General features: G+C 45.0%; 1 protein-coding gene across 2 annotated transcripts; it reads left to right on the forward strand.

The window, feature by feature from the left end:
* The first annotated feature begins 17,486 nt into the window (after nt 1–17,486).
* ADTRP (androgen dependent TFPI regulating protein) lies at nt 17,487–118,944 on the forward strand. Of its 2 annotated transcripts, XM_075316451.1 has the most exons (6): nt 17,487–17,744; nt 37,638–37,772; nt 45,642–45,743; nt 55,969–56,084; nt 65,954–66,105; nt 118,542–118,944. In XM_075316451.1, the coding sequence occupies exons 1-6, from the start codon at nt 17,592–17,594 to the stop codon at nt 118,571–118,573; spliced, it is 690 nt and encodes a 229-aa protein (XP_075172566.1). In that variant the 5' UTR covers nt 17,487–17,591; the 3' UTR covers nt 118,574–118,944. The 2 variants fall into 2 exon arrangements, with proteins under 2 accessions (XP_075172566.1, XP_075172568.1); XM_075316453.1 differs by lacking the exon at nt 37,638–37,772.
* Nucleotides 118,945–144,179: the final 25,235 nt, after the last annotated feature.

Raw genomic sequence — 144,179 nt, forward strand, 5'->3', positions numbered from 1 at the left:
CAGCAAATGAGGTGAGTAGCGCGATCAGCTGAGCTGTCACTGAGGTTACCCGCGGCCACCGCTGCATCCACCGCTGGATCCAGGTAACCTCAGTGACAGCTCAGCTGATCGCGCGGCTGTCTTCATTTGCTGCGTGGAGGTGACAGGAGCGGCGGTGTCTGCTCCTGCTTCGGTCACCACAATGCAGAGCTGGAAGCGACGCTGCAGCATCCTGGATTACGCCGGACATGGAGGGCTTTTTGGGGCTTATTAAATTGTTGAACCAGGGAATTTGTTAGTGTTTTTTATTTCTACTAAAGGATTTTTTCGGGTGTGTGTGTTTATTTACTGTCACTTACAGATTAATCATGGAGGGTATCTCGTGGAGACGCCTGACATGATTAATCTAGGACTTATTGGCAGCTATGGGCTTCCAATAACTCCTTATTACCCCGATTTGCCAACGCACCAGGGCAAATCGGGAAGAGCCGGGTACAGCCCCAGAACTGTCGCATCTAATGTATGCGGCAATTCTGGGCGGCTGCTGACTGATATTGTTAGGCTGGGGGGCTCCCCATAACGTGGGGCTCCCCATCCTGAGAATACCAGCCTGCAGCCGTATGGCTCTATCTGGCTGGTATTAAAATTGGGGGGAACCGCACGCCGTTTTTTAAAATTATTTATTTATTTATTTCTCTGCTCCATAGTGACACGCCCATCGACGGCTGTGATTGGTTGCAGTTAGACAGCTGTCGCTCAGCGTGTGGGCGTGTCTCACTGCAACCAATCACATTTACCGGTGGGCGGGGAAAGCAGGGAATACGAGATTGTTTAATGAGCGGCCGGCTTTTTCAAAAGAGGAAAAGCCGCCGGAGTTTAGAGAACAGCCGTGCAGCGCCGCGCCGGAGATCGGGGAACGGTGAGTATGAGAGAGGGGGGGAAACTGACCGACAGACAGCGAGAGGGACAGATAAGATAGAGAGACCGACCGACAGACATAGAGAAAGACCGACCGACCGACGGACTGAGGGAGAGAACGAAACAGAAAAAGAAAAAAGCCCGACATCACATGAAAAAAGCAAAAAACGTACAGGGAGCAAACAGAGATGCGTCCGTGTCACTCGGACGTGCGCACAGACCCATTGACTTTCATTAGGTCCGTGCTGCGTGTTGCGTGCTGAAAACGGACATGCATCCGTGCAAAACGTAGACACAAACGTAGAACGCACACGGACCCACGGACCTTAATGAAAAACGCACATGTGTCCTCAAACATTAAATAACATTGGTGCACATTTGGCCGTGTCTCCGGTATATACGGAAACGGACTAAACACGCACATGTATCACGGACATGTGAAGGGGGCCTAAGGATGTGTGCAAATGGAGTATTTTTGACGCCGGAGAACCTGCATTGTTTTTGTAGCACAGGGTGCTTCAGCAAGACGCCAGTAGAGTTTTCCTTGACGAATCTTTACTGACTTCTTTTGGGCTGTTTTTTTGCAGCAGTTTTGTCACTAGTGTTTTTTTTTTTTTTAATTTCATATACGGTACATTATAGTAACTGTGTTCAAGCCGAAGCTGCCTAATGAATGGTACGGTCACTTCTTTTAGCTGCTTCACATCTTTTAAAGCCTGAGCGGTTAAAGTAAACCTGTCAGGTGCAATATGCACCCAGAAACATGAGTTCTGGGTGCATATTGCTAATCCCTGCTCAATTGTCACAGCGTCTAGTAGCATAGATAAAGAGATCTTTAGAAAAAGTATTTCTAAAGATCCTTCATTATATGCTAATGAGGCCAGCCACTAGTCGCAAGGGCGTTTCTTCCTTTGGCTAGTTGGCCCCCTTAGTATGTAAGCACGCCCCTATGCGTTTGTTAACATGCTAATGAATGCGCAATGTCAGAGGCACATTGCTCTCACCTCTGCTGCCACCATTGGTTTTTGGCCCAGTGCACACGATTAGAACATCCCCGGACTTCCGGTCATGCGCACTACACCAGTATGAAGCTGGGATGCGTACACTGGAAGTCCGGGGACTTCTGGACTTCTTATCATGTGGGTGGCAGCAGAGGTGAGAGAGCGACCGTGCCTCTGAAGCTGTGCATTCATTAGCTTGTTAGCACGCATACAGGGACATGCTCACATGCTAAGGGGGCTGACTAGCCAAGGGAAGTAACACCCTTGAGACTAGTCCCTAAGCTCATTAGCATATGATAAAAGATCTTTAGAAATACTTTTTCTACAGATCTCTCTTTGTATGCTACTAGATACAGGGCGGATAGGCAGGGATTATAAATATGCACCCAGACCTGCTTGTGGTTCTGGTTGTATATGTGCCGCCCCGTGCTCGGCAGCCGAGCCACTCGGGTCCGGACCTTCAGTGGATGGCTTGAGGGTCTCCGGACCCGGGGTTCTTGCGGTCACTCCGATCAAAAAGGGGTTGGCGGTGTGGGGACATAGGTGTACGGCCGGAGCCGTGTTTAAGTTTGTGACGCCACCCACGGGATGTAGTGAAGGTGGACACCACCGCTGCAGTTACGGGGCACCCAGGGGAGATGTTATGCAGCAAGTTGTTAACCCCTCCGTGGGTAGGGATGGTGGTCTCTGCCTTTCTCCTGCACCTGTTTTGTGATGGTGGACTACCTGCGCGTGCAACTTCAGGAGTCCGCTCCCCGGCTTGTGGTTGCCCGCAGACGCTGGCCCGTGGGATCTCTATGCCGTGGCGGTGGCTTTCTATCCCCCTCGTTGGGCTGTTGCCTTCAGTCGGGACTTTGGGTGGGACAGGTCCTTTAGTCCTGGCCGCAATCAGTTAATTAGCTAGCCCCAGTAGCTTCTGGACCTAGCTTCAGGGTCTGAGTACTCCCCTTTGTGCTCCAGTTTCCGAGTCGGTTCCCTGGGTCGGTACCGGCGGGCCACTACCCTGTCCCGGTCCACCACGGTTCCGCCGAGCCATCTTCCCGACTCCTGCAGACAGAGGCCTCCGTCTGCCTCCTAGCCAAAGGTACCCGGGCTCCTACCCTGGCACCTATCAGTCTGCTACAGGCCTGTTACTCAGGCCTGACCTCCTCCACTGAACTCTCAAACTGAACTACTGTCTTTTCCCGCCTCAGGCCATCCAAACTCCTCAGTGGGCGTGTCCAACTGCCTGGCTCCACCCCCTGGTGTGTCCATCAAGCACTGAGGGGGGTGACTAGGGTTTAAATGTTTGGCTGCTGTCACCTTGTTAGGGGACTGGTGTAATGCGGGGCCCTATCTGTGACTGAATGCAAAAAGGAAGGAAAGGATCCGGCACAAATACCTCTGAATAAAATGTCGAAGCTTTATTGGCAAATATTAAAAAGGTTCCATCCGTGTAAACAAAAGGAGGGAGTTATCCCATGGAAACTTTACGCGTTTCGGACTTCCATATTAAAAGCAAAAAGTCCTTAATCATAAGTAATCCATGTATACAACTCAGCTACTAAAATAGACTAGCTCACTACATGGACACAGAAGAAAAAGTTGGTCACCACTAATTGCAATCAACTGGCAGTGGGTGTAAACCTTCACACATAATTGCAAGAGATGAACAAGCAAGACAATGCATGGTTAAAAATAAAATCAAAATGCATTTAACACCAAAAAATATATATATACATATACATCAACAGTAATAAAAAGGGTCAGTGATCCAACCGCTCTAAATAACAGAATCATATGAACATATCAGAAAATATGTCAATGTATATATGAGTGGACAATCAGGTATAAAGACAGCTTATATTGAAACTCGTCATCAGGTGGGCAAAAATCCCAATGAGAATGCATGTGTACGTCACAAAAGAGAATTCCCAATTGTAAGCACAAGATCCCCAAAATATTCACAAATTACATAAAAATGCATATATGAAAAAATATTTATTTATTATCTTATCTTTATTCACTAATGCCCTTATTCTTTTATTATTTTATTTCCTTATTTTCTCATTCTTTTAAAATTACTAATTTATATTTATCCATATATATCTATGTCCATATATGTATACATAGTTAAATAATTGTCCCAAATGGGAGGAATATGTATATCAAGGTACGAATTAATCTCAAACCACATGCATTCCCATTTATATGACATGCCCCCTTAGAATACTTTAAATACTGTCAAAAATTCAGATGTAGCATATACCAATTCAATTCTATATTCAAGGCCAAACCCCAATTTATGTACTCACACATAAAGGGAAAACCTTCCCCTGAAAGTAAGGAAAAACACCAATTAACATCCGCTAATAAGGAATTTCTAAGAAGCCAGAATCAGAAAATATATCGCAGATCCAAGCGGTAATTAAAACCGCCTGGGTATCTTGAATCTAGTCGCAAGATCCATTTAGCCTCAGCCAGCAAAAGAGCCTGAAACCAGTCCCCTCCGCGGGGGGGTCTAGGTACAGATTCCACACCTGTAATCCTCAATGACGAAAAGTCTGCTGAATGACATTCAATATAATGCCTAGTGAGACCAGATAATGAACGCTTTTTAACCAACGCTACATAATTTAAAGAATTACTATCCAGGGCTGCAGAGGGAATCTGAACATGCTCAGAGATCCTAGCTCTCAAAGCTCTTGAGGTGCAACCTACATAATTCTTAACGCATAGTGTGCATGTGGCTACATAAACCACATGTGTCGAGGCACAATTAATGAAGGATCTTATGTTAAAAGAGTTTTCACCATCGATCAAATGAGATTTGCTATTACCCATAAAGCGACAAAGACCACAACGGTTAGATCCACATTTATATGAGCCAGTAACATTTAACCAGGTTTTATTGGCTCTTTTAGAGGAAAATAAACTGGGAGCCACTAGATTGCCTATAGTACCAGCTCTTCTGGCCACAATATTAACCCCTGAATGGAGAATCCTATCTAAAACAGCATCTTGCCGCAAAAGAGGAATAAAACGCTGAACAATCCGTTTTATTTGAAAAAAGTCGGTGCTAAAGGGGGTAGAAAAAGTAACCCGGTTCATAGTAGTAGGCATGACTATACGATCCTTCAATAAATCAGATCTACTTCTACCAGCCGCTATAGAGGTCGCTCTATTAAGAGTGCGGTTAGAATACCCTCTCTCACTGAGTCTATGTTTAATATGTGCCGCCTCAGTATTGTAGGATTCTTCTAGTGTACATGCACGCTTCGCTCTTAAAAATTCTCCCACTGGTAAATTAAGCAATGTGGGGGGCATATGACAACTGCCAGCGTGAAGAGAAGTGTTCCCACAAATAGGCTTTCTATAAAGGGAAGAATGTATAACCCCAGATACCGCATCGCCAGACAGCAGGATGTCCAAAAAGGGGGCCGATTTCATGTGTAAATTCATTACAAATCTCAAATTGAGAGAATTACCATTAAAATAGATATTGAGGGCCTCCATGGCCTGCTGGGGGGAATTATGACCATCTACCCTACAAATAAGGATCTGGTCATCTATGTATCTTGCATACCAGAAAATCATATCCAAAAAAGGATTATTGTCCACATACACATATTGTTCCTCCCAGTAAGCCATGTAAATATTGGCCAAAGCACATGAAAAACTTGCCCCCATAGGGCAACCAGCTGTCTGGAGAAAAAAGGATCCATTAAATTGAAAAAAATTGTGGGTTAACAAAAAACCAGTGGCCATAAGAATAAACTCCTTGGTAATATCATCCAAAGGACTGTATTTCTCCAAATGATAATATAGAGCTTGAAGTGCCTCCCTATGTGGTATGCTGGGATACAATGAACTAACATCGCTCGTTATCCAAAAAAAATCATCAGACCATGGTATTTTATCCAAACACTGTAACAAGCTCTTGGTATTCCTTATATAACCAGTAGTCCGCTTCATGAGAGGTTGTATACAGTGGTCAAGCCAATCACTTAGATTACTGGTAAGGGATCCTGTGCTGGCAACTATTGCCCTGAGTGGGGGGGGGGGAAATACCTTTATGTATCTTCGGAAGACCCTGAAATATAGGGCAAACCGGAGAATCCACAAGAAGATATTCAAAGACTTTTTTATTAAAAACCCCCCATTCTAGTCCCCGTGACAACAAGGTATGCATTTTCGTGGTAAAATCCGAAGTGGGGTCACATGAGAGCTGTCTATACGTAGAAGTATCACTTAGAATAGTATTAATCTCCCTCTCATACAATGTGCTATTCACCACTACTACTGAACCCCCTTTGTCTGCCTTGCGGATTATGATATGCCCATTACCCTTTAGATCTCTCAATGCACCTCTCTCCAAAGGGGATAAATTATTTTGGATTTGGGTTTTGTTGGAAAGTAAACCTCTTACCTCGGACTCTATAAGATCCTGAAACGTATCCATAATAGGAACTCTAGAGGTAACAGGATAAAAAGTCGGATTCTTAGTGACAAAAGGGGGAGTGGCGGGAGTATTCAAACAAGTGTTACTCAAGTCATACAATTGTGTAGTCGCAATCTGTTCTTTCAAAGTCAAAAACAAAGGAACTTGAACTGAAACAGTATCAATGGGATCTCTTACGTCCCTGTCACTTCTGTCATAATTGTCAATATTATCAGTATCTGAAAAATGCCTTTTGATGGTGAGATTCCTGATAAACTTATTTACATCTCTTAAAGTCTGAAATAGGTCCGCCCGATTACTGGGGGCAAAATTAAGACCCTTCTGAAGAACCTCCATTTGAATGGAACTTAAAACGCATGCTGATAAATTAAGTACAGGGATATTCAAGGAACCATGACACCCTAATTCCTCCAATACCTGCGTTTGTTGGGCCGAAGATAATATCTCTTTCCCCCTCCGTTTATGCTTTCTCCCCCATCGTCGTATCCTGTGTTTCCTCCCATTAAGTTTTTTGAGGGGCGTGAGGTATGGAAACCACGACCTGACTCGTATGAACTTACACTCCCATCTGCAGACTCATTGTCAGTGGACGAGAAATACACTGTTTTTGCACCCTGTGCCTGCTGGTTGCGTCTTTTCAAAATAGATTTAGTCTTGTTTGTCAAATGCCAGGTGTAAACCTGTTTTTAATTCATAATCTCTCATATCCCTGCAATATTTATTCTGCTTCAGGTCTATAATATCTGATTCTACCCTATCTATAGCATTTTTCAATCTTAAATTAAATTTATCAAACTCCATAGGGTTAAACTTATCAACAAGAAATGCATGTATGGTTTTGATCTGAGTGTCCAATTCTAATATACGTTTCTGTTCCTCCTTAATAATAAGATTCATCAAATCGGAGGAACAGGTGGAGAGTGTCTTATTCCAGTCCTCCAGGAATTGGTCAGAGAAAATGTGAGTGGGAGACTTCTTAATTCTCAGGCCCCTGGGAACCATATGCATCTCTACATATTTACTCAAAGTCATTGAGTCCCACCAGGTTTTAAGGCGTTGAATGGATATTTTCTCAAGATCCCAAAAGGTATGCATCTCCTTACCCTGGGGATTGTCCTCCTCAATATGATGAGATGAAGGTTGGTTAGAAAACACATCGTCCAATCTTTTCTTCCATGTCTCATTATCCAAGAAATCCAAAGTGTCCATATTCGTGCAAAAAGAGAGCTTTGTGGTATAAGTCCTTAGAATGTAACCCGAATGGAAATCCGTTAAGGGAAACGAGGTACAAATCCGCAATCCAGGATCAAGATGCAAATATCTGTATCACATGCGCAGCCACTCCAAGAGGTCACAGGGAGCACGAAGGAAGGGACAAGAAACCAATAGTAGAGATGAGGGTATCCTCAGCTCACCTGTTCCTCGGGCTGCCAGTCCTTGCGGGTGCCTGGGATCCACCGGTGAGTCCCATCCGGTTTAGAAATGAATGCAAAAAGGAAGGAAAGGATCCGGCACAAATACCTCTGAATAAAATGTCGAAGCTTTATTGGCAAATATTAAAAAGGTTCCATCCGTGTAAACGAAAAGAGGGAGTTATCCCATGGAAACTTTATGCGTTTCGGACTTCCATATTAAAAGCAAAGAGTCCTTAATCATAAGTAATCCATGTATACCACTCAGCTACTAAAATAGACTAGCTCACTACATGGACACAGAAGAAAAAGCTGGTCACCACTAATTGCAATCAACTGGCAGTGGGTGTAAACCTTCACACATAATTGCAAGAGATGAACAAGCAAGACAATGCATGGTTAAAAATAAAATCAAAATGCATTTAACACCAAAAAAATATATATATACATATACATCAACAGTAATAAAAAGGGTCAGTGATCCAACCGCTCTAAATAACAGAATCATATGAACAGTGTTTGGATAAAATACCATGGTCTGATGATTTTTTTTGGATTACGAGCGATGTTAGTTCATTGTATCCCAGCATACCACATAGGGAGGCACTTCAAGCTCTATATTATCATTTGGAGAAATACAGTCCTTTGGACGATATTACCAAGGAGTTTATTCTTATGGCCACTGGTTTTTTGTTAACCCACAATTTTTTTCAATTTAATGGATCCTTTTTTCTCCAGACAGCTGGTTGCCCTATGGGGGCAAGTTTTTCATGTGCTTTGGCCAATATTTACATGGCTTACTGGGAGGAACAATATGTGTATGTGGATAATAATCCTTTTTTGGATATGATTTTCTGGTATGCAAGATACATAGATGACCAGATCCTTATTTGTAGAGTAGATGGTCATAATTCCCCCCAGCAGGCCATGGAGGCCCTCAATATCTATTTTAATGTTAATTCTCTCAATTTGAGATTTGTAATGAATTTACACATGAAATCGGCCCCCTTTTTGGACATCCTGCTGTCTGGCGATGCGGTATCTGGAGTTATACATTCTTCCCTTTATAGAAAGCCTATTTGTTGGAACACTTCTCTTCACGCTGGCAGTTGTCATATGCCCCACACATTGCTTAATTTACCAGTGGGAGAATTTTTAAGAGCGAAGCGTGCATGTACACTAGAAGAATCCTACAATACTGAGGCGGCACATATTAAACATAGACTCAGTGAGAGAGGGTATTCTAACCGCACTCTTAATAGCGCGACCTCTATAGCGGCTGGTAGAAGTAGATCTGATTTATTGAAGGATCGTATAGTCATGCCTACTACTAAGAACCGGGTTACTTTTTCTACCCCCTTTAGCACCAACTTTTTTCAAATAAAACGGATTGTTCAGCGTTTTATTCCTCTTTTGCGGCAAGATGCTGTTTTAGATAGGATTCTTCATTCAGGGGTTAATATTGTGGCCAGAAGAGCTGGTACTATAGGCAATCTAGTGGCTCCCAGTTTATTTTCCTCTAAAAGAGCCAATAAAACCTGGTTGAATGTTACTGGCTCATATAAATGTGGATCTAACCGTTGTGGTCTTTGTCGCTTTATGGGTAATAGCAAATCTCTTTTGATCGATGGTGAAAACTCTTTTAACATAAGATCCTTCATTAATTATGCCTCGACACATGTGGTTTATGTAGCCACATGCACACTATGCGTTAAGAATTATGTAGGTTGCACCTCAAGAGCTTTGAGAGCTAGGATCTCTGAGCATGTTCGGATTCCCTCTGCAGCCCTGGATAGTAATTCTTTAAATTATGTAGCGTTGGTTAAAAAGCGTTCATTATCTGGTCTCACTAGGCATTATATTGAATGTCATTCAGCAGACTTTTCGTCATTGAGGATTACAGGTGTGGAATCTGTACCTAGACCCCCCTGCGGAGGGGACTGGTTTCAGGCTCTTTTGCTGGCTGAGGCTAAATGGATCTTGCGGCTAGATTCAAGATACCCAGGCGGTTTTAATTACCGCTCGGATCTGCGATATATTTTCTGATTCTGGCTTCTTAGAAATTCCTTATTAGCGGATGTTAATTGGTGTTTTTCCTTACTTTCAGGAGAAGGTTTTCCCTTTATGTGTGAGTACATAAATTGGGGTTTGGCCTTGAATATAGAATTGAATTGGTATATGCTACATCTGAATTTTTGACAGTATTTAAAGTATTCTAAGGGGGCATGTCATATAAATGGGAATGCATGTGGTTTGAGATTAATTCGTACCTTGATATACATATTCCTCCCATTTGGGACAATTATTTAACTATGTATACATATATGGACATAGATATATATGGATAAATATAAATTAGTAATTTTAAAAGAATGAGAAAATAAGGAAATAAAATAATAAAAGAATAAGGGCATTAGTAAATAAAGATAAGATAATAAATAAATATTTTTTCATATATGCATTTTTATGTAATTTGTGAATATTTTGGGGATCTTGTGCTTACAATTGGGAATTCTCTTTTGTGACGTACACATGCATTCTCATTGGGATTTTTGCCCACCTGATGACGAGTTTCAATATAAGCTGTCTTTATACCTGATTGTCCACTCATATATACATTGACATATTTTCTGATATGTTCATATGATTCTGTTATTTAGAGCGGTTGGATCACTGACCCTTTTTATTACTGTTGATGTATATGTATATATATATTTTTTTGGTGTTAAATGCATTTTGATTTTATTTTTAACCATGCATTGTCTTGCTTGTTCATCTCTTGCAATTATGTGTGAAGGTTTACACCCACTGCCAGTTGATTGCAATTAGTGGTGACCAGCTTTTTCTTCTGTGCCCATGTAGTGAGCTAGTCTATTTTAGTAGCTGAGTGGTATACATGGATTACTTATGATTAAGGACTCTTTGCTTTTAATATGGAAGTCCGAAACGCGTAAAGTTTCCATGGGATAACTCCCTCCTTTTGTTTACACGGATGGAACCTTTTTAATATTTGCCAATAAAGCTTCGACATTTTATTCAGAGGTATTTGTGCCGGATCCTTTCCTTCCTTTTTGCATTCATTTCTAAACCGGATGGGACTCACCGGTGGATCCCAGGCACCCGCAAGGACTGGCAGCCCGAGGAACAGGTGAGCTGAGGATACCCTCATCTCCCCTATCTGTGACTACCTGGCCCGGCCAGGGCGTCACACATATTGCACCTGACAGGTTCCCTTTAACAGAAATTAGAAAAGAGAATATATATACAGCTAGTCTTTGTGACATTTCTGTACCGGTAATATACCGGTATGTTCATTATTTTTGCCAATTTCTGCGCTTTTTTAGTACTTTTCAGGTGGAAACTACCAGAAAAGGATGTTGTGTGTACATACCCTTTGGTCAAGTGCAGACATTGAGTATTTGGTGATTTTTTTTTTATCTCAGTGCCTAAACCAGGAGTGGTTAAATTACAGAAATTGTGCACATGTTTCTAATACACTTTTCCTATGATCGTTCAACTTTTGATTTTGACTTACAGATACTGAGGTAAAAAACTAACAAAATACTAAACGTGTGCACAAGGCCTTAAACAAACTAAAAAGTAATCAATTTAATATAATTCTCAGCATGCCCTGACAGCAGTTGGGAGAAGGAATCACACTACTGCTGGAGAACCATAGAAGAGATTGTGCTGGACACCGATTTTCTTTCATTGCTGTATTCTCTATTTTTATGGTCATTGCTGCTAGTGTTGAACTATTCTTCAGAGCATGTAATATTAATACTGTACATCGGGTGAAATCAGTGTACAGGTGAAAAAACAGTTTTGATCTAATATTCTATAAATATCTGAAAACCTAAAGCAAAGTTCTTTCTTGTATATAATATCTCGCTGCAATTCATGCAACAGTTGAGTTTACTGTCATATCGATTTTAAGACATTAGTTATGGGCAAGGTCATAAGAATCATAAGAAGGGAAGAAATGGAACTTACCACTGACACTTTTAATTCCGTTCCCTCCAGCCATTACACCTGCAGCAAAGGTTTCAAAGGATTTGAAGCAAATAAAAGGTTTAATATGTGGCAGAGAAGGTGACCATTCTTCTTTTAAAGAGTAACTTTCATTTTTATTTTTCCCCATAAATCAATAGTACACATAAAATTGAGAAATTTTCTATTATATCTTATCAGAGAAAGCTGCTTCTTTCTCCTACTGGACTTATCTTTCCCTATCAAAGCAAGTGAACACTGACTTTCTCCTTACTGAGATAGTTAATGGAAGTTAGTGCTGATAAGATTCTATGGAGAGAGAGGCAGGGCTAGAGGCAGACACAGACATGCTGTTTCAAGTTCTGAAGTAACAGTTCCATGCTATTGGTAAGAAAACCCCAACTTAATAAAAGACACTGTAATAACAACCAACTGACATTTATTCCACATAGAACACTTCATTTTCAGCAGTTACTATCCTTAAGAAACACATAACCATCCTGCACTACAACTGATGATAGTGCACGCACAGAGTGTTACTGCCCCAGTGCGATGATGTCATCGCAAAGTGCTGGGACTCTGATGTTCTGTGCGTGCAATGACCGGGAGATGATCTGCCCCCCCCCTGGACCCATCGGGACTCTGGATTAGGTGAGTATATGATTTTTTATTTCTTTAAATGCAGAGCAGTACAAAGATATACCAGGATGTGGACATATATAACAAGATGGAGGACATACTGTATATACCAGGATGGAGCCTAGAATAGTGAAATAGATACCAAGATGGAGACATATATACCAGGATGGGGGACATATATACCAGGATGGGTCTAGGATGGAGACATGTATATGTGGCACCCCCTGAGGCTTCAGTCGCCATAGAGTATTGCACCCAAATTTGGGTGTAATGCTAAATTCAGATCCTGAAGGGGTCAGTCCCGGTTTCACCACTTACACACTCAAATACACACCAGGTTGCCCTGCTCCCATTGGGGACTGGGCTAGGGTCAGGTAATAAAGGGGTCGTTGACAGAGTGGCATTTCCAGGATGCCCTCATACAGGGGCCTCAGTCCCACTAGCTTAGGACCTTGTAGGGGGGAGGTGCAGCCAGCAGGGGGAGTTTGGAGTCACACAACAGTTAACAAAACTAGTGAGCCAGTAACACTCAGGCAGGCAGTCTAGAGGAGTTCACCAGCAGGAGAGAAAGGGAGCAGTCACATCCTTGGGTGCTCCGGTGGGAAGGAGGAGAAAGTTCACATGGTTGCCTTGGGGAGAGTGAATCTGCTCCTTTCAGAACCGATGCCATTCAGGGCAGCAGGACCCTATGGAAGATCATACTTCACGTTGGTTTTCCAGAATCTGCCTGGACAGGGAAAGTTTCAAGCTTCCCTGACCACGCAGCACCCAACAGCACAGTGCCAGAGAGGTTCCGGGGTCTCGCATCAAGCTGGACTCCACATCAGAACCGCGGCACCTGCAGATAGGGACAAGAGTACATCTCCTGAAACCAAGGGTCCCCTCGTAGCTTCAAGCCAGGGGATCCACAGACAGGCGTTACAAGGAGAAACCCACCAAACACCAAACCGGGCTGATCTCTAAAGGGATTCGGGTTCGACAGAGCCCATCATAGCAAGTGACCGATATTACCGGGGTGAGCGGCACAGCACTTAAAGTGAGTAAACAATCTGGAACCCCAGCCATAGACTGACTCTTTATTACCGATACTGCCGCTCTGTGCCGCCATTACTACTTCCCTCATCATCCTCCCCGGGACCCGCTCTACCTGTGGAGAGTGATACTATCCCTAGCTGCTACTACCATCTACCCCGGAGGACAGCGACAGCAGCGGCGGCCCATTCCCTGGCCGCAAACCACAGGTAGCATCATGACAAACACCTCACCACTAGCACCATCATCCTTCCCCAGCCATCTTCTGTACGCCTTGGGGCAACGGAGCCGGGCTAGGCCACCCGTGATAGCGACAGTCGATGGCCCGGCGACGAGTAGGTTAAATGCACCTGCCCCATGGGGCACTACATATACAAGGATTGGGGACATATAAACCAGGATTGCTCCAGTAAGGAGACATATATCCCAGGATGGGTACATATATACCATGATGGAGACATATATACCAGGATGTGTGACATATCTACCAGGATGGAGGGCATATACACCAGCATGAGGGACATATACATCAGAATGGGGAACATATACACCAGGATGAAGGACATATATACTAGGATGGGGACCTGTATACCAGGGTGGGGACATATACTGTATACCAGGATGGGGACATATTTACTAGAATGAAGGACATATTTACTAGGATGGGGACATATATATCAGGATGGGGGCATATATATCTGGATGGGGGACATATCTATGAGGATGGGGAACATATATGCCACGATGTGGGAAATATTTACTAGGATGGGTGACATATATACCAAGATGGGGGACATTACTACATAATAAGGGAGACGGGAAACAAGACATATGTCTTTGTAGGATTTAGACAGCTGCATGGGCCTATATATTTGACCAACATGCAAAGGGGTGGGAATATGTGAGCCAGATCCAAATCTTGCCCTGGGGCCCATTGGACTCTAGTTACACCAATGGTGTGGTGGGCCCTTGTACAGTGTGGGGGGCTTATACAGTGTGGAACTAATGTGGGAGGTCATTTTACAGAATGGGAACTAATGGAAGGGTCATTATACAGGGGTGGCCATTAAGGGTGGCCTTTATACAACGTCGAAGCTTATGTGGGGGTTTGTCATATACTAATGGGGTGGCCTTTATACTATGTGGAAGCTACTATGGGGGGGCAATTTTGTAGCCCTCATACAGTGTGGGGGCTAATATGGAAGCCATTATACAAAGTGGGGGCTACTATGGAGACCATAAAGCAGTAGCTACTGTGGCTATTTGACAGTGTGTGGACTGTTGTTTTTGGGGAGCTCTAGGCTCATCATACTGTGTATATTTTTGGTGTAAGGGTATCATTCCATGTATAGGGTAGCTATGGAAACATCATACTATGTATAGGCTAGGTGTAGGGGCATCATACTGTGTATAAGAGGGCTGTCCATGGGAGGGACTGAAGAGACATTATTAAATATTAAGTAGGCACTTAAGAACCATTTTTTTTTATAGGGGCTCTCCGAGTATTGTGACTGTCAAAAAAGCACACATCGGTTATTATTACTTTCTAGCAGCAAAATGTGGACACTTTTTTATGGTACTTATACAGGACATTAATATTTTCTAGGGAGGAATCTTACCATTAAGAGGGCACAAAGGAGGCATTATTACTATGTAAGGGTCACAAGAGTGGCATTTCTATGTGGGGCAGCAAGATGTGCAATAAAAGGGACACATACGGCAACAATGGCTCAGCATTGGGGTATCAGCAGGATGAGGCATTTGTGCAGGTTGTGAATAGGTGGAGAGTGAGACGTGCTGGAAATATGAGAAAGTCAAATATGACTTTGTTGTAATTTCTGTAGACAAGTTGTGTCTGGAAGAAGTTGTCATGTTCGCCTAGGCCCGATGGGAAAGACAGGAAAAGTGAACGACTCCATCAGTAAAAATGTCAGCTGAAAGTCACCATTTATAACTGCACTGTAATCTCTTGTATGTCCTGCAGGACTGGCATCTACCACTTTTTGATCACCACATAGCGTTAATATCAGTGTCAGTCATTGTTTTGAGATTAATTTCCAGTAACCGCATGATCATCTGCTGAAGTTCCACTGTACTCATGTTTAGGCTGCACCACCATAGTTGTTAATATGGTTACCTAGTTAGGGGTCCACTCAGATATTTTGCCCCCTTTGAGCTGAATCCTTAGCTACGCCTCTGGTTCAGTGGTTTCCAAGTACTTCGCCCACACACATATTGTAGTGATGAGCAAGCACTAAAAAGCTGCCCGTGGCGCACAACATCGCTCTGACCCGTCACACTACTTACCTGCCTAGCGACGTTGCTAAGGGGCGGTTAGTTCGGCGTCACAGCGACGTCACTAAGCGGCCGCCCAATAGAAGCGGAGGGGGCGGAGATGAGTGGGACAAACATCCCGCCCACCTCCTTCCTTCCTCATTGCAGGCGGCCGCAGGTACGGTAAGGTTCCTCGTTCCTGCGGTGTCACACATAGTGATGTGTGCTGCCTCAGGAACGACGAACAACCTGCGTCCTGAAACAGCAATGATATTTTGGAACTGGACAGCATGTCAACGATCAATGATATGGTGACTATTATCGCTCGTTAATGGTCGCTCCTGCGTGTCACACGCAATAACGTCGCTAACGAGCCCGGATGTGCGTCACGAATTCCGTGACCCCAACGTCATCTAGCGATATTGTTGCATGTAAAGCGGCCTTAACTATCTATTAAGTTACATATAAGAGCCTAAGATTCTTCTTTGACAGGCAAATTGGGCACAATGGTGCTTTCTCTGTGCACATTATGAGCCTGATGACATCTTTTGCCATTTTCCGCTAGTAAACCTCGTTGGGTTTGCTCAGCTGTAAAATATGTAGTCAACACATACCCCAAAGGTTTACATGGTAGATTTGTAGCATACATTTTTTAAAACTGTCCTACGCATTTGAATAATCCTGGTATAATAAGTGCACGTGGTGTAGAAACAACCCTTTCAGAGGTATAATACAGATTTTCAGTTGCAAAAATGTTGGCAACAATCTAATTTTTAGTTTACATTACTTGTTTTCTTTCATACATACAGTATGTTTTGATAATGGACCAAAAAAAATATCATTTTTGCATTTTGGTAACTTATTTTTGCCCTTAACTCAAAATTCAAGAATGTGTAAAATAGATTACTGCAAGATAGACAATGTGTAAAATAGTCATGATGAATAAAAAAAGTGACAAATACAGAAAAAAAATAAAGAAAATTAATGAAACCAAAGCAATGTTAAATTGATGACACCAGATGCAAAGATGGTTGACTTTCACCTGCATTAAAGTAAATATTTCTGTAGAATGAACATTCCTAAGCTGTCAATATAAGCATGTAGGTCATAGAAAGTTGAGTATATTAATACCTTGATATCTGCAATCCGATGTTTTATTTCAGAGAAAAAAATATATTTTTTCTTAATATGTAAATGAGCTAAGATCTATTGGCTGGACATACTGTAGATCTCCTTGAGAATCTACCCCCTGAGATTATTTTGAAAGGGGCTGTTACCAGTGTGAGACATGTAATGACTGATAGCCAGATAACCTCTGGAAGCAGATACTCACTGAGATCTATGTCTGGCCCATTTATTTACAAATTAAAAAAAATGTGAATTTCTCTGGAATAAGACTTCAGATCACAGCTATCAAGGTATCATTTTATGTAGCTCAATATGACCTACATTCTTAAGAGAGTTGATCCTAATGAAAGATTCCTTCTAACCTTATACATCAGGCTTGCCGGAGGTGGATTGTGAAATTGTAAAATGAATGAACTGTATTAAATACCACCTTATCCAACAAAATGAGAAATCTCAGGCTAAAAAATTGTAAGAATGATCTTTTCATGTAACAAACAAAGATCCTAATTGTTTCATACACAATTATATAACGTTAATCTTCCCTGATCTTTCATGAAATTCTTACACTGAAGACTGCAGTAAAATCCTCAGAATGAAGTAAACTTTCTTGGCTGCTGTGTTAACCAACCCAGGCAAAACTATTTGTCCCAAAGCCGATATATTCATCACAACAAAGCTCAGTGCCCCTCAGCGGTCTTCATGAGACGAGTAAAGATAGAAGAGCTCAAGGGACATCTGTAGTTTAGTCACTGGGCCTCTTTATTTGATTGCCCGATCATGGCCTCCGCTGCTATCCTTCTGTACCACGGCTCTGTTTTTATCTGGTACTTTTTCCTCACTTACTCTCTTTTAACGGTCACAGCAACTGAACAGCCGGCTGGAGTTTTCTTATACGGTGGGCAATGGAAATACTTAACAGTTCTTAATGTGGTAAGTGTTATGTTTCATTGAGATTCTTTAATTTGCAACATGAACCTAATATTGCATGTGATTAAGGCTAGATTCATAAATGCTGCAGTTTGTGTCATTTTTAATGGAGTTTTTAGAACGGTAATAGAATATTACATAGAATATTTAGTAATCAGAGTCAGCATACGGGTGGACAGCCATTCTTCTATGGTATCTTTATTAACAAAATGCAGGAGCCATACATGCAGCTGCTCTCCTCTATAGACGCTAATACTTCATCTCATAAGGCGGCGTTCACATTGAGAATCACACTGGTACATCTCCCATTTACATTGATATAGGATCCTAACTGCCATGTAGGGTATTACCAATGCCACAATATACTAACTTTAGTTAGAATCTCTGTAGTTTCAAAGTTCATACTGGTATCTGAGACCCAAATTGTGGTCCTGGAGTGAAATAGTACTCCAATTCCGGTAGGAATCCAATATTGGTAGAGCGCCCCTGCCGGTAGCATCTCTCTGAAGCTCACAAGTTTTGGAGATAATGCTGTTTGGTGACATCTCCAAGAGTTGCAGAAGATAAAGATTCCAGTCAATGCTCATCAAAAATTTACACTTTTCTTCCTCAGAAATAAGTCACTGTTCCACCTAGACTCTCTAACTACTTATGACTCTCAGTTAGTGCACCTGTAGTACTAATTATATCTGTGGATTCTCATCATTACCCCTGGATCAATACTGAAAATTATTAATCTACACAAAAAGTGGTTGAAATAAGTATTTAGCAATTGCACTGCTAAAAATATATATTTATGTCAAAACTAAAACATATGGTTATTGGGGAGGTCTTGCATTTTTTACAGAAAGAATTCCACCAATACACATCCTTTATTGTTTACTGAGGTGTGATGTTATATCTGGTGTTTCTGGTACATAATTGTCTTTGCTATTCACTGCATTTAATAGTTGTAGAACATGCTCAGTGTCTTTTAAATACTATGACAATGATTGTATTCATTTTTGTAAGCATACAGTGACAAACAAAAGAGTAACAATGTTTTGAACTGTTTGAAATTCAGGCTTCATATCTCACTATTCACTGCACCTTTGAGTGTGAAACTACCTTCATTTTATCATCTTAGCTATCTCATACATAAATTTGACTAGCAACAATTTAGCATATGATTAGTTATGCAGATTCTTTTTATGTCACTGCATTGTTACTGTTATGCTCCTAAAAATCTAACTTTAAATTTTCATTATTTTGCTAGTATTTTGTAAATCTAACTTTGGCTTTCAACGCTGCCTGAACCCTTGTCGGCATGCTCTCTATCAGATTCAAGCATGTGTCTAGCTAAATCTGATACCAGATCTCTTCCAAAAGTTCCCAAAGTTGGTGCATATTGCTCTACTCACTTAGGTATCTCTACAGCTTTTGTTCCTGCTGTTCTAAAAAATGTTATATTCCTGCACACTACAAATTACAACCTGTTCTCACATTTGCTAATAGCTCAGTGTTTTGTTAGGTTGATTCCAAAGCAAAAGGTTATTAGTTAGAATTGAGGAGCAGCCATGAAGAAAGAAAGAGAAACAGCATCATCTAGTTCATCGATAGTGGTCTCTCAGACAAGAAAATTTCGAAACTGTATTATGTGAGTGCCATGACTGTTGGAAGAATAAGAAATGAAGTCCATTCCATCCATTCAAAAGCCAAGAGGTGGATTTCCAGGCAAAATATAGGAGTTTAGAAGTCAGCTCATGACAAGGTCTACCGGTTCTGGCATGTGAAACACAGCAATGGAGGTGGCTCATATGCTTCGTAATAATGAGATCACAGACATCTGTGCAAGTATCGTGCAATGCACGTTATACAAGTCAGGAATAGTGGGCAGAAAAAAGGTGAAGAAGCCTCAACTTCATTATTGTCATGATTGACTCCTGGCTCAGCTGGAGCTGAGCCTTTTTTTAGTTTCACTTCTGATGCTGGTCACGTTAGGGGTTAACCCTTCCTGCCTCGTTCTGGAGGTCAGGCTGCTTTATTATGGCACTGTTTCTCTTGGACTTCGCCAGTGATATTTCTGGCTCTGCTGTGTTCTGCTCTTGAGTGACCTGTTGTCTGCCCTGCCCCCTCCTGACCTCCGTGTTCACCTGACCTGTTAACCTCCTCTGTTGTCTGTTTCCATCAGTGTCTCTCCCGCTGTCTCCCTGTTCGTTCCTTATCTGTTTACCTTAATTCTGTCTTGTCTTCCCACTCCCCCTCGCTTCTAGGCTCTGATTTCCCGGTTACTGACTATTTGCTTCCCTCTGACTACGTTTAGACTTTGCCCTTGTGTATTTACTAGACCTCATGTTGTGACACGGCTTTCTGACGATTCTACTGCCATCTGGTGGGCTTGACTAGTATTACCTCTGCTAGGGAATTCCCTGCTCATACGTTTCCTCCACTTTTACGCCCCCTAGTGGTTTACCAGCTAACTATCTTCTCAGATAGTTTCAGGAATCCTCTCAGTCCCACATTACTGCGCTGTACTGCTATTGTACATCTTAGAGTACAGCGTGACAATTATCATCATAAGGGCTCTTCTCCACTTGCGTTTAAAAAAAATCACAGCGATACTCGGCTACAAATGTGAGTCGAGTGTCCTGCGTGTGGTCTGCGTACGGTATTTTTTTTTTCTCACATAGCATCCGTATAACATGCGAGCGTCATGCGAGTGCTATGTGAGTGCTATGCAAGCAGCGTAGGACTGGCTACCGGAGGAATCTCCAGTAATACCAGTCCTGGCCGCAGTTACCTGCACTGAACTCCGGAGGTGTCACCTGAGCTCCAGAGTTCAGCCCAGTCTGTTTGCAGCTGTGCTGAACTGAACAGCAATCGCCGGGGAATCAATCACTCGGTGATCGCTGTTCAGTCCAGGCTGCACTCCGGAGCTCAGGTGACAGCTCCGGAGTTCAGTGCATGTAACCGCGGCCAGGACTGATATTACTGGAGATTCCTCCGGTAGCCAGTCCGACACTGTATGCAGGTGTCAAGGATCCGTGTGACATGTGTATGCCATCTGTATGACATGCGCATGCCACCTGTATTCTGATTTTTTTCTCGCTCCCATAGGCTTGCATGGGGTGCGAGAGCTGAGACTCAGTGCAAATCGCAGCATGCTGCGATTTCACCGAGAGCACGAGTCGTATCGTATAAAATTAAGCTAGTGGACAATGCCTCATAGCTTAACATTGGTGTGAGTGCGATCCGATTTTTTATCGGATCGCACTCGCACATGGAAATCGCATGTGGAGAAGAGCCCTTAGAAGCGGTTATGGATTGGCCCCTACAGTTCCCAGATCTCAACCCAATGAAATACTTTTGGGCAGAGTTGAAGAAAAAGCTCTATACATACCCAACTGGGTCAAAAAGAATGCACCAATATTGGAACCGCATAGAAGAGACATGGAAACAGGTTTCGGTTGAGACTTGCTTGAATTTCATCAAGAGCATGCCCAGAAGGACTCAGGCAGTGTTGTAAGCCAAAAGATATTTACACAATAGTAAGAAAATAATACAAATTAAAATTTAGATTTTTAGGAGCAAAACAGTAACAATGCAGTGACATATGAAGAATGTGCATAACTAATCATATACAGTACTAAATAGTTGCAAGTCAAATTTATGTATAAGATAGCATAGATGGTTGTCACCCTTTTGCTTGTCAGTGAATATTAACATACACTACAGTTCAAAAGTTTGGGATCATCCAGACAATTTTGTCTTTTCCATGAAAAATCATACCTTCATTTATCAAATGAGTTGCATAATAAATAGAAAATATAGTCCAGACATTGACTAGGTTAGAAATAATGATTTTTACTTGAAATAATAATTTTCTCCTTCAAACTTTGCTTTTGTCAAAGAATGCTCCCTTTGCAGCAATTACAGCTTTGCAGACCTGTGACATTCTAGCTGATAATTTGCTGAGGTAATCTGGAGATATCTCACCCCATGCTTCCAGAAGCTCCTCCCATAAGTTGGATTGGCTTGATGGGCACTTTTTGCATACCATACGGTCAAGCTGCTCCCACAACAGCTCAATAGGGTTGAGATCTGGTGACTGGGCTGGGCTCCATTACAGATAGAATACCAGCTGCCTGCTTCTTCTCTAAATAATTCATGCATACTTTGGAGGTGTGCTTTGCGTCATTGTCCTGTTGTAGGATGAAATTGGGTCCAATCAAGCGCTGTCCACAGGGTATAGCATGGCAGTGCAATATGGAGTGATAGCCTTCCTTATTCAAAATCCCTTTTACATTGTACAAATCTCCCACTTTACCAGCACCAAAGCAACCCCTGGCCATCACATTACCTCCACCATGCTTGACAGATGGCGTCATGCACTCTTCCAACATCTTTTCAGTAGTTCTGCGTCTCACAAATGTTCTTCTGTGTGATCCAAACACCTCAAACTTCGATTCGTCTGTCCATAACACTATTTTCCATTCTTCCTCTGTCCATTGTCTGTGTTCTTTTGTCCATATTACTCTTTTCCTTTTATTAGCCAGTCTCAAATATGGCTTTTTCTTTGCCACTTTGCCCTGAAAGCCAGCATTCCGGGGTCGTCTCTTCACTGTAGACATTGACAGTGGCGTTTTGCGGGTACTATTTTATGAAGCTGCCGGTTGAGGACCTGTGAGGCGTCGATTTCTCAAACTAGAGACTCTAATGTACTTGTCTTGTTGCTCAGTTGTGCAGCGGGGCCTCCCACTTCTCTTTCTACTCTAGTTAGAGCCTGTTTGTGCTCTCCTCTGAAGAGAGTAGTACACACCATTGTAGGAAATCTTCAGTTTCTTGGTAATTTCTCACATGAAATATACATCATTTCTAAGAACAAGAATAGACTGTCGAGTTTCACATGACAGTTCTCTTTTTCTGGCCATTTTGAGAGTTTAATGGAACCAGTAAATGTAATCCTCCAGGTTCTCAACTACAGTGCCTTGCGAAAGTATTCGGCCCCTTTAATTTTTCAACCTTTTCCCACATTTCAGGCTTCAAACATAAAGATAAAAATTTTAATGTTATGGTGAAGACTCAACAACAAGTGGGACACAATTGTGAAGTTGAACGAAATTTATTGCTTATTTTAAACTTTTGTAAAAAATAATAAACTGAAAAGTGGGGCGTGCAATATTATTCGACCCCTTTAAGTTAACACTTTGTACCGCCACCTTTTGCTGTGATTACAGCTGCAAGTCGCTTGGGGTATGTCTCTATCAGTTTTGCACATCGAGAGACTGAAATTCTTGCCCATTCGTTATTTGCAAACAGTTCGAGCTGAGCGAGGTTGGATGGAGAGCGTTTTTGAACAGCAGTTTTCAGCTCTTCACAGATTCTCGATTGGTTTCAGGTCTGGACTTTGACTTGGCCATTCTATCTTCTGGATAAGTTTATTTGTGAACCATTCCATTGTAAGGGCCAAATACTTTCGAAAGGCACTGTAGCTCAAAGGAAGGTCAATTTTATAGCTTCTCTAATCAGTAAACCTGTTTTCAGCTGGGCTAACATGCTTGCATAAGAGTTTTGAAGGGATTTCTAAACATCCATTAATCTTCTAACACAGTTAGCAAATACAATGTACCATTAAAACACTGGAGTGGTGGTTGTTGGAAATGGGCCTCTATACACCTATGTAGATATCGCATTCAAAACCAGACGTTTGCAGATAGAATAGTCATTTACCACATTAACAATGTATAGAGTGTATTTCTGTTTAATTTAATGTTAGCTTCATTGAAAAAAAGTGCTTTACTTTCAAAAATAAGGAAATATCTAAGTGACCCTAAACGTTTGAACTGTAATGTATTTGGATAAGTTACAGGTTAAACAACTGATACCTGAAATTATTGGACTTAAGAATCAGTTAGCCAAATAGACTACATCATTAAGTGTATCTCTTTTATTCCTTTGCACAAATATTTTGTGTATGAGGCTCAATTTTTCCTCTAGACAGGTAAATGGTGCAGTGCTCCCAGCTGCCCACTTAAAGATTGACATACTGTACCTTGGGGCATACCTGGTTTTCATGGCTGTCCCCCAAGTCTGGATAAAAATTTGACTGTAATATAAATTCACAAATCATCCCAGTACACCATTATTGGACTTGGATATTAATATGTCATAACACAAACGTACTAACTAAGCTAAAGCCCGCTTTACACGCTGCAAGTCGTATGTGACGCACATCCGGCATTGTAAGGTACATTGCAGTGTGTGACAGGTGCGTGCGATTGAACGGTAAAACGTTCATCGCATGCACATCGTACCTTTCTCTAGAATTGAATGTCAGATTGTTCATCGTACCCGGGGCAGCACACATCGCAGTGTGTGACATCCCGGTAACGATGAACAGATCTTACCTGCGTCCTGCGGCTCCCGGCCGGTAATGCGGAAGGAAGGAGGTGGGCGGGATGTTTACGTCCCGCTCAGCTCCGCCCCTCCGCTTCTATTGGCCGGCTGCCGCGTGACGTCGATATGACGCCGAACGTCCCTCCCACTCCAGGAAGTGGACGTTCGCCGCCCACATCGAGGTCGTATGGAAGGTAAGTACGTGTGACGGGGGTTAATCGTTTGTGCGGCACATTCAACAAATTGAACGTGCTGCACATACGATGGGGGCATTGCAAATCGCATACGATATCGTATGCGAATTGCAACGTGTAAAGCAGGCTTTAGTGTATTGTTCATTAGTTATTCTATGCATAGCAATTGGGATCATATATGTACGTAATTAGGGTATGTACATTGGGGTTTACGTGTGAAGTTAATGATTCAGAATTTAGTGTTCTCGCTTTATTACAAGCCATAAAGCTAATTTATTATATTCAGCACAGGTGTGGAGTTTATGATTAACCTTTATGAAGAAAATTACATTATATATTTTTTTTCCTGTCAAGTGTCATTTTTGTCACAGTACTATTTTAGATGTGCTACAGTAAGATAGGGTTTTATGTACTGTATCCACCGATGAACACCTAGTCAGAAATTACATACAGGGGGTTCCCCGACCTTTCTTACTTTAACAGCCACATTCAGCTCTGAGAGATTGTTCGTGATGATCCATGATCTATATGATGAAATCTTTGAATGCCCCTGTCTGCCCCTTATAACCAAGGTGTGTAAAGTGCATGAAGGTGCTCATACACAATACTGAATATTTTGAAAATTTTGTTTCTATTTTTGTATCATTTTCATATCATTAAACTGTCTGTTGATCAGAAATGAGCAGATCTATCTGTGGAGGATGTACTTTGAGTTGAATTTCCTGAAATTCGAGGGTGCAAGAAATTTTGAATACTGTGTGATTTGATATGTGAGGATCAGATCAGCAAAAGATTCAGTGAGGAGGTTTATGAAACCAGGCATGGCCGTGCGAGATACACCAAGCCCTGCAGCTATCAGATTACATGGTCTAGTCGAGCCAAGCTAATATATAAGATGAGAACCAGCTAAGCATTGCCATTTATACATGTCCAGTGTAAGGATAGTAGGTCAGAGTGTGGTGCCCCAGAGGCTTCAGTCGCCACAGAGTACTGCACCCAAATTTGGGTGTAATGCTAAACCCGGTTCCTGAGGAGGTCAGTCCCGGTTTCACTACATTACACACTAAAATACACACCAGGTTGACCTGTTCCCACTGGGGCCTGGGCTAGGGTCAGGTAATAAAGGGGTCGCCGACAGAGAGGCATTTACAGGATGCCCTCAAAACGGGCCCCAGTCCCACTATCTTAGGACCTGGGAGGGGGGAGGTGCAGCCAGTAGGGGGAGTCAGGAGCCAACAGAACAGTTAGGGGAGTTCTCCAGCAGGAGAGGAAGGGAGCAGTTGCATCTCAGGGGTGCTCCGGTGGGAAGGAGGAGAAAGTTCACACGGTTGCCACGGGGAGAGTGAATCTGCACCCCTTGGAACAGACACCACGCAGGGCGGCAGGACCCTAGGGAAGATCATACTTCATGTTGGTTTTCCAGAATCTGCCTGGATGGGTAAAGTTTCAAGCTTCCCTCACCACACAGCGCCCAACAGCACAGTGCCAGAGAGGATCCGGGATTCGCATCAAGCCGGACCCCATATTGAAACCGCGGCACCTGCAGATAGGGACAAGAATACATCTCATGAAACCCAGGGTCCCCTCGTAGCTTCAAGCCAGGGGATCCACAGACAGGTGTTACAAGGAGATACAAGGATTTACCAACCGAACACCAAACCAGACTAATCTCTAAAGGGATTCGGGTTCGACGGAGCTCATCATAGCAAGTGACCAGTATTACCTGGGTGAGTGGCACAGCACTAAGGAGGGCTTTATTTATCATTATCGCTACGCCAGCTTCCCATGCATTCACCTGTCCTGCGACGTCGCTCTGGCCGGCGTCCCGCCTCCTTCCTAAGGGGGCGGGTCGTACAACGTCAGAGCGATGTCACACGGCAGGCGGCCAATCAAAGCGGAGGGGCGGAGATGAGCAGGATGTAAACATCCCGCCCACCTTCTTCCTTCCGTATAGCCGCAGGTAAGGTGATGTTCCTCGCTCCTGCGGCTTCATACACAGCGATGTGTGCTGCCGCAGGAACGAGGAACAACATCGTACCTGTCGCGGTAGCGTAATTTTGAAAAAGTCGGAGCCTACACCGATGATACGATAACGACGCTTTTGCGCTCGTTAATCGTATCATCTAGGATTTACACACTACGATGTCGAAAGTGACGCCGGATGTGCGTCACTTTCGATTTGACCCCACCGACATCGCACGTGCGATGTTGCAACATGCAAAGCCGCCCTAAAAGTGAGTAAACAACCTGGAACCGCAGCCATAGACTCTGACTCTTTATTACCGGTACTGCCACTCTGCACCGCCATTACTACTTCCCTCTTCATCCTCCCCAGGGCCTGCTCTACCTGTGGAGAGCGATACCATCCCTGGCTGCTACTACCATCTGCCCCGGAGGACAGTGCCAGCAGCGGCAGCCCATTCCCTGGCCGCATACTATAGGTGGCATCACGACAAACACCTCACCACTACCCCCAACATCTCTCCCCAGCCATCTTCTGTACGCCTCGGGGCAACGAATCGGGGCTAGGCTGCCCGTGACAATGACAGTTGACGGCTCGGCAACGAGTAGGTTAAATGCACCTGCCCCGTGGGGCGCTACAAGAGTGCATAGCTCATCCCACCTAGCATTAGAAGAAGCCTTATCTGATTGAGCTGAATTCCTGTAGTGCTGAAGCAGGTTTAAAATGGGAGTGGTAGCATAGCTCCCAACTGTCCCAGATTTGGTGGGACTGTCCTGAAGTGAGGGGTTAGTCCCGCTATGTCAAGTCTTCCAATACAGACTTCACTCTGACGTTTTTAAATCAAACGCACAACTTCTGTCTTTGAAAGTAGTGGCTAGAGCTATGAGCCACATTGACAAGCATAAGATAATTGGGTAATGTTGAACCTGCAGATGTATATTATACTGGTACACATCTGTACATACCAGTGTATTTCTATGTCCTTGTATTCCAGAGGTGTAGAATAAGTCCGATTTTTCATTCCTATAAAACTGCTACTACTCTGCTCACACATACATAGATGAAATAAATTATTTTTTTCTTTGCTGGTCTCCCCAGAAATTGAATCTATGATCTCTAATATTGCAGACAGTAGCTAAAGCTATCAGCCAGAGACTCCACTGATATCATTGGTCCAATCCTCTAAATTTGAAGCTGTTTTGCAGCCACCAAACCCACAGGCAGATTATACTGGTACACAGAGATACATTGTACACAGCAGTATATTTCTAAGTCCCTGTATTCTGGTGAGAAAACAAAAGTAAGATTTTATTCTTCCTATAAAATTACTAAAAATAATTACAATACATAATTTTTAATGGACCTTTTAAAAAAAAAATAATTACAATAACAAGTCAGCAAATAACATGGACATATTTGGTGTCCCTGTAATCGTAACAACCCACCCAACACAGCTAAGAAAAGCTTTGATTCTGCTCTTAAAAATGCAACCAAGTTTTTTTCCAGTTTACACGCATTTGTGTCAGGCTCCGCAAAGAAGTCTATGGAGAAAAAATGCAACATAATTGCACAGTTAAGCAGCATCCTTAGCCACACCAAGGGAAGAGATTTCATGAAATCACATCCACTTTCCTTGGATATTTAGGCCGTGTTCACATGTAGCAAAAATGGGGTGGTTTTTTTTCTGCTGTTTTATGTAGAAATTCTGCAGCTTTTAACTGTCCAAGCAAATCAGATGTGATGTCATGAAAACTCTGCCCACTGGGTGCCTAAGATGCTGCTGAACTGTGCAGTGCTGTCTTCTTTTAGAGGCACTAGAAGCTTCGATGTGGAGTGTAAAAAAATGCATGTAAGAAACTGCAGTTACTTTTTAAAGTGAAGAATCAATGCTTTTATGTGTAAAAACCACATAAAAATGCTGCATCACATCTGAATAAAAAAACATCAAATAAGGGGGAAAATGCATAATAAAAAGTGGCAAAATGCTATAACCAGAGATTGCTATTGCGTAGTTTGGAGCAGACACTTGCTGAAAACAAAAAACCCCACAGTATTTATGCATTGCGTTGCATGCGTGTCAACACGGCCTTAGAGACACAAATAGGCAAGATGTCATAAAGTGAAACTTACATAAAGATGAGTAAGTTCTGGCTGCTACAATTATGAATGAATGAACAAAAAAAAATCCATAGGTCCCAAGTAGAGATGAGCAGGATGCACAGGTGGTGTTGCTCCAGCCCTGGCTAATTAAAAGCCACACTGAGAATGCCCACAGGTAAGAGATTTACGGGTCAGGGATCCAGCCATCAGGGATCACTGACCTGGATCATGGACCACAGTTCCGTGAATCGATCAGCTCATTTTTAGTCCCAAACGTCCTGGATAGTGTTGAGCCACCCCCCTAGAGTTAGCGTTCGGTTCGGTTCGTCGAACGGCGGCTTAGTTCGGCGATCGTTCAATGAACGTTCGACGAACACCTTCGAACCCCATTGAAAACAATGGCAGGCAAATAAAAACACATACAAACACATTATACATGTACACATACAGTTAATAAACATTGTCATTACATTTACAGATCCCCATGACGCGTCCTGCACTCTGTCTCCCGCCGCTTTTCCTTCTGATCATCGCTGCGCCCTCCCGGTAACCAGCACTGATGATAGGACCTTCCGTGACGTCGTCATAGCATGTGACCAGTCATGTGTCTATTATCTCATTGGCTACAGACGGGTCACATGACTAGACGTCATGCTAGGTCCTGTCAGTGCATCTCTCCGGTACGCGGTGCTTGTTTGAGCATCTTTGTGTACCGGCGAGATGCTTGGGCACATGCTTGGCTCCCCGTTCCTGCATGTGGGCGCTCTTTACAGAGTCAGCCCACATGCAAGGACTGGATGCCAAAGCCGGTGAATAACGGGGATCACCGTTGCTATAGTAACCCGCCTGTCAGATTACTATTTCAACGGGGGCAGTGGTGACGTCACCGTTACAACTCGCAGCCTCTGCTCACTCACTGAGTGATTAGACTGCACGGGAGCAGCAGCGTCTTCCTCCCATGCAGTGCTGTCTGATGTAGCAGAGCTGCATGGGTTGAAGGAGAAAGAAGACAGAAGACCAGGATCGTGGAAGGGTGAGAGGAAATAATAAACTTGGAGTTTCTAATTGTGTCTGTGTATTTATTTCTATTAAAGTATTTTTTCTTTGTGTGGTGTCTTTTTTTTAAACATTTATTGGAGATTATTAATGGCCGGATCAAACTTGCCGGACATTAAGAATCTCTGGCTTAATACTAACTAGTAAAACAAAACTAGTATTACCCATTTTTACCCAGCGAGCCACCCGTCACCAGGGCAGCTGGAAGAGTTGGATACAGCGCCAGTTGATGGCGCTTCTATGAAAGTGCCATTTTCTGAGGCGGCTGCGGACTGCAATTCGCAGCAGAGGGGCCAGAAAGGTCGGGCCAACCTGTGCTGCGGATTCCAATCCCCAGCTGCCTAGTTGTACCTATGGGGAGATAAGGTATGCACACCAGTGACTATGTAAGGGGAATACATGAAATTGCAGAAACTGCTGTGTGAATACTGACTTGAAAAATCCAATAGCTATATGCAAGAGTGAATATGTGAAAAATGGAATCTGCATTACTGCCATGAACATATGAATCAAGAGAAATTTAGCTACTGAATTGATCAATGCAATAGAGCCCCAACACTACGCCAAAGTATTTCTCTACGTTGGGGTCCCTAGCTTGTGTGTGTCCTCTCATGCAGTTAAAAAACCTACCGTGTATGGGAAGCTGAGACCCAGGCTATTTATGCGTATGATATGGATTGGCAATAGGTGTGGTTGGGGATGGTTCACAAACGAAAATTATTTTTTCGTTTGTGAACCATCCCAAACCACACCTATTGCCAATCCATATCATACGCATAAATAGCCTGGGTCTCAGCTTCCCATACACGGTAGGTTTTTTAACTGCATGAGAGGACACACACAAGCTAGGGACCCCAACGTAGAGAAATACTTTGGCGTAGTGTTGGGGCTCTATTGCATTGATCAATTCAGTAGCTAAATTTCTCTTGATTCATATGTTCATGGCAGTAATGCAGATTCCATTTTTCACATATTCACTCTTGCATATAGCTATTGGATTTTTCAAGTCAGTATTCACACAGCAGTTTCTGCTATTTCATGTATTCCCCTTACATAGTCACTGGTGTGCATACCTTATCTCCCCATAATGATGTTTTTTTAGGTTTTTGCACCCAGTTCGGACTTAGAATGGTGTTCCAAACGTTATTCCTATTTGTTAGCATTTTTTCGTTTGTGAACCATCCCCAACCACACCTATTGCCAATCCATATCATACGCATAAATAGCCTGGGTCTCAGCTTCCCATACACGGTAGGTTTTTTAACTGCATGAGAGGACACACACAAGCTAGGGACCCTAACGTAGAGAAATACTTTGGCGTAGTGTTGGGGCTCTATTGCATTGATCAATTCAGTAGCTACATTTCTCTTGATTCATATGTTCATGGCAGTAATGCAGATTCCATTTTTCACATATTCACTCTTGCATATAGCTATTGGATTTTTCAAGTCAGTATTCACACAGCAGTTTCAGCTATTTCACATATTCCCCTTACATAGTCACTGGTGTGCATACCTTATCTCCCCATAGTGATATCTTTTTAGGCTTTTGCACCCAGTTCGGACTTAGAATGGTGTTCCAAACGTTATTCCTATTTACCTAGTTGTACCTGGCTGGACACAAAAATGGGGCGAAGCCCATGTCGTTCTTTTTTTAATTATTTCATGAAATAATTAAAAAAAGGGCTTCCCTATATTTTTAGTTCCCAGCCGGGTACAAATAGGCAGCTGGGGGTTGGGGGCAGCCGTACCTGCCTGCTGTACCTGGCTAGCATACAAAAATATGGCGAAGCCCACGTCATTTTTTTAGTGGGCAAAAAACTCCTGCATACAGTCCTGGATGGAGTATGCTGAGCCTTGTAGTCATGCAGCTGCTGTCTGATCTCCTGCACACTAGTGAATGGAGCATGCTGAGCCTTGTAGTTCTGAAGCTGATGTCTGCTCTCCTGCATACACTAGTGAATGGAGCATGCTGAGCCTTGTAGTTCTGCTCCCCCTGTCTCTTCCTGCAGCATACAGTCCTGGATGCAGCATGCTGAGCCTTGTAGTTCTGCAGCTGCTGTCTGCTCTCCTGTATACACTAGTGAATGGAGCATGCTGAGCCTAGTAGTTCTGCTCCCCCTGTCTCTCCCTCCAGCATACAGTTCTGGATGCAGCATGCTGAGCCTTGTAGTTCTGCAACTACTGTCTGCTCTCCTGCATACACTAGTGAATGGAGCATGCTGAGCCTTGTAGTTCTGCAGCTGCTGTCTGCCCTCCTGCATACACTAGTGAATGGAGCATGCTGAGCCTTGCAGTTCTGCTCCCCCTGCCTCTCCCTCAAGCATACAGTCCTGGATGGAGGATGCTGAGCCTTGTAGTTCTGCAGCTGCTGTCTGCTCTCCTCCATACAGACAGACAGCAACAGAACTACAAGGCCCAGCATACTCCATCCAGGACTGTATGCAGGAGTTTCTTGCCCCCCCAAAAAATTACTTGGGCTTCGCCATGTTTTTGTATACTAGCCAGGTACAGCAGGTAGCTAAGGTCTGCCCCCAACCCCCAGCTGCCTATTTGTACGTGGCTGGGAACCAAAAATATAGGGAAGCCCTTTTTTTGTTAATTATTTCATGAATTTCATGAAATAATAAAAAAAAAAAAAATGACGTGGGCTTCGCCCAATTTTTGTGTCCAGCCAGGTACAACTAGGTCAGGGAAACATGAGGAAATCCAGCAGCTTGATCCAAGAATTTTTAAAAATTATATTTTTTTATTGAAGTCTAATTAAAAAGTCCATAAAGTCACATGGAGTGCTAAATCAGACAGAGGACGCGTTTCGAACGTCTAGTTCTTATTAAGTCTCTGCTGGATTTCCTCATGTTTCCCTGACCTGGTTTTGCCGACTTTTTCAATCCTTGCACGGTCCAAGGTTGGTGTCTCCTACACAGGTGAGCTGGAACACAACTTTTTTTGCTTCCAGGTACAACTAGGTAGCTGGGGATTGGAATCCGCAGCGCAGGGTGCCCAAGCTTTCTGGGCACCCCTGCTGTGAATTGCATCCGCAGTCACCCCAGAAAGTGGTGCTTTCATAGAAGCGCCATCTTCTGGTGCTATATCTAACTCTTCCAGCTGCCCTGGTGACGGGTGACTCGCTGGGTAATAATGGGGTTAGGGCTAGCTGTATATTATCAACTGGCCCTAAGCCCAAAATTCATGGTCTCACAACAATATTAGACATGGCCACCATGAATTTCTAGTACAGATAAAAAAAACACAACACACAGAAAAATATTTTTATTAGAAATAAAACACAACACAATTAGTGACTCCATCTTTATTGAAATAAAGAACTTCCCCTCCACAGTAATCCTGGGTCAAGGGTCCCGCGCCGTCCAATCCGGATCCAATATCATCTGATCTGTTTGCTGGAAGGCAAAGCGATCAGATGATGTGTCAGGTTTAAGGGCCTGAATCACATGACACAGCAGCTGATTGTATAAACGGCTTTTATACAATCAGCTGATGCATCAGTGCAAAAAACCCCCCAAAAAACTACACACTTCTGTGCAGACTCCTGTCCGACAGCAGCGGCTGATAGTTTAGCTGGCCGGGCGGTAAAAAGCTGGCCTCACCGCTCAACTTATAGTGTCAGCTGATGCTGTCAGGTGACCGCATCAGCTGATCATCGCCAAGTCTGAGAGAGAGAAAAGAGAGAGAAAAGAGAGAGAAAAGAGAGGGAAAAGAGAGGGAAAAGAGAGAGAAAATAGAGAGAGAAGGGAGAGAGAAAAGAGAAGAGAGAGAGGGAGAGAAAAGGGAGAGAAAATAGAGAGAGAAAAGAGAAGAGAGAGAGAGAAGAGAGAAATAGAAAAGAGAGGAGAGAGAGAAGAGGGGAGAAGAGGGAGAGAAGAGAGAGAGAAGAGAGAGAGGAGAGAGAGGAGAGGGAAGAGAGAGCAATGCAGCCTCATTCTGTGAACTGCTCCGATTTTAGAGGTGTGTCTCGCGGGTCACAGCTGATGTCTGGCTCCTCCCCTCAGTGCATAATTAAATTAAATTATAATTATAAATAAATAATAACTATAATTTAAAATTAAATTAAATTATTTACCGGGACGGCCGGGACTTGAACTTGTGAACTAAATCTTAGTTAATGAATTAATCCTTTGGCAGTAGCTCTACCCATTGATCCACTGCCTCTAATGGAAAGCATAGGAAGATTTGGTAATCTTGCCCTCTGTATTGCAGTAGAGAATCCAGAAGTGGATTATTCAGCTACAAAGAGGAGAGAGAGAGAGGGAAAAAGAGGGAAAAGAGAAAAAAAGAGAGAGAGAGAAAAAAGAAAGAGAGGGAGAAAGAGAGAAAAAGAGAGAGAGAAAAAAAGAGAGAGAGAAAAAAAGGGAGAAAGAGAGAGAGAAAAAAAGAGGGAGAAAGAGAGAGATAAATAGAGAGAGAAAGAGAGAAAAAGAGAGAAAAAGAGAGAGAAAGAGAAAAAAGAGAGAGAGAACAAGAGAGAGAGAAAAAGAGAGAAAAAGAGAGAGAGAGAGAGAAAGAGAGAAAAAGAGAGAGAGAATAAGAGAGAGATAAAAAGAGAGAAAAAGAGAGAGAGAAAAAGAGAGAGAGAAAAAGAGAGAGAAAAAAAGAGAGAAAGAGAGAGAAAGAGAGAAAAAGAGAGAGAAAGAGAAAAAGAGAGAGAGAAAAAGAGAGAGGAGAAAAAAAGAGAGTGCGTAAAAGAGAGAGGAAAAAGAGAGAGAGACAAGAGAGAGAAGAGAGAGAAGAGAGAGAAAAGAAAGAGAGGAGAGAGCAATACAGCTTCATTCCGTGAACTGCTCCGATTTTAGAGGTGTGTCCCGTGGCTAACAGCTGATGTCCGGCTCCTCCCCTCGGTGCATAATTAAATTAAATTATAATTATAAATAAATAATAATTATAATTTAAAATAAATTAAATTCATTAATGCGACGGCCGGGACTCAAACTCATGAACGAATTCTCTTTAGGCAGTAGCTCTACCCATTGAGCCACTGCCTCTAATGAAAAGCATAGGAAGATTTTGTAATCTTGACCTCTGTATTGCAGTAGAGATATATCATACGCAGGCACTAACTGAGTGAAGCCTCCGGTGACAGCGCTGCTCACTTCAGTTGCTGCATGGATCTGACACAGAGCGCTTGTGTTCTACGGCGCTCCCTGTCAGCTTGATGTAGCAGAGCTGAAATCGTCGTGGGACATCTGTGGATTACTTCAGACCTGGATTGTTGTTTGGGGATTAATAAAGAGGTAAATGAGGTTTTTTTTGTCTTTTATTCCAAATAAAGGATTTTTCGTTGTGTGTTTATTTACTTTCACTTACACGTTAATCATGGAAGGTATCTTGGGGAGATGCCTGCCATGATTAACCCCTTATTACCCCGATTGCCACCACACCAGGGCAATTCGGGATGAGCTGGGTAGAGTCCCGGGACTGTCGCATCTAATGGATGCGGCAATTCCGGGCGGCTGCTGGCTGATATTGTTAGGGTGGTGGGCTCCCCATAATGTGGCGCTTCCCATCCTGGCAATACCAGCCTCCAGCCATGTGGCTTTATCTTGGCTGGTATCAAAATTGGGGGGGACCTCAGGTTTTTTTTTTTTAATTATTTATTTATTTATTTTACTGCACGATATAGACATGCCCACCGGCGGCTGTGATTGGTTGCAGTGAGACAGCTGTCACTCATCATGGGGGCGTGTCTGACTGCAACTAATCATGTGCCCGGTGGGAGGGTAAAGCAGGGAATACCAGATTGAATAATGAGCGGCAGCCATTTTCAAAAGAGGAAAAGCTGCCGGAGCTTTGTGACAGCCGTGCAGCGCCACGCCCGTGATCGGTGAGTAGGAAAGAGAGAGGGATTGTGCTGGGGATGCAGAACGCATGCAGATACGCAACGTGCGCACATAGCCTTACTGTAAAAAGCCATGCTTTTGGTGATCGAACCGTTATCGAACGGTAACTCGAACTGCCGAACTTGAAGCAAATCGTTCGAGTTCGTCGAACGACTCGAACACCACCCAAAATCACTTGAATTTGAAATTGGTGAATGGTTCGAATCGAACATCGCTCAATTCTAGTCCTGGATACAGTCCAGGATTTGCATCTATGCCCTGCAGTCTCGGACGTCTCCTGCATGTCTCTCACTGCCACTACCCCTCAAGGGTAGAGCTTAATAGTAAATGGGTGTGGCTTGGAGTGTGTCCAGGGGCATGGTCAAAATTTGCGGTGGTGCACTACACACCGCATGATTTGTCCCTCTGTCTGTTCTTCAAAAGTTGGAAAGTATGGTGGTAACGTCAGTCTGTGAATACTAATACAAGATTCAAGTGATATGTAGGGAATTTATGTGATGGAATTGATTGATCTGAGATATACTGCAGTGACTGCACCTTAATAGCAGAATTTTATTTTATTTTTCAAACACTGCAAACATGGAGGGCAATATTGCTATTTTTTTTGCAGCTAAAATAAAATTCTTAGTTTATGGGCATGTCACAGAAAGTGTGCTTCTTGCATTGTAAGATAGGGAAGCCATTTTTTTATCCTTGTAAAGATAGATATCCATAATTCAGGAAATTCAACACAACTTTCTACCATAGACACCAACAGAATACAGCTGCTGGTTACCACCAGTTACCATTCGTTTTCCCCTAACCAGATAGGTTAAAGTCACTTGCAGTTAGGCTGGGTCATTTAGGGACAATATCAGACCATTACCCATGGTGAACAGGAGCTATTGGGACATGGATTAATCTGCAATATCTCCTTCGAACCATGAGATCGGTGAGATTATTTCGATTTTGTACTTTCTTATATTTATCTAGACACATATGGACAAACGGATCTATCTATTTAAGGAGGATGACATCACTTGAGAGGGTGGCACTAGTGTCTTAACGCCGCCAGGTACTCTGTGCACACTGACAGTGCACCCTAATTTGTGTTGCTGGCTATAATTATGATATCTACCGAACTAAATAATAACATGAAATGGTTTATTTTTGTTTGTCTTTTTTTTTGTTGTTGTTTTTACAAGACTGAAAACTGCTCAAAAATGTGTTTGAATGAATCTTATAGGAGCCTCTGAGAATAGGTTATCATGTTTTGATTCTAAAGGCCCCTTTACACATTGAGACTTTCTAGCGATCGCACCAGCGATCCCAACCTGGACGGGATCGCTACAAAGTCTCTGGTGAGCTGTCAAACAAGCAAACCTGGAAGACGAAACAGCGATACGGACCTGCAGAGCGACCTAGCTAGTCATTGGGGACGTTGTAAAGCAGCTTTTTGAAAGGGAAGTCGCTAACAAAGTCGCTGTAAAGGCCCCTTTACACACTGAGACTTTCTAGCGATCATGCTGCACAGCGGGAAACAAAGGACCAAAGAATGGTCCTGAGAGATGTGTAGTGATCAGGAACCTCACAGCAGGGGCCAGGTCGCTGATGTGTTTCACACACTGCAATGTCTCAGGGGAGGTCGCTATTACGTCACAAAACTGGTGACGTTACAGCGATATCGTTTGCGACGTTGCAGTGTGTAAAGAGGCCTTAAGGCATCCAACTTCTGTGACCTCAGCCAAATGTTAACAGACAAAATGGCTCAAGTACATGGACCTGCAGCTCAGTCCCTTATTTGTTTAATAAATTACTGTCTACGGCTGTGTTCACTTATTGCTTTTTAACTGATTTTTTTTTTCTGCAAGCATGACCTGCTCTCTCTTTTGCTGCATTTTTGCTATTTTTAGCCATTATTGCTAGTTTTTTGTTGCATTTTTTTGCTACTTTTTTTGCAGATTATACATGTCATTTGTCTACGGTAAATGTTTAATACTATTGGTTTTATGCATTAAAAAAAACAAACACATGGTTGAATTTTTACAGCATTTTTGCACTTCCTCATTGCTTTCTATGGTGAAAAAGTGCTGTAAAAATGCTAAAAGAATTGATATCCTGCAGGTTACAAAAACACAGCAGTTTTTCAATTCAGTCAGGAAAAAAAAGCAATTATCTGCATGAGATTTCTGAAAACTCATAGCTTTTGTTGGTCCTGTAAAAAAGTAGCTTTTAATTTGCATAAAAAAGGAGCAAAAAATAGCAAAAATGCAACATGTGAGCATAGCTTAATATTTTTTCTACATAAAATCATGTAAATGCTTACAAAAATTACTATTACTATTACTTTAAGAGCTCATCATTTTTTTTAGGTTCTGCAGACTTTATTCTATGCTGTGACCTTCCTGACGGATCTGCTCTTTCCAATAAGAGGGATTAAGTTAGTGAAGTGTATTGCCTATTACAGAGACCTTCTCTTCGCGGTTCTGGCTTTTCCGGCAGCAACTGTGAGTTTCAATTATATAAAATGTATAGGGATTCTCTCTTGGGATTAGTATCAGTGTCAATCTTAATGTAACTAACAGTGCTTCTTTATTGATACCTTCATTTGCCTTTAAGAGTCTCTTGTTTAAGGCCTTAAACTTATAGAGTAATTTTATACTGTCATTTTATAAACGTTTTGATATTTTACAGGAGCCACATAGGGTTTCTCATCAGTGGGAGTCCAGGTACTAAGACCCTTATTGATCAGTCACAAAAACACTCTGAATTCCACATTCTATGCATGAGCAGAGTGCACAGAGCAGTGTAATAGCTGAATAGTAAGGCCATGTGCGCACTAGAAATTGACTTTTTCTTGGAGAAAATCCCGACCCTCTGAAAGAATCCCGCACCTGCGGTAAAAAACCACACCAAAACCGCAACGAAATCTGCGTTTGGTTTTGCCGCGGTTTGGAGCAATTTTGGTGGGATTTGCTGCGGTTTTTCAGCAGGTTGGTTCCCACGGATTTTTACCATTATCTATGGCAAAAAACACAGATACCTGCGGAAAAGAAGTGACATGCACATTAATTCTGTAGCGGAAATTGCGAGGGTAAATCAGCAGGTATAAAAAAAATGCAGTGTGCGCACAGCATTTTTATACCGGTAGGTTTTGCTGGGGAATGACTGCAGCAATGTTAGACACATTTTCTGCAGGAAATCCGCGGTAAAATCCGCTGTAAAATCCGCAGTGTGCGCACATAGCCTAAGATTATGTGTCGGCAGACTCACTCCTACAGAACTGTGTACAGACACATAGACTTAGTAAAGAGTCTGCACAACGCTCTGTGTACGCAGAGGTACAGACTTCAGAACACTGTTCTGACTGATCAGTGAAGGACTTAGAACCTAGAACCCCACTGATCAAAAACACTATGTAGTTTTAAAGCAGTAGAAAAAATGCCCACTCCTCCTTGAAGAGTTTAAGGTTTTATAATGCATTTTAAATGTTTTAAATGTTTTTTTTCCATTTGATGGTTTTTGTATACTTAGTTAACTGCAGACAGGATTAACTATTGAGACCAACCCCAGATGGGAAGAATTACGTGGGCACAAGGAAAGCAGTTTCCTGTTTGCTAGTAAGATAGGGGAAAGCATTGAGAAGTAAACAGACCTATAGTCTTGCTGTTCGTACATAGAATGTTTGTGTGTTAGGGAGGTAGACCATATATCTGATAATACCTTCAGAAGGAAACTAAGACTAAAGCGGGCTTTACACGCTACGACATCGCTAATGCGAACTCGTTGGGGTCACGGAATTGGTGACGCACATCCGGCCGCATTAGCGATGCCGTTGCGTGTGACACCGATGAGCGATTTTGCATCGTTGCAAAAACGTGCAAAATCGATCATCGGTGACATGGGGGTCCATTCTCAAAAATCGTTACTTCAGCAGTAACGAGGTTGTTCCTCGTTCCTGCGGCAGCACACATCGCTCCGTGTGACGCCGCAGGAACGAGGAAGCTCTCCTTACCTGCCTCCCGGCCGCTATGCGGAAGGAAAGAGGTGGGCGGGATGTTACGTCCCGCTCAGCTCCGCCCCTCCGCTGCTATTGGGCGGCCGCTCAGTGACGTCGCTGTGACGCCGCACGGACCGCCCCCTTAGAAAGGATGCGGTTCGCCGGTCACAGTGACGTCGCCGGGCAGGTAAGTATGTGTGACGGGTCTGGGCGATGTTGTGCGGCACGGGCAGCGATTTGCCCATGTCGCACAACAGATGGGGGTGGGTACCCACGCTAGCGATATCGGGACCGATATCGCAGCGTGTAAAGTAGCCTTTAGTAGAAGGAAGCATTTCTAATCTCAAGAAAGGAGGTCTAAAGCAAATGATTATCTATACTACAAGCTACAGCGTCATAGAGTAGAACATGGCCAGCCTGGGACACTAGTTCTCCTACAGAGAGCAGAAGATGTGGTGCTACAGCAAGGAGCTTGTGGCCCTCATTGAATAGACTTTGAGAGTAAAGGTACCGTCACACTAAGCGACGCTGCAGTGATCCCACCAGCAACCTGACCTGGCAGGGATCGCTGGAGCGTCGCTACATGGGTTGCTGGTGAGCTGTCACACAGGCAGATCTCACCAGCAACCGGTGACCAGCCCCCAGCCAGCAGCGACGCGTGGAAGCGATGCTGCGCTTGGTAACTAAGGTAAATATCGGGTAACCAACCCGATATTTACCTTGGTTACCAGCGCACACCGCTTAGCGCTGGCTCCCTGCACTCCTAGCCAGAGTACACATTGGGTTAATTACCCGATGTGTAGTCTGGCTATGTGTGCAGGGAGCAGGGAGCCGGCACTGACAGCGTGAGAGCGGCGGACGCTGGTAACGAAGGTAAATATCGGGTAACCAAGGAAAGGGCTTCTTGGTTACCCGATATTTACATTGGTTACCAGCGTCCGCAAAAGCCGGCTCCCTGCTCACTGCACATTCAGTTGTTGCTCTCTCGCCATCACACACAGCGATGTGTGCTTCACAGCGGGAGAGCAACAACTAAAAAATGGTCCAGGACATTCAACACCAACCAGCGACCTCACAGCAGGGGCCAGGTTGTTGCTGGATCTCACACACAACAACATCGCTAGCAACATCGCTGTTGCGTCACAAAAGTCGTTCCTCAGCAGCGATGTTGCTAGCGATGTTGCTTAGTGTGACGTGGCCTTAATAGTGAGGAGGTTGTATTCCATTAGGGTTGATAATTACTGCTGTAAGTTCTGTTTGTTTTGTAGGCTTGAGATGCGGCCAGTCTTGAACTAATCTGGTGTCATGCTAGGTATGGGAAAGTACCACGTGTACGACGACAGGGAAGGGAAACCCTGTGTCTAAACAAGGGGCAGATGGTGACCCCTGAGCAAACCTTACACTGGCCCCTGGCTCCTCTGACTACCATAGATAGGTTCCGCACCTATGTGCCGAGCACAATACCTGTACCTGGCTGACCCTGAACTGGCCCTAGATAGTTAACGGACGGGATGAGCACTTAGTCAACACAACTAGGTTCTAAACAAGACACAGGGAACACACAGGGGAAAGTATACAACTTATCTCTAGGATGACTCTGGGAGAGGTACAGCAACAAACAACAATGATTCTTCAGAACTAGTCTGATTGCCATATGTGGTATCAGGAAGGGACAGAACCCCCCTTCTATGAGTGGTCTCCGGACACTCAGGCCTAGGCTTATCTGGATTAGAAGCATGAAATTAATGAATCAACCTTGTGGCATTCACATCCACATCCGTTAATCTGGACCGTAACACATCTAGTGCATCAACAATTGAAGGGAACGATGCAGAAAACGAAAATCAACAATATTTTCTATTTGAAACTGTAAATTACCATTCACCATGATTGGGCCTGGCAGCAAGGAGGACAGCTCCAAGGATACCACATACTTCTTGAGACCTGTGGAACACATTGTGGATCCTAAGAGCCTGAGGTAACTCTAGACAAAATACTACTGGATTAATGACAGCTATTACGTTATAGGGATAAACCTAGGTCCCAACTTCCAGGAAGGAAGCTTCAACTTAATATCCCTGGTAGACAACCACACATAGTCATTCATACTTAGGTTCAGCACTGATAAGCATTTCTTGTCAGCCATATGTTTTTATCTGTCTTCCATCAGCTTCAAATTACTTTGAACCCCTTGCCATACACAAAAGAATGATAATGCAGAACACTCCTCAGGAACTCTGAAAGTTTCTCTACCACTAATAGTACCAAATTGCAGATGAAAACCATATGCACCAAAGAAAGGTGACTAGCCAGTAGACTCCTGATGATGATTGTTTATAAAAAATTTGACCAGTGGTAAGTAAGATGCCCAATCCACCAGGTTCTTGAAGACAAAACACCTAAGGTGTCACGTCTCTACCAGGGTCTAGTCCGGAGACGTCAACCCCAGTCACCAGGTGCCGCTCTACTGTCACATCTCCACCAGGGCCTGATTCGGTGACGTCTGCCTCGGTCACTAGGCGCTACTCTACTCATGTCTCCACCAGGGCCTGCTCTGGTGACATCTACCCGGGTCACCAGACGCTGCTCTGCTCACACTGCAGGCAGTGCTGGTGATGGGGGAGAGGTAAGTTCCAGAGGCTTTAGTGGGCGGAGCTACCGCACACTCACCAGGCTTGGTCTGGCTGTAACTTGCAGTACTGCTGACTGACTGTAGGGGTGTGTGCCTTCCAGTTGGTATCAGCTCCTACTCCAGCCTATGGGAAGGCACCACACCCTTTTTATATCCTTCAGTGTTCCTGGCTCTTTGCCAGATATAGTCTTGTGTTGCTGTGAGCCACATCCTCCCTGGTACTGTGTACCTTGCTTTATGTCTTGCATGAACTCAGCTTTGTTTATTGACGTCCCTTCTGCCTGCTGTTTTATACCTCGCCTGATATCCTGGTTTTGACCTCATCCTGTTTTCTGGACATTCCTCCTGCCTGCTCTTCTGTACCTCGCCTGACATCTCGGTTTGACCTCGGCCTTTTTTTCTGGACATTCCCCCTGACTTCCCATTTTTGTACCTTGATGACATTCTGGTTTAGACCGTGCATGGCGACTATCCCCATCTTTGGACTGCAGCATACCTTAGGCGGTGAACCCCTGGACTCTGCAGTAAATTCCAGATCCCTGTATAGGGGTTAAAAGGTTTCGGGGTACCTCGGGGTCCTGCTTACTGGGTGGTTTGCCGTTATATAAGGTATGTTTCCAAATTTTGATTTATGTACTCCGAGTGACCAGTTGACTGAGGATGGAAGGCAGAAGAAAAAAACAACTGCACCCTCAGTCGAGAACAAAATGCTTTAAAAAATGTGGAAAAAAACTGGGTTCCCAATCTGAGACCACAGCGAATGGAATTCCGTGAAGCTTGAAAATCGCATTGATGAACACCCGAGCCAGAGTCTTGGCATTCGGAAGTGGCGGTAATACGATGAAATGTTCCAAAACTGGAGTTCCAGTGCACCTGGAAAGTTAGGTTGCCAGTTAAATAAGGTTTGTCAGATAATTAAGAAAATTAGCACAAGGAGCCAGATTAGCACCAATAACTTGCAGGTATCTGAAAGTGTTCTCTAATTTTGATCAGTGTTCTTTTTCATTTACCTCATTTACATTTTTATTATGTGCTTTACAATAAATTCAATTTATGAAATAAGCTTAAAATACTGCGAGTTTACTCATGTTAGGATATAATCACATAGGACTACACAAGGACCTTAACATTTAGGAAATTGTGTGTTGTTCTCTAATTTTGATCTCCATTGTATATGTGCTGATATTTCTGTTGCAGGTCATTTAAAGGGACATATTATTAAAGATATCACACATCAAAAGAGTTTTCTCATGGAAAAAGTAGAAAATGCTAAGCATAGTATTTTCATCTGTGCTTGTGCAGGCGGGGTCAGTTATGGAAGGAGAGCCATGACTTTTACTTTTTTGTTTTCCATTGACACATGCGTGAGATTGCTTATTGTTTTTTTGCTGTAAAAGTTGTTTAAATGAATGGCACAGTATTGGGACACCTAACCTCTTTAACATGTGAGTCAGTTCTGATTCTGGACTTTCCAGCAAGGTGTCAGCTGAGCCTGTGCCATCCTCGTGCCACAAATATATGGCTCTGGATTGGTACATTTACAGTGCAAGGCAGGGTGGGATTAAAAATCTGAAAATTATACTTTAAACATGTTGTTAAAACAAAACAACATTTTTACAGCTGTCTCTACATCACTTCCCCGATACTATTCATATTGACACAATTGTGACACTTAATTACTATTATTTTAATTGTCATCCAGCACACACACCCTGCAGCACTGCCTATTCAAAATATACCTAAAGGAAATGTGTTCTTTTAATATAGCTGCCCAATAGCAGTAAATAGTTAAAAAATTACATGTTTATCTTGTACAGAGTTAGGCTATGTGCGCACGTTGCGTAAATTCATGCAGTTACGCTGCGCTTTGCAGCGCAGCGTAACTGCATGCGTCCTGCGTCCCCTGCACAGTCTATGGAGATTGTGCAGGGGCCGTGCGCACGTGGCGTCTCAGAGCGCAGCGCTTCGGCTACTGCCGAAGCGCTGCGCAAAAAGAAGTGACATGTCACTTCTTTCCTGCGCTTTGCCGGCAGCTCCTGCTCTGTCTATGGCATGGAATCGGCGCTCACTACGGACATTTCTGCAGCGATCTAAAGCGCACATGTGCTCTTCAGATCGCTGCAGAAATATCTGCAGGGCTAGTACGCAACGTGCGCACATAGCCTTAAAGCACTCCTCCAGCTTTTTTTTTTTCACCACTGGAGTGGAGCTTTAAATCTAAGTAATTTGTGCCTAGTATTAGGCACCACTTTTTTGGCCTATAAGCTGCAGCCACCACCACCGGGCTCTTATATACAGCATTCTAACATGCTGTATATGAGCCCAGGCCAGGGGTATAACATAAAAAACACTTTATAATACTTACCTAGGTTTTTTATCTATTTTAATAATTCATTTTAATCTAAAAATGTTTCTAAGCAAGTATTACTAATAAAGTGTTTGGGTTTTTTTTCACTCACTTCTACCTATAAATTTATGGTTTTTCAGTTTTTACATACCTTTTTTTATGGGGTAACAATATAAAACTCTTTTCCCTTTCAAATTATAATGTTAAATATATACCAACTTGCATGTATGTGAACATAGGCTGAACGCTGTGTGCGGCTTGCTTGTGCTTGCTAATTGCCATTTGCAGACTTCTTGCACTTTTTCTGATTTGCCACTAGGGGGCCTGCTCCTTTAAAAAGCAGCTCTGTTCTAAGGTCTGCAATTCCTGATGAAGGAGGCTGCTTTGCCCTTCAAAACACGTCGTTTTTTTGGACCTTGTGTGAGCCTGTAGTGGCCATCACCTTTGTCTGTGACGTCACTTGCATTTTTGTACACGATTTGTTTCTATCGGAGCACAACCGGCCGGGGTACCCCAGCGTGTATATTGCATCCATTATCATCTGCTGAAGGCAGCGCAACTAACAACAAGCCACTTACTTAAGAAGCTGTACAGAGACCTCATCACTTAGAGCCTCTGATTCCAGATATTCTTGCAGGTTCACTTTAAAGTGTGTCCTGACTTGCTGTATTTTTATTTAAAAGCGCTGTCTCATTGTTCTTACAGTGACTGGCATCCCTGAATGTGCCATATATTTACATTATTTCATCAGTACAAGCTACATTTTTACACTATTCTGATAGTTTTTAGTGGTTGTGCATATTCAGGACTTCATAGAATACTACTGGATGTGCGGTGATCAAAAATTAATTTTAAGTGCTTTTATTTTTTGGAAGTCTTACACACAGGGCTCCCTGTTCACTCGCAGCTCCAGTACTACAACAACGCCAGTGTCTACTGTATCTAATTCAATATTTTTTCTTCATCTAACTCATGGCATCTCCATTGAAGACATTCTGCTCAAAGGCGTTCACTCCATGTACCGCTCTGGACTTTGGCTACTTCTCCATTTCTTTTTTGCAGCATTGGTTACCACAAATCATAATGATGCATAGAACACTGACAAAGGATTCATTACATCGTTAGTCTGTGTTGGTAATCGATGGTTATTGTCTTTGACACCTCACAACTGTCAATGATATGATATCAAATAATAGCACAAAGCAGTGGTCTCCACACTTGTGCCTCTCCAATTGTTGAAAAACGACAACTCCCTCTTTTAGTATCAGTGGGGACTTTCAATTTTGTAACAAGTGGCACTACAGTTAGAAAGCCACAGGCAAGTGAAGCATAAACTGACGTAGTTATTAATATTACTGTTGATATAACCCTTGTTGACTTTTTCTCTTACATTACAGTTTGTGTTTCTGTCCTTTTGGGCTTTGTATTCTTATGACCGACAGTTGGTTTACCCTGAGGGGCTGGATAAAGTCATTCCACAATGGCTTAATCATGCTGTGGTAGGTAAACAATTCTACAATTTTTACTCTTTCTACCAAGTAACATTGAAAATGTAATTGATATGGACTCATGTGCAGACTTGCATGTCCAGGGTCTGTTAGTTTATAGAAGTACTTTGGTTCTCACACCACTTTACTAACATACCTTAAATTTTACCCTGATTCCTAATAGTGTATGGTGATAGTCTGTACCTGGAAAAATAAAATGCAGATGATATGATCACCTGTAACCATGGAATGACAAAAATCTAAAAATACTGAAGTATAGGTGGTTTTAAACTATGCGTTTCGAAGTTTCCTCACTACTTCATCAGAAAACCCACCTGAAGTGAGAACACACTTTGATTTTCCTGATGAAGAAGTGAGGACACACTTCAAAATGTGTAGAATAAAGCCACCTATACTTCAGTATTTTTGGATTTGTGTCATTCCTACAGCTGCGCAGAAATCGTTCCACCTTTATTCAGTTCCTGATGTATACCAGCTTTTGTGCGCGTGGACTCTGCAACAGCTGATTATGTGCATTGATACTGGTTGTGTTTCACACAACCACACAAGGTGAGTACTATTCCTTATCACCTTTCATATGTTTATTGGGTAAGACCCTATTGCACTTTCTATCCTTAGCTTTCACCTGTAACCATAACAAGCATGCTCTAAATATCAGATAGCTGTAAAGCTGGCCAAATAAATGGTTGCCCAGTATAATAAAAATATGCTTCTTTTTCCACTGATAACACCATTCTTATTCATGAATTGTGCCTGGAATTAAAGCTCATCAAGTGAGCGAGTTCCATTTCTGGAACAACGTCTTGGCAGGCCCTTTATAAGTTTTAATAACTTTATACAGTTTATCCATTTATTAAGAATGCCAATATTGCACTAAAATATCCTTACTGTGCAAACGTTTTTTACAAATGTGTAAAAAAATGTGGTAAACTAAGGATTCTTTCTAAATCAGAAGCGCTAATAGTTTTTCTTCCTATTAACTAACAAAATGTAAAGGAACTGAACAAAAGAGGGCTTTAAACCAAACACATTTTTGGTGTGGCCAACAAAATAGTATCACTTCTTCTATATACCCAGGCAGAAAGTCAGTGAATTTGTAGAATTATTATTATTATGAGTAACCAATTATACCACCAAGATGATAATGATAAATTATCATTTACATACGTAGTTTGAAAAACAGTCCTTAACTGAAACAGAAACAGCTCTGTAGGAGGCTTCAAACAGGAAGAGAACATTTACATTCTGCTTCAAAGGTAAAGAAGGGAAACCAGTTTCATGTCACCGGTTATACACCATGGCAAGCCTGAGCACAACATCAAGACACACGGTAGTTATACTGCATCAGTAAGGTCTTTCCCAGCAAAAATTGCAAAGCATACTTAAAGGGAACAAACCTGCAGGATTTTCCCACATAAAGTAAAGGTAGTGCCATACTGGCGCTAGGATGTTGAATCAAATCATACCTTAAATTTAGAGATTCGATGTTTGATTGCAGAAAGAAAAGTTATTAAGGTACCAGAAATTAGTACATTGGTTGACTGGCATGTTCATCGGGGCGCGACTGTGTGAGTTGGGTCTTCAGTAATGATACTTCCCCTGGCTGCCTGCCTCCCCTCTATTTAAATTTATCCCTTCTGCCGCTGTAATTAACACTATGGCAGCACATGCACAGTATTATTTTCGAATTTTCTTCAAACTCTTTAATAAAAATGGCGCCAGAATCAGCGCATGCACATTCCATGATTTCCAGCGCCAATTTACTGAGTACACTGAGGAAATGACTAGAATCGGTGGCAGTGCATGCGCTGATAAAAAAAAAAAAAATCAATCTGCACATGCACCGCCGCCACTCATATTCATTTTTACAGTGTCTTCAATCAAATGGCAATAAAAAAGATTCACTGCACTCTCAATGAATATGATGCAAAAAAATATTTACTTTCATACAAGTGAGTAGAACACTGTGAGCGACACGTCTTCCACGACGTTTTGACCCTCTTGGATTTCTATCAAACGGTCAGCTCTGATACGGGCACTTACCCTCCTGCCTCCATCCTGAACCTCAAGAGGTACAGAAGCCTCCACACACTTACCATGTGCCAAACAAACAGACACCAATATAACATATGGGACACACACATGGATGGAGGTATGTGAACAGGCAGATGCAGCCTGAAGAATCACCATCTTGCTATATATACTGTGTATGTATATATATATATATATATATATATATATATATATATATGTACACACAGGGGTTCCCTTGCCGGTTTCCCATGCTGGTACTAACCTGACTTAAAACTGGACTGGCAGCACCTTTACAAATGCGAACAGGTGCGTATCTGTACGTGATGTGAAATATATGAGAAAAAAAGGAACAGTCGCTCACTACAAAACCACAATAAATTCTGTATAATAAATATTTTTGGAGATATTTACAATATTAAAATGGCCATTGTAATACTAGCCTCCATCACCAGCTGATCTTGTAGGTTTTTAAAGCCCAGAAAAGATGCAGTTTAGAGTAGGACCCAGCAAAGGAGGTAGCTGTGAAGTGGCGCTGGGCTGGTATTACAGTGGCCATTATAATATTCTAAATACCTCCAAAAATATTTATTAGGTAGAATTTATTGTGGTTTTGCAGTGTGCGACTGTTCCTTTTTTTTCTCATATATTTCACATCACGTACAGATACGCACCTGTTCACATTTGTAAAGGTGCTTCCAGTCCAGTTTGAAGTCAGGTTAGTACCAGCGTGGGAAACCAGCAAGGAAACCCCTGTTTTCATTCTGTTTTCATCGTATATTGCATGAGTGATGCTCTGTTTTCCTGGATTTGCACTCTAGCCCCCGCCAGTTTCATTAGCCTCCTTTTTGTTCACCAGATGATCTTGTAGGTTTTTAAAGGCCAGAAAAGATGCAGTTCAGCGTAGGACCCAGCAAAGGAGGTTGCCGTGAAGGGGCTCTGGGCTAGTATTACAATGGACATTTTAATATTCTAAATACCTCCAAAAATATTTATTAGGTAGAATTAATTGTGGTTTTGCAGTGTGTGACTGTTCCTTTTTTTTCCTCATATATATATATATATATATATATATATATATATATATATATATATATATATACAGACAAATACAATGAGTGAAATTGGTTTTGAACATGTCACCAATTTTCTAAGTAAATAAATTTCTAAAGCTGCTATTGACATGAAATCCTTACCTTATGTCGGCAACAAACCATCCAATCCACGGCAGCGAAGTGATCAAACCGTAGCTGTCCATACATTTAGTGATGTGTAACAAACCATCAAGGAATCTCTCAGTTGGTTTAGAGAAAGAATAATGAAGCTGCTAGAGTGGCCCAGGCATTCACCAGACCTGAAAAGCTCAGAGGCCATAGTTGGAGCCCATGGTGGCGTCTTGAAGCTGTTATCACCAACAAAGGCTTTTGTACAAAATATTAAATAAAGTTCAGTTAGCGTGTTTAATACTTTTTTCCTGTGTCATTTCTCATTATTACACAAAACTTAATTTATGGACATCTATGGTTTGATTTCTTTGCCTGTGTGTATTGGATGGGTTATTACTGACATATGGTGAGAATTTCATGTCAATAGCACCTTTAGAAATAATTTTAATTAGAAAATGATGATGTGTTCAATACTTATTTCACTGCAATCTATTAGCATTTACATTTCTGGAGACATGGGTTTATTAATGAGTTAAATGAATTGGGACAGATCTCATCTGTATTATTCAAAAGTGTACAACTTTATCTTGTTTTCACTCCTCATCTAAGCGTATTCTTCCCACTTTGTCCTGATTATCCATCAATCTGCTGAATGAGATTCTGAAATATTTCCAACAACAATGATAAGGGTGTGCAGCCGGTAGTGCACTTGGAAAGCAGGAACTTTAAAGCCTCCGACACACATCCGTGCCGCCGGTATGTGTTTGCCATTTTTTGCACGTACCGGTGGCACGGAGATACGTTCAGCAATGCTACCCTATTGTAGCAGGCACACACACGTAAAACCACACGGAACGTGTGTCCGTGTGCGTTTGTACGTGTGTGCGTTTTCTACACGCTGACATGTCAGTGTTTTCTCCGGCAGCACGGGTGTTACACGGCCCGCACCCGTACCACACGTACGTCCCGTGTGACACGCGCCGGAGAAAACACACGTGTCAGAGAAAAAAAAACAACTTAACTCACCTTCTCCAGCCCTCCTGTCTCTGCCGCTGCTGTCACTTGCTGCCGACCGCCGCTCATTATTCTCATTTAATATTCACTTTACTGCAGCCGGCACCAGCAGCAGCGGGGAGACGGCAGGGCTGGAGACCGAAGATCAGCACCACGGACAACAGGAAAGACCACGTGAGTATGTAAATAACCTGTTCTCCGTATGTTATCACGGATAGCATGCGGAGAACACACGTGGCCTGCACGTACCAGAGACACTTACTTACCTGCACGCAACACGCATGGGAAATACGTGTCTCTTGGCACGTGCGTGATTTTCACGTGAGTGTGTCGGAGGCCTAAGAGTGTGCAGATTTTATGCATCATCATTTTACAAAAGTGCATATTGTGTCAGGTGCATTGTGAAAAATGTCCGTTCTTTACAAGAATGTAAACTAAAGGCCTATTTACACGCAACGACATTGCTAACGAGATGTCGTTGGGGTCACGGAATTCGTGACGCACATCCGGCCTCGTTAGAGACGTCGTTGCGTGTAACACCTACGAGCGAGTGTTAACGATCAAAAATACTCACCTAATCATTGATCGTTGACACGTCGGTCATTTTCATAATATCGCTGCTCGTTGTGGACTTCGGTTGTTCGTCGTTCCTGAGGCAGCACACATCGCTACGTGTGACACCCCAGGAACGATGAACAACACCGTACCTGTGTCCTCCAGCAACGAGGTGGTCGTGTCTTTCCTTTGGCTGCTCTCTGCCCCTCCGCTTCTATTGGCCGCCTGCTGTGTGACGTCGCTGTGACGCCGCACGAACCGCCACCTGAAAAAGGAGGCGGTTCGCCGGCCACAGTGACGTCGCTAGGCAGGTATGTGTGATGGGGACTAACGATATTGTGCGCCACGGGCAGCGATTTGCCCGTGACACACAAACGATGAGGGTGAGTGCGATAGGTTAGCGATGTTGCTGTGTGTAAGGCATCATTAAGACTAAAATTACATCTAAATACACGTTTAATTTAGCTTCAATCTTTTTAATTCCTCCACATAAAAAAAAAACTCCATCACAAATCCAGTTTCAATGGAGAGTGCTTGTGTCTATCTCTTAAATTGATATCTTTTACCAAGCCTAATGACTGCATATTTTCCACAGCTATAGCTGCATATTGTGACATTTAGAGAAATCTTTTCAAGTGAATAAGTACCAATACGCAAATGGCAGATAAAGTACTGTTTTCGATGGCTGTGAATATTCAGCTAGTGATAAAAACAAGTTGAAGATTCATGTATCTAAGGGAAATAGCTGCATATATATTATATATATATATATATATATATATATATATATATATGTATAATATATACATCGCAGCCAACATATCCTATTTACTATGAATACTTTTTGCGAGGTCGCTAGAGGTCTGCTTACTTACTACTCTGGCAAGAAAGAGTAAATGAACATGAAAGTTTTACTAATCAGAAAACCTTCTAATTTTACATAGCCAAAATATGGCTGCGATGGTCCTACTGTACCTTCTTATGCCGTGGTAATTTTTTTTCTATAGATCTTGTATCATGCAGAGTTTCTTCAATAAAATAATTAGTGATGGGTGAACATGCTCGGTAGTCAATCGAGCAGTGATTGATGCCCGATTGAGTATTCTGGTGCATGGCCACAAGGCTCAAGTCCCCGCCCCAATGCCACAACGCCATAGTAGAAGGTTTCCATCTGACAATGTTAGTGGCCGAGGTCATAGTTCTTTGCGCGACCAAGGAGTAGAGAGGAGGGATATACAGAGCAGGACCAATAGGGGTAGGAGAATACTATCAAAGGTCTGGGACAAAATCCCATTGCCTAGTACCTGCAGGGTACTCTGGAAAAGATAGAAAAGTTTTGGCAGAGGGTCAAGGATTACATAGCTGAACATAGCACCATCCTCCATGATTCCTTTGTGCTGTACAACTATAGTATTGGGTATCCAAGCTGGATACATGGTATGAATTGTCCCTACAAAAATTGTAGGGCATCATCAGTTCAATATGAATCAACACCTTGCATACAGAAATGCTATGATAAGAACGTGTAAAACTCACAAGGCTGCGGACGTGAAGCGATACCTCATGGAGACCTTCCTACAAGTCATTAGGTATGATGGCTGTGTGGAGTGGCCTACACGCTCACCTGACCTGGCCCCATTGGACTTTTTTCTGTGGAGTCACATCAAACAGCAGGTGTATGCGACCCCTCCACCAACATTGCATGACCTACGACGACGTATCACAGATGCTTGTGCAAACGTGTCACCAACCAGATGTCATAACGTGCACGGATTGCAATATTCAATATGTAGGGAATACTTCTCGTACACTAAGACGCTGTATATCGGAGCACGTATATGACATTGGTCACACCACCACACGCAGTCTGTCTGCTGCCTCCCATCAATTTTTACATATATATAGAGGCAATCTGAGTCACTTTATATATCTAAACGTGGGGGAGATTTAACCGATTTATTATTACGCCGAGAGGCAAAATGGATGCTGGTTTTGAAAAGCAGAATACCAACGGGTATGAATATAAGAAATTAAATTTTGAATGTTTTGTAAATGTTACTATGATCCACTACCTGTTGCATCAGGTGGCCTTGCTTAGCCTTGATTGTTTCATAACTTCCTGTGGTTCCTTTTAAAAGTAAGTGTTCAGATGTATTATGTGTTGTCTCAGTTTAAGGACAGGTTTTTTGTCCGAAACGCGTCCAATGTAACACGCTATGTGATGCTCTCTTCATCATGATGAAGGTTATTATTGTTTTTAACTAATTTTGGAATAAAGGAAAAATATTTTAAAAAAATCTACTGGATCTGGATGCTGGAATTTATTCTAAATACTACGTGCAGCAAGATACAGTATGCTGTCCAGAGTCCAGATGTGCATTGCAGCTGACAGTGGTCACTTTGAGCATCAAAATTAAATGAGCGCCATATGCCTGACCAGCATTTAATATTTTGGGGGTTCATGGGTTTCATATCATAGCATTTCTGTATGCAAGGTGTCAATTCGTATTGTTTGATGATGCCCTACAATTTTTTAATTCACTTTTTTTCTCTATCTCATTCCGTTTTCGAGATAAAAATGCTAACTCCGTTATTGGTTTCCACCAGGTGGCGCTGAAGGTGGTTTCATTGCGTAGTGCATGGCTACTTTACTATACCTAGACACCACTTCTATTGCTGCCACCATTCTCAAGTTAATGGCGATGGACGGGATATGGGTGAACACACTGTATAGTGAATGCACATCCTTGCCCAGTTTTTGAGTCAGAAATTAAAGCCCACTTTACACACTACAATATATCTTACGATGTGTCGGCGGGGTCACGTCGTAAGTGACACACATCCGGCATCGTAAGGTACATTGTAGTGTGTAACAGCTACGTGCGATTGCGAATGAACGGTAAAACGTTCATCGCACGCACGTCGCTCATTCCTCATGAATTGAACGTCAGGTTGTTCATCGTATCCGGGGTAGCACACATCGCAGTGTGTGACACCCCGGGAGCGATGAACAGATCTTACCTGCATCCTGCGGCTCCCGGCCAGCAATGCGGAAGGAAGGAGGTGGGCGGCATGTTTACGTCCTGCTCATCTCCGCCCCTCCGCCGCTTCTATTGGCTGGCTGCTGCGTGACGTGGATGTGACGCCGAACGTCCCTCCCACTCCAGGAAGTGGACGTTCGCCGCCCATATCAAGGTCGTATGGACGGGTAAGTACGTGTGATGGGGTGAATCGTTTGTGCGGCACATTCAACAAAATTGAACGTGCCACACATACGATGGGGGCGGTTACGATCGCATTCGATATCGTATGCAGAATCATAACGTGTAAAGCAGGCTTTAGACTGTTTTCAAAATAGATTCAAAACTGGAATTTGAGTGTCTTCTGTACATCAGTTTCTGGCTGTATTTCCATTTCTCCTGGCTTATCCTCGCACTGTCTGCATCTCCTTTGCCTGTTTCAGAGCTAAGAATTAAGGAGGTTTTAAAAATTAATTGCAAATGGGGATAATGTCTTCTGTACATCTATTGTTGGCTGTATTGCCATTCCTACTGTCCATTTTGGCTAGGCCTCACACTGTCTACATCTATTTTACAATAATAGAAAGAAAGGCATGCACACTAGTTAAGGGGTGAGGTGTTAGTGATGGGGAAGGCCCCGCACATATACTGTATATATTAAAGTTACACTGCACACTCAGGTAGCAAATGAATAATGAATGTATTCAAAATCAAAAAAGCCAAGCAATGGAATTGAACTCATAGAGGCAGATATGTAATCTCTGACGTTTCGGCCAATGGCCTTATTCACAGAGTTTCCTGCCCAGGGAAGTTCATAGTTCCAGAGGAAGTAGCTGTGGCTATAGGTTTGGATGGGTTAAGTGGGTATTAAAGTCCTAAATGCCCGTGGCATGTAGTCTGAGCCTATGTGGACGCCGGCGCTCCCGTGCCTTGGCTGTATGTGAAGGCCATCTGTGAATAAGGCCATTGTCCGAAACGTCAGAGATTACATATCTGCCTCTATGAGTTCAATTACTTTGCTTGGCTTTTTTGATTCTGAATAAATTCATTATTCATTTGCTACCTGAGTGTGCAGTGTAACTTTAATATATACATCTCTTTTACCACTTTGGGAGTCATGAATCAAGAGTGTTTTCAACATTGATCAAAAATGGTTCAAAAAAAGAGGTTCTCCTGTTTGGCTGTTGCTGACTAGATTGCAATGCCTCCTTGTCGACTAGGTGGGCCAAATGCCTGGTTCCACAATCATTCTTTGATTAGAGTGTCTTATGTATGTCTGTTGCTGGCTGTACTGCTATTCCTCCTGCCCACTTTGAGAGTCAAGAATTAAGAGCGTTTTTAAAATTGAAGAAAATCAGAGTCTATCCTCTACGTCTATTGAAAGCTACATTGCCATTCCAGTCTACCTTTTAATACCACTGTTAGCTGCCTCCATAATTTAATATGCACCAGCCATCAGTAAGGGACGAGGAAGTGGACGTGCTGCTGATGGCACACACAAAGGTCAAGATAGTCGGGCAGGTGAAACTGTGCCTACTGCATGAGCGGAACAAAAAAGTTCATACCCCAGACAAATCTTACTGTACCACTCAGCAGGGTGGCGCGATGCAACACTTCTGAAGACTGAGCAGTGTAGAAAGGTTGTCGGTTGGTTGGCAGATATTTTTTTTTAAATTATCCCAGAATTTAATCTGAGCCTTTCCTCTCCATATCTTGCTGCATGTGTAATCAATCCTTTGAGTTCTAGACAGTCCTTGCAATAAGTGCATAGGCTGTACCAGGGTAGGTGTCAATCTTTTTACCATTGACAAAAAATTGAGTTACAGGCTTTTATCTGCATTTCTTCCTGCATGCACAATCTTTGCCTTGAATTCTAGATAGTCCTTGCAATAAGTTCATAGGCTGTGCCAGTGTAGGAGGCTGAATATTTTTAAAATTGACACAAAATGTAGTCAAAGGCCTACCTCTCCTGTGTCTCTTGCTGTGGGTATTACAATCTGTTCTTGGAATACTAGCTACGCCTTGCACAGAGTTCATAGTCTTTGCGAGTTTTGGAGTCAGAATCTTTGTAATATTGTACCATTTTCCACAATGCTGCTGCTTATGAGGATAGCCTCTAGAGAAACAGGAGAACAGTAATCCTAGATGTCTTTGTGCGCAGTGCATGGAGGACATCATAGCGCCGCTAGTCTCCACCCACTAGCTCAGAGACAACTGAAAACTATATGTAGAACATGCAGATGGGAAAAACATGAATAATATAAGATACAAGACATGCAGTATACTGACCAGAAGTTACGTTATTCCTCTTGAGCCTACATGATAGCTTATTATGAAAAATCACCTGAAATTATAGGTGGCTTTTAAATGATGGTAACAAGGTATCAGTTCTTCCAATGCAAAATAAATATGAGCACGTTTGTTTTTCAGCACTCAGCTGTGTTTCCTATTGCAGTCTTAGAAATTGTAACATCTCCACATCATTATCCTCCAAGGAGAAAGGGGCTCATCCTCTTGGGGATTTGTTCAATATCATATATAAGCTGGTAAGTAAACAAGAACAGCTTGTGGCAATAACAATAAATGGATATACAAATAAAAAGATATGATGTTGTGTATAAAGGTTTTATACTTATATCTTCGCTTTCAGAAAGCTATGATATAGGAATGAATATGTTCTACAAAGTTGCTGGGTTTTCCAAACCATCACCTGTTATATGCAGAATGAAATCACACATTTGCTGCACAGATGCTAATACTCATCACGTGATAAAGAGCGACATGTAAGGTTGTACCATACACTGCATAATACAAATAATGGTATTGAGTCAGACTGACATTTTGATTAATGCATTGGTGTCACCCAGTGTCACCTTTCTCCCATACTGGCATCTATCTAACATGCTTTTTCTGTGTTACATCTTGATCCATTATTTTACCTTTGTAAATAATTCTCTTTTGTATCACCAATTTAGCTAGATTTTTTTTTACTCTAGACGCTGTTACATTGAGGATTCATGTTGATGTCTTGCACATTTGCATCATTGCCATGTCTATCCATTATAGTAAATTGGCTACCATAATAAGCACTTACAATAGAGATGCAAGCAGTGGCGTAACTAGAGTTTGATGGGCCCTGGTGCAACGTTTTGACGTGGGCCCGCCCTCCACGCACACCAACACTTGGGCTACGGGATAATAACACTGACACTCGGGGTACAGGATAATGATGCTGACACTTGGCTCTTACCTACAGCACCCAGGTTTCCCATGATCTGAAATACCTCTATCAACACCCAGCTTTCCTATGTTCTGATATCCATCTTGTCCTCGGCACCCAGCTTTCCCATGCTCTGCTATACATCTTTACCTCAGCACCCAGCTTTCCCATATCAGAGAATGGGAAAGCTGGGTGTTGAGAGAAGATGTATAGCAGAGCATAAGAAAACTGGGTGCTGAGGGAAAGAGCCTTTCTCCCTCAGCACAAATCGTTCCCATCCCTTGCTTGTATCTTTGTCCCCCCTTGTATATAATTCTCCAAATACTAATATAATGGCCCCCACATAGCCTTCCATATGGTATAATGGGTCCCACATAACCCCTTATATATTATAAAACACCTCCATAGTCCTCCATGTATTATAATGCATTTCCCATAATTCTCAATGTATTATCATTCACCCCATAGTCCTCCATATATTATACTGCACCCCCAGAGTCCTCTATGTATAAAGTAGCCCTCATAGCCCTCCAATTATTATAATGAATTTCCCATAGTTCTCCATGTATTATAATTCACCCCATAGCTCTCCATATATTATAATTCATCCCATAGTTCTCCATATATCATACTGCACCACATAGTCCTCCATGTATAAGGTAGCCTCCATAGTCCTCTATATATTATAATGTAGCCCCCTTAGTCCTATATGTATTATAATGCAGCCCCATAAACCTTCATTTTGTATTATGCAGCCCCATACTCCTCCATGTATAATGCACCCTTATAGTCCATGTATAAGGTGTCCTTCATGTTGTATAACGCATCCCCATAGACCTCCATGTATAATACAACCCCATAGACCTCCATGTATCATGCAACCAGCTTCCCCAGGCCTCCATGTATCATGCAGCCAGCCCCCCCAGGCCTCCATGTATCATGCAGCCAGCCCCCCAGGCCTCCAAGTATCATGCAGCACCCCAGGCCTCTGGCCACCGTGTTCTCACTGATTTATAAAATAAAAAACAACAAGTACTCTCTCCTCCTACCACCGCTGCTCTATCCTTACCTCTCCTTGTTTCAACGCTTCGCTCGTCCTCACCTCTGTCTTCGTTCCCCCACTGCTCTGGTCAGAGTCCTCCCATCCTGCGCTCTGTGCCCGCGCAGGCACAGGGGCAGAATGATGATGCATGGAGCAGTGCCGGTTGTTCGATGCAGTATCATTGCCGTGTGCGATGACGGGGGATGGGGGCCCGGTGCTGCCGCCGCTACACCCTAAGGCGGCGGCACCAGGTCATGTAGCAGCCGCGTGGTCTGCGACAGAACAGCACAGCTCCTCTCTCACAGAAAGGAGCTGGCTGCTGATCTGCAGGGCGGCCGCAGGCCCCTAATCTCCCAGGTCCAGTCACAATAGTGACCCCTGCGACTGCGGTAGTTACGCCCTTGGACACAAGAATCACATAGGGCAGGCGCCGGATAATTAAGTGAATGAATATTCAGCCTCATCCCCAGCCAGAATCCCAGCCACAGCTCTGAACTCTGCACTCACACGCTATACCTGCTGTATTGTATCATTGTACCATGATCTCATTGTAATCCAGGGTAGCTCTTCTGAGCTGAGACAAAGGCTGTGTCCGCACTTTGCATCATCGTAGTTGCAGTTTGTAGTATACATAGTATACAGGAAGAAAAAGATTTTTCAAACACCAGGAGCAAAGCAGTGAAATGCAATAACATGACAAAAATCTGCATAACTAATCATATTCTAAATAGTTGCACATTAAATATATATATATATATATATATATATATATATATAGGTACATCTCAACAAATTAGAATAATATCATCAAAAAGTTAATTGATTTCAGCAATTCAATACAAAAAGGGAAACACATATTATATAGAGTCATTACACACAGAGTGATCTATTTCAAGTGTTTATTTCTGTTAATGTGGATGATTATGGCTTACAGCTAATGAAAACCCAAAAGTAATTTTCTCAGAAAATTAGAATATTATAGACCAACTGAAAAAAAAAATTAAACTCAGAAATGTTGGCCTACTGAAAATTTGTACAGTAAATGCACTCAATACTTGGTTGAGGCTTCTTTTGCATTAATTACTGCATCAATGCGGCGTGGCATGGAGGCGATAAGCCTGTGGTACTGCTGAGGTGTTATTGAAGCCAAGTTTGCTTTGATAGCAGACTTTAGCTCATCTGCATTGATGGGTTTGAGGTCTCTCATCTTCCTCTTGACAATACCCTATAGATTCACTATGGGGTTTAGGTCAGGGGAGTTTGCTGGCCAATCAAGCAGACTGATACAGTGGTTATTAAACCATTTATTAGTACTTTTGGCTGTGTGGACAGGTGCCAATTCCTGCTGGAAAATAAAACTTCCATCTCCAAAAAGCTTATTGGCTGTGGGAAGCATGAAGTGCTCTAAAATTTCCTGGTAGACGGCTGCACTGACTTTGGTCTTGACTCTTGATAAAACACAGTGGATCTGCACCAGCAGATGACATGGCTCCTGAAACCATCACTAATTGTGGAAGCTTCACACTAGACCTCAAACAGCTTGGATTGTGGCCTCTCCACTCTTCCCCCTGACTCTAAGGGCGGCTTTGCACGTTGCGACATCGCAAGCCGATGCTGCGATGTCGCACGCGATAGTCCCTCCCCCCGTCGCAGGTACGATATCGTGTGATAGCTGGCGTAGCGAACATGATCGCTACGCCAGCTTCACATGCACTCACCTGCCCTGCGACCGTCGCTCTGGCCGGCGACCCGCCTCCTTCCTAAGGGGGCGGGTCGTGCGGCGTCATAGCGACGTCCCACGGCAGGCGGCCAATAGCGTCGGAGGGGCGGAGATGAGCAGGATGTAAACATCCTGCCCACCTCCTTCCTTCCGCATATTCTACGGAAGCCGCGGTGACGCCAGTAGGAGATGTTCCTCGCTCCTGCGACTTCACACACAGCGATGTGTGCTGCCGCAGGAGCGAGGAACAACATCGGACCGTCGTGTCAGCGTAATTATGGATTACGCCGACGCTGCACCGATGATACGATTACGACGATTTTGCGCTCGATAATCGTATCATCTAGGCTTTACACACTACAATGTCGCCTGCGATGCCGGATGTGCGCCACTTTCAATTTGACCCCACCGACATCGCACCTGCGATGTCGTAGTGTGCAAAGCCCGCCTAAAACCTTGATTTCCAAATGAAATTAAAAATTTACTTTCATCTGAAAACAATACACTGCATCACTCAGCAACAGTCCAGTTCTTTGTCTCCTTGACCCTCATATGACACTTCTGGCGTTGTCTATTGGTTATGAGTGGTTTGACATGAGGAATGTGACAATTTTAGTCCATGTTCTGGATATGTCTGTGTGTGGTGGCTCTTGAAGCACTGACTCCAGCAGCAGTCCACTCCTTGTGAATCCCCCCAAATTTTTGAATGGCCTTTTCTTAACAATCCTATCAAGGCTGCAGTAATCCCGGTTGCTTGTGAACCTTTTTGTACCACACTTTTTCCTTCCACTCAACTTTCCATAAATATGTTTGGATACAGCACTTTGTGAACAGCCAGCTTCTTGTTTGCTTACCCTCCTTGTGGAGTGTGTCAATGGCTGCCTTCTGGACATCTGTCAAGTCAGCAGTCTTCCCCATGATTGTGTAGCCTACTGAACCAGACTAACCGACCATTTTAAATGCTTAGGAAGCCCTTGCAGGTGCTTTGTGGTAATTATTCTAATTTTCTGAGATAAAGACTTTTGGGTTTTCATTGGCTATAAGCCGTAACCATCAACATTAATAGAAATAAACACTTGAAATAGATCACTCTCTGTGAAATGAGGCTATATAATGTACTGTACGTGTTTCCCTTTTTGTATTAAATTACTGAAATAAATTAGCTTTTTGATGATATTCTAATTTATTGACATGCACCTGCATGAGATGGCCAAGATTATTGTCTATAAACTGAAGTTAGTCACACAATCAAAGATGTAATGGGTGGTGAGGTATGGAGCCTGAAAGTCTCACATTGAAAGGTATCTTTCAATATGAAGTGTAGACGATGTTGTTTGGTGCTTACTTTGAGCAATAATACAGTCATTATTTTGCTATCATTTCTCTATGTGTCAGATCAATTTCCTAGTACACATGATAACAGTAATCTTGTGTTCTAAAGGGACTGAACTTTCCTATTTTGATCAAGAATTGAGGCAATTCATCTTTTTTTATATGTATTTCTAAAAACGGAATGAAATTTAGAAATTTCCTAAATACTTGATAGCATTAATGCAGTCTCCTTATATTACTATGATTAAATAATCATAAGGTCTTAAGAGGACAAAATATATAAATTTATTTTAATCGAATTTAAAATCCAACAACTAATTCAACATTTGCTTACAGCACAGAACAGACCAAAAGTTTGGACACACCTTCTCATTCAAAGAGTTTTCTTTATTTTCATGACTCTGAAAATTGTAGATTCACATTGAAGGCATCAAAACTATGAATTAGCACATGTGGAATGAAATACTTAACAAAAAAGTGTGAAACATCTGAAAATATGTCTTATATTCTAGGTTCTTCAAAGTAGCCACCTTTTGCTTTGATTACTGCTTTGCACACTCTTGGCATTCTCTTGACGAGCTTCAAGAGGTAGTCACCGGAAATGGTCTTCCAACAGTCTTGAAATAGTTCCCAGAGATTCTTATCACTTGTTGGCCCTTTTGCCTTCACTCTGCGGTCCAGTTCACCCCAAACCATCTCGATTGGGTTCAGATCTGGTGACTGTGGAGGCCAGGTCATCCGGCGTAGCACTCCATCACTCTCCTTCTTAGTCAAATAGCCCTTACACAGCCTGGAGGTATGTTTGGGGTCATTGTCCTGTTGAAAAATAAATGATGGTCCAACTAAACGCAAATCGGATGGAATGGCATGCCGCTGCAAGATGCTGTGGTAGGCATGCTGGTTCAGTATGCCTTCAATTTTGAATAAATCCTCAACAGTGTCACCAGCAAAGCACCCCCACACCATCACACCTCCTCATCCATGCTTTAAGGTGGGAACCAGGCATGTAGAGTCCATCCGTTCACCTTTTCTGCGTCGCAAAAAGACACGGTGGTTGGATCCAAAGATCTCAAATTTGGACTCATCAGACCAAAGCACAGATTTCCACTGATCAAATGTCCATTCCTTGTGTTCTTTAGCCCAAACAATTCTCTTCTGCTTGTTGCCTAGAGATGTGTTTGCTGCTAGAACTCTGTGTGGCATTGACTTGGTCTCTAATCTGAGCTGCTGTTAACCTGCGATTTCTGAGGCTGGTGACTCGGATAAACTTATCCTCCGCAGCAGAGGTGACTCTTGGTCTTCCTTTCCTGGGACGGTCCTCATGTGAGCCAGTTTCTTTGTAGCGTTTGATGGTTTTGGCCACTGCACTTGGGGACACTTTCAAAATTTTCCCAATTTTTCAGACTGACTGAACTTCATTTCTTAAAGTAATGATGGCCATTTGTTTTTCTTTACTTAGCTGCTTTGTTATTGCCATAATACAAATTCTAACAGTCTATTCAGTAGGACTATCAGCTGTGTATCCACCAGACTTCTGTGCAACACAACTGATGGTCCCAACCCCATTTATAAGGCAAGAAATCCCACTTATTAAACCTGACAGGGCACACCTGTGAAGTGAAAACCATTTCCGGTGACTACCTCTTGAAGCTGATCAAGAGAATGCCAAGAGTGTGCAAAGCAGTAATCAAAGCAAAATGTGGCTACTTTGAAGAGCCTAGAATATAAGACATATTTATCAGTTGTTTTACACTTTTTTGTTAAGTATTTCATTCCACGTGTCTTAATTCATAGTTTTGATGCCTTCAATGTGAATCTATAGTTTTCAGAGTCATGAAAATGAAAAAAACTCTATGAATGAGAAGGTATGTCCAAACATTTTGTCTGTATTGTATATATATAGATATATATATATATATATATATATATTTATATATATATTTATATTTTTCTATATATTATATATTTTATATTTATTAATTATTATTTATATATTGTTCTTCATTATTTATCTTCCATTGTCAATATTCATGTCATTTTATTTTCAATCGTTGTTTTTAATTTTCAGTGGCAATTTTGGGGTTAATAGTGTTATCTTCCATATCCAATCATTGTCATTTTTTGTATCCAATCATTGTGTATTCTTATCTATATATGTCACTTCCTTGTTCACACCCTCTACACAACCTGATGAAGATAGCTTTGACTATCGAAACGCATTGTGGCCAGTTAGAGGGATATTAAAGCATTTGCTTTTTCTAATCCTTTATGCAAGAATTTTTTTCTTGACCTACCGCTCTACTCGACCACTTTTACTGCCTTTATCCTCAATATCATTCAGTCACTCTGAGGATAACACAAGTGTGCAGTTCATGTAAGAATACCTAGGAATTTACAGGAACTGGAGGCTTTTTGCCAAGAAGCATGGGCAGCTTTACCATTTGAGAAAATAAGAGCCTCATCCTCAACTACCACAAAAACTTCTATACACGGTATTAAGAACTGGGGTATGTGAACTTTTTGATCAGGGTCATTTGGATGTTTTAGTTGTCATTATGATTTAAAAAGAGAAAACACAGTAGTTGGATAATAAATGGCTTCACCCAACCACTAATCATGAGTGGAAAAAAAGATTTTGTGTTATCATTCATATTCTCTGAAAAAAGGACAAGAAAGCAAAAAATCTGCCAGGGTATGTAAATGTTTGAGCATAACTGTATACTCAGGTACTTGAGTCGTGCCCATTCAAGCATCAACTGCTCGTTACGATTACCAAGCTCCTGAGCATGATTGTGCTCGCTCATCACTAATTACGGTGCCTTGAAAAAGTATTCATTGTTTGTGAACTTTTCCACATTTTTTCGAATTATACCCACAATCTTAAATGTATTTTAATAGGATTTTATGTGATATACAAACACTAAGTGGCAAGTATTTGGGAAGTGTAAAGGAAATGATACATGTGTAGCGCCCCTGAATACATCAGGGTGCTACAGGGAACTGCATCCTTTTTCCCAGGGTGCAGGACCTACCCCCCATGGTTCCAAGTTCCCAGAAACCGGTGTCACCTCCATCAGCACCACAAATCCCAATCAACACCTCACATCATGACCTGTCAGACACACCAGTAGGTTGGTCTAGCTGGAACAGGGCTACTCACCTAGGGGTCAGGCAGACTGGAGGGAGGGACAGAGTAGAGAGTCGAGAGAGAGCCCTTGAGGTGAGAGGAGCTGGAGTGTTAGCTCCCGGGGAGCTAGAAAGACCGAGGTCGGGTCGCAGACGGCACCAGAGGTGTCAGGGACCGGTAACAGTGACATTGGATCAGGGTGTGACAGACATAAGGGTGCTTTACACACTGCGACATTGCTAGCGATAGCGGCCGTAACATGCCGCTCACCTCCTTCCTTCATTGCCGGTGGACGCAGGTAAGGAGATGTTCGTCATTCCTGCGGCGTCAAACATAGCGATGTATGACGCCGCAAGAACGATGAACAACAAGTGGCATGCACCATCAACGATATTATGAAAAGGAACGACGTGTCAACGATCAACGATTTTTGTCATTTTTGCGATCGTTGCTCCTTTGTGTCACACACTGCAATGTCGCTAACGGCGCTGGATGTGCGTTACTAACGACGTGACCCCAACGATATATTGTTAGCAATGTCGCAGCGTGTAAAGCACCCTATAGTCTTGGAGGACTGTCGGCACCAGAAAGCACTAAAAAACTGACCGGTACTGAGCACGACGGGGTACAGGACCCTAGGTCAGGAGCCGATTCAACGTCCTGACAATTAGTCTGCAGAGGAAGGAGACCTTCAGGCACCTTCCCAAATAGCTCAGAGACTGAGGGAAGTGAGGAGGGAGAAATTTGAAGACAGTATGGGGATCAAGGGGGTAAATTTGAGGTCACCATATGTGGAGGAAGGAGGGAAATGTGAGGAGACAGTGAAGAGACAGCATGGGATGATAAAAATGTGAGGTGGCACAGAATACAGACTAGGTACTGTGGAGAGGGTGGTTGGGGCATCATGAAGCCACAGCAAAGAGAGGACAGTATGCCGAAAAGGGGGAGTGGGATGAGAGAACACAACAGAGACAATGGCAGTATAGGGGGGACACAGTGTGAAAGGAAAATGTGTAGAGGGGGCCCACTTTGGAAAGGAGAAGGCAGTATGGAGAGCATGTACCATAAGAGGGACAGGGTGTGCATCACATTTCATGCAGGGAACACAATGTGAATAACTTATTTATTTAGGCTCACATTGTAGGGCAGATATTTTTATTCAAGAGTATAATAATCACTGTGCTTTTTTTAATGGTATCATGCCAGGATGTGCTGCAGAAGACCAGAGAAGATGGAAGTCTGCAGAGGCGAGTTGTAAATGTGAAAAGTCATCATGATATCTGGACAAGATGAAGAAAAGAAAGAAAACGAGTCCAATCAGAAACATCAACATCATCTATAAGGTACCTTATAGCTTGGACTATTTATTTTATAACCTAACCTTGCTTTGCTTTTCTCCACAACTTCATCCCTGACCTGTCTGGTGTGTTTCTTGTTTTTTGTTATGCTGTTTGATCTTTACAGAACATCTGTAGTTACACTGAGAATAAATTACACACATGTGGACTCAGTTTATTAATTACTAATTAGATGACTTCTAGAGACAATTAGTCACTCAAGATTTTATTTAGGGGTATTAGAGTAGAGGGGGATGAAAAATATACATGTAACAATTTTCAGATTTATATTTTTTAAATATTTAGAAAACCTTGTACCATTTCCTTTATGATAGAAAATTACCTGCTACTTTGTGTTGCTATATCACACAAAATTCCAATAAAGTACATTTATGTTTGTGGATGTAATGTGAAAAAATGCTAAAAAGTTCACTGTGTGCGAATAGTTTTCAAGGCGCTGTATTTTGGAGATATAGCTGCCCGTGTGCAGCTTCAAATTATTTTGCCAACCCTTCAAGCAGCACTGTATCAGAGGTCTGTATATACAGTGATATTTTATTTTATTGTTACATTTGAATAGCTTTTACCTTTTAATTTCTTGATCTAGTGAATTATATTTTTATTGTATGTCTTTTAGGGTAATATGGATTTATTTAGCTGATGGAAACTGGGTTTATCCTTTTCTTGGATTACTTTCCCCTTTTGGATTTCTGATATTTTTATTATGCAGTCACATATTGGCTGTCTTTGTCTATATCGTTGGAGAAACACTTAACTATATACTGTGGGGTACGTTTTTTTTCTTTTTTTTAACTTTGAAAAGAGACATATTCAATATATTTACTGAATTGGTGCTAAGAATTATTAAGTATGTCAAATTATTCACCATTGCTGTAAACTTGCCAACAACTATTTTTATGTTTTGCCCAACAGAACCAAACCTACATAAAACAGTAATAAAGGAATGTGCTGACCTTTTTGGTTTGTGTGCCACACAACCAGATTCAAAGAATGTAATCAGCCAAGGAAGATTCAATGAAGGTGGTTTTATTTAACGCAATTCAAAGTGTCTCACCACTTCTTCATCGGGAAATCCACCGATATTTCTCACTGATATCAGTGGATTTCCTGAGGAAGAAGTGGGGAGACACTTTGAAACGCATAGAATAAAACCACCTTCATTCAATCTTTCCTGGATTTGTGTCATATCTTCAGCAGCACAGTAACACTCCACATCAATTTTGTTCCTGATCTGTGTGACAATATGCCACTAGGTGTTACTAGAAGCCACTAGACAAAACAATCACTGATCTCAGGGAGACCAGCCTGAGAAAACACTGCTTTCAGCCAGCGACAGCGTTCAACACGGTGAAATTCAAGGTGCATTGCCTCCTGGGAAGTATGCAAATCAAAAAAGGTCAGTGAAGCCTCTGTTAGAAGTCTCGACAAGGAAAATAGCCAGATATCCCTCCCGGAAGGACCTAGCCAAGGAGTGGCTCGTTTTAGGAGAGCACCATAACCACCATATTAAGTGGCCCTTTTAGTCAATATTCCAGCTCTTGACGAGTTTAAAGATATGACAAGGGAAATACCCAGGCCATGTATCCATCCACAGACAGCTGTTTAGGGGTATTGCCCCTCATCAGTGTGGACTAGGATTCTGACCAGGTGGGAGCAATGCCTAGTAGACCAGCAAAAGGGCCACTTAATATGGTGGTTATGGTGGCCTCCTAAAAAGAGCAACTTCTTGGCTATGTCCTTCCCAGAGGGATATCTGGCTATTTTCCATGTCGAGATGCCTAACGGAGGCTTCACGGACATTTTTTGATTTGCTAGAAGCCACTAGAGACAGGGAAGTCAAACACGTTGGTGGTCACAAGCAAGGAAGTCAGATAAGGTACACATGGAGCGAGCAGAGTCGGGGTCAGGGTACAAGCTGGAGGTCAATAGCCAGGAAGTCAGATAAGGTACACAAGGAGCGAGCGGAGCCATAGGTCATGGTACAAGCTGAAGGTCAGAAGTCAGGAAGTCAGATAAGGTACACAGGGAGCGAGCGGAGCCAAGGTCGAGGTACAAGCCAGAGGTCAGAAGCCAGAAGGATAATATCAGAGTCAGGGTCATGGGCAGAGAAGGGTAAAAAAGGTCTGGGGTAGGGAGGCAAGATCAGAACAACAAAGCTCACGGGAGCCAGAGAGCTCACTGCAGAGCAGGATCTATGACTGGCAGCGTTCCGAGTGACATTGCTCACTAATGAAGTTGAGCACTCACCTGGAAAAAGGCGCCTGTACACAGGTGCCTGAACGCAGGCCCATTCCCACACCAGTGCACGACCCGAAGGCTGAGAAGAAACCCGTCACCTGGAGTATAATACAGAACATTGGCTCTGCTGGAGAGCAGAGCACCGCGGATTATGACAATCTGATTATGTTTTGCTCAAATGAGCTGTTAGATTGTACTTTTATTTATGTCAGCTTTGATTTCATTTTGAGAATCTGCCTATTTAAAGTCTTATTTGGGAGGCCTGGTTGATTGTCAATAGTCATTGACAATTCTTATGAACTGTTTTAATGCAAAAAGTTAAAATAGCATGGGTGGTCCAAGGTGAACTATCACAGTTGGTGTATCACACATTTCATTTTGACGATCTTAACTACTAAGTTACCATATTTTTCGCTTTATAAGACACACCTGATTTATAAGACGCAGCCCCAAATTTGGTGAAGGAAAAGAGAGTCCATCCTATAATGCCAGTGTCCGTCTAACAAATCATATAGGGTATATGTCCCTCATAGCCCCCCATCCTAAAACTAGCCCCCCTTAATCTGGATATGGCCCCCTTATATTGAATATAGCCCCCTTGTGCTGAAACATGTCCCCCTGTGCTGCCCATGGCCCCTATAGATGGCACATCTCCCCTGTGTTTGATATGGCCCCCATACAGCTGCCCATGGCCCCTATAGATGGCACATCTCCCCTGTGTTTGATATGGCCCCCATACAGCTGCCCATGGCCCCTATAGATGGCACATCTCCCCTGTGTTTGATATGGCCCCCATACAGCTCCCCATGGCCCCTATAGATGGCACATCTCCCCTGTGTTTGATATGGCCCCCATACAGCTGTCCATTGCCCCTATAGATGGCACATCTCCCCTGTTAGATATGGCCCCCATACAGCTGCCCATGGCCCCTATAGATGGCACATCTCCCCTGTGTTAGATATGCCCCCATGCTGCTGCCCATAATAAAATAAAACACTCTTTCCTTACCTTCTCAGCGCTGTCCCTCCTCACAGTTGAGCTCCGGCTTCCTGCACTTCCTGGTTCTTGCTGCCGGTCATGTGATCGTGTCGCAGGCGGAGGAGGGGACGCTGCGCTCTCCCACTGCTCGGGTCCGGCTGCCGCTGCTGCTGTGGCTGCTGCTGCTCGGTGGTGGCTCGAGCGGTGGGCCGGATCCCGGGGACTCGAGTGGCGCTCCTCGCCCGTGAGTGAAAAGGGTATTGATGGTGGGGATTTATTGTTATTGTCCGTGACGCCACCCACGGTTGTGGTGATTTTGGTGACACCACCGCTGCTCTGAATGGGGATCCCGGGAGCGGTGACTGGGAGCAGCTTTGTTGTTAGTTCTCCCCTCGGTGGGTGGGGGGGGGGGTTGGTTGTCCCGGGGCCCGGTGATGGGGTAGGGATGGATGGCAAGCGGGTTACGGGGCCTGGTGAGGTGCAGGGTCGCAGGGGCATCGCTGTGCCGCACGGCACGGTGGTACTCACTCAGCCCAATGAAGAAGACACAGTTCTCGGTAAAACACTCGGCTGGATGGACGGGTCCCCCAGACGGCTGCGGTGTTGTTTCTCCCGGCAGGTTGGTGGTGACTGCCTTTCCCTGCACCTGTGTACGGTTGTTGGTTCCGATGGGTTCCCACCGGTAACCCGCTCCCCAGCTTGGATATGGGCTGGAGGAGCCCCTCTTTGCCCTCAGGCTCTGGCCCTGCGAAACGGTTGCCTTGGCGGTGGCGGTGTCTCCCCCTGTAGGTTGGACTGTTGCCTTCTGTCGGGACTTGACTGTTTGGAAACCCAGGAGGTCCCCTTCACTAACGGATTCGGCAAATTCACGGCGACTCCTAGCCTTACCGGGGTCCGAAAGCCCCTGCCAGATGGTGCTGGCTTCTCTTCGTGTACCGGTCCTGTACCGCCGGGCCACCGCCCATCCATGGTCCTTACGGTAACTCCGATAGGCCACTCCTGCAGACGGTCACCACCGTCTTCCAACCTTGCTGTACCGCCCGGGCCACACACCCGGACGCTGTCAGTTTGTTGCTCCTCTACCACACTTTTCCTTCCTTCCACTTTCACTGTCAAAGCTTATCTGACCTCTTTTCCCGCCTCCAGGACTGTGAACTCCTCGGTGGGTGGGACCAACCGCCTGGCCCACCCCCTGGTGTGATCATCAGCCCCTGGAGGAAGGCAACAAGGGTTTTGTGTCTGACTTTGGTGTGCCTGCTGGGAGTGTGGGGTGTGTTGGTGTTGTTCTCTGTGGCCCCTGGCTTGTCCAGGGCGCCACAATCGGCACGGCAGAGTGATATCATCTCTGCGTGCCTCATCACAGACAGCAGCAGCACAAGACGGGAGATCAGCGCTGGTGGTAAGTAAAGCTTTTTTATTTTACTATGGGCAGCAGCACGGGGGCCATATCTAACACAGGGGAGATCATGTGCGATCAAAGGGAGCACAGGCACATATAATATGCCCCGCTGCCCCAGCCTCTCAGCGCAATGCGATTTCAGCACCACGCCGCTGATGGACAGCGGCTGTGCATATTATATGAGCGGGAGCAGGAGATCAAAGGCTGCCGCCCGCAGCTTCACCAGCTCCCAGCACCACTCCAGAGTGGACCCTGCAGTATATACAGTGCTGGCCAAAAGTATTGGCACCCCTGCAATTCTGTCAGATAATAGTTTATTCTTGAAAATGATTGCAATCATAAATTCTTTGGTATTATTATCTTTATTTATTTTGCTTGCAATGAAAAAACACAAAAGAGAATGAAACAAAAATCAAATCATTGATCATTTCACACAAAACTCCAAAAATGGGCCAGACAAAAGTATTGGCACCCTTAGCCTAATACTTGGTTGCACAACCTTTAGCCAAAATAACTGCGAACAACCGCTTCCGGTAACCATCAATGAGTTTCTTACAATGCTCTCCTGGAATTTTAGACCATTCTTCTTTGGCAAACTGCTCCAGGTCCCTGAGATTTGAAGGGTGCCTTCTCCAAACTGCCATTTTAAGATCTCTCCACAGGTGTTCTATGGGATTCAGGTCTGGACTCATTGCTGGCCACTTTAGTAGTCTCCAGTGCTTTCTCTCAAACCATTTTCTAGTGCTTTTTGAAGTGTGTTTTGGGTCATTGTCCTGCTGTAAGACCCATGACCTCTGAGGGAGACCCAGCTTTCTCACACTGGGCCCTACATTATGCTGCAAAATTTGTTGGTAGTCTTCAGACTTCATAATGCCATGCATACGGTCAAGCAGTCCAGTGCCAGAGGCAGCAAAGCAACCCCAAAACATCAGGGAACCTCCGCCATGTTTGACTGTAGGGACCGTGTTCTTTTCTTTGAATGCCTCTTTTTTTTCCTGTAAACTCTATGTTGATGGCTTTTCCCAAAAAGCTCTACTTTTGTCTTATCTGACCAGAGAACATTCTTCCAAAACATTTTAGGCTTTCTCAGGTAAGTTTTGGCAAACTCCAGCCTGGCTTTTTTATGTCTCGGGGTAAGAAGTGGGGTCTTCCTGGGTATCCTACCATACAGTCCCTTTTCATTCAGACGCCGACGGATAATACGGGTTGACACTGTTGTACCCTCGGACTGCAGGGCAGCTTGAACTTGTTTGGATGTTAGTCGAGGTTCTTTATCCACCATCCGCATAATCTTGCATTGAAATCTCTCGTCAATTTTTCTTTTCCTTCCACATCTAGGGAGGTTAGCTACAGTGCCATGGGCTTTAAACTTCTTGATGACACTGCGCACCGTAGACACAGGAACTTTCAGGTCTTTGGAGATGGTGTTGTAGCCTTGAGATTGCTCATGCTTCCTCACAATTTGGATTATCAAGTCCTCAGTCAGTTCTTTGGTCTTCTTTCTTTTCTCCATGCTCAATGTGGTACACACAAGGACACAGGACAGAGGTTGTGTCAACTTTAATCCATGTCAACTGGCTGCAAGTGTGATTTAGTTATTGCCAACACCTGTTAGGTGCCACAGGTAAGTTACAGGTGCTGTTAATTACACAAATTAGAGAAGCATCACATTATTTTTCAAACAGTGCCAATACTTTTGTCCACCCCCTTTTTTATGTTTGGTGTGGAATTACCGTATTTTTCGCTTTATAAGACGCACCTGATTATAAGACGCACCCCCAAATTTGGTGAAGGAATAGAGAATTTTTTAATAAATGGGGTCCGTCTTATAATGCCAGTGTCCGTCTGACAAATCATATAGGGTATATGTCCCTCATAGCCCCCCCATCCTAAAATTAGCCCTCTGAATCTGGATATGGCCCAGTGATGCCACATGTCCCCTATGCCTGGCACACATCCTCTATGGCTGGCACACAGCCCACTGTGGCTGGCACACGGCCCACTGTGGCGGCACACGGCCCACTGTGGCGGCACACGGCCCACTGTGGCGGCACACGGCCCCATGTGCCTGCACACGGCCCCATGTGGCTGCACACGGCCCCATGTGGCTGCACACGGCCCCATGTGGCTGCACACGGCCCCATGTGGCTGCACACGGCCCACTATTGCTGGCACATGGCCCCATGTGGCGGCACACGGCCCCATGTGGCGGCACACGGCCCCATGTGGCGGCACATGGCCCACTATTGCTGGCACATGGCCTCATGTGGCTGCACACGGCCCACTATTGCTGGCACATGGCCCCATGTGGCTGCACACGGCCCCATGTGGCTGCACACGGCCCCATGTGGCTGCACACGGCCTCATGTGGCTGCACACAGCCCACTATTGCTGGCACATGGCCCCATGTGGCGGCACACAGCCCACTATTGCTGGCACATGGCCCCATGTGGCGGCACACGGCCCCATGTAGCGGCACATGGCCCACTATTGCTGGCACATGGCCCACTATTGCTGGCACACAGCTCCCTGTGTTATATATCGCCCCATGCTGCTGCTTTTAGGAAAATAAACTTTCCTTACCTTCTCCAGCATTGTCCTGTCTGTGTCCCCCTCCTCGGGGTTGATCTCCGGTCTCCTGCATTTTCTGGTTCTCGGCCGGTCATGTGATCGGCACGGCAGAGTGAAATCTCTTGTGCCTTATCATAGCAGCAGGAGGGAGGCCGGGCAGACACGCTGGAGGAGGTGAGTAAAAAGTTTATTATTTTACTGTTTGCAGCAGCATAGGGGACATAGCTAACACGGGGGAGGGGGCATGTGCAATCAAAGAAGGGGCAGGCAGATATAATATACACTGCTGCCCCAGCCTATCGCCGCGGTGCACTTTCAGCACCATGGTGGTGGACAGCAGCTGTGCATATTATATGAGCGGGTGCAGGAGATCAAAGTCTGCTGCTCCCAGCTTTCACAAGTCCCCCAGCAGAGCTCCAGAGCTGCCCGCACCTCCCCTGGACTCTGTAGTGTGTGTATATATATATATATATACACCCCCCCCCGTATATTCGGATTATAAGACGCACCCCCTACTTTCCCCCAAAATTTGGGGGAACAAAAGTGCGTCTTATAAAGCGAAAAATACGGTATATCCAATTTGGCTGTATGACAATTTTTTTTATTTTTTTTCATTTTAGACAAATTAAATAAAGATAATAATACCAAAGAATTTGTGATTGCAATCATTTTCAAGAATAAACTGAGTATTATCTGACAGAATTGCAGGGGTGCCAATACTTTTGGCCAGCACTGTATATATATATGTACACCCCCCCGTATATTCGGTTTATAAGACGCACCCCCTACTTTCCCCCAAAATTTGGGGAAACAAAAGTACGTCTTATAAAGCGAAAAATACGGTATTTGTAATTTGTGAGCTTAGATTTGTTTTATTCAAAATAGCTGAAGAGTATAACTGTCTTTAACTCCTTTGAACAATATGGAGTATGCTTGTCTTTTTTCATTGTTAATATCTGCTTTTAAGCACTATATGACAATTAAAATCTTAGTATTACTCTTATTGTTATAAGCAGTATTATTAACCCCTTCACAACATTTGCCTTACTTGTATGGCACTACAGGAGGTGTGTTCCCACAAACCTGTACGCCGGTACGATCACGCCAGCTCATGTGCTGCATTGGAAAAATAATCAGCGGGTTTCACGGGACCTGTGCCATATACTGGAAGACAAATTGGAAACTGGGAAAGAAATAGTATATATAAGGCCCGAAAGGTCTGCTATACTATTTAACAGGCATATGAGAGGCAAATTATTGTGAACAAATTGTATTTATTCAAAAAAGTAAGGTGCATAGAAACATATAAAAATACTTAAAGTCCAAAAATGAATGAAAACCGTCTCCCCCAATGAGATATAATGTGTATGACAGTACCTATATCAAACATACATTTTTGAGAAACCAGCTAGGCAGTCTTAGCGAACAGAAGGCACATGAAAGGTGAAATAAACCATCTACCAGTGCTTGATAAATAGCAATAAAGTGAATGGCTACATACATATGTCCTTTGTGCCATATGTCACAGAGTAGGTCCCATTTGGAAAATACAGATAATGCCTCAATATTAATAGGAAAAATATATTTGAATACAGAAAAACAAAATACAAATGTGTAACCATCGATCTGCAGCCTCTAGCTGCAGGTAAATGAAAAGGAAGGGGAATGAAGCAGTTCCCCACACGTTACACCATGTGCTATTGCTTAATCAGGGCTATACAGTCACTGACAGAAGTTCTGTCGCTTATCCATGTTATGTAAATAAAAGCTTATAACCTTGACTTTAAATTCATCCATTGGATTTATAAATTACTCTTTTGAAAGCTGAAACCCTCCCAAATTTGGATTAGGTTATGAAAATAAAGTTGCTGCAAAGCTGAAATATTGATCATTTAATGAACACAGAAAGGTCAGATTTTGGCAAGACAAATGTTTTGTCACCCACAAAAAGTAATGTGAAATTCAAACAAATAATTCACTTCTAATACAAAGATATGTTGCATAACATTGGTCAATGAAGTTGTGGTGCTATTAGAGCCATATTTAATATTTTGTGTGACGTCCAAGAGCTTGAAGGACTGCATCCATGTGGTTCAACAATGATTAAAAAGAAAAAGTACCTAGAAAGTTATCAAAAACATTATATGCCCAAAAATGATACCAATAAAAACGTCAACTTATCATACAAAAAACAAGCCGTCACATGACTGGTATTGCTGTATTCGCACTGACTCGAAGAATAAAACCACGTAATCACTTACACCATGTGTAGAATTATTAGGCAAATGAGTATTTTGATCACATGATACTTATTATACATGTTGTCCAACTCCAAGCTGTATAGTCTTGAGAGCCAACTACCAATTAAGTAAATCAGGTGATGTGCATCTCTGCAATGAGGAGGGGTGTGGTGTAATCACATCAACAGCCTATATAAGGTGTGCTTAATTATTAGGCAACTTCCTTTCCTTTGGCAAAATGGGTCAGAAAAGAGATATGATAGGCTCTGAAAAATCCAAAATTGTGAGATGTCTTGCAGAGGGATGCAGCAGTCTTGAAATTGCCAAACTTTTGAAGCGTGATCACTGAACAATCAAGAATTTCATGGCAAATAGCCAACAGGGTCGCAAGAAGTGTGTTGGGCATAAAAGGCGCAAAATAACTGCTCATGAATTGAGGAAAATCAAGCGTGAAGCTGCCAAGATGCCATTTGCCACCAGTTTGGCCATATTTCATAGCTGCAACATTACTGGAGTATCAAAAAGCACAAGGTTTGCCATACTGAGGGACATGGCCAAGGTAAGGAAGGCTGAAAAACGATCACCTTTGAACAAGAAACATAAGATAAAACGTCAAAACTAGGCCAAGAAATATCTTAAGACTGATTTTTCAAAGGTTTTATGGACTGATGAAATGAGAGTGACTCTTGATGGGCCAGATGGATGGGCCAGAGGCTGATCAGTAAAGGGCAGAGAGCTCCACTCCGACTCAGACGCCAGCAAGGTGGAGGTGGGGTACTGGTATGGGCTGGTATCATCAAAGATGAACTTGTGGGACCTTTTCGGGTTGAGGATGGAGTGAAGCTCAACTCCCAGACTTACTGCCAGTTTCTGGAAGACAACTTCTTCAAGCAGTGGTACAGGAAGAAGTCGTTATCGTTCAAGAAAAACATGATTTTCATGCAGGACAATGCTCCATCTCATGCATCCAACTACTCCACAGCGTGGCTGGCCAGTAAAGGTCTAAAAGATGAAAAAATAATGACTTGGCTCCCTTGTTCACCTGATCTGAACCCCATAGAGAACTTGTGGTGCCTGATAAAATGTAAGATCTACAGGGAGGGAAAACAGTACACCTCTCGGAACAGTGTCTGGGAAGCTGTGGTGGCTGCTGCCTTCAATGTTGATTGTAAACAGATCAAGCAACTGACAGAATCTATGGATGGTAGGATATTGAGTGTCATCATGAAGAAAGGTGGCTATATTGGTCACTAATTTTTTGGGGTTTTGTTTTTGCATGTCAGAAATGTTTATTTCTAAATTTTGTGCAGTTATATTGGTTTACCTGGTGAAAATAAACAAGTGAGATGGGAATATATTTGGTTTTTATTAAGTTGCCAAATAATTCTGCACAGTAAGGCTGTGTGCGCACGTTGCGTAATTGCATGCAGTTACGCTGTGATCTGCACCGCAGCGTAACTGCATGCGTCCTGCGTCCCCAGCACAATCTATGGAGATTGTGCAGGAGCCATGCGCACGTGGCGTATTAGAGCGCAGCGCTTCGGCTGCTGCCAGAAGTGCGCGTTTTAAGAAGTGACATGTCACTTCTTTCCTGCGCTTTGCCTGCATCCCCCGCCCTGTCTATGGGAGGGGCTGCAGTCAGAGCGCATGGAATCGACTTTTTTTTTTCATTACGGACTGTTTCTGTAGCAATTTGAAGTGCATGTGTGCTTTTTAAATCGCTGCAGAAATTTCTGCAGGGCCAGTACGCAACGTGCGCACATAGCCTAATAGTTACCTGCACAAACAGATATTCTCGTAAGATAGCCAAATCTAAAAAAACCCCACTCCAACTTCCAAAAATATTAAACTTTGATATTTATGAGTCTTTTGGGTTGATTGAGAATATAGTTGTTGATCAATAATAAAAAAAAATCCCCTAAAATATAACTTGCCTAATAATTCTGTACACGGTGTATACTGCATAGTGTAAAAAATAAATAAAAGCAATTCTTGACCTGCTGCTGATTTTTTTCATTCTTCCTTCCAAAGATCGCTGTAAAGGGGGCTTTACATGCAACGACATCGCTAACGAGATATCGTTGGGGTCACGGAATTCGTGACGCACATCCGGCCTCATTAGCAACGTCGTTGCGTGTAACAGCACCGAGCGAGTGTTAACAATAAAAAATACTCACCTAATCGTTGATCGTTGACACGTCGTTCATTTTCAAAATCTTGTTGGTTGTTCTGGACGTAGGTTGTTCATCGTTCCTGAGGCAGCACACATCGCTACTTGTGACACCCCGGGAACGACGAACAACAGCTTACTTGCGTCCTCCGGCAATGAGGTGGGCATGTCTTTAATGCGGCTGCTCTCCACCCCTCCGCTTCTATTGGTTGGCCGCTGTGTGATGTCGCTGTGACGGCGCACGAACCTCCCCCGTAGAAAAGGGGCTGTTCGCCGGCCACAGCGATGTCGCTAGGAAGGTAAGTCCGTGTGACTGGGCCTAGCGATATTGTGCGCCACGGGCAGCGATTTGCATGTAAAGCAGCCTTAAGCCTTAGCTCACATTTATCCTGAGCTCTATGCTGTGTGCTGACATCAGATTTCCATGTAAATCTCTGAAGTACATGATTCAGACATAACTCCTGAAGGAAGATTTCCTGTAATGAAGCAGATGGAGTCACTTTTCACTCAGTCTATCCTGTGATCCAGCAGTGTTCATCTCTTCAATGGTGCATAAAGCATGGACAAACACAGTTTTGTGCACCTCTGAAAAGGACAATGCTGAACAGAGGCCAGAGTAAGGGCTCATGCGCACGTTGCGTAATTGCATTTAGTTACACTGCGTATTGCACTGCAGCGTAAATGCATGCATCCTGCATCCCCTGCACAATCTATGTAGATTGTGCATGATATGTGCGCACGATGCTTTTATGAACGCAGCGGATTGGGTGCTAAAATTTTGACCCAAATCCGTGCATTCATAAAATGAGCATGTCAATTATTCCAATGCGCTATGGATGCAGCTCCCACTCTGTCTATGGTGGGGGCAGCAGCCATAGCGCATGAAATCGACTTTTTTCTACAAAAAAACTGCATCCATTATGCAGTGTTTCTGCAGCGATTTGAAGCGCACATGTACTGTCAAATCGTTGCAGAATATTCAGCAGTTACGTGCGCATGAGCCCTACTCTGCTGTCTCATTATAGAGAATGGATCCCTTGGTGATTAATCTGAATCCTGTCATTCAGATATTTAGATGGAAACCCCGATGTAAATGCTCTGCGTAGTGCACAGGATAAATGGGATCCAAAATTTTATGAAAAATGTACCCAATAAAAGCTTCAACTTAATCCACATAAAAAACAAGTCCCTACTTTGGTCCGTAATATATAAATGGAAATATAGGGGACCTCCACCAAATTCTGAAATCCAATTTGGTGTTCCTTTCTTTCTGAGCTTTGTACTGTGCTTTAAAAGTACCACATATGGGGTATTGGAAAAAATGCAAAATAAATTGTATTGTTCATTTTTTCCCATTACCCCTTTTGAAAATGTAAAACTTGGGGTCAAAGCAACATAGTGAAAAAATGGTAATTTACATTTACTCAGCCCAATGTTCTACAATTCTGTGAACCACCTGAGGGTTAATAATGCTCACTAATTCAAGATGTGCAGTTTCAAAAATGAGGTAACTTGTGGGGATTTCTGCTGTTTTGGCATGTCAGGGACCTTCCAAATGTGACATGCTGTTTACAATCTAATACAGCAAAAATGGCGATCCTTTTCTTGTGAACCAGGCCATGCACCCATACAGTAATTTTCTAGCATATATGAAGTATCGGCGTACTCAGAAGAATTTGCAGAACAAATTGTATGTTACATTTTGTCCCAGTACTCTTGTGAGAATAAAAATATTTGGGCTAAAACAATATTTTCTGGGAAAAATGTGATATTTTATTTTCACAGTTCAACGTTATAAAATTCTGTGAAGCACCTGGGTGTTCAAGGTCCTCACCACACATCTAGATAAATTCTTGAGTGATCTAATTTGCAAAATGGGGTAACTTGTGGGGGGGGGTTTCTACTGCTTATGGACATCACGGTCTGTGCAAATGCAATATGGCGTTCACTATCTATTCCAGCCAATTTTGTGCTTCAGAAATCAACTTGTGCTTTCCAAACCATGCCCTATGCCCAAACACTAGCTTATCACTACATATTGGGTATCGGCGAACTCAGGAGAAATTGAAAAAAAAAATTATGGTCCATTTTCTCTTTTTTTCCTTGTGAAAATAAAATATTTGGGACTAAAGCAACATTTTTGTGGGAAAAATGTAATATTTTTACTTTTACTGCTCAACCTTATAAAATCCTGTGAAGCACTTAGGGGTCCAAGGTGCTCAATACACATCTAGATAAATTCCTTGAGTGGTCTAGTTTCCAAAATGCGGTCATTTGTGGGGGGTTTCCACTGTTTAGGCCCACCAGTGGCTCTGCAAACACGATCTGGAATCCTCTGTCGATTTCAGCTAATTTTGCATTTGAAAAATTAAATGGTGCTCCTTCCCCTCTGAGCCCTGCAGTAGTTTTCCATCACAGATGGGGTATCACTGTACTCAGGAGAAATTGCACAAAAATATTGCATGGTGCATTTTTTCCTGTTACCTTTGTTAATATAAAAACTTTTGGGTTAAAACAACATTTTTGTGGGAAAAACTTGGGTTATTCATTTTTGAAAAACAAAGGCTTAGAGTCGATCTTACAATGTTCAAATATATGAAGGGATAGTACAGAGACCTTTCTAAGGGGGTACCCACTACAAGGAAAGAAGGTTTGATAGTTATCACAGACGCAGTTTTTTTTTATTATAAGAGCAGTGAGACTATGGAACTCTTTGCCATATGATTTTGTAATGGTTGATTACTTACTAAAATTTAAGAAAAGCCTGGATGCCTTTCTAGAAAAATATAATACTACTGGATATGTGCACTAAATTCTATGACGGGACGTTGATCCAGGGAACTAGTTTTATTGCCATATGTGACATTGGGAAATAATTTTCCCCCTTATATGGAGTTTACTGCCTGCCTTGTGGGGTTATTGCTAGAGATGAGCGAGCCTCTGAAGGCTTGAGTTCGGTTCGGTTCGTCGAACGGAGGCCGCGTTCGAGTTCAGTTCGGTGAACCGTTTGATGAACCTCTCGAGCCCCACAAACACATAAAAACACATTATAAATGTACACATACAGTTAATAAACATTGCCATAACACTTACCTGTCCCTGTGACGCGTCCTGCACTCTGTCTCCCGCCGCTTTTCCTTCCGATAATCGCTGTGTCCTCCCGGTAACCAGCACTGATGATAGGACCTTCCGTGACGTCAAAAAAAGCATGTGACCAGTCACGTTTCTATTATCTCATTGGCTACAGACTGGTCACATGGCTAGACGTCATTGTTAGATCCTGTCAGTGCATCTCTCCGGTACGCGGTGCTCGTTTGTGCATCCCCGTGTACCGGCGAGATGCTCTGGCACATAGTCGGCTCCCCGTTCTGCTTCCCCGTTCCGTTATTCACCGGCTGCCACAGCCGGTTAATAACGGAGATCACCATTGCTATAGCAACGCGCCTGTCAGCGGTGACATCACCGCTTACAGCACGTAGCTGCTGCTCACTCACTGAGTAATATAGACTGCACGGGAAGCAGCGTCTTTCTCCCATGCAGCGCTGTATGATGTAGCAGAGCTGCATGGGTTGAAGGAGAAAGAAGACAGAAGACCATGGATCGTGGAGGGATGCGAGGGAGTAAAGAACATGGTGTCTCTAAGTGTGTCTGTGTATTTATTTCTATTAAAGTACTTTTTCTCTGTGTGGTGTCTTTTTTTTTTTAACCCTTTATTGGAGATTCTTAATGGCCGGGTCAAACTTGCCTGACATTAAGAATCTCTGACTTAATACTAGCTAATAAAACAAAGCTAGTGTTAACTCATTATTACCCAGCAAGCCACCCATCACCAGGGCAGCTGGAAGAGTTGGATACAGCGCCAGATGATGGCGCCTCTATGAAAGTACCATTTTTTGGGGCGGCTGCGGACTGCAATTCACAGCAGAGGGGCCCAGAAACCTCGGGCTAACCTGTGCTGAAGATTCCAATCCCCAGCTGCCTAGTTGTACCTGGCTGGACACACAAATGTGGCGAAGGTTATGTCGATTTTTCTTTTAATTATTTCATGAAATTCATGAAATAATTAAAAAACGGGCTTCCCTATTTGTTTTGTTCCCAGATGGGTACAAATAGGCAGCTGGGTATTGGGGGCAGCCGTACTTGCCTGCTTTACCTGGTTAGCATACAAAAATATGGCGAAGCCCACGTCATTTTTTTGGTGGGCAAAAAACTCCTGCATACAGTCCTGTATGGAGTATGCTGAGTCATGTAGTTCTGCAGCTGCTGTCTGCTCTTCTGCATACACTAGTGAATGAAGCATGCTGAGCCTTGTCGTTCTGCAGCTCCTGTCTGCTCTCCTCCATACAGACAGACAGCAGCTGCAGGACTACAAGGCTCAGCATACTCCACCCAGGACTGTATGCAGGAGTTGTTTGCCCCCCAAAAAAATTATGTGAGCTTCGCCATGTTTTTGTATGTTAGCCAGGTACAGCAGGCAACTACGGGCTGCTCCCAACCCCCTGCTGCCTATTTGTACCCGGCTGGGAACCAAAAATATAGGGAAGCTCTTTTTTTTTTTAATTATTTCATGAATTTCATGAAATAATTAAAAAAAAAAAGACGTGGGCGTCGCCCAATTTTTGTGTCCAGCCAGGTACAACTAGGCAGCTGTGGATTGGAATCCACAGCGCAGGGTGCCCAAGCTTTCTGGGCACCCATTCTGTGAATTGCAGTCCGCTGCCGCCCCAGAAAATGGCGCTTTCATAGAAGCGCCATCTTCTGGCGCTGTATCCAACTCTTCCAGCTGCCCTGGTGACGGATGGCTCGCTGGGTAATAATGGGGTTAGGGCTAGCTGTATATTATCAACTGGCCCTAATCCCGAAATTCATGGTGTCACGCCAATATTAGACATGGCCACCATGAATTTCTAGTACAGATAAAAAAACACAGCACACAGAAAAATATTTTTATTAGAAATAAAACACAACACAATTAGTGACTCCATCCTTATTGAAATAAAGAACCCCCCTCCAGAGTAATCCTGGGTCAAGGGTCCCGCGCCGTCCAATCCGGATCCAATATCATCTGATCAGTTTGCTGGAAGGCAAAGCGATCAGATGATGTGTCAGGTTCAATGGCCTGAATCACTTGACACAGAAGCTTATTGTATAAACGGCTTTTATACAATTAGCTGATGCATAAGTGCAAAAAATAAAATCAAACTACACACTTCAGTGCAGACTCCTGTCCAACAGCATCAGCTGATAGTTTAGCTGGCCGGGCAGTAAAAAGCCGGCCACAACGCTCAACTTATAGTGTCAGCTGATTCCATCAGGTGACCGCATCAGCTGATCATCGCTAGGTCTGATAAAGAGAGAGAAAGAAAGAAGAGAGAGAGAAGATAGAGAAGAGAGAGAGGAGAGAGCGAAGAGAGAGGGAGAGAGGAAGAGAGAGAGAGAAGAGAGAGGAGAGAGAAAGAGAGAGAGGAGAGAGAGAAAGAGAGAGAGAAGAGAGACAGGATAGAGAGAGAAGAGGAGAGAAGAGAGAGAAGAGAGAGAGGAGAGAGAGAAGAGAGAGGGAGAGAGGAAGAGAGAGAGAGAAGAGAGAGGAGAGAGAAGAGAGAGAGGATAGAGAGAGAAGAGAGAGAAGAGAGAGAGGAGAGAGAGGAGAGAGGAGAGAGAGTGAGAGAGAGAGAGGGAAAAAGAGAAAAAGAGAGACTGAGAAAAAGAGAGAGAGAGAAAGAGAGAAAAAGAGAGAGGAGAGAGAGAGAAAAAGAGAGAGAGAGAAAGAGAGAAAAAGAGAGAGAGACAGAGAGAGAGACAGAGGGAGAGAGAGAAAGAGAGAGAAGGAGAGAGAGAGAGAAAAAGAGAGAGACAGAGGGAGAGAGAGAGAGAAGAGAGAGGAGAGAGCAATGCAGCCTCATTCCGTGAACTGCTCCAATTTTAGAGGTGTGTCCCGCGGCTCACAGCTGATGTCCGGCTCCTCCCCTCAGTGCATAATTAAATTAAATTATAATTATAAATATATAATAATTATAATTTAAAATGAAAAATAAAAAAATAAAAAAAATAAATAAATTAAGTTCTTTACTGGGACCGGGACTAGAACTCGCAAAGTTATGCTTCTTAGGCGAGCGCTCTATACACTGAACTACTGCCTCTAATGATAGAGATAGGCAGATTTGGTAATCTTGACGTCTGCATTGCAGAGTGAAGTCTCTGGTGACAGCACGATTCACTTCATTGCTACGTGGAGAGGACACAGCGCGATCATGTTCCATGGTGCTGCTGCATCTTCATGTAGCAGAGCTGACAGTATTGTGTGAATTATGTCGGATCTGGATGTGTATTTGGGGATTAGTACATTGGTAAAAGAGGGTGTTTTTTTTGTCTTTTATTCCAAATAAAGGATTTTTCCCTGTGTGTGTTTCTTTACTTTCACTTTCAGTTTAACCATAGAAGGTGTCTCGGGGAGACGCCTGGCATGATTAAACTCATTATTACCCCGATTGCCACTGCACCAGGGCAATTCGGGATGAGCTGGGTGGAATCCCGGGACTGTCGCATCTAATGGATGCGGCAATTCCGGGCTGCTGCCTGCTGATATTGTTAGAGTGGTGGGCTCCCCATAACGTGGCGCTCCCCATCCTGACAATACCAGCCTCCAGCCGTGCGGCTTTATCCTGGCTGGTATCAAATATGGGGGGAACCGCATTTTATTTATTTATTTCTTTATTTTACTGCACGATATAGACCTGCCCGCCGGCGGCTGTGATTGGTTGCAGTGAGACAGCTGTAACTCATCGTGGGGGTGTGTCTGACTGCAACCAATCATGGGCGTCGGTGGGCGGGGAAAGCACGGAATACCTGATTGAATAATGAAGCAGCAGCCATTTTCTAAAGAGGAAAAGACGCCGCAGATTTGTGACAGCCGTGCAGCAAGACGCCCGTGATCGGTGAATAGGAAAGAGAGAGGGATTGTGCTGGGGACGCAGGACGCATGCAGATAGCAACATGTGCACATAGCCTTACTGTGAAAAGCCACGTTTTTGTTGATCGAACTGTTCTCAAACCTAACTTGAACTGTCGAGCTTTTAGCAAAAAGCTCGAGTTCGAGCTTGAACAGCCCCCAAAATAACTCGAACATGAAATTGGCGAACCTCGAGCCTCGAACATCGCTCAACTCTAGTTATTGCCTTCCTCCGTGTCAACATATTACGCTCTGGGTTGAACACTGTGGTTTTAAGTCTACCTTCAACCTTTAAACTATTTTGTGTACTCTCTGGTTTAAGGGCGTAAATAATGAAAGTTTGAAAATTGCTACATTTTCACCAAATTTCTGATATTTTCAGAAATAAATGTAAAAATATCAACCTACGTTTACTACTAACATGAAGATCAATATGTTAAAAAAACAAAAACGTTCTCCAAATCATTTCAATACGTTGATGTATTCCAGACTTATTACCGTATAAAGTGACAGTGGTCAGAATTGAAATAATTGGCCTGGTGAAAAAGGTAAAACAGGCTTCAGAGTGAAAGGGTTAATGCTCCCATATGGCACTGTACATATGAAAAAAAATCCAATGGTTTGCATAACAAAACATACAGTGGGGAAAAAAAGTATTTAGTCAGCCACCAATTGTGCAAGTTCTCCCACATAAAAAGATGAGAGAGGCCTGTAATTGACATCATAGGTAGACCACAAATATGAGAGACAAAATGAGAAAACAAATCCAGAAAATCACCTGGTCTGATGTGGCAAGATTTTTTTTTGCAAATTATGATGGAAAATAAGTATTTGGTCAATAACAAAAGTTCATCTCAATATTTTGTTATATATCCTTTGTTGGCAATGACAGAGGTCAAACGTTTTCTGTAAGTCTTCACAAGGTTGGCACACCCTGTGGGTGGTATGTTGGCCCATTCCTCCATGCAGATCTCCTCTAGAGCAGTTTTGGGTCTGTCGCTGGGCAACACGGACTTTCAACTCCCTCCAAAGGTTTTCAATGAGGTTGAAATCGGGAGACTGGCTAGGCCACTCCAAGACCTTCATATGCTTCTTACGAAGCCACTTCTTTGTTGCCCTGGCGGTGTGCTTGAGATCATTATCATGCTGAAAGACCCATCAATGTTTCATCTTCAATACCCTTGCTGATGGAAGGAGGTTTGCACTCAAAATCTTATGATACATGGCCCCATTCATTCTTTCATGTACACGGATCAGTTGTTCTGGTCCTTGGAAGAGAAACAGTCCCAAAGCATATTGCCACCCCCATGCTTCACAGTAGACATGGTGTTCTATGGATGCAACTCCTCCAAACATGACGAGTTGTGTTTCTACCAAACAGTTCTACTTTGATTTCATCAGACCATATGACATTCTCCCAATACACTTGTGGATAATCCAAATGCTCTCTAGGAAACGTCAGATGGACCCGAACACGTACTGGCTTAAGCAAGGGAACACATCTGGCACTGCAGTATATGAGTCCCTGGAGGCGCAGTGGGTTACTGATGTTAGCCTTTGTTATGGTAGTCCCAGCTCTATGCAGGTCTGTCACTAGGTCCCCCCATGTGATTCTGGGATTTTTGCTCACCATTCTTGTGATTGTTTTGACCCTATGGGGTGAGATCTTGCATGGAGCCCCAGATCAAGGGAGATTATCAGTGGTCTTGTATATCTTCCATTTTCCTATTATTGCTCCCATAGTTGATTTCATCACACCAAGCTGCTTGCCAGTGCAGATTCAGTTTTCCTAGCCTGGTGCAGGGCTACAATTTTGTTTCTGATGTCCTTCGACAGCTCTTTGGTCTTCACCATAGTGGAGCTTCGAGTGTGACTGTTTGAGGTTGTGGATAGGTGTCTTTTATACTGATAACAAGTTCAAACAGGTGCCATTACTACAGGTAATAAGTGGAGGACAGAGGAGAGTCTTAGGCCCCTTTCACATGTCAGTGATTCTGGTACGTTTGTGCTTTTTTTTAAACGTACCAGAATTACTGACATACGCAGACCCATTATAATGAATGGGTCTGCTCACACGTCAGTGATTTTTCACTGCACGTGTCTCCGTGCGGCGTACCCGCGTGTGCGTGATTGCCGCACGGAGACATGTCCATTTTTTTCTGGCATCGCTGATGTCCCACGGACCACGCAGTGGTGTGGTCCGTGAAACACGTGCCAGAAAAAAACATGCATTTAAAATAATAAACATTTTAACTCACCCGGCTTCAGCCGCGCTCTCTGCAGCCTGTTCTCCCTGCTGCTTCTAAGCCGGCTGATTACTGTCGCGCATCTTAATGATGCACGACACAGCCGACCCGGAAGCAGCTGCTGCAGGGGTTAGCGCCGGCCGGATGCTGCACCGCGGGAGGATTCAGCACCACGGAGAGCGGGAGCCGGCACAGGTGAGTTGATTTCTAAGTGCAATCACGGGCCACGGAGAACGGAGCCCGGATTGCACTTAGACAACCCAAGTGTGCCGTGATTCACGGCACACGCAGGGACATGTGCGTGTTTTACACGCTAGTGAAAAACGTCTGTGTTTTTCACTGACGTGTGAAACGGGCCTTAAGAAGATTTTACAGGTCTGTGAGAACCAGAAATCTTGCATGTTTTTAGATGATTAAATATTTATTTTCCATCATAATTTGCAAAAAAAATCTTGCCAAATCAGATAAAGTGATTTTCTGGATTTGTTTTCTCATTTTGTCTATCTTAGTTGTGGTCTAACTAGGATGTCAATTACAGGCCTCTCTCATCTTTTTAAGTGGGAGAACGTCCACAATTGGGGGCTGACTAAATACTTTTTCCTCTCACTGTAAGTATAACATGATTAATAACATATTGCAGTCTGTAACCTAATATAGAAAAAAAGTAAAATAAATATGGCCTTTTCATAGTGAGAGTGGACCCTGCTCAAAAAGGCCTACAATCTTCAAAGAAAGCTGGAAAAAGTAAAGGTAATAGCCCCTAATATTGATTTACAGTAGCAGCAGTATAGTAAGATTTTCTCAATTGGGTTTTCAATTATTTTTGGAATCCATTTGGGATAGAGTGTTCAAGAGCGTGGGAATACATATGACAAATCCCAGCGCCAATTGTGTGATGAGCAGAAAAAGGAAAGCAAAGTTCTTCTGAGCACTGGCAATTATGCGTGGTAAGATAGTGGGACATTAGAATAGGGATGTTACCTTAAGCATTTTGAGACTTTGAAAAAAATTTGCACTAAATTCCCTGGACAATGGGCAGCAAGTTAAGGGATTGTGTAGTGAAAAGTGATACTCAGCTCTGTTGTATTTCTATACTGTAGAAATCAGTAAGGTGAGGAGGTTGTCTGTTTTTCTCACCTGCATCACACTGCCTACTTTTGATTGGTAAACCTCATGCAGAGGAAGAAGTAAATGCCCCAGATACAAATTTCTGGTAACATGCAGTTGAATTTTACATAAATCATAACCTGAACTTTACTTTGTAATATTTGTAATAACTCTGGAAAGCTTCAATATTTTCCAGTGACTCTGAGAACATTGTTTTGTTGTACATTGTACTTCATGTTACTGGTAGATTTTGATCAATATGATTTGCATTTACTTATGAAAAATATAAAAAAAATTACAAAAAAATAAAAAATGTAGCAGTTTTCAAACTTTAATTTTTATCCTCTTAAACCAGATGATTATATCAAACAAAATAGTCAATAAATAACATTTAACACATGTCTACTTTAGCTAAGCACACATTTTTTAAACATCATTTTTTTGTTAGAACATTAGAAGGGATAAAACTTTATCAGCAATTTCTAATTTTTTCCATCAAAATTTACAAAACCAATTTTTTTAGACAGCACATCAAATTTAAAGAGACTTTGCAAGGACTATGTGACAGATAATACCCAAAAGTGATACCATTCTGAGTACAGGGATACCCCATATGTTATGGAAAACTACTGTTTGGGTGCACAGCAGGACTCGGAAGGGAAGGAGCATCATTTGACTTTGAGTGCAAAGTTGTTTAGATAGCGGACACCATGTATCATTTGCAGAGCCCCTGTTGTGCTTAAACAGTGGAAGCCCCTCACAAGTGACCCCATTTTGGAATCTAGATCCCTCACGGAATTTATCTAGATTTGTGATGAGAACCTTGAATCCACAGGTGCTTCACAGAATGTTATAACGCTGAGCCATGAATATGATACATTTTTAAAACAAAAATGTTGATTTAACCTCAACTTTTTCATTTTCACAAGGGTAATAAAATAAAATAAAATAGGCCACGTAATTTGTTGTGCAAGTTTTCCTGAGTACGCGAATACCCCATATGTAATGGAAGCTACTGTCTGGGAACACGGCAGGGCTTGAAATAGAAGGAGTGCTATTTGAAATTTAGAGTACCATTTTAGCTGTTAAAGATTGCGGCCACTGAGTCACATTTGAAGAAACCCTGACATGCCGAAACCACAGAAACCCTCCACAAGTGAACTCATTCTGGAAACTACCTCTCAAAGTATTCATCTTGATGTGTAGTAAGTTATTTTAATGTCAGGTGATTGACAAATTGTATAACATTGCGCAATGAAAACAAATAACTACCATTTTTTTCTACCAAAATGTCGTATTGACCCCAAAGTTTTTATGTTCAAACAGCTTAATAGGAGAAAATTAACCATACAATTTATTACGCAATTTCTCCTGAGTTTGCCAATACCCCATATGTAGTTGAAAACTAATTTTCAGGCAGAGTGTAGCATTCAGAAAGGAAGGAGCGCCAGATTTAGTTGGAATGGTTTAGGGTGCCAGAGCCTGTGCCAGAAAAGTACATCCTCCCCATAAGTGACCTCAATTTGTAAAGTACAGGCCTCAATGTATTCAACTAGGGGTGCAGCGAATATATTAAAGCCTACAGATGTCCCACAGAATTTTATACCATTGAGAGGTGAAAAAAGAATAATGACATTTTTTCACTAAAGCCCAGCACTTAGCCTAAAATTTTTACTTTTTTTTAAGGGCTAATAAGAAAAAATAGACCACACAATTTGTTGTGTACTTTTTAGTGAGTGTGCCAATACTCTACATGTAATTGAGAACTACTTTTGAGGTATAGTGCAAAACTCAAAAGAGAAGACGCTCCATATTGGAATTCAGAATTTTCTGGAATGGCTTGCGGGTGCAATGTCACATTGGCAAAGCCCCTGAGGTGCCATAACAGCAAAAATCCTCAAAAAGTGACCACATTTTACAAACGTCTCCCCTATATGAATTCATCTAGGGGAGCAGTGAGCATATTGACACCAGAAGTGTGTGTCACAAAATTTGATACTTTTGGACAGTGAAGAAAAAAAGAACTAAATTTTTATCATTAACATGTTGTTTTAACCCTAGATTTCCAATTTTAACACGGGCAATATGTAAATAAGGCCCAATAATGTGTTACTCAATTTCTCCTGAATGTGGCAATACCCCACATGTGACTGTACAGTACTGTTTGGCTATGTGGCAGGGTTTGGGAGGGAAGGAGCGCTATTTGACTTTTAGCCTACAGATTTTCCTAGAATAGTTTGCTGACTCCATTTGCGAAGACCCTTAGTGGCAGAACTGCCGGAACCTCCTCCAGTGACCAAATATTGTTAATTACACTCCACTGGAAATTCATCTATGGGTGTAGTGATGATTTTGTCTATGGAAACACCCATGGAGTCAAATGTAGTCAATATTGCAGAATTAAAAATTGCAAATAAACCCTTGTAATACCCAGCACATTGTAGTGCCCGTATGTTGTGTCCAACTAATGATTCTGGAGACACACATCTCATAAATTAAGCAGACTGTAGTCACTACAACAATGCCAAATATGTGCTTTAGACACTTTTGTGGTGCTCAGAAGAGAGGGGGGCATTGAGATTTGGGAGTGCAGATTTGTGGATTTCTTTTTTTGAGGGAGCCATAGCATTTTTCCAGAGCCTTTGTGCTATGAGTAATGTGAAAACCCCCTATATTTCCTTTAACAGATGATGGATATGAATGGGGAATTGTTTTTTCGTATGTTGAGTTGAATGCTATAGATGGCAATTTGGGGTGCAGAACATTCTGGATCAGTTCAAATTTTATTCTGTGCTTTATGCTGAGCACTTACATTAGAGTTTCCATCTACATCTCAGAAATAAGTGATTCAGGTGAAACCCCAGATGGATCCATTCACTATAACGAAGCAGCAGGGTTACTCCGGGCTCTGTTTACCATTTGTTTTGTGGTACCTGTCTTTTCAAAGGTGCACAAAATTTGTTGACCGCACTTTTGTGCACATCTAAAAAGATGTGTAAAAAGATGGACACTGCAGAACCACAGGCTAAACAGAAGTTCAAAGTCACTTCCTCTGCCTCATGACAGTGGATTTTTCATATGAAATATTGTCTCAATCACGTTTTTCAGAGATTTACACATAAACCCTGATGTTAGCACTCAACATAGAACGCAGGATAAATGTGAGCCGCACCTTAGTGTAATCTTTGGGAGACAGAGTGAACAAATCACCAGCAATTGAGATATTGGCTATATTACTACTTTTTATGCCGTTCCCCTTGTGGTATAAGTGATAGGCCAGCACGATTACAGTGCTTCCAGATTTGTGTATATTTTTTTGCTTTGGCTATTATCACACTAAAAATGCTTTTTTTTCTAAATAAAAATATTTTACATCACTGAATTTTGAAGGCTAGAGTTTTATATTTTTCTGTTGCTTGAGAGATTATTTTTTGCACAATGACTTGGAGCTGTTATTGAAACCATTTTGGCCTACATAATATATTTTTTATCACATTCTATTTAGCTTTTTGTGAGGAGGAAGAAGGAAGAAGAAACAGCAATTCAAGATTTTTTTTTTCTTTTATGCTGTTCACCTTGTCATAAAAGTGTTAAGGCTAGGTTCACACACTGCGTTTGTTTGTTGCTGCATTTTTGTGCGTTTTTTGCGGCAAAAACCGCACGCGTTTTTGCCGCGATTTGGTGTGTTTTTTGCTGCGTTTTGCTGCGTTTTTGCTCACTGCGTCTTTATGCGTTTTTTATCAGTGAACAAAAAAAAAGGTCTGATGTCATTTCCTTCTTCAATATGTTCTTCATTCTCCACTAGTGTATGCAGGAGAGCAGACAGCTGCAGAACTACAAGGCTCAGTGTCGCGGGCGGAGGAGGGGATGCTGCGCTCTCCCACTGCTCGGGTCCACCAACTGCTGCTGCTGCGGCTGCCGCTGCTCGGTGGTGGCTCGAGCGGTGGGCCGGATCCCGGGGACTCGAGCGGCGTTCTTCGCCCGTGAGTGAAAAGGTGATTTGATTGTGGGTATTGGATATTGTCCGTGACGCCACCCACGGTTGTGGTGATATTGGTGACACCACCGCTGCTCTGGACGGGGATCCCGGGAGCGATGACAGGGAGCAGCTTTGTTGTTAGTGCTCCGCTTCGTGGGTAGGGGGTTGGTTGTCCCGGGGCCCGGTGATGGGGGTAGGGATGGATGACAGGCGGGTTACAGGGCCTGGTGAGGTGCAGGGTCGCGGGGGCAGTGCTGTGCCGCACGGCACGGTGGTACTCACTCAGCCAATGATGAGGACACAGTTCTCGGTAAAACACACGGCTGGATGGATGGGCCCCACAGATGGCTGCGGTGTTGTTTCTCCTGGCAGGTTGATGGTGACTGCCTTTCCCTGCACCTATATACGGTAGATGGTTCCAATGGGTTCCCACCAGTAACCCGCTCCCCAGCTTGGATATGGGCTGGAGGAGACCCTTCTGCCCGCAGGCTCTGGCCCTGGGAAACGGTTGTCTTGGCGGTGGCGGTGTCTCCCTCTCTTGGTTGGACTGTTGCCTTCTGTCGGGACTTGGCTGCTGGGAAACCCAGGAGGTTCCCTTCACTAACGAATTCGGCACATTCACGGTGACACCTAGCCTTGCCGGGGTCTGTAAGCCCCTGCCAGATGGTGCTGGCTTCTCTTTGCGTACCGGTCCGGTACCGCCGGGCCACCGCCCGTCCACGGTCCTTACGGTAGACTCCGATAGGCCACTCCTGCAGACGGTCCCCACCATCTGCCAACCTTGCTGTACCGCCCGGGCCACACACCCGGACGTTGTCAGTTAGTTGCTCCACTACCACACTCCTTCCTCTCACTTTCACCTCCAAAGCTAAACTGTTTACTTTTCCCGCCTCCAGGACTGTGAACTCCTCGGTGGGCGGGACCAACCGCCTGGCCCACCCCCTGGTGTGGACATCAGCCCCTGGAGGAAGGCAACAAGGGTTTTGTGTCTGACTTCGGTGTGCCTGACCGGGAGTGTGGGGTGTGTAGGTGTTGTTCTCTGTGGCCCCTGGCTTGTCCAGGGCGCCACATTCCCCCTTAGTTAAATGCAGACCGTCCGCGGGCTGGCCGTCCATCACCGGTTTTATTTTCACAAACTGAAAAATAGAAAAACGGTAAAACAGGGATTACAATTAAAATAACATCTTCCCACATCGGGAGGTACTCTTACTTAAACGGTGCGTAACGGTACGGCTTCCGCTCTCTCCCACCCAAGCAACCTGGCCCTGATGCTGCCCTTAAGCAAACAAGCAGCACCCCTTGACCCCAGTCCAGCACAAGTTGCCCGAACGGGTTCTGTCCTTTTCAGGGGACCCACATCCATGGGGAACCCCTGAAGCCCCCAGAGGATCGCCACCGGTTCCGGTGGTGGCTGGGCCCCAGCCTGCTCCACTGCGGGCCCTTCCTCCAATCTGCCTCTCCGGAGGCGGCAACGGTGAAAGCCATAAAACATATTTTATTTACATGCCACAAGTTTGTGGTTGCCCTGCTAGTTCTCAGGCTTGTCCATAAGGAGTTCCTTATGCATAAGTATAAAGGGGGGTCCCAACGGGGACCAGTTGCCGGCAACGACCGGTGCAAATCAGCAGCAAATCAGGTAACTTTCACGGTATCATTTACTTATCATTCATTTAAACTTTAAACAGTACTTTCAACACACACAATTTTTCCCTTTTAAAGAACAGTTTATCTGTACCTAAGTGGGGGTCTACCTACGTTGGGACGGGTGGACCTCCGGGGCCCAGTGTCAGTGGTGGCAGGCAGTGGGGCAGAGGGAACAATCAGTTCCTCTTCCCTGCTATCGTGTGGGGCAGGCGGAGGCAAAGGGGAGCTGGGTACAGGTTCATCGCTGGGCACTGGCTCATGGTTGACCACTTCAATTACTTCCTCATCCACGGGTTGTGGGAATAGTATCACTGGAAGAATCACCGCGCCAGTCTGTGTAGGCCAGTCTGCCGGAAAGTCACCCATCACGGTGTGGATTACCTCTTTTGCCTTCTCCGCCGGTCTAGGAACCGGAGCTTCAGCTGCTGCCGTCAATGCTGGTGGGCACCTCTTTAGATGGTCCCGGGAAACCGTGGCCAAAGTGCCCCCTTGGTCACGACTGATCTGGTAGGCCTTCCCATCTTCCCATCCTGTGGGTTGTATGACATATGGGGTTTGCTCCCATTGATCATCCAGCTTGTGGGTCCTCCTCTTTCACTTCAGCACTACATCTCCAGGCTGGAAAGAGCCAGCAGACGCCTTCTGGTTGAAGCGCTGCTCCTGTTGTTCCCGACTCCGACTCAAGTTCTTTTCAACATATTCCTGAATCTGTCGGTACTGCACCCTCCGCCGAGTGTCCCATTCAGCTGTCGAAGGGAGTGCTTCTGGGGCTTCCAATCCCATGTCCAGATCCACCGGTAGCCGGCCGGGGCGAACCCTCATCAGGTATGCTGGGGTGCATTTCTTTGAGCTGGAAGGGATATTGTTGTACATATCGACCAAGTCAAGTAGCTTCTCCGGCCAAAGGTTCCGCTCTTCTAGCGGCAGCGTCTTGAGGAGGCCCAGGACCAGGTGGTTCATCTTTTCACACATGCCGTTGGTTTGGGCATGGTAAGGCGTGGTCCGAATCTTCTTACAGCTGTACAACTGACAAAATTCATGGAACACCTCCGCTTCAAAGGCCGGGCCTTGGTCAGTAAGCACCTTCTCAGGGTATCCATGTGGTCGGCAGAAATAAACCTGGAACGCTCTAGCGGCGGTACGGCCAGTTAGGTCTTTGACTGGGACAACCACCATGAACCTTGAATAGTGGTCTACAATGGTTAGAGCGTAGGTGTACCCACTTCGGCTGGGGGTGAGCTTTACATGGTCCAGGGCGACCAGCTCCAGCGGTTGATGTGTAACGATCGGGTGTAGGGGCGCCTTCTGGCTGGCCTCGTCCTTCCTTCTCAGCGTGCAAGGGCCACACTCTCGGCACCAGGCCTCTACAGATTCCCGCATTCCACTCCAATAGAACCGCTCTCTCAACAGCATTTCCAGTTTCTTCCATACGAAGTGTCCAGCACCATCATGGTATGCTTGCAGGACGGTGGGACATGAGTCTTCGGGTAAATTAGCTCATGGTACAACTTCCCCTGGTGTAGATACAGCCGGGTCCGTTCTCGCCACAGGCGTTGGGCTTCAGCAGGGGCGGCAGGGTCTATTCCAGCAGCGCCTTGTTCCACCAAGATCTTGACTAAGCGAACAGCGGGTGCCTGGTCCTGAGCTTCTTGCCACTCCTGGCTGGGCAGCGGGTCCAGGTTTACCCGTTGTTGATAGACATGGACCTTCTCAGTCGGTGGCTGATGAAACGCGGGCAGCTCAATCTCTTCGAGGTCGTCATCCTCAGGCCCTTCTTCCAACAAGTGGGGCATCCGAGAGAGTGCATTGGCATTAACTTTGGCACGGCCGGCCCTGTACTTGATGGTGAAATCGTAGTTGGCTAGCCTAGCCACCTACTGCTGTTCCAACGCGCCCAGCTTGGCGGTGTCCAGGTGGGTCAACGGGTTATTATCCGTGAAAGCGGTGAACTTAGCTGCTGCCAGGTAATGGCGGAACCGCTCGGTGATAGCCCACACCAGTGCCAGGAGTTCAAGCTTGAAAGAGTTGTAGTTCTCGGGGTTCCTCTCAGTCGGTCCTTCGGCTAGCATAAGCAATCACTTTTTCTTTTCCGTCTTGGACCTGGGATAGGACTGTCCCTAAGCCTACATTGCTGGCATCGGTGTAAAGGATGAAGGGGTGGTTGTAATCAGGGTATGCTAGGATTTCTTCTCCGGTCAGGGCCGCTCTCAGCTGACGGAAGGATTCCTCATGCCTTTTGTTCCCACACCAATGGGGCACCTAGGGATCTACCACCTTTGGTCTGTCCCACGAGGAGGTCTTGCATGGGGGCAGCCATCTTCGTGTACCCCTTGATGAAGCGACGGTAATACCCCACCAGGCCCAGAAACTGCCTCACCTCCTTCACCGTGGTCGGCCTCGGCCAGTCCTGAATGGCGGTGATTTTGTCAGGGTCAGGGGCGACACCCTCTGCACCGACCACATGCCCTAGGTACTGCACTTTGGGTTTCAGCAGATGACACTTTGAGGGCTTCAACTTCATCCCATATTTGGCAAGGGACGCATACACCTCGGCTAGGTGCTCCAGGTGGGCCTCATATGACTGGGAGTACACAATCACATCATCCAGGTACAGCAGGACGGTCTCAAAGTTTAGATGCCCCAGACAGCATTCCATCAGCTGTTGGAAGGTTCCAGGGGCATTGCACAGCCCGAACGGCATGCTATTAAACTCACAGAGTCCCATGGGGGTAGCAAATGAAGTCTTCTCTCGATCCTCGGGTGCCACAGCCACCTGCCAGTACCCACTGGTGAGGTCAAGGGTGGAAAAGTAATTAGCGGTTCTCAGCGCAGCCAGAGATTCCTCAATGCGGGGCAGAGGGTAAGCGTCCTTATGTGTTATCTTGTTAATTTTTCGGTAATCCACACACATCCGCATGGTGCCATCATTCTTCTTAACCAGTACCAACGGGGCGGCCAGGGACTACAGCTGTCCCTAATAACCCCTGCCTCCTTCATGTTCCTCAACATGTCCTTGGCACATTGGTAGTGTGCAGGGGGAATAGGCCTGTACCTCTCTTTGATGGGGGATGCTCACCGGCAGGGATATGGTGTTGGACCCCTTTAATCTGCCCAAAGTCTAGGGGATGTTTGCTAAAAACCCGCTCATACTCCCGTACCACCCGGTATACCCCTTCTTTGTGATGTGTAGGGGTATCGCCAGTGCCTACGTGTAGCTGTCGGCACCACTCGTCTAACTCCCCTTGGGATGGGTGAGTGCTGGCAGTAGGTGGTGAGGTTGTGGGAATGGCGTCGTGGATAGTGTGGGGATCCAAGGTGAACAACTTGGCAAGGGTAGCATACCGGGGAAGCCTGACTTTTGCCTCCCCGCAGTTCAGCACCCTCACGGGCACTCTCCCCTTCTTTACATCTACCACCCCTCGGGCGGCCATTACTGTGGGCCAGTGTTCAGAGGGCATGGGCTCTATCATAGCGGGGTAGTCATGCCCCTGGGGCCCTACCGCTGTTCTACACCAAATCATCATCTCGCTCCTGGGAGGCACAATCAAAGGGGCAACATCCATCACTCTCACCCCACCAATCTCTCCTCCTGTCGAGTTCACATGTTGGCGGTACATCAAGGCTCGGATCTCACGCTGCACAGCTCCCTGTCGGCACTCATACAGTGCTCCATCAGGTTGGTCCCTAGCACTACCTTCGGGTTATGATCACTGGGTTCATTCATTATCACAATCATACCCTGGTGTTGCAGTTCAGCTCGCCCCACAGTCATGGCCACTTGTTTGTATCCCACTTGGGTCAATGGGAGTCCATCAGCAGCAATCAGTGTTATACTGGCATCTGGGGGAGCCAGCTCGTCTTTTCCCCAATACCGTTGATACAGTGTGTATGGTATGGTGGTTACCTGTGATCAAGTGTCCAGGAGAGCCATCACCGGTATGCCATCCACAGCCACGGGGATGATGGGCTGGGCCCCGATGTACCGATCCCGCCAGTCTGGGGGGCCATGGGGTTCTACTCCTGAGGATTGGCCCGTGGCCCCAGGGGTTGCTCGTTTAATGGACACCGTCGGAAGCAGTGGCCAGGTTTGCTGCACCTGTAACAGATTGGGGGTCCATTCCGTGCGTCATTGTCCCTTCTCCGCTGCATCCAGGTGGCGTCCTCAGGGCTGTCGGCGAGCTGCATCTTCACCGGGGCCTGGGATCTGGTCGGAGGCTGGAGTGCGGCGAGGATCTTAGCGAGGTCCCCATCCATGCTTCGAACTTGGGCAGCGAGCTCTTCCATCGTTCCACTTGGGGCTGCAGGCACTGGAGGTGCTGATGGGGTAGGGTCCACCACGACAGGAGCAGTCTCAACCGGCCACGGGGCTGGCTCAGGAGCTTCAAATGTGGGGGGTTGCAGAGCTTTGATGGCCCGTTCCTTTAATACGGCAATGTTCACATCAGGGTGTTCTAGGGCCCACAGCCGAAGCTGTTTACGGTCCTTGGAGGACCTCATCCCCTGCACAAACTGCTCACTTAACAATTTGTTACTGTCCACACTGTTGATGGTGTCCACCCGCTTCAGTGTGCGGAGTGCGGTTTGCAGGCGCAGGGCATAGTCCCGAATGCTGTCTGCGGGCCGTTGCCGGCATTGATAGAACTGCATACGCAACTCTGCCTTGGTACGGGTCTCAAATGCAGTCTGCAGCTTTTCAAATATGGTGGCTACAGAGGACCAGTCCCCCTCGGCCCAGGTCTCCGCCTTTTGCTCAGCCACGCCGGTTAGCTGCCCCAGCACTAGCGCTGCACGCTGCTTATCAGTCAGGGGGTACAGTTCTAGTAGCGGACTAAGCTTCTTCCGGAAAACCTGCAAGGCATCAGGTTTCCCATCGTACTGCGGTAGCCAGGCAGCTCCGGGCACATAGGGCAAAGAGAACGGCATCACCTGAGCGAGAGCTGGGGCCGCGGCGCCCCCCGCCAGCGCGGCCGGGACCTGAGCAGGTCCATTCCCATCTACGGGTGCTCCCGCGGCTGCATCCGCCGCTCTTCCAGCGGCTCAGTCGGGCGCAGACATCTTGTTTCCGTCCCCCTTAGTCTCTTTCCGGCTCCTCCTCTACAGGGGCGGGGTTTTGGCCTTCGCGCCTTCACTACTCAAGGAGACGCTCGAGCGGGAATTCTTCGTGCCCAAGATGGCGGCTTCACAAATTTTCCGGCCAGACACCTCCGGCAGTCACACAAGGCGCATTTCCACCAGTTGGTAGAACGGTAGGATCCTGTTCGTGACGCCAAGTTGTCGTGGGCGGAGTAGGGGACGCTGCGCTCTCCCACTGCTCGGGTCCGGCCGCTGCTGCTGCTGCGGCTGCCGCTGCTCGGTGGTGGCTCTGGATCCCGGGGACTCGAGCGGCGTTCCTCACCCGTGAGTGAAAAGGGTATTTGATTGTGGAGATTGGATATTGTCCATGACGCCACCCACGGTTGTGGTGATATTGGTGACACCACCACTGCTCTGGACGGGGATCCCGGGAGCGATGACAGGGAGCAGCTTTGTTGTTAGTTCTCCCCTCCGTGGGTAGGGGGTTTGTTGTCCCGGGGCCCGGTGATGGGGGTAGGGATGGATAACAGGCGGGTTACAGGGCCTGGTGAGGTGCAGGGTCGCGGGGGCAGCGCTGTGCCACATGGCACGGTGGTACTCACTCAGCCAATGATGAGGACACAGTTCTCGGTAAAACACACGGCTGGATGGACGGGTCCCACAGACGGCTGCGGTGTTGTTTCTCCCGGCAGATTGATGGTGACTGCCTTTCCCTGCACCTATATACGGTAGATGGTTCCAATGGGTTCCAACCGGTAACCCGCTCCCCAGCTTGGATATGGGCTGGAGGAGACCCTTCTGCCCGCAGGCTCTGGCCCTGGGAAACGGTTGCCTTGGCGGTGGCGGTGTCTCCCTCTCTTGGTTGGACTGTTGCCTTCTGTCGGGACTTGGCTGCTGGGAAACCCAGGAGGTTCCCTTCACTAACGAATTTGGCAAATTCTCGGCGACTCCTAGCCTTGCCAGGGTCCGTAAGCCCCAGCCAGATGGTGCTGGCTTCTCTTTGCGTACCGGTCCGGTACCGCCGGGCCACCGCCCGTCCACGGTCCTTTCGGTAGACTCCGATAGGCCACTCCTGCAGACGGTCACCACCGTCTGCCAACCTTGCTGTACCGCCCGGGCCACACACCCGGACGTTGTCAGTTAGTTGCTCCACTACCACTCTCCTTCCTCTCACTTTCACCTCCAAAGCTAAACTGTTTACTTTTCCCGCCTCCAGGACTGTGAACTCCTCGGTGGGCGGGACCAACCGCCTGGCCCACCCCCTGGTGTGGACATCAGCCCCTGGAGGAAGGCAACAAGGGTTTTGTGTCTGACTTCGGTGTGCCTGACCGGGAGTGTGGGGTGTGTAGGTGTTGTTCTCTGTGGCCCCTGGCTTGTCCAGGGTGCCACACTCAGCATACTCCATCCAATAGTGTATGCAGGAGAGCAGACAGCAGCTGCAGAACTACAAGGCTCAGCATGCTCCATCCAGGACTGTATGCTGGAGGGAGAGTCAGGGGAGCAGACCTACAAGGCTCAGCATCCTCCATCCAATAGTGTATGCAGGAGAGCAGACAGCAGCTGTCAAACTACAAGGCTCAGCATCCTCCTTCCAGGACTGTGTGCAGGATTTCTTTGCCCCCCCCAAACAAAAAAAATGACGTGGGCTTCGCCATATTTTTGTATGCTAGCCGGGTACAGCAGACAGGTACGGGCTGCCCCCAACCCCCAGCTGCCTATTTGTACCCGGCTGGGAACCAAAAATATAGAGAAGCCCTTTTTTTTTAATTATTTCATGAATTTCATGAAATAATTAAAAAAAAAAATATGACGTGAGGTTTGCCTAATTTTTGTGTCCAGCCGGGTACAACTAGGCAGCTGGGGATTGGAATCCACAGTGCAGGGTACCCATGCTTTCTGGGCACCCCCGCTGCGAATTGCAGTCCGCAGCCACCCCAGAAAATGGCGCTTTCATAGAAGCGCCATCTTCTGGCGCTGTATCCAACTCTTCCAGCTGCCCTGATACCGGGTGGCTCACTGGGTAATAATGGGGTTAGGGCTAGCTGTATAGCTGGCCCTAAGCCCGAAATTCATGGTGTCACGCCAATATTAGACATGGCCACCATGAATTTCTAGTAAAGATAAAAAAACCACAACACACAGAAAAATATTTTTATTAGAAATAAAACACAACACAATTAGTGACTCCATCTTTATTGAAATAAAGAACCCCCCCTCCGCAGTAATCCTGGATCAAGGGTCCCGCGCCATCCAATCCGGATCCAATATCATCTGATCGGTCTGCTGGAAGGCATACCGATCAGATGATGTGTCAGGATCAAGTGCCTGAATCACATCACACATCAGCTGATTGTATAAAGCCGTTTATACAATCAGCAGATGCATCGGTGCAAAAAAAAAAATACTCACTTATGTGCTGATTACCGGCAGCTCCTAGAGCGAGTCTGATCCCGTCCGATCGCTGAAGGAGCTGCCGGTAATCAGGGATGAAGTCTCCTGATGGCATCCGCTGATAGGTTAAGCCGGCCGGGCGCTGGCGTCAGCCCGAGACGTACGATCAGCTGATGCGTCAGGTGACTGCATCAGGTGATCCATCGCCAGGTCCTGCATCCTGCAGGCATACGTACCCGGGGATACTCCACACACCCGGAGCGGCGGTACCGGGAGGAGGATCTGGGAGCGGACATGGCACCGGGAGTCTGCAGACAGGTGAGTATGACTTTTTTTTTTTCTACTGTTCACTTTTGATTTTGCAGCCACTTCCACCTCCTGCCCGTACATGACGCCGCACGGGAGCTGACATGCACAGGAGTGGAGGTGGAAGTGGTGGTGACGGTACTGGGAGGATTCACGCTTCTGTATTTACTGACAGAAGGAATCCTCTTCCTGTACATGTCACTTTACTACCCATCTCCTGCGTTTATAGCTGCGTTTTTGGTCTTAGAAACGCACCAAAACGCACCTAGGTTTCTCATTGCGTCTTTCAACATCCCATTACACTCAATGGATGAAAAGCGCAGTGAAAAACGGGGGAATAATTGACATGCTGCGTTTTTGTGGCATTACAAAAACGCAGCTGAAAAAAACCACTGTGTGCAGACAGCAAAAATGAAAACTCATAGACTTTGCTGGGGAAGCAAAGTCATGCAGTTTTCTGAGCAAAAACGCACCCGAAAACGCACTGTGTGAACTTACCCTAAGACAGCTTTATTCTTCAGGTGAGAACGAATACAGCGATACCACATTTACATTGTTTATGTTTTGCCACTTTTCCAATAGAAACACAATTTTATAGAACAGAAAATAGTTTTTTATTTGATGTATTTTGAGAGCTATAGCTTTTTTGTTTTTTTGTGGACGGAGTTCTATGCCAGCTTGTATTTTTACGGAATAAGATGATATTTTCTCATTTTTATTTACGTGTGACTTTACTTACATATGACTTTTTTATTGTGTTTTATTCCACTTTTTTGTCAGCTATACGATGAAAAGCCATAGATTTTGCATTTATTTTTTTTTACGGTGTTCACTGAAAGGGTTAAGTTGTGTGAAAGCTTTTATAGGTTGTTCCGGATGTGGCAATACCAAATGTGTGTACTTTTTTTTGTATTTTTATATAAGTATTAATATTTATTGTTTTAATTTTTTTTCACTTTTTTATTTCCTGATTTCTGTTTATATATTTAAGATTTTTAGCTTTTGTTTTTACTTTGTTTTTTACTTAGTCCCTATATTGGTCATTTTCTTTTTTTACTTTGCTGGTGTACACTTGCCAATGTGACAATAAGTCTGGAGGCACACTTGCGAGTGACTCGTGTAATCCTCGCGAGTCTCGCATCGCATCACCCGGCACGGCCACAGAGATCTGACCTGCATCATTGATTAACATTGGTTAGAGTGTAATGCGAAATTTTCTCACATTGCACTCCTCTGTATTATGTGCCAGTGTGAGCATACCCTAACGCTGATCATCTCTGCAACCAGTGATTGACTGCAACAGTCATATGCACAGAGACCAGCGGGGAAACCTGGACAGTTTTGGAAAGGATAGAATGATTTTTTTTTTTTAGATTTGATTGCATGGTTATTTAAAAGGGTTGTCCCACGAACAAAGTACGTTTAAATCAATAGATCCCATGCTGTCCTGCCTGTATACTCTTTTACTTCTTCCCTGCCCTGGAGCTGTGGTATAATCATACCATGTCCCTGTATGGTCTGATATGGCTATTACACAGTACATAGCAGGGACACATGTATATGATTATCTTAGGACAGGAACATTTTTTTTAACAAACTTGGAACTTATTTTTATGAAAATCCCTTTTAAGTGATTTCCCATTTAATGTCAGACATCCAAAGAAAACTGCGTAGAGTGATGTTTGAGAATTGAGACAAATAATGATTTCAGTTCCTCTAATATTTTATAGTGTGTAGTGTTTAGAGATGAGCGAACCGGTCCCGGTTCGGCTCGAGGCGGTTCGCCGAACGGGGGGTCTGGCTCGAGTTCGGCTCGTCGAACGTTCGACGAACCGAACTCGAGCCCATAGGAAACAATGGCAGGCAATCACAAACACAGTAAAACACCTAGAAAACACCCTGAAAGGTGTCCAAAAGGTGACAAACAACTCACAACATAACACAAACACATGGGAAAGTGACAAGGACATATACTCATGTGAAAACAAAACAGCTGGACAAGGAAAAAGAGGGAGACACACAGATATATGAGTATATGCAAAGAAACATCGATTCCATTATTGTGCAACTTGAGCCCTGCTCATTTTAGGCTTCCAATCTGGATAAATTGCCTGAGCTCGCCACGTACGCCTTGAGGATCTTGTCGTGTCCTGCAGCCAGCGTTCTCTCGGAACCTGTCTTCAGTGCTGCTGGGGGTCTGCTGGCAGATAAGCACACGTGTCTGTCCACTGACAATGTGGACCTGGCTCTCAGAGGACTTTTCTTCCCCTGGGTCAGCCAGGGGAGGCGAAAGGCACGCGTATTTTTGAGAGTGCTTCATGCAAAGCATCTTTTTCTTTGTCAAAAGGGGGGCTCAACCGATGCCAGTCAAGTGGGGTGTGTGTGGCCCAGTTAGTGGCAACGAGGGAGACTGTGGTTGGAGTCCCCTCGCTGTGTCTCTAAAAGAACCAAGATGAACAAGTCATGGCTCTCAGAGGACTTTTCTTCCCCTGGGTCAGCCAGGGGACGGGAAAGGCACGCGTATTTTTGAGAGTGCTTCATGCAAAGCATCTTTTTCTTTTTCAAAAGGGGGCTCAACCGATGCCAGTCAAGTGGGGTGTGTGTGGCCCAGTTAGTGGCAACGAGGGAGACTGTGGTTGGAGTCCCCTCGCTGTGTCTCTAAAAGAACCAAGATGAACAAGTCATGGCTCTCAGAGGACTTTTCTTCCCCTGGGTCAGCCAGGGGACGGGAAAGGCACGCGTATTTTTGAGAGTGCTTCATGCAAAGCATCTTTTTCTTTGTCAAAAGGGGGGGTCAACCGATGCCAGTCAAGTGGGGTGTGTGTGGCCCAGTTAGTGGCAACGAGGGAGACTGTGGTTGGAGTCCCCTCGCTGTGTCTCTAAAAGAACCAAGATGAACAAGTCATGGCTCTCAGAGGACTTTTCTTCCCCTGGGTCAGCCAGGGGACGGGAAAGGCACGCGTATTTTTGAGAGTGCTTCATGCAAAGCATCTTTTTCTTTTTCAAAAGGGTGCTCAACCGATGCCAGTCAAGTGGGGTGTGTGTGGCCCAGTTAGTGGCAACGAGGGAGACTGTGGTTGGAGTCCCCTCGCTGTGTCTCTAAAAGAACCAAGATGAACAAGTCATGGCTCTCAGAGGACTTTTCTTCCCCTGGGTCAGCCAGGGGACGGGAAAGGCACGCGTATTTTTGAGAGTGCTTCATGCAAAGCATCTTTTTCTTTTTCAAAAGGGTGCTCAACCGATGCCAGTCAAGTGGGGTGTGTGTGGCCCAGTTAGTGGCAACGAGGGAGACTGTGGTTGGAGTCCCCTCGCTGTGTCTCTAAAAGAACCAAGATGAACAAGTCATGGCTCTCAGAGGACTTTTCTTCCCCTGGGTCAGCCAGGGGACGGGAAAGGCACGCGTATTTTTGAGAGTGCTTCATGCAAAGCATCTTTTTCTTTTTCAAAAGGGGGCTCAACCGATGCCAGTCAAGTGGGGTGTGTGTGGCCCAGTTAGTGGCAACGAGGGAGACTGTGGTTGGAGTCCCCTCGCTGTGTCTCTAAAAGAACCAAGATGAACAAGTCATGGCTCTCAGAGGACTTTTCTTCCCCTGGGTCAGCCAGGGGACGGGAAAGGCACGCGTATTTTTGAGAGTGCTTCATGCAAAGCATCTTTTTCTTTTTCAAAAGGGGGCTCAACCGATGCCAGTCAAGTGGGGTGTGTGTGGCCCAGTTAGTGGCAATGAGGGAGACTGTGGTTGGAGTCCCCTCGCTGTGTCTCTAAAAGAACCAAGATGAACAAGTCATGGCTCTCAGAGGACTTTTCTTCCCCTGGGTCAGCCAGGGGACGGGAAAGGCACGCGTATTTTTGAGAGTGCTTCATGCAAAGCATCTTTTTCTTTTTCAAAAGGGGGCTCAACCGATGCCAGTCAAGTGGGGTGTGTGTGGCCCAGTTAGTGGCAACGAGGGAGACTGTGGTTGGAGTCCCCTCGCTGTGTCTCTAAAAGAACCAAGATGAACAAGTCATGGCTCTCAGAGGACTTTTCTTCCCCTGGGTCAGCCAGGGGACGGGAAAGGCACGCGTATTTTTGAGAGTGCTTCATGCAAAGCATCTTTTTCTTTTTCAAAAGGGGGCTCAACCGATGCCAGTCAAGTGGGGTGTGTGTGGCCCAGTTAGTGGCAACGAGGGAGACTGTGGTTGGAGTCCCCTCGCTGTGTCTCTAAAAGAACCAAGATGAACAAGTCATGGCTCTCAGAGGACTTTTCTTCCCCTGGGTCAGCCAGGGGACGGGAAAGGCACGCGTATTTTTGAGAGTGCTTCATGCAAAGCATCTTTTTCTTTTTCAAAAGGGGGCTCAACCGATGCCAGTCAAGTGGGGTGTGTGTGGCCCAGTTAGTGGCAACGAGGGAGACTGTGGTTGGAGTCCCCTCGCTGTGTCTCTAAAAGAACCAAGATGAACAAGTCATGGCTCTCAGAGGACTTTTCTTCCCCTGGGTCAGCCAGGGGACGGGAAAGGCACGCGTATTTTTGAGAGTGCTTCATGCAAAGCATCTTTTTCTTTTTCAAAAGGGGGCTCAACCGATGCCAGTCAAGTGGGGTGTGTGTGGCCCAGTTAGTGGCAACGAGGGAGACTGTGGTTGGAGTCCCCTCGCTGTGTCTCTAAAAGAACCAAGATGAACAAGTCATGGCTCTCAGAGGACTTTTCTTCCCCTGGGTCAGCCAGGGGACGGGAAAGGCACGCGTATTTTTGAGAGTGCTTCATGCAAAGCATCTTTTTCTTTGTCAAAAGGGGGGGTCAACCGATGCCAGTCAAGTGGGGTGTGTGTGGCCCAGTTAGTGGCAACGAGGGAGACTGTGGTTGGAGTCCCCTCGCTGTGTTTTACATGCTTTTAGAAGGGCATGAAATGGCTTGGAGGTTGACTTTCATCATATGCAAACTGTTGGCTACCAAAATGCTGCCTTTCCAACAACTGTGGTTATAGGCAATGAGGAACATACTGATGAAGATGAGACGCAGATACCCGATTGGGATGACAACTTAAATATTCGGTCAGGGCAAGAAGAAACTCGGTCTGAGGGGTAGGGGAGTGCAAACACAACAATTGATGATTAAGTTCTAGATCACACCTACTGTCAACCCACAGTCAGACACTCGAGGAGGTCAACAGAGGCGGTGGAGGAGGATGCAACCGACGTCGAAGTAACCTGGCGCCTTCCTGGACACAGTCGGAGCACTGGTAGCACGTCTACAACTGCATCCTCAGCCACCACTCTGCCTCTGAGCATTATTCGGGGTGGATCAACAGGTCGCATGGCCTCTAAGCCTTGCCTAGCCAGGTCCTTTTTTGACATAGAAAAAGATCGCCCAAATTATGTGATCTGTAAAATTTGTCATGGTTCTCTTAGTAGAGGTCAAAACCTCAGCAGTTTGACAACTTCTTCCATGAATCGTCACATGAATAAATATCATATGGCCCGATGGGAAGCTCACCGTGCTGCAATGCGGCCTAGCGGAGCGAACCATCCACCGCCTGCCCCTTCCAGTGCATCCGCGCGCTCGTCATCTTCTAGGACTGTGGGGACAGCTGTCACACCTGTTTTTCCACCCACAACTTCCACCACTGTAACCGCAACAGGCAGTTTGCTTGGTAGGTCGTCAGTTGGTTTGGAAGGGGAAACAAGTGAGTGTGTACAGCTCTCTCAGACATCGATAGCACCAACTTTGGATGAAGGCAACATCATGTCTCCGCCTGCACTTTCCTCACAAAGCTGCATTTTTCCAGGGACACCCGACTCAACACCGTCTACACACAGCAGCCAGATCTCTGTCCCTCAGATGTGGTCAAATAAAAGGCCACTTCCTGCGACCCATGACAAAGCGAAGAGGTTGACTCTATCCCTCTGTAAGCTGTTGACTACAGAAATGCTGCCTTTCCGCCTAGTGGACACACAGGATTTTAGAGACCTTATGTCTGTCGCTGTGCCCCAGTACCAGATGCCTAGTCGCCACTACTTCTCTAAGAAAGGTGTGCCCGCGCTACACCAGCATGTCGCACACAACATCACCGCTTCCTTGAGAAACTCTGTGTGTGAACGGGTGCATTTCACCACCGATACTTGGACCAGTAAGCATGGACAGGGACGTTACATGTCGCTGACTGGCCACTGGGTAACTATGGTGATAGATGGTGAAGGGTCTGCTGCACAAGTCTTGCCGTCCCCACGACTTGTGTGTCAATCCTCTGTCTGTCCAAGTTCCGCCACTGCTTCTGCATCCTCCACCTCATCTGGGTCCTCCACCTCCGCCCCAAGCCTGCCTGGTCAGGCCACCAGCGTTCTCACTGCGCAGAAGGAATCACGCACCCCTCATTACTATGCTGGTAGCAGAGCGCAACGGCATCAGGCGGTCTTTAGCTTGACATGTCTTTGAAATAGGAGTCACACAGCGACTGAGTTGTGGGCAGCTCTGGAGACTGATTTTGATAAATGGTTGTCTCCACTCAACCTGCAGCCTGGTAAGGCCGTGTGCGACAATGCTGCAAACCTGGGTGCGGCCCTTCGCCTGGGCAAGGTGACACACGTGCCTTGTATGGCTCACGTGTTTAACCTTGTTGTCCAGCAATTTTTAACACACTATCCCGGCCTAGATGGCCTTCTGACCAGGGCACGGAAACTGTCTGCAGTGCTCACTTCCGCCGTTCAACCGCCGCACCTGAGCGACTTGCATCGCTCCAGAAGTCTTTCGGCCTGCCGGTTCATCGCCTGAAATGCGATGTGGCGACACGCTGGAATTCAACTCTCCACATGTTACAGCGACTGTGGCAGCACCGGCGAGCCCTGGTGCAATACGTCATGATGTATAGCCTGGGCCAACGAGATGCAGAAGTGGGGCAGATCACCCTGATGGAGTGATCTCAGATCAAGGACCTATGCACCCTTCTGCACAGTTTCGACATGGCGACGAATATGTTTAGCGCTGACAATGCCATTATCAGCATGACGATTACAGTCATTTACATGCTGGAGCACACGCTAAACACTATTCGTAGTCAGGGGGTGGGACAACAGGAAGGGGAGGAACTACAGGAGGATTCATATGCGCAAGACACAACAACATCACCAAGGTCCAGACGTTCATCATCACCAACGCGGCAGGCATGGGACCATGGGGGACAGGGATCAACAAGGGCGCATGGTAGCAGGTGAGATGTTGAGGAAGGTGCAGGAGGACATGAAGATATGGAGGACGAACTGTCCATGGACATGGAAGACTCAGCAGATGAGGGGGACCTTGGTCAAATTTCAGTTGAAAGAGGTTGGGGGGAGATGACAGAGGAAGAAAGAACGGTTAGCACCTCTATGCCACAAACACAGCGTGGACTTGGTGCGCATGGCTGCGCAAGACACATGAGTGCCTTCTTGTTGCACTACCTCCAACATGACCCTCGTATTGTCAAAATTAGAAGTGATGATGACTACTGGCTTGCCACACTATTAGATCCCCGGGACAAGTCCAAATTTTGTGACATAATTCCACCCATAGAAAGGGACGCACGTATGCAGGAGTATCAGCAGAAGCTGTTACTCGATCTTAGCTCGGCTTTTCCACCAAACAACCGTGCAGGTGAAGGGAGTGATTCTCCCAGTTGTAACTTGACAAACATGGGACGGCCTCGTCATCTTCAACAGTCTACCCGTACCAGTAGGACCGTATCTGGTGCTGGTAACAGCAATTTTATGGAATCTTTTCATAATTTTTTTAGACCCTCCTTTGCAAGGCCACCAGAGACAACAAGTCTGACACATAGTCAACGGATGGAGAGGATGATACAGGAGTATCTCCAAATGAACATCGATGCAATGACTTTGCAAATGGAGCCTTGCTCCTTTTGTGCTTCAAATCTAGAAAAATGTCAAGAGCTCTCCAGTTACGCCTCGAAGATTTTGTCGTGTCCAGCTGCCAGCGTTGTCTCTGAACGTGTCTTCAGTGCTGCTGGGTGTGTGCTGACAGATAAGCGCACGCGTCTGTCCAGTGACAATGTGGACAGACTGACGTTCATCAAAATGAACAAGTCATGGATCCAGAAGGAATTTACTACCCCTGTGTCATCCTGGGGAGAGTAAATGCTTGTGGATTTGGAATGTGCTTGATGCAAATCAAAACATCCTGTTTGCAACTAGGGCACAAGTGCTGCCACTGATAAGGTGTCTGTGTGGGGCCCAATTTTTGGAAAAAAAGGGAGACTCCGCTTGGAGTAACCCTTGCTTGCTGTGTTTTTTAAAAATGATACAAGATGAACAGATCTGAAGGCAAGATGAAGCCAACATCATGTCTCCGCCTGCACTTTTCTCACAAACCTGCATTTTTCCAGGGACACCCTACTCAACACCGTCTACAGACAGCAGCCAGATCTCTGTCCCTCAGATGTGGTCAAATAAAAGGCCACTTACTGCGACCCATGACAAAGCTAAGTGGTTGACTCTATCCCTCTGTAAGCTGTTGGCTACCGAAATGCTGCCTTTACGCGTAGTGGACACACAGGATTTTACAGACCTTATGTCTGTCGCTGTGCCCCAGTACCAGATGCCCAATCACCACTGCTTCTCCAAGAAAAGCATGCCCGCGCTACACCGGCATGTCGCACACAACATCACCACTTCCTTGAGAAAATCTGTGTGCGACAGGGTGCATTTCAACACAGATACTTGGACCAGTAAGCATAGACAGGGTCATTACATGTCACTGACTGGGCACTGGCAAACTATGGTGAGAGATGGAGAAGGGTCTGCTGTACAAGTCTTGCCGTCCCCACGAGTTGTTTCAATCCTTGTTCTGTATGTAGAAGTTAATACACTGCTTCTGCCTCTTCAACCTCGTGTGGGTCCTCTACCTTTGCGCAAACCCTGTGTGGTCAGGCCACCCTTCCTTGCAACTGCGCACAAGGACTACCACACACCTCCTTACTATGCTGGCAGCAGAGCTCAATGCCATCAGGCGGTCAAAGTTTTACTTTGAAATGTATGGGAAATGTGAGTCACACCGCTATTACAGAGAATAGTAGTCAGGCAGGGTCAAAACATTAATTGAGGAACAGGAACAGAATGGGACGGCCAGGACTTAATCAGAAAACAAGCAGAGGTGAAATGCGTATCGGCCAACAAGGTACATAAACAGCAAGCAGGAAAAGTAGTCAGGTAACAAGCACACAAAATCATAAAACTGAACTGGGGGTAAAATTAACCAGAGGTTCATAGCTATGTCTGGCAGTGGTCTGCAGACAGGATGGGCATAAAAAAGGGTGTGGTGTCTTCCCATTGGTTGTAGCTGAATGATGGTATTTCATCTGTGAGATACCCACCAGCTACATTCAGCCAGAGATTCTGCATCTGTCAAGGTAATGCAGCCCAGTGGGTGAGCATAACCTGCGTCCACCTGCGCCGCTGGCATCGACTACTCTCCCATCATCAGCACTATTCATGAAAGGAACACGTTGTCACCTGGCGACCGGAGTACAAATTGACGGAGCGGACTCCGTTGGTGACTTAACAGCCGTGTGCGGCAATGATGCAAACCTGGCTGCGGGCCATCCTCAGGGCAATGTGACACACGTGCCTTTTATGGCTCACGTGTTGATCCGAATTCTCCAGCAATTTTTAAAACACCATCACGGCCTACATGGCCTTGTGCAGCGGGCACGCTCGCTATGTGCTCACTTCCATCGTGCGCACACAGCAGCTCAACAACTTTCATCACTCCGGAAGTCTTAGGGTCTGGCAGTTAAACGCCGGAAATGCGATGTTCCGACACGCAGGAATTGGAATCTGCACATGTTGCAGCGTGTGTGGCAGCACCGCAGAGCCCTGCTGAAATACGGTAAGACATATAGCCTGGGATAAGTTGATCCAGAGGTGGTGCAGATCACGCTGCTGGAGTGGTGTCAGATCAAGGACCTATGCACCCTGCTACACAGTTTTGAAATGTCGACGAAGATGTTTAGCACTGGCAATGTCATTCTCAGCGTGACAATTCTGGTCATCTACATGATGGAGCACACTGTAATTATTATTCGGAGTCAGGTGTTGGGACAAGAGGAAGGGGAGGAAGTACAGGAGGAGTCATATGCGGAAGGGATAACAAGATCTACGAGGTCCAGATGGTCAGCGGCACCTATGCGGCAGTCATGGTGAGGGAGAGGGATTAACAAGGGCGCATAGTATCAGCAAAAAGTGTGGATGAAAGTGCAGGAGCCCATGAAGAAATGGAGGACGAACTGGCGATGGGCATGGAAGACTCAGCAGATGAGTGAGAGCTTGCTCACATTTCGGTTGTGCGAGGTTGTGGGTAGAGGGCAGAGGAAGGATGCACGATTCTCACCTCTCTGCCACCAACACACCAAGGACTTGGTCCTCCTGGATGCACAAGACACATGAGCGCCTTCTTGCTGCACTACCTACATGACCCTCGGATTGTATGAATTTGAAGTAATCCTGAATACTGGGTTGCCACACTGTTAGATCCCCGGTACAAGACAAAATTTGGCGAACTAATTCCTGCCATAGAAATAGACGCACGTATACAGGAGTATCTGCAGAATGTGGTACGCAATCTTAGATCTACTTTTCCACTAAACACCAGTGCTGCACAGAGTGAATCTCAACACTTTGTCATGGATAGGAGGAAATGGTCTTTTACTTGTCCACATCGGAGGGACCGAGGGATGGCTGCTGTGCTGAGATGGCGTTGAGTACGGTGTCCCTGCACAGTTGCACTTTTGGTCATATCCCAAAATGAGTTGAAAAAGGACAGATGCTGTTGGAAAGGGGAACAGGTGTGTTGGAAAGGGGAAAAAAATTTGGGTCCGTGGATTTGGTGGTTAAACAACTGTAACATTTGCTGAAGAAACAACATCTGTTACAGTGGGACTGGCAGATTTGGATAAAGTGGTATATAATCTGTGACCGCTATATAACAAAAATTAATAAGAAAAGAAAGAGAAAGGTATATATCACCTTCAGCAGTCAGTGTCCACCGTGCTCCCAGTTGGAAAAGGAGAGGTTGGCAACTTGAAGGTTTGGTGGAGGATACAGAGCTGTGTGGCTATGAAACTAATAGTAGCCTGAACCGAGTTAGACGCCATTCGGATCTGGAGACTGTGAGCCCTGTTAGCGTCACAGGGTCCACATGCCCACCCAGCCCAGGAACTCCCTGTTAACAACACAGGGGCCATTGAGTACGCTGACCGTGTGCGTAGGGGCCACACCTGTGGACAGCAGGCGCATCAGCAGCAGCAGGCCTGTTAATGCCACTGGGCTGCACAAGCAGGACTGTTAGGACAGGAGCTGGTCTTAACCGTTCTGCGTTACCAACTGTGGTGGTGGCCTGCATCCACCACCCTATCCCTGCCTACCTCTGGCCTAAAGCCGCAATGGGTTCAACACATGGAGGTGTGCTCTTTCGGAGCATAATAGAAGACTGCGCACCTCCTTGTTGGCTCCAGCCCCTTTTATAACCTGGGTCCGCCCCAAACCAGGGTGAACCACAATGCACCTCCTGGAGACAAAAGCAGAGTGACACGTCATGAGTGGCATAACTAGCGTCCTATTTGGAAACGCAACTTCAATGATGACCTCATGGCTGCCATGACCCAAACACCTCACCAGTCATCGTCTGACCATCAATAATGCGGTGACAAGTCATAGGTGTGGGCCTCTGCAAGCCATTTGGGAGGACACCTGATGCCCTGTGGTCTATATGGGACCCCCACATCAGGGCCAGGGCCAAAGAGTTCATTACCGGACCTAGTCTCTGATGCAGGAAGTGCCTGAGCATGCTCAGTAGCATGAAATACAGTCTCTGAAAAAAGACTATCAGCTTTAGCATGGTGTCTAGGCACAAAACAGGACTTAGACCCGGCACAGAATGCAAGCACCTGTGCAAAGAGGCTTTTCACACTTAGTGTGGGAGCATGCGCTGTATCCCGAAATGAAGACTTAGCGTCAGGAATGGCACAGTCAGGCTGAGCATACTCACTAGGCGAAACACTGTAATTATGCTGCAGCTGGGGTACATCGGCACACGCATGCGCACTAGCTGCCTCTCCACACTTAGACGTGGAGGGGAAATTTGTCTTGGAGATGCTGTCTATGAACAGAAGGAAAAGCTAAAGGAAGCCTGACTTTCTATCCCTCCGAATTATGAAATGCAGCAATGAATTCCATGAGTTTGCTATAACATTAGCGTAGCTAAATGTGCATGAGGGTGTGATGTAGAGGTGCTAGAAATAGCTTGTCACCAGTGGGGCACTAATGGAATACAACAGCCAGTTCTATGATGCCACAAAATGGCAGTATTTTGTGCTATCATTATAGCTTATTAAAAACAGAGCACGAGGTTGTCATGCAGAGGTGCTGCACATAGATTTGCAGTAGTGTGAATAGACAAAAGTACAATAGCCACGTTTAGGATACAACTAGGTACACTGAGTGTTTGCTACTATAAATGGCTGAGTTTAAAAAAGTTTGAGTGTGCAATGCAGGCAGACGTGCTGCAAATAACGTTCCAATACTGTGAATTGACAAAAGTACAATAGCCACGTTTAGGATACAACTAGGTACACTGAGTGTTTGCTAGTATAATGGCTGAGTTTAAAAAAGTTAGAGTGTGCAATGCAGGCAGACGTGCTGCAAATATCGTTCCAATACTGTGAATAGACAAAAGTAAAATAGCCACGTTTAGGATACAACTAGGTACACTGAGTGTTTGCTAGTATAATGGCTGAGTTTAAAAAAGTTAGAGTGTGCAATGCAGGCAGACGTGCTGCAAATAACGTTCCAATACTGTGAATTGACAAAAGTACAATAGCCACGTTTAGGATACAACTAGGTACACTGAGTGTTTGCTAGTATAATGGCTGAGTTTAAAAAAGTTAGAGTGTGCAATGCAGGCAGACGTGCTGCAAATATCGTTCCAATACTGTGAATAGACAAAAGTAAAATAGCCACGTTTAGGATACAACTAGGTACACTGAGTGTTTGCTAGTATAATGGCTGAGTTTAAAAAAGTTAGAGTGTGCAATGCAGGCAGACGTGCTGCAAATAACGTTCCAATACTGTGAATAGACAAAAGTACAATAGCCACGTTTAGGATACAACTAGGTACACTGAGTGTTTGCTACTATAAATGGCTGAGTTTAAAAAAGTTTGAGTGTGCAATGCAGGCAGACGTGCTGCAAATAACGTTCCAATACTGTGAATTGACAAAAGTACAATAGCCACGTTTAGGATACAACTAGGTACACTGAGTGTTTGCTAGTATAATGGCTGAGTTTAAAAAAGTTAGAGTGTGCAATGCAGGCAGACGTGCTGCAAATATCGTTCCAATACTGTGAATAGACAAAAGTACAATAGCCACGTTTAGGATACAACTAGGTACACTGAGTGTTTGCTACTATAAATGGCTGAGTTTAAAAAAGTTTGAGTGTGCAATGCAGGCAGACGTGCTGCAAATAACGTTCCAATACTGTGAATTGACAAAAGTACAATAGCCACGTTTAGGATACAACTAGGTACACTGAGTGTTTGCTACTATAAATGGCTGAGTTTAAAAAAGTTAGAGTGTGCAATGCAGGCAGACGTGCTGCAAATATCGTTCCAATACTGTGAATAGACAAAAGTACAATAGCCACGTTTAGGATACAACTAGGTACACTGAGTGTTTGCTAGTATAATGGCTGAGTTTAAAAAAGTTAGAGTGTGCAATGCAGGCAGACGTGCTGCAAATAACGTTCCAATACTGTGAATAGACAAAAGTACAATAGCCACGTTTAGGATACAACTAGGTACACTGAGTGTTTGCTAGTATAATGGCTGAGTTTAAAAAAGTTTGAGTGTGCAATGCAGGCAGACGTGCTGCAAATAACGTTCCAATACTGTGAATTGACAAAAGTACAATAGCCACGTTTAGGATACAACTAGGTACACTGAGTGTTTGCTACTATAAATGGCTGAGTTTAAAAAAGTTAGAGTGTGCAATGCAGGCAGACGTGCTGCAAATATCGTTCCAATACTGTGAATTGACAAAAGTACAATAGCCACGTTTAGGATACAACTAGGTACACTGAGTGTTTGCTAGTATAATGGCTTAGTAACAATGAGTTGTAGTGTGCAATGCAGGCAGACGTGCTCTGCAAATGTCTTTGCACTAGTGGGACTATAGCAAAGTCCAATAGCCACGTTTAGGATGCCACTAGGTACACTGAGTGTTTGCTAGTAAAATTGCTTAGTTTAAAAAAGTTGGAGTGTGCAATGCAGGCAGATGTGCTCTGCTAATATCTTTGCACTAGTGGGACTATAGCAAAGTCCAATAGCCACGTATAGGATGCCACTAGGTACACTGAGTGTTTGCTAGTATAATGGCTTAGTTAAAATGAGTTTGAGTGTGCAATGCAGGCAGACGCGCTATGCAAATGTCTTTGCACTAGTGGGACTATAGCAAAGTCCAATAGCCACGTATAGGATGCCACTAGGTACACTGAGTGTTTGCTAGTATAATGGCTTGGTTTTAATGAGTTGGAGTGTGCAATGCAGGCAGACGCGCTCTGCAAATGTCTTTGCACTAGTGGGACTATAGCAAAGTCCAATAGCCACGTATAGGATGCCACTAGGTACACTGAGTGTTTGCTAGTATAATGGCTTGGTTAGAATGAGTTGTAGTGTGCAATGCAGGCAGATGTGCTCTGCTAATGTCTTTGCACTAGTGGGACTATAGCAAAGTCCAATAGCCACGTATAGGATGCCACTAGGTACACTGAGTGTTTGCTAGTATAATGGCTTAGTTAAAATGAGTTTGAGTGTGCAATGCAGGCAGACGCGCTATGCAAATGTCTTTGCACTAGTGGGACTATAGCAAAGTCCAATAGCCACGTATAGGATGCCACTAGGTACACTGAGTGTTTGCTAGTATAATGGCTTGGTTAGAATGAGTTGTAGTGTGCAATGCAGGCAGATGTGCTCTGCTAATGTCTTTGCACTAGTGGGACTATAGCAAAGTCCAATAGCCACGTATAGGATGCCACTAGGTACACTGAGTGTTTGCTAGTATAATGGCTTAGTTAAAATGAGTTTGAGTGTGCAATGCCGGCAGACGCGCTATGCAAATGTCTTTGCACTAGTGGGACTATAGCAAAGTCCAATAGCCACGTATAGGATGCCACTAGGTACACTGAGTGTTTGCTAGTATAATGGCTTGGTTTTAATGAGTTGGAGTGTGCAATGCAGGCAGACGCGCTCTGCAAATGTCTTTGCACTAGTGGGACTATAGCAAAGTCCAATAGCCACGTATAGGATGCCACTAGGTACACTGAGTGTTTGCTAGTATAATGGCTTGGTTAGAATGAGTTGTAGTGTGCAATGCAGGCAGACGCGCTCTGCAAATGTCTTTGCACTAGTGGGACTATAGCAAAGTCCAATAGCCACGTATAGGATGCCACTAGGTACACTGAGTGTTTGCTAGTATAATGGCTTGTTTAGAATGAGTTGTAGTGTGCAATGCAGGCAGACGCGCTCTGCAAATGTCTTTGCACTAGTGGGACTATAGCAAAGTCCAATAGCCACGTATAGGATGCCACTAGGTACACTGAGTGTTTGCTAGTATAATGGCTTGTTTAGAATGAGTTGTAGTGTGCAATGCAGGCAGACGCGCTCTGCAAATGTCTTTGCACTAGTGGGACTATAGCAAAGTCCAATAGCCACGTATAGGATGCCACTAGGTACACTGAGTGTTTGCTAGTATAATGGCTTGGTTAGAATGAGTTGTAGTGTGCAACGCAGGCAGACGCGCTCTGCAAATGTCTTTGCACTAGTGGGACTATAGCAAAGTCCAATAGCCACGTATAGGATGCCACTAGGTACACTGAGTGTTTGCTAGTATAATGGCTTGGTTAGAATGAGTTGTAGTGTGCAACGCAGGCAGACGCGCTCTGCAAATGTCTTTGCACTAGTGGGACTATAGCAAAGTCCAATAGCCACGTATAGGATGCCACTAGGTACACTGAGTGTTTGCTAGTATAATGGCTTGGTTAGAATGAGTTGTAGTGTGCAACGCAGGCAGACGCGCTCTGCAAATGTCTTTGCACTAGTGGGACTATAGCAAAGTCCAATAGCCACGTATAGGATGCCACTAGGTACACTGAGTGTTTGCTAGTATAATGGCTTGGTTAGAATGAGTTGTAGTGTGCAACGCAGGCAGACGCGCTCTGCAAATGTCTTTGCACTAGTGGGACTATAGCAAAGTCCAATAGCCACGTATAGGATGCCACTAGGTACACTGAGTGTTTGCTAGTATAATGGCTTGGTTAGAATGAGTTGTAGTGTGCAACGCAGGCAGACGCGCTCTGCAAATGTCTTTGCACTAGTGGGACTATAGCAAAGTCCAATAGCCACGTATAGGATGCCACTAGGTACACTGAGTGTTTGCTAGTATAATGGCTTGGTTAGAATGAGTTGTAGTGTGCAACGCAGGCAGACGCGCTCTGCAAATGTCTTTGCACTAGTGGGACTATAGCAAAGTCCAATAGCCACGTATAGGATGCCACTAGGTACACTGAGTGTTTGCTAGTATAATGGCTTGGTTAGAATGAGTTGTAGTGTGCAACGCAGGCAGACGCGCTCTGCAAATGTCTTTGCACTAGTGGGACTATAGCAAAGTCCAATAGCCACGTATAGGATGCCACTAGGTACACTGAGTGTTTGGTAGTATAATGGCTTGGTTAGAATGAGTTGTAGTGTGCAATGCAGGCAGACGCGCTCTGCAAATGTCTTTGCACTAGTGGGACTATAGCAAAGTCCAATAGCCACGTATAGGATGCCACTAGGTACACTGAGTGTTTGCTAGTATAATGGCTTAGTTATCAGTTGGAGTGTGCAGAGGACAAGAGGGTACAGTGGCAGGATTGTGGTGCTCTGGGTAGAGGAATGGAAGCCTGCCTTTCTATTCCCTCCTAATGGTGAAATGCAGGTAGGAAATCCCTGACCTGGGCTACACAGACGCTGTTGCTGTTTGCAGGACCTGTCACCTATGGCTCTCTGACCCTGCCGGTTGGAGCCCTTAAAAGGACTGCTATAAAGTGCTCTCCCTAAGCTGTCTAACGCTGTGTATGCAGCGCATACAGCTGTATCGGCTATAGGACTCAGGAAGACGGAGCTGCGACAGTGATGTCTGACACCAAAGACGCAGAAGGCAGATAATGGCGTCCGTGAAGAAAATGTCCGGTTTTATAATGCAGGGACATGTGACATGCAGATCCTATCACACATGCCGTTGCTTCTCTGGCTCAAAGTCCACTTAGCTGTGTGTGTGTCTGGGATTGGCTGACATGCTGGCCCGCCCCACAAGACGCGCGCACTTAGGGAAGGAAGACAAGAAAAAAAAAAAAAAAAAATGGCGATCGCCATTATAGAAACAGCAGTGATCTGAAGGCGCTGTTCACGCACACTATACACTGAAATGTGATAATAGTTTGATTCACAGAGTGACTTACACTATTACAGCAGAAACCAAGCTATGATTTAGCTGTTTTTTGGCTGCTAGAACCGTTCTCGAACGTTTCTAGAACTACCGAGCTTTTGCAAAAAGCTCGAGTTCTAGTTCGATCTAGAACATGCCCCAAAATCACTCGAGCCGCGAACTGGAGAACCACGAACCACGAACCGCGCTCAACTCTAGTAGTGTTCTTTGGAGACCTCCCTATATTTCACACCATGAGACATAATATTTCTGCCATGCGTCAACCGTGTGCAATTCTTACACATAATAGTGGCAATCGGTTATGCTTACCCTGAAACTCCATCATTTAATTACAACAGAGTGGGAGGGAAACTAAAGTTATACTACAGATTTACATTAACAATCCCTTTTTTTCTTTTCATCTAAGCAGGTGAAGTACAGAACAAGAAAATGAAAATCTGACCCTCCCTCACAAGTCAAACCCTCCAAGGAGAGAGAAGAAAGGACGTGTTAACATATCCCTTTTCTGTAATGTTTAGTTTAGTAGTAATCAGTCATAACTGACAGCATGTGAAATTGGCCTGTTAAAGAACAAAGAAACAGTCAAAGTATAAGCCCAGTCTATCAATTCCTTGAAAAATGCTTTATTTTGTGCTTTGTGAACTCAATATTCTCATTTATAAGTGTAATTAACTGCAAAGACATTTTTATCTGATTCTAGTCAATTGCCCCAGGATCTATTACCTTAAGATAAAGAGTCAGGTATAGATCACTAGTCATGTATAGTCTATATACAAAACCCTTGACGCGCTGTAGCCATCTTTTTAATAAAATGATACCAAGTTGAACAATTTGTGAATATCTCTAATTTGATTCTGCTGATATCCATTTGATGCAATTGCTAAGTGGTTGTAACTTAACTCTTTTATAGTGATGGGCGAACCCCCCGATGTTCGTGTTCGGGAGATTCGCGCAAGCTTTTTTGTAAAGTTAGAGTTCAGGTTCTGAGATAGCATGAACTTGTGTCCAAACCTCGAACTTGGACTATACAGTTATGGGATGGGGCGAGGGAGGTCTGTAAAATAAAGAATATATTTAATAATAAACATTGTCATTATACTTACCACTCCCGCAACGCAGGGACAACACAGGGGAAGAAGATCGCTCTGCTCCTCGTGCTGTCTAATCACTCAATGAGTGAGCAGAGGCTGCGGGTTGGTAAGCAGTGATGTCACCGCTGCGACCCTTGCCGTAGTAACTTAACAAGCGGGTAACTATAGCAATGGTGATCTCCGATTACCTGATTCCCGGCGCTGCTATTCACCGGCTGTGGCATCTAATCCCTGCATGTTGGCTGACTCTGTAAAGAGCGCTGACATGCAGGGAAGGGAAGCCGAGCATGTGCCTGAGCATCTCGCCGGTACATGGCGCTCGTTGAGTATACTGAGTACTGAGATGCTTGGGCGAGCACCGCGTACCAGCGAGATGCACTGACAGGACCTATCATGACTTCATAGCCATGTGACCGGTCTGTAACCAACGAGGTAATACAACATTCATATGTGACTGGTCACATGGGTATGGCATTACAGAGAAGTCTGTGCCAATCCAGGCCTTCTTCACTTTGATAAGTCGGCCAGTCAGCATTTTCAGTTGATAGATGGAGGCAGTCAGCATTTTCAGTTGACAGGCAGAGGCGCTTATCAGTTTTTATGCCCTAAGTGGCTCCAAAAACTCACTGTGATAAAATGCTAGCTGCAGGGCAGGCCAGCACCTCCAAGGGCATGGTTGGCTTGGTACTAATTTACTATTTTCATAAAGCTTTCCCTCCTTTTCAAAGTAACCTGTGTATCAGGGCCTGGTTATTGGGAGGGTATAATGAAACTGTCCCAGACTTTTGATAGTGTTCCCCTGCCTCTATGGGACCCAGTGAGTTTCTTCATCCTCTTTCTTCCTTGGTTGTCTGAAGAATTATGACCTCTCCACCTCAGGAAGGAAAGATGGAAAGTTCTCTTTGTAGCGTGGGTTGAAAAGAATGAACAACCAGTAATCATTGTTGGTCAATATGCATACAGTATAACGTGGGGGTCATGGGAAAACCAGTGGGACATGAAGTTTTCCATGTGTGCCAGACTTCCAACAGGCAAGATGTCTCTGTCCCCATCTGGAAGATGACTCTTCATCTCCTCCTCCTGCCTCTCCTCCTCCTCTTCAGCCTATCCACGCTGACCAAACAGACGAAAAGCTGGTGTTGGTAGTACCCTCTGGAATGCAGGCAAACATCTCCTCTTCCTCCTCCTGATCCTCCTCAGTCTCGTTATTACCGAGTCTGAGCTGAGAAGATGAGATGAGGCTGTGCTGGGTAGTATCACCCTGTCTACTCTCTACCTGGTCGACAAGCAAGGCTTCCTCTTTAATTGTGAGCAGCAAGCCTTTGAGTAGACACAGAAGAGGGATGGTTACATGGATTATAGCATCATAACCGCTCTCCATCTTGGTTGATTCCTCAAAGTTTTGGAGAACTGCACAGATGTCAGGAATCCATGGCCACTCATTGGTTCTTATGTGTGAAGGCTGACCGGAATACTGACGGTCATGTTTAGCCACAGCCCCCTGTTGCTTATAAAGCCTTGCCAATACATGTAATGTTGAGTTCCAGGGTGTGAGCAAGTCGCAAACCAATCGGGCAGGTGGCACTTACAAGTGCTGCTGCAGCACTGCCAGACTGCTGGCAGCTGTTGGTGACTTGTGGAAATGGGTGCACATACAGCATAACTTGACAAGAAACTCAGGCAAATATGACCAGATTTTCAGAAAGTGCTGAACTACTAAGTTGAGCACATTAGCTAGTCATGGTACATGTAGCAGCTTGCCAAGCTTCAGAGCAACCACCAATTGTTACGCCAGACTCGAGAACACCTAAGCCTTGGCTTGGGATCTAACCACTTGTAGGTGCTCTAGGGTACAGTTGCCTGCCTTCTCTCTTTGACCACTCCATTGCACCTTTCTGCCTGTTGTAGTGCTGTGGATCCCTCCCTCTCTGCACTGCTGTGCTCCCTCTTAATCAGAATGTTACCTTGCCAGCTTGGGTCAGTAACTTCATCATCTGTCACCTCGTCTCCCACTTACTCACTCTGGTCCTGCTCCTGACTTGCTAACTTAACAACATGACCTCTTGAGACGGTAATTGTTGCTCCCCACCATTATCGTCTTGTGCCCATGGCTGCTCAAATATTTCGGCAACAGTACGCACCATCTCCACATATCCCTCTTGAAACGTGCATTGGAAGAGGCCAGAAGAAGACATAAATGGAAAGGTAAAGAGCTCCTTGGAGTGTCCAAGTGTGGTATCATTTGTCTCCTGGGACTTGCTATGTTGGGAGGAAGGAATATCATGGTGAGGCTTACAATATGTGGTCCAGTCTTTTGGTTAGTGAGACTGGACAATGTGGAAGACAGGGTGGTGCTGGTAAATAGACTGGAAGCATTGTACGCGACCCAACCAACCACCTGGTTTGCATTGTTCTGGCTTCAACAGTGGTCTCCCTCACGAGGCACCTTCAGATGTCTGGAAATTACACCCAAGGATGAAGCAGACTTGTGCAAGTGCACAATTATCTTCCTGAGATCTTGGCTTATTTATTTTGACTTTCCCATGATGCTACACAAAGATGATGTATGCTTTAGGTGTGCACTAAAATACATCCACAGGTGTGTCTCTAATGAACTCAGATGTTGCCAATAAACCAGTCAGAAGCTTCCAAAGACATGACATCATCATATGGGCTATCCCATATTGTTTAGAGGCATAGTACTGTCAGTGTATGTAAATTTTTGAATTGCAGAAAGTAATAAAAATGCCTTAAGACATTCTCTCTCTCATTATTCTGGCATTTGGCAAATATAACTAATTTTTGGTAATCCTAATTGTCCTAAAACGGGAAAGGTTTATTCTGATTTCATGTCAGATAGTGAGAAAAACATGCATATGTGTCTGTTTAGATGATGTATGTAAACTTCTGGTTTCAAGTGTATCAATTTATTCTATTTAAAAACAGTCAACAAGCTTGTTATCTGCCACTGCCACATTGTTGCCAACATTTCTGGGATGTGTAAGCCACACCCCAACCACAATTCTCCTGTGAATGTCCCGTTACACCAATAACACTTCTGGGTATTGTTTACATAAACTTTGTCCACTTTTTACCCAGGAGTTTTGGGAAATTGGTGACAGTTGACAACTAGTGATCGGCGGACCCCCTGATGTTCGGATGTACGGGATACTCGCCCTAACATTTTGTAAAGTTCGAGTTCTGAGATAACACGAACTTGCGTCCAAGCCCCGAACTTGGACTTTACAATTATGTGATGGGGTGTGGGGCTGTAAAATAAAGAATATCGTTAATAATAAACATTGTCATTATACTTACAGGTCCTGCAGCCTATCTCCCACCGCTTCTGCTCCCGATCATCGATGTGCCCTCCCGGTAACCATCACTGATGATAGGACCTACTGTGATGTCATACCCATGTGACCAGTCACATGTGAATGTTGTATTACCTCGTTGGTTACAGACCGGTCACATGGCTATGAAGTCTTTATAGGTCCTGTCAGTGCATCTCGCTGGTACGCGGTGCTCGCCCAAGCATCTCAGTACTCAGTATACTCAACGAGCGCCATGTACCGGCGAGCTGCTGAGGCACATGCTCGGCTTCCCTTCCCTGCATGTCAGCGCTCTTTACAGAGTCAGCCAACATGCAGGGATTAGATGCCACAGCCGGTGAATAGCAGCGCCGGGAATCAGGTAATCGGAGATCACCGTTGCTATAGCTACCCGCTTGTTATGTTACTACGGCAAGGGTCGCAGCGGTGACATCACTGCTTACCAACCCGCAGCCTCTGCTCACTCATTGAGTGATTAGACAGCACGAGGAGCAGAGCGATCTTCTTCCCCTGTGTTGTCTGATATAGCAGAACTGCATGGGTTGAAGAAGACAGAAGACCAGGATCGTGGAGGGGTGAGAGGGAGTAATAAAGATGGGGTCCCTAAGTGTGTCTATGTATTTATTTCTAATAAAGTATTTTTTCTCTGTGTGGTGTCTTTTTTTAACCCTTTATTAGAGATTCTTAATGGCCGGGTCAAACTTGGCCTGACATTAAGAACCTCTGGCTTAATACTAGCTGGTAAAACAAAGCTGGTATTAACCCCTTATTACCCAGTGTGCAACCCGACACCAGAGTTGGATACAGCGCCAGAAAATGGTGCATCTATGAAAGCACCATTTTCAGGGTTGGCTGCGGACTGCAATATGCAGTGGGGGGGCCGAGAAAGCTTAGGCACCCCTGCGCTGCGGATTCCAATACCCAGCTGCCTAGTTGTACCTGGCTGGATACAAAAATTGGGCAAAGCCCACGTCGTTTTTTTTTTTTATTATTTCATGAAATTCATAAAATAATTAAAAAAAGGGCTTCCCTATATTATTGGTTCCCAGCTGGGTACAAATAGGCAGCTGGAGGTTGGGGGAAGCCCGTACCTGCCTGCTGTACCTGGTTAGCATACAAAAATATGTCAAAGCCCCCATCATTTTTTTTTTAGTTTTTTGGCAAAAAACTTTTTTAAAAAAGGGCTTCCCTGGATGATTTTCCATTGCCAGTGAAGGTAACACCAATCAGTAGGGGTTAGCAGCCAGTAGATGCTTAGGATACCCTTAGCTAGCAATAGAAAATGCAGCGGGAGCCCATGCATTTGTTTTTATTATTTTTTAAATAACTAAAAAAAAAATAAGCTTCCCTGCATTTTGATTGCCAGCCAAGGTAAATCAGGCAGATGGGATTGGCAGACCCTAGCCGTTCGCTTTATGTGCGCTGAGAATCTTAAATACCGCGGAGCGCTACGCTATTTTTTAAGATTATTTATTTTTATACAACTAAATATTGTGCACATTATTGTCATGGGGTCCTTCTCCAATATCACACAAACAACAGAGCGAGAGATGAGTGAACAATCCAAAGCATATTTATGCCATGTAGTACAGAATGACCATCAAATAATCCCCCACACAGAGGGTAAAATATTCCAATAATGGCATAAATATCCTGGGGATGAGTCACAATCCTCCAGCACTCCTTTTCCAGGGAAATCGGGGTGTCCCAGACTCTCTGGGGTGTCAGCCTCTCCTCAGAGGATCAATCTTGCTTCTTCTGTCTTGTCAGTCTCATCCAGAATCACTAATCCCCCGGTAGGCAGAGAGTTTAGGTCGATTCCAGGCCCCCTCCCCCACACCTAGGGACAGAAGCACTTAAGAAGCTATAACCCTTCAGATAGGATAAACAATACATCGAATAGGCAGACCACCAAGCCCAAAACATGAAACCACACAAAATGGTACATTACCCACAATATCCCACCATCACAACCTATCCCTCTTTTTTAATAAGTGAGTACGCCATGAGGTCTACACAGACCTCTTGTCACCTCACTTAAGTCCATGTTGCTCAGCTGTGGATAGTCCCTTGTACAGCAGTAGAGTTGAAAGGACAAGCTTCCCTTGTGTTTCCTTCATTCAAACTGTGTTTCCTGCACCCACAAATCGTTAATTGTAGAGCTCCCACATCATTTCCTAGGAGAATATCTGTAGGCAGACCACTCATCACTCCAACCACACATTGCTTGACCCCAAAGCCAAAGTCCAGATCTACAGTCTCCTTTGAGATATTCCTCCTTTGTCCTCCAGCCAATTCAATAACAATCCCTGGTCCATGATGTATCGCCTCTGGCCGAACCACCCGGGGTTCAGCTATTGAGAGAAATTCCCCAGAGTCACAAAATTTATTAACTCTCTGTCCATCCAGCATGACCTCTTGTAAGTGCTTACTTTGATGGTAAGAGGAACTCGGGGCTGTGGCTCGCACTCCAGAAACCCCTAGTGGCCGACCATGAGTGTCTTAGTCAATAGGCAAGTCAACTTGAAGGGGTAAGAACTTTTCCCACCTTGTATTTGGCTGTAAAAAATGAACAGGTTGATTTGGTGCAAGGTCATTCCTCAATCGACCAGCAGGGAAGTGTTTTACAAATGCCCAGGCTGTCCACAATGATAATATCTCCTCTGCGTCGTACTCCTTCCAATGTGCATTCTGGAGAAGGCAGTAGGAGAACCTGGTGACAAAGGCCGGAGGCCATACACTCCAACAGGGACATCTATGGTGCAGGGGTCAGCGGTACACTCCGGTGGAGGTGGTGGTAACTCTTCCTCAGGTGGGATGGAATGCACAAAATGCACCACATGAGATGGAGGTGCGTGGGGGTCCCTCTGAGTCCTTCTGGGATAACTGGATTGCAGGTGCCCAGGTTTCCCGCACCAATAACATCTCCTCTCTGTAATTCCCAAAGGGCGTCTTCGGAACTGTTGGGGCCCAGAATTGTAATACATGGATGTCATCGGCTTGCAGCTTGGTGGAGAGGAAGGTATAACTGGAGAGGGCTGAGGCGCAGGACGATCAGACTGTGGCTTATTGTCCATAAGCCTCATCCATTGCGGTCGGATAGTAAGGGCCTCATCAACCAGGGCTGCAGCTCTATCCAAGGTGCACAGCGTGCGCTCTCTGACCCATTCACATATTTCTGAGGGAAACTTGTAAAGAAATTGTTCTATAAGAAATACCTGTATAACGTCTTCCACAGTGAAGGCATTTTCCGCGCCCATCCATCTCCGACATGCCTGGGACATCTTATGGGCATACATCCTAAATGATCCCCCTGTGGTGCATAGGAGGTCTCGAAACTGTACCCTATGTGAGTCTGGAGTGATAGCATGGTAATCAAGGATAGTCCATTTTACAATGTTGTAATTCTGGTTCTGCTGTGAGTCAATGGCGTAATAAGCCTCCGCAAGGCTTCCGTTCAATAGTCTCACTAATAAACGCATCCAGTCAGAGTGGGGCACCTCCATCACGGCACACTGCTGCTCAAAGTCCTTGAAGAACCCTTCCTCATCTCCGGAAGCCTTATCAAATGGCTTGAAGTCTGCCCGGGTTTACACTCCAACACACATTACTCCATCTATCGGATTCCATTGCTTCTTGTTTCCTCTGTGCTCGGCAAGCAGCCTCCTCCTTATACTGCTGAGATACACCTGGGACCAGAGCTTCCATCACTTCTTCGAACCACACCAACCACTGGCTTTTTGGGGCAGGAATCACCGTCTCCAGCGTTTGTCCACTAGATATCAGGGAGGAGGTTGACTGGCTCGCACCCACCAGTAGATCAATTAATTCCTCTTTAGTAAGTCCCTGGTAGTTCAGGCCCAGATCTCTGGCTCTCTCCTGTAGACTGGATGCAGTCCAGTTTCTGTACTCACTTTGTGGGTGGATCTGTGCCGCCCCCATGCCAGCAGCCGATGCTACTCGGATCCGGACCTTCAGGGGTGGTGGCTCGAGGGTCTCTGGACCCGGGGGTCTCGCGGACACACCGAATAAAAGGGGGGACGTATATGTACGGGCTGGGCTGTATTAAGTTTGTGACGCCATCCACGGTGTGTGGTGAGGTGGGACACCACCGCTGCTGTTGTGGGGCACCCGGGGGAGATGTTGTGCAGCAACTTGTTAACCCCTCCGTGGGCAGGGATGGTGGCCCCGGGACCCGATGGCTCCAATGCATGGGGGAATGACGACCGCAGGGGGTGCGGGTGTACTCACAGTTAGTAACACACACAAGTCTCTGGTAAACCAAGGTGGTAGTGGCCAGTGCCGCGGCCGGTTGCGTTCTGGATCCCCCACCCGGCTGGTGGTCTGTATCCTTTTCCTGCACTGTTTTTAGTAGAAAATGACTTCCCAGTGTGAAACGTAGGAGTCTGCTCCCAGCTGGATGTGGCCTAAGGAGCCGTGCCCGCAGACGCTGGCCCGTGGGATCTATGGACCTTGGCGGTGACCTCTTATCCCTAATCGGTGGGCTGTTGTCTTCTATGAGGGACTTTGGGTGGGACAGAACCTCTAGTCCTGGGCTCAGTTGGTTAATTAACCAGCTCCAGTTGATTCTGGTTTCTGGCTTCAGGGTCCGAGTACCCCCCTTTGTGCTACGGTTTCCGGGGCGGTGCCGGTGGGCTACAACCCTGGCCCGGTCCACCTCGGTTCCACCAAGCCATCTTCCCATCTCCTGCTGAAGGAGACCACCCTGGCACCGTTCGACGCTCCTACCCTGGCACCGTTCAACTTGGACTTCACTGCTGGAGCTACCCCTAGCTCCAGCCCACACTCCTCTCCAAACTGAACTTCAACACTTTACTGCTGGTTTTCCTGCCCTGGGCTGTCTAGACCCCTGGGCTGTCTAGACCCCTGGGTGGGCGTGCATCAACCACCTGGTCACGCCCACTGGTGTGTCTGTCTGTCCCTAAGGGTGGTGACTAGGGTTTAATGGTCGGCTGTGTGTTTCCTAATGAAGGAAGGTGTTATGCAGGGGCCTATTTGGGACTACCTGGTTTTTCCAGGGCATCACAGATCTCCATTAGGCTGCGCTCTGTTGATCCCACTGCTGCCACCAGTTGTCATGGGGTCTTTGTCCGATATCACACAGTCAACAGAACGAGAGATGAATGAACAATCCAAAGCATATTTATTCCATGCAGTACAGAATAACCATCAAATAATCCACCACACAGAGGGTAAAATATTCCAGTAATGGCATAAATGTCTCGGGTATGAGTCACAATCCTCCAGCAGTCCTTTTCCAGGGAAATAGAGGTGTCAGACTCTCTGGGGTGTCAGCCTCTCCTCAGAGGATCAATTTTGCTTCTTCTTTCTTGTAAGTCTCACCTAGAATCACTAATCCCCCGGTAGGCAGAGAGTTTAGGTTGATTCCAGGCCCCCTCCCCCACACCTAGGGACAGAAGCGCTTAAGAAGCTACAACCCTGCAGATAGGATAAACAATACATCGAATAGGCAGACCACCACGACCAAAACCTAAGACCACACAAAATGGTACATGACCCACAATATCCCACCATCACAACCATATATACAGTATATACTGCTCAAAAAAATAAAGAGAACACTAAAATACCACATCCTAGTTTTAAACATTATTTTTATTTTTTTCGAGCAGTATATATATGCGTGTGTATATATATATGTATATATATATCTATATCTATATATATATATATATATATACCATACTATGAAGAAAAAGACATGGATCGCACATCCCAAAAATACAATGCTTTAAAGCCGCTAGGCAAAAAATTAAATAGAACATGAGGTTCTTTTGTTACCATTCTGATCAGATTGTATTAAGCCCACTGCCACATCACGGCAAACCTCTTGAGTGAGTCCCTAACCTGACCTTTTTGTGTGGCACCGTGCACTGACCACCGCCGCAGCGACAAAGCGCCAGCAAGGCGGGCGACCTGGTGCCTTACAGCACCCATACTGCAAGGCAAAGCCCCCAAGGCTCCAGGCCGCGCCGCCCCACCGACACCACACCACCACAACAGCAGCCACCACACAGCACCAGCACACAGTGAGAGGAGCTGTGCACTCACCTCCCACTGGCTCCCATATGTGGACTGGGAGCAAAAAGAAGGCTGACCCCTCTTGCAGTCTCCTGCTGATTAAAATCACCTGTGCCAAATGGGGAGAGTGCAGATCCAAGCAAAAAAAGAGGGGGATAGACTGATATAAATACCATACTATGAAGAAAAAGACATGGATCGCACATCCTAAAAATACAATGATCTAAAGCCGCTAGGCAAAAAATTAAATAGAACATGAGGTTCTTTTGTTACCATTCTGATCAGATTGTATTGAGCCCACTGCCACGTCACGGCAAACCTCTTGAGTGGGTCCCTAACCTGACCTTTTTGTGTGGCACCGTGCACTGACCACCGCCGCAGCGACAAAGCACCAGCAAGGCGGGCGACCTGGTGCCTCACAGCACCCATGCTGCAAGGCAAAGCCCACAAGGCTCCAGGCCGCGCCGCCCCACAGACACCACACCACCACAACAGCAGCCACTGCACAGCACCAGCACACAGTGAGAGGAGCTGTGCACTCACCTCCCACTGGCTCCCATATGTGGACTGGGAGCAAAAAGAAGGCTGACCCCTCTTGCAGTCTCCTGCTGATTAAAATCACCTGTGCCAAATGGGGAGAGTGCAGATCCAAGCATTTTTGGGATGTGCGATCCATGTCTTTTTCTTCATAGTATGGTATTTATATCAGTCTATCCCCCTCTTTTTTTTTTTTTGCTTGGATCTGCACTCTCCCCATTTGGCACAGGTGATTTTAATCAGCAGAAGACTGCAAGAGGGGTCAGCCTTCTTTTTGCTCCCAGTTCACATATGGGAGCCAGTGGGAGGTGAGTGCACAGCTCCTCTCACTGTGTGCTGGTGCTGTGTGGTGGCTGCTGTTGTGGTGGTGTGGTGTCGGTGGGGCGGCGCGGCCTGGAGCCTTGGGGGCTTTGCCTTGCAGCATGGGTGCTGTGAGGCACCAGGTCGCCCGCCTTGCTGGCGCTTTGTTGCTGCGGCGGTGGTCAGTGCACGGTGCCACACAAAAAGGTCAGGTTAGGGACCCACTCAAGAGGTTTGCCGTGACGTGGCAGTGGGCTTAATACAATCTGATCAGAATGGTAACAAAAGAACCTCATGTTCTATTTAATTTTTTGCCTAGCGGCTTTAGATCATTGTATTTTTGGGATGTGCGATCCATGTCTTTTTCTTCATAGTATGGTATTTATATCAGTCTATCCTCTTTTTTTTTTTGCTTGGATCTGCACTCTCCCCATTTGGCACAGGTGATTTTAATCAGCAGGAGACTGCAAGAGGGGTCAGCCTTCTTTTTGCTCCCAGTTCACATATGGGAGCCAGTGGGAGGTGAGTGCACAGCTCCTCTCACTGTGTGCTGGTGCTGTGTGGTGGCTGCTGTTGTGGTGGTGTGGTGTCGGTGGGGCGGCGCGGCCTGGAGCCTTGTGGGCTTTGCCTTGCAGCATGGGTGCTGTGAGGCACCAGGTCGCCCGCCTTGCTGGCGCTTTGTTGCTGCGGCGGTGGTAAGTGCACGGTGCCACACAAAAAGGTCAGGTTAGGGACCCACTCAAGAGGTTTGCCGTGACGTGGCAGTGGGCTTAATACAATCTGATCAGAATGGTAACAAAAGAACCTCATGTTCTATTTAATTTTTTGCCTAGCGGCTTTAGATCATTGTATTTTTGGGATGTGCGATCCATGTCTTTTTCTTCATAGTATGATATATATATATATACATATATGCTGCTCTGGCAAAAATTAAGAGACCACTACAAAATTTTCAGCTTTTCTGATTTTCTGATTGTAAGATCTGCCTCCAGGAAAGTGGGTGTGACCAGCTGAGCAAGACTACATGGCTGTCCCTTCCTGAAGCAGACAATCACAGACACCCATTCTCTGTGTCGGGTCTGTGATTGCCTGACATCACAGTATTGTAAAAATAAATCATTTAAAAAAAGTTGTAACGCTCCGCAGTATTTTTGATTCTCAGCACAGATAAAGCAGACGGCTAGGGGCTGCCACCCCCCGCTGTCTGATTTACCTTGGCTGGAGATCAAAATACAGGAAAGCCCATTAATTTTTTTTTATTTTAAAAAAATAATTAAAAAAAAATGTTTGGGCTCCCACCGTATTTTGATCGCCCGTCAGGTAAAGCCAGGCAGCAGGGCTGGGATTCTCGGCAGCCCGCAACCGCCTGTGTAAATGACGCATTATTTCTTAGCGCCATTTCCAGGCGCTTTACCCGGCTCGACCAGCGGCCCTGGTGGTAGTTGGCTCGTAATAAAGTAAATGAAATAAAATACCAGCTTTACATTTTCAGATGGTACTAAGCCCGAAATTCATTGTGTCATGCCAAATTAGATATGGCCACCATGAATTTTTAGGAAACAGTATAAAAACCCACAACACATAGAAAAACTTTTTTATTAGAAATAAAACTAAAAAAAATTTAGAGACTCCTTCTTTATTATTAAAAGATCCTTAGTCTGACATAATCCACAGGAACAGCAATGTCAACTCTGCTTCTTCACTGTGCACAGACACAGTCTATACACAGTGAGAAGCAAATAGACCCATGTCAGCTCTGCTACATTGCTCTGTACAGACAGTGTCTATATATAGTGAGAAGCAAGTAGACCCATGTCAGCTCTGCTACATCACTCTGCACAGAGTGATGAAGCAAAGGCTGACAGTGAGGGGATGATTGCAGTTACGTCTCGCATTGCATCACCCCACTCTCCCTACAGCAGCGCCTCAGCTGTCAAAATAAACGCAGCTGTCCCGCTGCTGTCGGGAGATTGTGCGCCATGATGCGAAGCGATCACAATCACGGCACACAAGGACCTTTGATGATGTCATACTCAAGTGACCAGTCTGTAGCCAATGAGGTAATACAACAGTCACACATGACTGGTCACATGGGTATGACGTCACGGAAGGTCCTGTAACTCCGTGCTGGTTACCGGGCGGCACAGCAATGATCAGACGGACGCGGAAGCTGCCGGGAGACAGAGTCTGCAGGATGCGTTGCGGGACCTGTAAGTATGATCATAATGTTTTTTAATAATGTGCTCTTTTTTTACAGCCCCTGACCAGAACTGGACCCAAACTGTAACACGAGCTAACCAGGAAAGCTCGTGTTCGGGGTCGTGTGCACGAACACCATGTGTTTGGTACGGACCCCGAACTTTACAGTTTACTGACTGCTTGGATAATTCAGCAAGAGAGTTAGTTTTATCTACAGTCCTTTTTAGTGTGTGATGCAAAATTTTCAGTGCAAATTAACACACCAAGATTTGTGATACTTTCAAATACTGAGAGATTTGAGATCTAAGAGTGGCATAACTTACAACTTTTAAAAGATGAAACGATGAACTCAGCAGACATTTTTTCCCTTAGCCATGTTTTAAACACTGCCATGTTTCTTTTCTACAATCGTACCAAGCAGTCCTTAATGAATGACTATACATCTGGAATGGTTAAGATGTTCGGAGTAAGATGTGTGTCCAGATATTTGTGGTTTAGTCAGCTCCTATCTCATTATCTGCAGCTTAGATTTTCTGGATAATTTGTTATAGTAGGAGAAGAAAATGCCTGGAACCCAAAGTGCTGGTAACACATCCTCAAGAACTTTCATGTTCCTTAGCACCAGTGGTAGATCATTGATACAGCTTCTTGGCACCAAGGACACAAAGGAAAAACAAACCTGAAGTGTGGTGTCATGATCCAGAACCAGTATTCCCCGCTCCAGAGTTTTCCAGACCCGGTCTGGTCATGTCAAGGGTTAACTCCCATCAGCCTTGTTCCGATTTCAGGAGACACTATATCTGGGAGCTGCACCAGCATTTCAGTGCTGGTTATAGTTTTACTGTGCAGCCTGTGACTGGTTCTGAGATTTCCTGTTTGATCTGACTCCTTGTTACCATGCCCTGACCTGTACCCTCCCCCATTCGTCTGTCTGTCGAAAACATACCTGACTTCTCTCTTCTGTCATTTGTTTACCCATCCTGGTTCATCCTCCTTCCTGTGTTTGTGTCTCTTCACCCAACGTTCTTGTCTCCTGTTTCTTGGGCCTTTTGTGTTTCTCTCTGCATACCTGATCTCCTGACATCTGACCTCGTTTTTCTGTTCTGACCTGATCTTGATCCTCCCTTTGCAATGACTTTACTTCCGGGCTAGACCCACTGCTTGACTACTCTATTGCCACCTGGTGGTTTGCCTGTGAACTGCCTGCTGAAGTTACTCTGCTCTACTTCAGCCTCCTTTCTGTTATAGTGTTACTTTGACTCTCCTTCACTAGTCTGCTGCCACCTAGCGGGGAATACGCTTTACTACTTCTTACCTATCCTTTGTACAGTGTGACGTATGGTAGGTGTGAGCAGGATGTATTACTGAAGCATCCAAGAATAATGCTGCTCCATAGGATATTTTCATGGTGGCAACAAAGTGAAGGAGGCATACCAATGGTAGTGGGATATTGAGTAGATTTTTGGAACAGCAATAACAACACTTAAGATCTGGGACTGTCCTGTTGGAGCTAGAATGGATGGGAACTATGCAGTAGTTAACACAGAGGAGCAAGCAAAGTTTTGAAAACTGCCCCCTTCCCAAAATCTGTTGGGCAACAAACCTACTCATAGAAAAGTAAATGGTTGTCTCTATATGTTGTAGATGATTAACACCACAAAAGAAAACCAGAAAACAAAACAGCTGTATGTTCCTGGGCTATACAAATTAAGTTGTTCAAACAGTGTCCTAATCTCTTACATAGCTTCTTGCTCTGCTGTATTGGCTAAAACTGCAACTTACAGACGTCCTGCTCTGCCTGCACTTGCATTCACTCATATGAATAATAGTACCATTTTACATGTTATAAATCATAAGGCAGAGATTAGTCACTTAAAAAAGCTCAGTATCAGGCTACTTGTTTTCTAACTATTAGATATCACTGAGAGATCAGTAAGATACACCATCATTTTTTTTCATTGGTTAGAATCCAACTGCCAAGACCCTCAATCGTCAGAATGAAGAGTCAACAACATTGCTTTAGTCTTTCCCTGCAAGGTAGCGCTTCTACCTTTTGGCAGAGCAAAACTTAAATAGCCTAAAGCTATATTAGCATAGTTTATGAAAATCATTGATAACTTCTACATAACTGGATATTTGAACATTTCTACTGGGTAAAGTGAAATGAAGAAATCAAGTTTTGATTTGCCAAATTATGGCTAATGAGAATTGACATATCGTGACCCATACAAGAGAGATACTGCCTTGAAACTGGCTGCAATGTAATGACCATTGACTTTGATTCTTCTTACAAATCTCATAATTGCCTGAGTTTGGTCGCAGAATGAAATTGATGTCTGCTCATATTATTACTCATACTTCCTATTGCCTTTTTTTCATGGTGATTTTTTTTAAGCATCACTGTAATTACTGTGTTGTCTTGATGACACATTTCTTCTAGTGTTCCACTACCACTAATAATATAGAGAAGAAGACGCTGTGGCTTAGTTCATTCAGTGGGACCTCTTTCATCAATAAGCATAAAAATTCCATTACAGCGTAACTAACAAGAAACCATGTGTCTATTTTGAACTTTTAATATCATTGATTTTTTTTTACAAGCATGTACAATGTGTATTTTTAGCGATGAGTCGTACATGTTGCATAAAATAGAATTCATTTCTGAATGAATTTCCCACCCACAGACAGAATGCTTCTGGATGGGAAACTGGTTGCATAGATTAATTAATACATGTAACAAAGGAACAGGAAAACATTCTAACTAAAAGCCCAGCAGGCAGGTAACTTATAATTATCTTTTCTTCATGTGAAAATATACAATACAAAAAGAAGATTAACACTATTAGATATTATTTCATAATATAAAGGTGTTAAGGAAAACAGGCTATGGATACAGTCTAGTCAATGATTTAAGTGAAGCTTGAATTTATTGTAAATAAGACCCAAAAAAAGTATCTTTAAATGGACTGTCTGCATAGAATGACTGTTCAAACCAAGTACAGGCCCTCTGTGTATCATGGCGGGTCTAATCATTAAGGGGTACTTTGCACACTACGACATCGCAAGCCGATGCTGCGATGCCGAGCGCGATAGTCCCCGCCCCCGTCGCAGCTGCGATATCATTGTGATAGCTGCCGTAGCGAATATTATCGCCACGGCTGCTTCACATACACTCACCTGCCGTGTGACGTCGCTCTGGACGGCGAACAGCCTCCTTATTAAGGGGGCTGGTCGTGCGGCGTCACTGCGACGTCACACGGCAGGCGGCCAATAGGAGCGGAGGGGCGGAGATGAGCGGGATGTAAACATCCCGCCCACCTCCTTCCTTCCGCATTGCAGCCGGGACGCAGGTAGGAGATGTTCCTCGCTCCTGCGACTTCACACACAACGATGTGTGCTGCCGCAGGAGCGAGGAACAACATCGAACCATCGCATCAGCGTAATTATGGAATTCGCCGACGCTACACCGATCATACGATTACGACGCTTTTGCGCTCGTTAATCGTATCATCTAGGATTTACACACTACGATGTCGAGAGAGACGCAGGAAGTGCGTCACTTTCGACCTGACCCCACCGACATCGCACCTGTGATGTCGTAGTGTGCAAAGTACCCTTAAGTGCTCCTTCTCATTTTCTTATAATCCACTATTCCTCTCCGTCTTCTTTGAGTAACAGCTATGGCTTTATAGAGCCAATGAATGGTGGAGCTAGAACAAGCAGGTGAGTTAGTATATTTAATCATTGGCCCCATCATGAGCGACTGTGCTTAGTTTGAACAGTCATTGTGTGCTGACAGAGTCCCTTTAATAGAAAAGCAGAAAAAAACAAGTCATTTATAGTTTAGCGGATAGTGGTAGACTCAAGTAATCAGGTAATGCTCTAATATTTGTTTTGCTACTTATCGTTATTTGGAAAACTTTAATTTGTGGGTGCACAAACGCCTCCTTAAGGCCTCTTTCACACGTCAATGAAAAACACAGACGTTTTTTACTGATGTGTTAAAAACGCATATGTCCCTCTGTGTGCCATGATTTCACGGCACACTTGTGTTCTCCATAGGCTATCCGTGATCCATGATCTGTGTTAGCACATGGAGATCAGGCAATTATACTCACCTGTTCCTGCTCCTGATATCCATGGTGCTGAATCTCCGGCTCTCCTGTGTCCGGCCGCTGTGTCTCCCCTCTGCAGCTACTTCCGGGTCAGCTGTGCAGTTATAACTGCATATTCATGAGCATAACTAGCCAGGCTGGAGGCAGAGACAGCATTGTTGGAGACTGGTGAGTTTAAAAAGCTTTTTATTTTAAATACTTGTGTTTTTCTGGTATGTGTTTCATGTAACACACCACTGTGTGTTCCGTGTGACATCAGTGATGCCAGAAAAAAACAGACATGTCTCCGTGTGGCAATCACGGACACATGTGTACACCGCACGGAGACACGGTTAGTGAAAAATCACTAATGTGTGCACAGACCCATTGAGTTTAATGGGTCTGCGTATGTCCGTGCTTCTGTTACGTATAAAAACTGTCACATACATACCAGAATCACTGACATGTGAAAGAGGCCTAAGAAATTTTTGAATATGCTAGATGCATTGGAGAAGCAAAAATATATTAAAGACTTGCCCCTGATATGAAGCAATGTGAAAACTTAAAAAGCTGTATCTATGAAAATTGTAAAATTCTGAATTTTTGTCCTATATGCTAAGTACAAGAGGTCTTGTTATAGGAAGCCAATATTTGATGTAAAATTCTCATTTTACCTTTCATATGATATGTAGTTTGTACATTCTCTTTGACCACAGAATACTAATAGTGTAGGAGCAAATTAGGGAACCCATATCAGGTTCCCTAATTCTCTGTAGAGCTCTGTAAAAGAATTTGATTGAAGGTTGTCTTAAACATATACTAGGTTAACACAACAGGTTAATATTATCTATATATATAATTGCCTTATTCTGTCTGTCTGTCTGTCTGTCTGTCTTGCTCCAAAATTGTGTCCTTACGGTGACACAAAGCTGATTGGCCGCTTGGCTAGCCATGGCCCCGCCCCCCGCACGGATTGCCGCTCGCCCAGGCTGTGCCCCCACACGGATTGGCCGGCCGCTCGCCCAGGCTCCGCCCCCCCCCCACAGATTGGCCTCTCGCCCCGACACCCTGCAGGCATTGGCAACTCGGCCACGCCCCGCCCCCCTCACGCAATGCACGCTAGCTCTGGCCCCGCCTCCCCGCATTGCCCGAACCGCCACGGTCACGGAGCCACGACTACCAGGTGAGTACTGTACCCCTGGGAGCCCACATCAGCGTACGCCGCCAAACCAGCCGACACATACCCTCGCATTGCTGGGGCTGGCCGGCATATGCTGGTGTGGGCTCCCGTGCGAGCGGGGGACGAGATGCGCTGGTAACCATGGTAGCATAGTTACCAGCGCATCAAGGTCCTGCAGCGGCGGAAAATACACACACGCACACACATAACAGCACACACACACACACACACATACACACACACATCAGATCACACTCACTCTCACACACACATCACATCGCATCCACATACAACATCCTGGGATATCGCTTGCTTCTCGGCGACGATATTGTGCTGTGAGCTTCCAGGACCTGCCGGAGGATCACATGGCCAGAAGCATGTGGTATCTCCGGATGTTGTGAGTATGAGCGCGTATGTGCAATATCGTCAATGTGTGTGTGCGTGAGTGTATGCGATCGGGTGTGTGTGAGTGTATGCGATCGGGTGTGTGTGGGTGTGTGTGAGTGTATGCGATCGGATCTGTGAGTGTCGGCAGAGGAGCACGGCGTGCTGGAGGAGGCTGGGAGGAGAGAGTCTGATCCTGGGGAAGGCTGGGATGGGGAGGCTGAGAGAAGAGAGGCTGATGCTGGGGGAGGCTGAGGCTGGGGTAGGCTGGGAGGAGAGAGGCTGATGCTGGGGACCGAAAAGGCATCAGCTGGGGACAGAAAAGGCTGATGGTGGGAGGAGAGAGGCTGATGCTGGGATGAGAGAGGCTGATGCTGGGGACAGAAAGGCTGATGCTGGGGACAGAGAGGCTGATGCTGGGAGGAGAGAGGCTGATGCTGGGATGAGAGAGGCTGATGCTGGGGACAGAAAGGCTGATGCTGGGGACAGAGAGGCTGATGCTGGGAGGAGAGAGGCTGATGCTGGGATGAGAGAGGCTGATGCTGGGGACAGAGAGGCTGATGCTGGGGACAGAGAGGCTGATGCTGGGAGGAGAGAGGCTGATGCTGGGATGAGAGAGGCTGATGCTGGGGACAGAGAGGCTGATGCTGGGAGGAGAGAGGCTGATGCTGGGATGAGAGAGGCTGATGCTGGGATGAGAGAGGCTGATGCTGGGGACAGAGAGGCTGATGCTGGGGACAGAGAGGCTGATGCTGGGATGAGAGAGGCTGATGCTGCGGGTAGAGAGGCTGATGCTGGGAGGAGAGAGGCTGATACTGCGGGCAGAGAGGCTGATGCTGCGGGTAGAGAGGCTGATGCTGGTGCAGCATGGGGGATGGAGCACGATGGGGGGTGCGCAGCATGGGGGATGGAGCACGTTTGGGAGTGCGCAGCATGGCGCATGGAGCACGTTTGGGAGTGCGCAGCATGGCGGATGGACCACGTTTGGGAGTGCGCAGCATGGTGGATGGAGCACGTTTGGGAGTGCGCAGCATGGCGGATGGAGCACGTTTGGGAGTGCGCAGTATGGCGGATGGACCACGTTTGGGAGTGCGCAGCATGGTGGATGGAGCACGTTTGGGAGTGCGCAGCATGGGGGATGGAGCACGATGGGGAGTGCGGAGTATGGCGGATGGAGCACGTTTGGGAGTGCGCAGCATGGCGGATGGAGCACGTTTGGGAGTGCGCAGCATGGCGGATGGAGCACGTTTGGGAGTGCGCAGCATGGGAGATGGAGCACGATGGGGGGTGCGCAGCATAGGGGATGGAGCACGATGGGTAGTGCGCTGCATGGGGGATGGAGCACAATGGGGAGTGCGCTGCATGGGGGATGGAGCACGATGGGAAGTGCATACCTCCCCCCAACACACACACGCACGCGCACTGCACAACACACCACACACACACACTGGGAACCACAAACAACTGCCCTACACAGACACCCACACACACAGACAACGCTGCACACACAAATATACGCACATACCGCACAACACACACATTGCACAAAACATACCTCCCCCCAAAACACACCACACACACACAAACCGCGCAACACACACACAACGCTACAGACACACAGCGCTCCACAAACAACGCAACACACGCAACACACATACAACACCGCTCTCACCCACCGTCACACCCAGACAACACCCAGAACATGTACAGCGCCCTACACAAACACTTGGTAACTACACACAACAACATCTATATATATATATATATATATATATATATAACAAAAATCATACATGAACTACACAATACGTAAATTCTAGAATACCCGATGCGTAGAATCGGGCCACCTTCTAGTGCTGATATAAATGCATTTAGAAGTCAGTTTTATGAGTTTTCTAGTACGTATAAACAAAGAAGTTGGCACACAGTGTTTGGCTCTAAACTCGTCGAGTGTCATGGTGGCATCTGACGCTATTCAGACTACAGACTCTGACACTCCTCACTATGCTTTCTCTGGTGCTTCTGAGTTGCACAGGCAGGCTTGGGTGCCTGCCAGCTGTGTGCACATTACTGATTGGACTAGTAGGAGTTAATTTCTGCTAGTCTGCTGGTTACCTTTTGAATCACATGTTGTGGGAGGAGACCCATCACAGTTACTCCCTGCTATTTTAAGATTGAGAAATTTGTCTTCCCATGCCAATTGTTGAGTTCCAGTAACTGGTGATTTACTGCGTGTTGTTTGGTGTGCTGTGGAATTCTTCCTGTTGTCTGGTTACTGTTACTGTGTGTTGTTTGGTGTGCTGTGGAATTCTTCCTGTTGTCTGGTTATATTCTCACTGCACATTGTTTTTCTCCTTACCATTTATTGTTTGATAACCCAGTGCGAGCTTGCTTTGTGATAGAGTTTTTGTTTCCTCTGTTTATCTATCACTGTTGGTGTTAGCACACTCCTGCCCTGCCCCAGGGTAGGGAGGGAGGGGGTATTAGATCAGGGCTGGTCAGGAGTAGGGTCAGGCTGGCGGCTCAGACATCTTCACCATCGTATGTAACTCTGAGATAAGTCATAGCCAAGGCCCCCCTTGTCTGAGGGGCAGTCTAGGAGCCCCTGTCCTTGCTCTCTCCCAATCATTGTGACATTATAGTTGGCCCATACTTAAACTGTGACAAGAACCCAGTTGCTGCACTGTCTAGGCAAATGCGGTCAATGTCGCTCCAGGTGGCATAATTGAAGGGGCAGTACAGCAACAAGCACAGTCCGCCACTCCGGTGCTATTCGCATTGGTTGTTAACCCAGACTGCACCTTCCAGAGAGATTTTCTGGGGAGCATAGCTGTTTTTTTTCCTTCAATGAAGCATGCAAATGGTATTTTCTTCTTTGTCCCCTCTCCTCTGGTAGTGAGGTGCAGCGGGTAGGAATTTTGGTCTCGTTCATGAGTGGGGATCCACTGGTGGGGCGCTGGTTCATGGACAATCAGTGGAACGACCCTGCACTCAAAAATAAGTTTTCTCAGGGCATGTCTGAGATGGTAAAGGAGGCATTGGTGATGTATGAAACTCCACCTTCTCTTGAGTGTGCAATGTCTCTTGTAATCTGTATATATCACTGTTTCTGACAGAGGTCTCATAATTACAAGACTCTCTTGGAGGGGGGTTTATTGTACCTACTTTACCTCCCAAGGACTCACTTGAACACATGGAGCTTGGAGGGATGTCCAACGAGGGGAAAAATTCCCCTACTACTATAAATGGAGGAGTCTGTTTTTATTGTGGTAAAAAAGGACAGTTTATTAGCATCTGTCCCTTGGTGTCTAAGAAAAATCAGCAGTCGGAAAAACCTTTAAACTCTGGTGGGTTGTGGGATTCCAATCTGGGTCTACATACTGTATTTCCTCCACCATGGTGTCTTACTAAGTTATATCTCCCAGTTTTAAATTAAAGGCTCCTCCCGGTTAAGGGTGAATGAGTTAGCTAGTTTGATCTGAATTTCTGCCATTGACTCATCACTAGAGATGAGCGAACCGGTCCCGGTTCGGCTCGAGGTCGGCTCGCCGAACGGGGGTCCCGTTCGAGTTCGGTTCGTCGAACGTTCGACGAACCAAACTCGAACGTATAGGCTAGAATGGGAGGCAATCACAAACACATAAAAATGCATTATAAATGTACATAAACAGTTAATAAACATTGCCATAACACTTACCGGTCCTCGCGATCCCTTCTGCACTCTGTCTCCTGCAGCTATTCCATCCGATGATCGCTGAATCCTCCCGGTGACCTGCACTGCCAGCAGAGATGCAGGACCTATCGTGACGTCAAAATAGCCATGTGACCAGTCACGTGGCTATTATCTCATTGGCTACAGACTGGTCACATGACTATGACACGTCATGTAGGACCTGCGAGTGCATCTCTCCGGTACACGGTGCACATATGTGTATCGCCGTGTACCGGCGACATGCTCTAGCACACGGTCGACTCCCCGTTCCGTTAGGGACCGGCTGACACAGCCGGTCATTAACGGAGATCACCGTTGCCATAGCAACGCAGTTAGCGGTGACGTCACCGCTAACCGCGGCTCCGAGAGCACCGTTGCTATGGTAACGCGTCTGTCAGCGTTACCGCTGTTACCGCTGACAGCCAGCAGTGATCACTCACGGAGTGAAGGCTGCACGCTGCTTCCCGATTGTAGTGAGGATTGTACTGAGGATGAGGTTCCCCAGCCCATGATGGGCTGGTGAACCTCATCCTCACTACAATCGTCACTACTACTACACTAGTGAGGATTGTAGTGAGGATGAGATGCCTCAGCCCATGATGGGCTGAGGAACCTCATCCTCACTACAATCGTCACTACCACTACACTAGAAAGAAAGAAGACAGAAGAGCAGGATCGTGGAGGGCTGACAGGGGGTAATAAAGATGGAGTCTCTAATGTGTCTGTGTATTTATTTCTATTAAAGTATTTTTTCTCTGTGTGGTGTTTTTTTTAACCCCTTATTGGAGATTCTTAATGGCCGGGTCAAACGTGCCTGACATTAAGAATCTCTGGCTTAATACTGGCTAGTAAAACAAAGCCAGTATTAACTCATGATTACCCAACAAGCCACCCGGCTCCAGGGCTGTTGGAAGAGTTGGATACAGCGCCAGATGATGGCGCTTCTATGAGAGCGCCATTTTCTGGGACGGCTGCGGACTGAAATCCGCAGCAGAGGCGCCCAGAAACCTCGGGCTAACCTGTGCTGCGGATTCCAATCCCCAGCTGCCTAGTTGTACCCGGCTGGACACAAAAATGGGGCGAAGCCCACGTCATTTGTTTTTTAATTATTTCATGAAATAAGTGAAATAATTAAAAAAAAACGGGCTTCCCTATATTTTTGGTTCCCAGCCGGGTACAAATAGGCAACTGGGGGTTGGAGGCAGCCCGTGGCTGCCTGCTGTACCTGGCTAGCATACAAAAATATGGCGAAGCCCACGTCATTTTTTTGGTGGGCAAAAAAATTCTGCATACAGTCCTGGATGGAGTATGCTGAGCCTTGTAGTTCTGCAGCTGCTGTCTGCTCTTCTCCATACAGATAGACAGCAGCTGCAGAACTACAAGGCTCAGCATACTCCATCCAGGACTGTATGCAGAAGTTTTTTGCCCCCTGAAAAAATTATGTGCGCTTCGCCATATTTTTGTATGCTAGCCAGGTACAGCAGGCAGGTACGACTGCCCCCAACCCCCAGTTGCCTATTTGTACCCGGCTGGGAACCAAAAATAAAGGGAAGCCCTTTTTTTATTATTTCATGAATTTCATGAAATAATTAGAAAACAAATGACGTAGGCTTCGCCCCATTTTTGTGTCCAGCCAGGTACAACTAGGCAGCTGGGGATTGGAATCCGCAGCACAGGTTGGCCTGAACTTTCTGGGCCCCACTGCTGCGAATTGCAGTCTGCAGCCGCCTCAGAAAATGGCATTTTCATAGAAGCGCCATATTCTGGCGCTGTATCCAACTCTTCCAGCACCTGCCTGCTATACCTGGCTAGCATACAAAAATATGGCGAAGCTCACGTCCTTTTTTTGTAGTTTTTTGGCAAAAAAAATAAAAAATGCTTCCCTGGATTTTCCATTGCCAGTGAAGGTAACACCAAGCAGTGGGGGTTAGCAGCCAGTAGCTGCTTGGATTACCCTTAGCTAGCAATACAAAAAATGCAGCGGGAGCCCATATATATTTTTTTTAATTATTTATTTAAATAACTAAAAATAAAATGGGCTTCCCTGTATTTTGATTGCTGGACATCACAGTGCTGTAAAAATAAATCTTTAAAAAAATGACGTAGCGCTCCGCGGTATTTTTGATTCTCAGCGAAGATAAAGCAGACAGCTATGCGTTGCCACCCCCATCTGCCTGCCGTTACCTTGGTTGGCAATCAAAATACAGGGAAGCCCATTAATTTTTTCGATTTAAAAAATAGTTAAAAAAAAAATGACGTTGGGTCCCCCCATTTTTGATAGCCAGCTAGGGTAAAGCAGACGGCTGTAGCCTGAAAACCACAGCTGGCAGCTTTACCGTGGTTGGGGATCCAATGTGGAGGTCCCCTCAGGCTCTTTTTATAATTATTGTATAAATATTAATAATTACACAATAAAAGTAGGGTCCCCCCCAAATTGGATCACCAGCCAAGGTAAAGCGGACAGCTGTGGTCTGGTATTCTCAGGGTGGGAAGGTCCATAGTTATTGGGCCTTCACAGCCTAAAAATAGCAGGCCGCAGGCACCCCAGACGTGGCGCATCCACTAGATGCGCCAATCCTGGCGCTTCACCCCAGCTCATCCCGTGCCCTGGTGCAGTGGCAAACGGGGTAATAAATCGGGTTGATACTAGCTGTAAAGTAACCTGAGATCAAGTCCAGCAGTTTGTGATGTCATGGCGTCTATTAGATACTCAACATCATAAACTGTCAGTACTAACAAAAAAAAAAAAATCGACAAAAGAAATTTATTTGAAAAAACAGTCCCCAAAACATTTCCTCTTTCACCAATTTATTGTAAGAAAAAAAATAAAGGGGTCCCACGATGACTCTGGACCGTCTAGAATATGGGGGGGAGACACTCAGGGAACGTATCCCCCATTTTCTAGGAGTGCGGACCCTTCATGTGAGGAGTGTGGGTGCAATGAATCTGCACTCACTCTTCTCGGGTCCACAGCAGCAGAGTCCATGTCGTAATGGTTGCTACCAAAGCTGCAATGCCCTGCTCATGAGGTAAGGGCATGCCTAATCAGGAGAACTACTGTAGAGGAAGCTCTGCTCACTGGTATATAGGTGCTCAGAGGTAATAATAGATAAAATTAGTGAGTAACCTCGGCACTCTAAATCTCCCAGACTAAG

Source organism: Anomaloglossus baeobatrachus, chromosome 6 (assembly GCF_048569485.1).
Source record: "Anomaloglossus baeobatrachus isolate aAnoBae1 chromosome 6, aAnoBae1.hap1, whole genome shotgun sequence".
Classification (NCBI taxonomy): domain Eukaryota; kingdom Metazoa; phylum Chordata; class Amphibia; order Anura; family Aromobatidae; genus Anomaloglossus; species Anomaloglossus baeobatrachus.

What these genes read in the sequence shown, in the direction of transcription:
- ADTRP (XM_075316451.1), top strand. Translation starts at nt 17,592, where the DNA reads ATGGCCTCCGCTGCTATCCTTCTGTACCACGGCTCTGTTTTTATCTGG. An exon ending in TGGCTTTTCCGGCAGCAACT is followed by an intron (nt 37,773 to 45,641) that starts GTGAGTTTCAAT and finishes CTTACATTACAG; the next exon opens with TTTGTGTTTCTGTCCTTTTG. An exon ending in AATGGCTTAATCATGCTGTG is followed by an intron (nt 45,744 to 55,968) that starts GTAGGTAAACAA and finishes TTTGTTTTTCAG; the next exon opens with CACTCAGCTGTGTTTCCTAT.